At 40.5% G+C, this 111,920-nt stretch overlaps 1 protein-coding gene across 2 annotated transcripts; it reads left to right on the forward strand.

Moving 5' to 3' along the window:
- Nucleotides 1-9,997: 9,997 nt before the first annotated feature.
- Nucleotides 9,998-98,791, forward strand: DGKQ (diacylglycerol kinase theta; the record flags this gene model as incomplete). 2 transcript variants are annotated; one of them, XM_083883116.1, is made up of 23 exons in its annotated part: nucleotides 9,998-10,211; nucleotides 32,445-32,524; nucleotides 42,642-42,741; nucleotides 46,122-46,207; nucleotides 46,931-47,056; nucleotides 48,462-48,615; nucleotides 52,795-52,863; nucleotides 59,597-59,697; nucleotides 61,146-61,369; nucleotides 62,277-62,367; nucleotides 65,941-65,995; nucleotides 67,136-67,197; nucleotides 67,457-67,607; nucleotides 68,473-68,511; nucleotides 70,153-70,268; nucleotides 78,676-78,827; nucleotides 80,161-80,309; nucleotides 80,899-81,080; nucleotides 82,507-82,607; nucleotides 86,769-86,915; nucleotides 88,110-88,221; nucleotides 89,787-89,939; nucleotides 91,067-98,791. In XM_083883116.1, the coding sequence occupies 23 exons, from the start codon at nucleotides 9,998-10,000 to the stop codon at nucleotides 91,163-91,165; spliced, it is 2,763 nt and encodes a 920-aa protein (XP_083739242.1). In that variant the 3' UTR covers nucleotides 91,166-98,791. The 2 variants fall into 2 exon arrangements, with proteins under 2 accessions (XP_083739242.1, XP_083739243.1); XM_083883117.1 differs by lacking the exon at nucleotides 9,998-10,211 and adding an exon at nucleotides 12,422-12,485.
- Nucleotides 98,792-111,920: the final 13,129 nt, after the last annotated feature.

Raw genomic sequence — 111,920 nt, forward strand, 5'->3', positions numbered from 1 at the left:
GCACCTAACAGTCCAGTTTTTATTTTTCACAGATAGAGATATGCTGCTGCCCCTCCTTCTGTTTTCCTTATTGTGGAACACAGCAGCTCTAAGTCCATGCTTTCCTGGTCAGGGGGTGTTTACTTCTGTTCAGTTGTGCCAGAGGAGAGCAGTGACCCATTGGTGAGGGGCAGATGGCTTTAGCACAGCACTCCCATTACAGGGGACACCAAGTGCGCACAGAAGAACTCCTGAAGACTGTGCTGGAGCCAGCATGATAGAATGCCCCTTAGCACCAGCCCAGATGCTAGTCCAAGAGAACACGGAGGGCCCTGCAGGTGTAGGCTTATATGGAGTGCCAGGTGCCTCTTCCCAGGGTGATACTGGGGAGGCTGAGGTCTGGCTGAGGTACAGGGCTCAGGTACAGAGCTGCCTGGTGCAGAAGCTATGGGAGAAGGCAGCACCCCACATAGCACCAGGGAGGATGAGCAGGAAGGCAACAGGATCCCTCAAAGGAGGTGCCCGTGCAGAGGTAAGTGCTGGAGCCCCCTGCAGCAGCAATGGGTGCAGGACTCTGGCTGCGTGAGCAGCACTTTGGTTCAGGCATCGCCACCGGTCAGCCCTGCTGTGCACACCCAGAGAACTGTGCCAGGCCATTCACTTGTCAGGAGCCAAGGAGCCTAGACCACAATTTATCAGGACCTAACAACCATCCTGAGCAGGACTAGCCAAAAGTGAAACTGCTGTGGTTGTACTCCTGTGCCAAGGCAGGCTAACTACAAATCAACCACATTACACAACAGACATCTCTAGCCCCATCCTGAGGCCATTGAGCTCTCCTGTACAGCAGTGGGCTGCAGTTGTTTAATCACATTACTATTTAATTATCATTCAATAATTGTTTAATTATAATTTTATAATGATTTAATCATCAACAAACCCCTTTAACTCCACAGTGATTTCGTATTTTAAGAATTTATATGCAACAGCTGCTTAAAAGGTGGGACAGCTAAAAGGCTATACTGGACTCTGTAGTAGGTTTGGATACACAAGGTGCAAAGGTTCAGACTCCCAAGGTGGAAATGCTGGGAGCTTGTGACTCCTGGCAACAGGAGAATGACTCCTTTTGGTCATCTAGTTATGAACTGAAGGCACTCAGCTGCAATACTCAATAAACAGAAATAAGCTTGGTTGGGTAAGACATCTGAGCCCCTCATGAGGACAGAGCAAGTCATGGTGGCTGGAGACTTTACTTTTGCTGACCTCTCTGTCTTAGAAGGTTTGCTGCTTGCCAGGGCCTTTGATCTGGGGTGCTTTTGTCAAGCCCTTAGACCATGACCTCCTGTCATCCACGTGGGCACTGGTGACACAGCCAAAGAAGAATCTCATGCATAAGCACACCACTCTGGATTCTAGCATACATGGTATTTCTTTACATTCTTGCTGGTGAAGGAGTAGATCTATCCTGTAGGCCAGATAGGTGTCTGTCAGACATAGAAATAAATAATGCTACATATTTATACATATACACATATATTCAGAAATGCTGTATATTCTGGGTTTCTGATACATTATTAGGGTGTAGAGTCAGAAATTGCAATGTGGTTTTAACAACAAGACTTGGACATTTTATTTTCAGACTACACAACTCTTACTAAACCTTAACAGCAATCTGTTGCTCCTTATGTGGATATTTCTGCATATTTTGTATTTCAGAATGCATTAAGCTACTCTATTCATAAACATTGCTTTCATGTTCCCTAGGTCCAGAGACAAAACATGATTAAATAAGTTAAACTGACAATCCTTTACAATAAATAAATAAATCAAACTCTAGCTGGTTTTTTTGGTTGATTGGTTGGTATTTTTCTCCCAGAGAAGTGATTCATTAACTCTGAGAAAATCCCTTATGTACCCTGTCAGGAAGTTATTTGTTCTAAAACTTAAGAGCTGGAAATAAGCTATTAAATATTAAAATCAGTATATTTGAAGCACAAATAAGTTGCCTGTCATGTCATCATATTTGCTAGCTGGCTGAGTCTAAAATTTCGACCTCTTGAATTTGCTGTGTTGTTACACAGTTTACTTTCAGCTCTGATATGGCTTATTACTTACTAAGTCTCAGTTTTGTTAGCAGAACTAGAGAAACGCCTCAAATAGTAAGAAGTGTAAATGCTAAAATTAAATATGAGTTCTGTAGTTATGTCTGCTTGTGATAAACGTATCTACCTTTTCATTATATACTTACTACTGCTGACTATAATGATTTTGGTGAAATAAAGGTATATTACTTGATAGGACCTCTGTAGGTTTTTTTTTCCCACAGGAGATGGATAAATTTGAATGGAAGGATTTTCTTATCTTTTAAGTCTCTTTACCCATGCGAAAAGTGTGCATATATTTGATCTATAAATACTAATACATAATTTTGTTTAGATTATGCAGTCTAATGTGTTCCTTATTATAACCTTTATTTGAAAAGGTATAGTCTTTTAATCTGGCTAAATAAAGAATCAATTAAAAAGTTGAAAGACATACCATATCTTACTGCATAACTTGGAACTGACCCAGAACTTTCTGCTAGCTTTCCATAGCAGGGCTTTCACTTCTCTTACTCCAGGGCAGCTGGTGCTTTTAACTAACAAGTCAGCATTTGATTTACTTCTATTGTGATTAGAACAACTGTTTTAAAGACTTTTTTTTTTCAGAAACTGTAGAGCTATTATGAAGAAACAAAAAAAAAAGAAAAAAGTATATATATATATATACACACATATACACTAGTTATATGTTAGGTACTTGCCTTTTTTAATTTTTTTTTTTGTACTGTAGGCATAAGAAATTGAATTTCTCTTTTGTTTTCCATTGCAAGATAAAGAGTGCACCAACAGGATCAAATACTTTTGTTTCTCTTCAGCTGTGAGATTTTGGGGATAGAAGAAAGGCATCCTATTTAAATGAACATCAGGATTTTCTTTTGATTCAGATATCACCAACTTGGAGAGGTGAAAAAACTTCTTGCTTAGGAAGGTGATACTTCATCAGCCACTTCCTTTCATGAGCCAAAACAGCATTGTCCCTCAAATTCCAAATATCGATGTGCTGCTTTAAACCAAACAAAACCAACTCCCCTGTAGCTCTTCTTCCCTGTTAGGTGCCAACAAGAAGGCACATTCAAAGTACCTCCTATATTTTAAATACTTGGTTCCTAGAAACCACAATTTATTTTAAATTTTTCCTTTCAACCTCTGCATATGGTTCGTGTCATTCCTCACTTCCAGTTCCTTGTGGTAATGAAGAGAATTCAGAAAACAGAAGGCAACAATATAGAAGATTCCAGTAATCTAGAAAGGCTTTTGCTTATGGCTCTGTGGGATAGGTACCACTGGATTTCACACTTTCACACTTTACCAACATGTAAAGAACACATTTTATAGAAACAGAAATTTAGCAAAATTATCTGGCATTTGAGAAGCTAATGACTCCCACTCCTGTCATGTGAGTGGATGGATTAAATTGTTCATAGCTCTCTGAGAATTAGGAAATGGGAAGGCCAGGACAGTCCACTAAAAAACAGCACAGCTCCATCTATTTTTCACCCACTACTTCCATATTTATACAGTCTTATAAAATCCTCTCTGAATCCCACCTGGATCTGACATAATTATTTATTTTTAGGTTTTTTGAAGCTTGCTTACAAATAAATTGTTTAATGAAAGAATTGAGTAACTGAATTTCATCATACTGAGTGTCAAGATAACTCTGGTATAATTAACCGTATTCCTTAAAGGATAAAAACATGATGTGATATTGACATCACATCAAACTTATTTAATTTTACACATAAATTTGCAATGATGTACCAGAACTTTCATTTCTCAGTTGTAGCAAAGGCTGCCTATCTGTAGCAGTATGTTTTCTCTTCAAATGTAGAGAATACAAGAAGGTTACAAAAGGTTTAGAAGATCCAAGGTGCAAAGCTTGCTCCATTTACCAAATACACCTCTACCAAGCCAAGAAACCTGTAAAAATTACATTTTTCCTGTACTGCTGGCCCTGGAGTTGTGTAAATTGAGTTTAATGAGGTTATAGAGTCCAAAGTGCCACAAAATGTTTATCAGGACATAAAAAGAAGTCAATTTTTTTTTCAGAGTCCTTATATTTTTTTCTCAATCTTGTCTTACTAATCTTGTCAAAACAAAGACAAGATGCTCAAAGAATTTTGTTTGTTTTCATCTGTGAGCACTTCTTTATTAAAAAAAAAATGAAGGTATACCTAAGAAGTAGCAGTTTTATCCTGTTTGTTTCACCTTTCAGTTACTAGTCTGTCGAGCAACAACTCCTGGATAAGGAAAAAAACACTTCTAATGAATTATCACATTTGTAAATGTGACACCTCCAGTAATAATTCTTTACCTCACTTTTTTTCTACTGTCTAGGGCAGCAGGTGTACTACACACATGAAAGGGAAAGGATGGCTAGCCTTCAACTGCTGCCATACTCCATAGATGTTGGCAGCAGATATTTTGGCAGACTTGGCTGAAGACAACCATTGGATGGTTTAGGTTGTTTTGACTGGTGATACAGGTTGCTCAGAGATAAGATGGGAAGTTAGAGCACAAAAAGTTTAGTTCTTGCCCCTGTCTTACAGCTTATACATATGTATCTGAAGAGTCAGTTGTTAAAAAATAGCCAAAATCTCACACTTCATTTACATCGCAAGTATAAAAACTACCATTCTATAGTTTTCTGTTAAAGAAGCCCTATAACTACCTGCCCTGGTAAGTGATTCAGTAATGCATGTCATTATTTCTTAATTAAATGCATTTTGACTTTTTATAAAAAGACTAATTGATTATTTCCTCAGGATTTTGAAGTAGTCAGATTCTGATACAATTAAAAAGTAGCTTCCCAAATTGGAGGAAAGACTTGTTCATATGAGTGTCAGCTTCCCAAATCTTGGGCCTCTTAAGAGGGGATTCTTGAATCTTAAGAGGGGAAGAACTCTTAGATCAATGCAAAAGAAACACATTTCGAGAGGTCAGGCTATGTTGAAAAGAAACTCAGGACATGTCAATGGAACTTCACTTAACCTCCTCGTCTGCTTGACTCCCTTTAAGGTAAAGAGGTTTCTCCTCAAATCCAGCCTGAACACCTAGTTTGAAGTTCTGCTCTTTGTCTTGTCCTCACAGTGTGCATTCCTGTAAAGAACCTTGGTCAATCCTCTTTAAAACCTTTGTGTCAGTACTAGGGGGGTGCTATGAGATCTCCTGGAAACTGTCTTTTCTTCAGGCAGAGTAAGCCCTGCTACCTCAGCCTTCTCTGCACAGCACAAGTGCATGAACCCCTAACCACCCTCATGGTTCTCCACTGAACTTTCTCCAGCAGCTTGTCATGCATTTCCTTTATGGAGGTCAAAACTGAATGCAATAGTCTAATTTTGTAGTGCTGAGGAGACAGTAATAATCCCTTCTCTCACCTGACTAGTTGTGCTTCTGGACAGCACAGTACGCTGTTGATGCTGGTTGTTGCCAGTACGCACAGCTGGCTCATTGAAAACCACTTTTCTACAGTGCTACCCTGCTGTCTGTCTGCTCATTTGGAGGTCAAAGAAGGTGTCCCCTGATAGACAATGCTGGTAACAACAACTGAGGGGACAGCTGAGGTACTCAGCAACTTCTTTTGCTGCAGTCTTCAATGGTAACTCCTCTTCCCACATCTCTTGAGTGGACAAACAGCAGGATGGGGACTGGGGAGCAAAGTCTCTCCCACTCTAAGTAAAGATCAGGTTCATGGCCACCTGAACGTACTTAAAATCTACAGGCAGCAGTGAGATGCATCCTAGAGTCCTGAGGGAATCAGCTGATGTAATTGCTAAACCACTCTCCACGACATTTGAAAAGTTGTGGCTGTCAGGTGAAGTCCCAGGTGACTGGAAAAGGGAAAACACTTGTACCCATCTTTAAAGTGTAGAAAGGAGGACCACTGGAACAACTGACCTGTGAGCATTACCTCTGTGCCTGGGAAGATCATGGAACAGATCCTGTTGGAAGCTGTGCTAAGGCACATGGAGGACAGGGATGTGATTTGGGACAGCCAGCATGGCTTTACCAAGGGCAAGTCCTACCTGACCAATCTGCAGGCCTTCTGTGGTGGGGTGATTCCACTAGTGGACAAGGGAAGGGCAGCAAGTGTCATTTATCAGGACTTTGACATGGTCCTCCACAACATCCTTCTCTCTAAACTGGAGACAGATGGATTTGATGGGTGAACTGTTCATGGACAAGAAATCAGTAGCATCCAGAGGGTAGTGGTCAACAGCTCAGAGTTCCAATGGACATCGGTGACCAGTGGTGTAGCTCAGGGATCTGTATTGGGACCGGTGTTATTTCATAGATTAAGTGCACCCTCATCAAATTTGCAGATGACACCAAACCAAGTGGTGAGGTTGACATTCCTGAAGGACAGGATGCCATCCAGAGGGACCTGGACAAGCTCAAGAAGGGGTCCATAGGAATCTCATGAAATTTAACAAGGCCAAGTTCAAGGTGCTGCACCTGGGTCAGGACAGCCCCCAGCACCAGCACAGGCTGAGGCTGCACAGATGGAGAGCAGCCCAGTGAGAAGGACTTGGGGGTGCTGGTGGGTGAGAGGCTGGACATGACCCAGCCATGGGCACTCCCAGCCCAGAAAGCCAAACGTGTCCTGGGCTGCATCCAGAGCAGTGTGGGCAGCAGGAGAGGGAGGGGATTCTGCCCCTCTGCTCTGCCCTGGTGAGACCCCACCTGGAACCCTGCACCCAGCTCTGGGGTGCCAGCACAGGAACAACATGGAACTGCTGGAATGAGTCCAGAGGAGAGACACCAAGGTGATTAGAGAGAGGGAGCATCTCTCCCATAAGGAAAAGCAGAGAGAATTGGGATTGTGCAGCCTGGAGAAGAGAACGGACCTAAACTGTAGCCTTCCAGTACCCGAGGGGAGCTTACAAGAGAGCTGGAGAGGGACTTCTTGAACTCCCTCTCTAGGGACTTTAGGAATAAATAAAGGTGTATATTGGCAGAACAAGGAGGAAAGGGCTTCAAACTGAGAGTAGGTTTAGATTGGATATTATGAAAAAAAAAAATAATAAATCTATTTTGTGAGGGTGCTGAGGCACTGGAAACCGTCACCCAGATGCCCCAGCCCTGGATGTGTTCATGGTCAAGCTGGATGGGACTTTGAGCAAATTGGTCTAATGAAAGGTGTTCCTGCACATGGCAGAAGAGTTAGATGATCTTTAAGGTTCCTGCCAACCCAAACCAATGCTTAGATTCTATGATATGATTCATTTCTCCTGTCTGTTCAAGTCCCTATAGATTGCAGGGTAATGACTGTTCCCTCAGCTTGGTGTCATGTGTGAACTTGACACCACTTGACAATACCTGTCTGGCTCTCTGTCACCTTCTCATCATCTTGATAACCATGCTCAATGCCCCCTGTAATATTCCTCCCATTATGGGCCTCCAGGCAGAGTTCAAGTATGACCCATTAACTCCTACCTGCTGAGCTCAACCATCCAACCAGTTTTTTACCCATCTAGTTGTCCACCCATGCAGAACCAGAACGTTCTGCTTTGGATACAAGAATATTGTGGAAGAGCAAGTCATAAACCTTGCTGAAATCAAGGTTATACTAGTGTCCCCTCCCACAAAGATCTATATATTTTCATGGAAAGCAACCAAGTAGGTGAGGCAGCACTGACCCTTGTCAAATCCAGTATTGGCTGTTCCTCTCTGTCTTCTTCACCAAGAGCCCAGAAATGTGTTCCAGGAGTGCTATGATTTTTAGGAAGTATAAAGCAAGGCTGAGTTTGTGGAAGATGAGACCTATCAGTATGTGCTTTGGCTGATTCATTGTCTTCAGCAGGCACACATCCTCAAACAAAGGGGCTTCACACTGTTTCCCTCTTCCCTATCCTCTGCTATATCTGGGGATTCGTACAGCTCTGTGGTAGCTTAGATACATTTTCTAAATCATGTTTGTAGAAGCAATTAGAAGTATTTCAAAGCTTATGTACGCAACTACTCACTCTTTTTCCCACTGTAAAAAGATATAGTAGGCTTTCTTTGGTCTCTTAATTATTTCTACTGTTTCTCCTTGAGAAGGTCAAATCCTTCTGATCATAACTACTTTCATATTCACAACACAGGGAGGAGACTTAAAGTAAGAGTACTAGAAACTAGAAGACACTAAGAAATTTTAGAACTTTGCTGTTGGTTGACAGGACAAGGATTTATTACACAAGAGGTTTCTTAAACCAGCTTATTACACCCTTCACCAAAAACCAGATAAATCAGAGCCAGGAACAACAATTTTAACTACCCTTTCTTGTTCTCTCATTGCTTAATGGAGGTGCCTGGATGTTGTTTTGAACAGGTCAGTGGAGATTCTCAGTACAAAGCTGAGATCAAGGACCCAGTCAGGCAAGCTGAGATGCAGACAGCATAGATCTATATACACAAAATCCAAAGGGATAGCCTCCTTTCTTGTCCCATCCTACTCCATCCATAATAGCTTACCCAATAAGTCAGAGAAACAGAAACATTCCAGAGACTGGCAACATGGAAACATCCAGATGTGTACACATTTTCCAAACTAGCAACAAGAAGGTTAAGTGAACCTTTTTGAGGACAAAAAGGACAAAACCCCCCTGTGTTGTGGAGGAGGGAGGCTTTGCAGAACCCCTTACCTTTTCTCATGATGTCAGAGATGGTGAGTGTGTAAGTCAAAACCTAGGGCAAACCATTTTCTTCTGCCAATGCATCATCACAAAACTTCTTGAGGTGGAGCTTTGTGTGCTCTAAAATGGCATGATGATGGGATAGCAAGACCTTCCAGATGATTGTTATGGCAAGAAACTGGAGGTCTTACCTCTGGATCCAGAGAAGAGCAAGTGTGATAAATGTGACATTGGGGTAAAAATTCGTGATAAAAGAATATAGAAATATGTTAGATTGGTGTTAATATAAAAAATGTGAAAAGGTGTAGTCTGTAGAACAATTTCCTCCAAGCTAGCCGGCTGTCATTTCCCAGCCCGAAACAAAGAATGGGACAGGAGCCATCAGGAGGAACAAAAACACTAGCCAACCCAGATAAGAATCGGCATCACACCCAGACAGAGAAATTCCTCCCCGAACGAAAAAGAGAATTCTCCGACGAGGAATACACATTGAAATAACCATGGACCAGCGAGCTCCATCCGCATGTGAAAGGACCTTCCTGGAATATGGTCTGCAAAGTTCGACAAATCCATCCATTTGGACTATTTGCCGGACTATCCCAGGCACCTGTTTTGCCTCGGGACATGAAAAACCCTATAAAACCCCGGGCTGCGATCTGCTCCGTGTGGATTTGGGAAATCTGTACCTTAGGGTGCGGACCCCTGTCCACCCAGCGCTGCGCTGCCCGTCTATTTGTGGTTTCTCTCTTGGTCGGTGATTGGGATCGTTTTTCTAATAAATTGTTTCTTTATTAATCCAATTTTTGCCGTTGCATTTATAACACAAGGAAGATGGTGAAGGAGCTGGAGCACACGTCTTAGGAGCGGCGGCTGAGGGAGCTGGGGTTATTTATCCCGGGGAAAAGGAGGCTCAGGGGTGACTTTAGCACTCTCTAAACTCCCTGAGAGGAGCTCGTACCGAGGCGGGGGTCGGTCCCTTCTCTGAGGCAGCCAGAGACAGGAGGGAGAGCACACTCTCCGGCTGCCAGGGGAGGTGTGGGACGGGCGCTGGAGGAGTTTCTCCCCGGGCCGCGCGGTGCAATACCGGGCCGGGCCGCGCGGGCGGCGCTGCAGGACAAGGGGCCGGGCGCGGGCTGAGGGCGCGGCCGGTAGGGGGCAGCACGCGCCGCCCGCCGGCGCTCCGGGCCCCGCCCCCGCCCGCCCCGCCCCGCCCCCTCCCCGCGGCGGAAGCGCGGGCGGGCGCACGGGCCGGCGAGAGGCGGCGGCGGCGGCGCGGAGGGGAGGGGGCGCCCGGCGGGAATGGCGGACGGGGCGCGCTCGCTGCGCGGAGGCGGAGGCGGTGGCGGTGGCGGCAGCCCGGCCTCCAGCCCCGTGCTGGGCGGGCGGAGCCGCGCCGCGGCGGGGGGCAGCAGCCCGCCGGGCCACGCGTTCCGCAGGGTGACCCTGACCAAGCCCACCTTCTGCCACTACTGCACCGACTTCATCTGGGGGCTGGCCGGCTACCAGTGCGAGGGTAAGGCTCCGCCGGGGCGGGCGGGACCGGCCGGGGACGCCTCCGGGGCCGGGCGGGGAGGAAATATTGCCTAAACCCGCCGCTGATAAAAACTCTATTCGTCATTAGTATCAGCAAACTGCAGTACTAAAATCTAATTTTGAAATCTAATGCAAAACCACAGCAGTAAAACACAGTGCTGAAATACAGTAATGAAAATAGCGCATTCCATCACAAAAAAGAAGTATCTAATGGTAGTAATCAAAATTCTGGTAATTGTAATTGTCTAATAACAGTCGTAAATGGCAAAAAATTAAGTCTGAAAACAACAGTAGTGCTGAAAATTCTGCTCCTATTAAAAATTACAGGAGTAATTTCTAATAATAATAATTCTAACAGAAATAAGATAAAATGGGAGCTGTGTCACTGCTGTGCGGTGACAGCAGTGCGTGCTGTGGTCCAGCAGTGCCCCAGCCCATCCTGGGCAGACACAGGGTGTGTGAGCAGCCAGGCCCCCCAGCAGCCCTCCCTGCATCCATCCCTGCTGAAATGCCTCAGCCCATGGGGAACCCGAGACCTCTGTGGAGTTTGGACCTTTTAAACCTTAGCTCACACCAGGAAGGGGAGAAGGAATTGCTCGGTTTCCTTGCTGGCCTACACGGCTGCTGAGGTTCTTGAAAGGAACAAAAATTAACTTGTTCTGATGCAGCAAAATCCAGTGGTGTCGTAGCAGAAAGAGTGGAACTCTGTGTCCTGCTTTAAAGGAAAACAAACACACAACCACCAACAAAAAACCCAAACAAAACAGCACAAAATGTGGTGTCTTCATGAGCATTTGCCGTCCAGCTGGCTTGGGTTGCAGTTCCCAGGCCAGGTCCAAAGAGTCAGGTTGTACAAGAGCCTCATTGTTTGGGTGGGTGTCCGATGAAGCTGTAGGTGTAGAACGAGTACCCTGCAGTTCTTGAAATAGGTCCTGGCTTTTGTCATTGCCAGGGGTAAAGAGAGTGCAGGATTAAGTAAGGTGGAAGCCACGTTCCTGTGTGGTACAAAGCAAGTCTTGTAAAGATGGTTTCGTATTTGCTTAAGTTTTCTGGGAGAAGTGTCGTTCTGTCTGTGTAGCATTAGGTCACTGCTTATCCTAACAAGCAAAAAAGCCTCAAGCTCACAAGGTAATTTCTTTCATTGTGAAAATGCACAAAGCCAGTCTTCTGTGGTCTCTTCCATCACTGACTTAAAAAATGGCAAATTTTTGGAGTCATAAAACTGGGCATTCAGGTGCCAGTTTAAGATCTGAACAGTTTTTTGGTAATGCTAACAGGTAATGCTAGCAAAACATGAAAGGACGAGAATGTCTCTTTTTTTTCTTTTTCCACTCACATATAACTTGCTTAAAGTTAGTGTATTGCTGCAAATTGCATTTAGGATTTTTTTTCCTAGTTTTCCACTGCATTTGATGTTCTGGAACTGTTCCTCCCCTTTGGCTTTTGCAGCAGAATTCAGAATAAGCATCCTTAGCACCACTCTCTAATGGCCATATGCTTATGAGGCACTAAAAGCTGCGTGCTTAAAATATTCCTATTAAAACTACATCTGAAAACTCCACCCCAAACAAGTCACCTCTGTGAGGAGTAATACAAGAGAGAGGAAATACTCTTAAGTTTTCATTCGTTCTAACATTCTCTCCTCAGGGTATATAGGAAAAACCCTGTAATGGCACCTGGCGCATCAGTGTCTCCACTGGGTGAAGAATAAGAATTGACTTTTTGTTTTCTTGTTTGGTTTTGTTTGTTTTTTCTCCTTTCCTCTGTTTTCAACCATCTATGCCTAGAGTCATGTTTGTCTTTCCAGCAACTTACTGCTAAACAACAAATCTCAAAACTGATGGGTCCTTTGCTCATGTGTCTGCTGTTGTCAAGTTCCAAGTAATTTAATAAATGCTAATATGATTTCTTAAACAGTATTTTAAGTAAATTCCATTTAATAGTTACCTCCTTGTCGTATTTACCTTAACTAATGGAGTTTGATCATTGCGCTTTAGAAAGTGATAGAAGGAGTGCCAGGCTGTTAAAACAAAAAAGTAACCCACCCAGTTATTAGAGAAGGAAACACTTGCTGTAGACTTGAAAAACACAGTAGATAATTGCTGTCTCTTTTTTTTTTGCAGAGAGTCTAAGTTTGCAGGTGTAATTGCAGCTATCTTTGGACTCAGTTTGCTAAACCACCTACAAGCTTCAACATGTAGCCATTGAGGTGCCTTTTTCTGAGTGGATTTGCAGTGGTTGCTCTTCCAGATCCGTAGGTTGAGATGTTCGGTGTCCTGATGCTGTTTGTACTGATGTTCCCTGAAGCTGGTTGTTATCAAAACATATGGTTTCCAATATTTGAAGGGAACCAGGCGTGCCTGTGGTGTGACTCTGCCAGTTATTGAAATGAAAGAAAACAAACAAACAAACAAAAAACCACCAAACCAAAAAAGCCCACCTCTTATCTGTCATTAGCTTGAGTAGTTGTATGGCCTAAATGACCTGGATTTGTGTTTTAATTGTGATTGACCTTTAGACCCTTAGAGAATGGCATCTTCTATGTGTGAATGATCAAGTTTGCGAAGCTTTTCTGTAAACTTCATCAACTACTCAGTGGACTGGCATGTGTCCATGTGGCTTACATAGCTGTGAGGCAAAAGTACAAGAAAATGGCATGAATTATCAGAACATTTCTGATTGTGGAGGCCAAGATGGTCCTTGGGTTTTCTCTGTGAATTCCAAAAAAATACATGGAAGAGAGATGCTCTGATGCTCTCCATACAAGGCACAAAGTGGTCTATATCTAATGTGATTGTTGAAAAGTAAGATACTATTTCCCACTGCAGTTCAGGGCCAGACCACTGTCACTAGCACTTTGTATGAGATTGAAGGTACTCCAGGGCAGAATTGCAGCTCTCTTGCTTAGATTGGCAAGGTACTTTTACAAATGAAATTTTATAGGGAGTGCAATAGTCTTCCTGTGTAGAATAGGTGTCCAGTTGTGTCTGAAGATGTCACTGTATTAAGCATCTGTGCACATATTTAGTGTAACATCAGTCGACCAGGCTTGCATCTGTGGTTTATTCACATGTCCTTCCTGCCCCAACAAATCTGTTGTCTGTAAATCTTTTGTAAAGAGCTGTTTTTCTTAGCACTTTGCTATTTGTCGCTGTGACTTCCTTTGATAAGTGTGTATGTATGTGTGACAGAACAAGTGAAACTTGAGTTGTAGCATGAAAACTGCACTCTTACGTTGCTCTTGCTTTCCTAAGCATGGTCATTTTAGGTTTGAGTAGGTTTAAACTTCCTCAAGCTTGGAAAATAAGAGGCAGTGTAAAATGAGGTTTTGTGCATGTGTGTATGCATCTTAAAAATGAAAAATACTAGATATATGAATTCTGTATAAGAAGTGTAAAGAGAGCTCTTGCTGGTGGTTCACAGAAGGACCAAATTCATGCGCTAAAAGGTAGCTAATGGATATTTTATACTGAAGTTTGGGATTAGTTTTAATCACCAATAAAAACATTTCACAGTGCTTTTATTTTACATAAAACACTTCAAGAAAAAAAGTTGGAAGAATTGTGGATCAGTACATTTCAGGGGCTACAGATATTTCCAGTTCTATAAACCTTTCCAATGTAAAGTCTCTTTGGTTTATTTTAGCCAAGGATAGAATGTAGGGGATTTAGTAATAAGCAAGTTTGATTGCAAATTTACAATCATTTAACCATTTTAGGAGCTTTATATCTATATATTTCATTAGAATATTTATGAGAAGCTGCAGTCATGGACTTCTTGGTATGTGTTTGAGCAGATAAGGCACTTGTCTTGATATGAAGACTCTAAGTCAAATAATGTTTTGAAAAACAACATCTTTGTTTTCTGTTTTTGTTTTCAGAGGAGGAGTTGAGGGGATTTCGGGGGGTGGGAGGTTGAATTACTTTTTTAGGTTTCTAAGCAGAGCCTCCAAACTTATTCCAAGATGTATAAAGCTTTATTTCTCTTATTCTGATTTAGATGTTGGCTGACAACACCACAGCTTTTCCAGAATAAAATGTAAACGGTGGATCTGAGTTAGATTTATTCCATAAATCTCAGATTTGGCAAGACAGCGAGAAAGCTGCCGTGATTTATATGGGCATGTCCCAGATAAGGGATAAGCTATGTTGTTCTTTGTTGATTTAGGAGAGCCTGGAGATGTTCAGACAGCATTTGCAGCAGTCTTCAGATGCATATTTTGGACAAATTTTGTATACAGTCTGTTAAATTTAAAGACTGTTCTAATAAAATAGTCAGATAGGGAACGTGTGTTAAAGCTGGGAGTTTGTTGAGGTATGGAAGTAGTAGCAGGGAATGAGGGGACAAGGGGCAATCTCCTTGGACTCTCATCCTTTCTAGTTCTGTTGTTGAGACAGACATGTGAAACATCCTTGACCCTACAGGTTTCATTCAGATCTGTTTTGAAGGAAGTGAGTGATATATGAGAGTCCTCCAAGAGTCTTAATTCTTTCAGTTCAGAAGGAAAAACATATTCTTCCTTCTTGTGGTGAGCTTCACTTGCTTTTGATGCCTTTTGAACTGAAAATAAAAGCTGAAAGAAGGTAAAACCACAATACAATTTTGCTTCTATCCTCCGATCAGTTTGCATTTTCAAGACTTCGCTGCCTTTATTCTTCAGTGGCTTTCTTGTCAGTGGTGGGGCCTTTCTGCGCAACAAGATTTTTGGTTCTGAGATATTTGAGTGAATGTGACTTTGCTGCGTTTAAAACTTAGATGGAGCAAATAAAGACTGAAAAAAAAAAAAAAAAAAAAAAAAAGAAAAAAAAAAACACAAACACCCCCCAAAAGTTCCACAAAATAAAACCTTACACAGAAACTTGACTCAGTTAAGCCGATATACATGTTGAGAAAAATGTCTGGAACGTTGACTGACACATTGAAAAATGCAGTTTACTGGTCTGGATTTGAAGGATAATCCATTTTGTGCTGAAGAGAATTCATGCTTTTCTTTTCCCTGCCTCCATCTGACAGTGCCTCAGAGGAAAATATCACTGTCACCCTCAGTGATGCAGAGAAAAGGACAGGGTGCTTTGTGAGAATGCACACAGCTTTTGTAGCTGGAAGCCATAGTTTGCGTTGATAGCATTAGCCCAGATTTCAGTCCAGAAACTCAATTAGGTAGTAAATAACTTACTGCAGAAAGTGCTAAAGCCTGTAATCCAATACCAAGCCTTGCACAGCACTTTCATGTATCATCTGTGTTACTGCCTCAGTCTGAGTCGTTGAGCAGTGACAAAAGCACTAAGGAAGGTGCTTGTCAACCTGTCATGGTGTGAAATGACTGTGGCTGGTGCTCTGCAGGTTCTCTTTCTAGATGATAATTTATCAAATACACCTTAGACATAATATATTCAGGTGTTTCTCAGCCATCTTTGAGGTTAGTATCCTGGGCTCCTTTTAATCTTGCACAAAATCTTTCGGTCTTCCTCTGCTAAGTTTCTTTCATGCAGATGTGTGGGAGATAAATGCTTGAATAGTTGTTTCTTTGGGGTAAGCAAAAGACAGTAAACTCTAAAGCTTTGCCCATAAAACTGAGCCTTTTAACAGCATTTTGTTTAAAATTTGTTCAGTATTTCAGTCAGAAGTTACCTCAGTACTTAATGGGTAAAGAAGCACTTGCGTGTTCCAATTTTCAGTGATGTGTATGTGCATTTGCTGGGTGCTAATGCAGTTCCTGCTTCAGGTTTCCTTTCTTTTTGGAAACCAGTACGTTTTGATAACACTTCCCCTTGCTCTAGAGATGGCATGCATTTCTTCTTTATAGATCTAGAAGTCTGTATTAACATGGTTTGCTTGCACACCTCTGTCTGGTTACTCAGTCCTCCTTCAGTTTAGTGCTCAACAATTTTTTATGGTGATGATGTTAGTTGTATTTCGATGTTTTTCTGACAATGTTAGTTAATATCCTGATTTTCCGTGTGAAATAACCCCATTAAACAATCACTTTCCATTGACAATTGCTTTACAACAGGGACCATGCTATGTTCAATGGGGATTAATTACCTAGTTATAATTGTAACTCAAGGTGGGGCCTCCTTACATTTACAGCCAGGGGGAATTGCATGCAAGGTTTTTAGTTTTCATTCTCCTCTGGTCAGTTTGTAAAAAATGTTTCTGTTGATTCCACCCACCATCACCACCTATACTCAGAATTATAAATCCAGGGATAAGAAGCTTTGCCTAATTTTTTTTTGTGGGTTCCCTCTAAACAAGGTGCCTTTGCTGGTCTGTTTTCTCCTTTTTTGGTTACATGCAGTTTATATATTGCTTTCCTTCTTAGTATTTTGTAGAAAGCCAGTTCTCTTCCTGATTTTAGAGTACCCTTCTCACATGGCAGCTCTGAATTTTCATTGAACCATGCTGTTCTTGGATGACCTTTACATTTTGGTTATGTCACTGATTTCTTCCAGAGGTGTTCCTAAGTCTGAATTTCATTAGGTCAAACTAACTTCCTTCTGGGCTACTTGTTGCTCAATTATGTCCATCCTCAGCTGGCTCTTGAAAGTACCTTTGGTGAAACTGCTTTTGCAACACTTAGAGAAAACAGGTGACTAAGTTACTTGAATATGTTTAATTTGACTCAACTCAAGTGGGGAAAGAGCAGATTGCGTATTTAGTATGTACACCTTTCTAAAGGATTAAACAATACATGTTGATCAGCTCCTCTTCTTTTTGCATTTTCCCCCTTCCAGCCTTTTTATTTAATGGTAACTTTCAGTTTGTGAGAAGCCTGTTAGGAAACACTCCCAAGCAGAGAGCAAAACCTAACATGTTTATATCATTGTGTGATAAGAAACATGTTGGAAGCACGCTTCTTTTTTTTTTCCTAAGTGTGCCAGCACAGTATTCTTCCTTATTGTTGCCTACTGTTGTCTCAGTTATGGATGTTTGTTATTCAGCAGAGTGTAGTCAACCTCTTACTTCCTGTTCTTATTTAAGTCTTTTTGTTTGCTTAGCTCTAGGAGGATGGGGGTGGGGTTGTGTATATTCATACATATATATATTCATATATATTTATGTAACTTTGTTGCTTTCTTTCCTGTTTAAAATTGAATATCAGTAGTTTATTTGGAAATAATGTTTAGGATTATTAATGTGATGCGCTGCTATCACTCGCCTGCTTGGCTTTTTTTTAAATACCAGTTGTATGATATAGTTGTCATTGCACTTACTATTGTAAAAATAGCATTGTTTAAGATCTAAACCAGCTAACAGAATAAACAATATTGTATTTGACCACAATTTAATCCATCCCTGGAGGTTTTACATGCACAGTACTAGAGGCTTCCTGAATATTTAGCTAAACAGATTTTCTTGTAAGAGATTATTGAATTATTGAATAATCTGAACTTCAGGGGTTAAAATAGGAGCATTGTGTTGTTCTGCAGGGTAGTATTAGGTTATGGTGGCTATTTTCTAGCCACCATAACCTAATACTAAGGAACATCATAATACTAAGTGACATCCAGTTTAAGTGCAACAATGCATAGAAAAAAATCTCAGTTCCTCATTGCTTTTATTTTTGCTTGGCAAATTGTGTCATTTTTTAGTGTCTTGATTTGCTATGGTAAAATTTAGGAAATAAATCTTTCCTTCTTGTGCAATACTTTCTCTGCAGAATGTGAAAATAATAACTGGTAACACCTTGTTAACCAGTGAATATCAGAGTCCAGGGCATCCCTCTGGGCGCCCTGGAAAGTCACAGACCTTGGTAGAGAAGCCTGAGACCTGAGAAAGAGGGTCTGGGGTCTTGCCAGGGGGAGTTTGCCTGGCACAGAGCCCAGGAAGACACAGTCTTTATTTTGGTCCATGAGAAAAACATCTAACAGAGAGAAGAATTGCAAGTCACAAATGTGTGACTGAGAGTAGTGTAGTTATCACCATGTAGAAAGTTTTGTAGGTTTGGGATTTTTAGAATGTAGATGCAAAGGGACAAGATGGTGGAATTAGGGGGTACCCTGAGTTCTTCTTGTTCTCCCTTGGCATCCATTTTCTGCAGTGACCTGGGCACAAGGTAGTTTGATAGGATTGCGTCAAAGTAGACATGACCCTTCTTGTATAGGTGTTAGGCACTGGCACAGAATTGTAAATAAGAGACACGTAGTGATCTATATAAAAGCAGAGCGACCTCCCATCATGGGACGAGTCACATCGTGTCCGAGCTGCTGTGAACATCTTGGTCGGGCACAAAGAACTTGTAAGATAAGAATTAATAAACAACGCGAGAAACCAAGAAAACCAAGACCTTGAGACTCCCTTCCTTCATTCTCGCGCCGAGCACAGACCCAAAGCCTTCAGAGGTCACAAAGAGAGCAGAGGGCAGGAAAAGACACACTCGAACCACCAGCCTTGAAATCTCAGGTTGGAAAAGAAACCAAAAACCCAAGAAGTGAACCAGTTCCTTAAGTAAGTTCAAGCAAAAATACTTCCTCAGGGCTGAAACCATTATGTGATTGGGATCTTTGCCTGGGATCATCATAAATACAGGGAAATTGGTAAGATTCCTCTAAGCATGAGGATAGCATGAGGGAAGACCCTGAACATAAAGTGAAAAGCCTGATTGTATTTGAGATTGTGGATGCTTTCTTTCAGAATAAAAAAAGCTTTTTGTGAGATGACAGATTTTTTTCAGAACCTAGTTAGGAGTGAGTGTAAATCATCACACATACAAATTTGCATGGGAAGCTGGTTGAGACTAGCAATCCTGGAATGCATCTGCTATAAAAAGAATCTCTTAGAATTAAAACAAATGTGTGGGCTGAGCAACAACCTAGGAGAAACTGCTTTTTCACATTCAACCTCTTCTCAAAACAGTATTGATACAGAGTACTGGAAAAGCTGATTTAAAAAATTTTGGATAGTCACATAATTTAAAACTCTCAAGACAGTTTTGCAAGTTTTTGCCCAGATTTTGAGTAGATGCTGTTGGATTTCCCAGTGGCATAGTACAGTGCTGGAACAGTTGTGCCTGGCAGGTGTGCACACGAGGTGTGAGCAGAGTGTCTGCCCTCGCTGCTGACAGTTGTCATTGGTAGTAATAGCAGCCCTTCCAAAAAGGAGTCACAATCCCTTTTCTTAGAAGGGGTTGGAAATGGTGCTTGAAATTATGTTTGATGCTCCAACTGTCTGCTTGGATGATGGGCATACTTAATCCTGTAAACAGAAGATGCTGAGTGAGAAACCTAACACATGATCCAAGATGAGGAGGTGTGAAAGAAAAGATATAATCTTAAACAAGAAGAACCTAAAAGATTCCTGTTTCAATTTCTGTGCAGAAATCAAGTACGGACTTAGATGTTCATATGTTAAGATGTTAACTAACAGCAGCAAGGATTATTAGGCCTTGATTGCCAAATCCTTTTTTTAAAAATAGGCTGAAGTAGAAGGTTAAAATACTATAATGTTAAAAATATTCTTCAAAATAACCAAATATTGTTGTGCCCATTTTGATTTTGACCTCTATTATTTTGTTTTTATTATATTCTCTTTGCTCCAGAGAAGCTCCTGTTTGTCAAATGCCTAGAGATTTCTTGATGCTATTGTGTTTGTCATTCAACCACTTTTTCTTCAGCTGAACCAAATAAATTATTTTAAAACAAAACCATTAGATAGTGGAAATATATTACATTTCTTTGGTTTTACTTTCTCACTTTTGCTCAATGTAACTTTTTTCTTAAATATGCTGTCCTGGGAAACTTTAAGAACCTTTCAGTATGTGTTGAAAATTCATGTGCATAAATTAATAACTGATTATGCTACATGGTAAATTAAGATCAAGTGCTACAATAACTTTGATCAATTGAAAAGACCACACTAAACAACACTAAACTGAGATGAATATATGAGCCTTGATATAATTTGGTCGCTTTTTGGGAAAGTTTTATAGCTATTCAGGGATGAATTTTGAATTTTAGTGTTTATGAACAGAGTCATTTTATCTTGGAAAGTCTGATGTATTTGCCGATGGTATATATAACTTATGCTGCAGGCTTCTGATCTCCAGGTAGATGTAAACACTCATTTTCTAGGAATTTTATATGATCTTAGACATGTGAGACTGTTGCCTTAATTCAGGATAAATATAGTCTTCGATCTCATCAATGACTCAAGCCTAAGTGGTGGAATTTAAATCCTCTCACCTTCTTAAAAGGAATCTTTCTACAATGCTTGAGGTGAATAAAATTAAGAATCGGGATTAAAAAAAAATCATGGAGATCAGCACTTTCAGTTTGCTTTTTGGAAATTGTGCCTTGTGAGTTTTGTTTTCCTGATTCACCACTGTGTGAATTATTTGCCTTTAGTTTCCTGACCATGTCAATACCTTTGTAGTAACCACATTGGAGAAAATACTGAATTACCCAGTTGGCACAGGATTCTATTTCTTTCCTTTTTACATTTTTTGCTCCTCTATTCTTTCCAGAGCTGAGGCTTTTTTCACTCAAATCCTATAGTTTTATACACTTCTGAGTGTGATGCAATTTGGAAATGAAACACTATAAGAATGACAAGTAAAGGTTGCCATGGCAGCTCTGAGGTATCTTGTTTTTTTCCTTGTTTTGTGTTGCTAGGAAGTGTTGAGATGCCTAAGATAATCCAGGGATTACTCAAATTAAAAGTGGAAGAAAATTTCTCCTGGGGTTATGTAGATTAATAATGAGACCTATGTTTTAATTATACCCAACTTTTCTTGGAAAATTGGAACTGTGCTGTGGAGGTATGTGGGTGTTTCTGTAGCTAAGCTTAGCAGTGATTTTTCTTCTAGTATCTTCAGGATTTTTTATTGTATTTTTATGTTCTGTGTTCAGTTTTTAAGAGGCGGAAGAGGGATTGCAAACCTCCTGTCTGCTGGTTATATCACTGAGTGGAAAAAACTGGGTTTTCGTGAAATGCTGCCTGGCTCTCCTTGATCGAGTCAACATCTTATGTGTGTTTTGGAGGGAATTCTCAGTTTCCCTCACTGCTAAGGGCACAGAGCTAACTCACTGAGTCCCTGTGTGCATGGGATACATGGGGTTTACCTTGTGTGTCACGGGTGATATGCCCCATAGGTGCAGAACTGGTGTGTATTACAGCTGGTGTGTAGCCTGTAATGTTGAGAATATCTCCAAGTCATTGGGTACTGTGAGAGTGTCCAGGCCGCTGTGTCAGAATCACATCTTTCTGCCAAAATTCTGTCATAGCTTATGAAGTCCTACTGTGCATTAAGTTCAACTAAGATCCACCTTTTTTATTTAAGTGTAATTTGAATTCTTCTTTTTCAAAGTTGGACATGCGCTACTGTCATTTCCATTTTATATGTGTGGAGGCATTTTGGCATAAGTATGTCTAATGTAGCAAAAGTGTTAACAGGACTGTTTTTTTCATAGGAGACATCTGTATTGTTACTGAGGAGGATGACACTGACATGGCAGTGTGTGGAGTTAGTTGTGCTGTACTGAGTAATGAGTGATAGTGTTTCAGGAGGCCACACGTTTGAGGACTGGAATCTTGCAGTGTTCATGCAGGGTGCCTAGGCATGATCCTCTCATGAAGCCACCAAGTCCAAGGGCAAGGTGCTGCAATTGGCTAGGGACAATCCCAGATAAAAGTACATACTGGGAGAAGAAGTCAGTTGACAACAGCCCTGTGATGAAGAACTTGAGAGCTGTCAAGGATGAAAAGCTGGACTCAAGTTGGCAATGCCAGATCCAAGCACATCCTAGACTGCATCGAAAGCAGTGCGGCCAGCAGGTCAAGGTAGATGATTCTGTTCCTTTACTCTGCCCCTGTGCAACTCCACCTGGAACACTGCGTCCAGCTTGGGATCCTCAACACAAGAAAGACATGGACCTCTTAAAATGTGTCCAGAGGAGGATCATGAAGATGATGGAGTACCTCTGCAGTAAAGACTGTCTGAGAGCTGGAGTTATTCAGCCTGGAGAAAGGAAGGCTTTCAGTAGCTTAAGAGGAGGTTATAAAAATGAGGAAGAGGGCCTTTTTACATGGGCAGATAGTGACAGGAAAAGAGACAATGATTTTAAACTGAAAAAGAGTACCTTTAGATTAGATGTTAGGAAGAATTTCTTTGCCCAGAGACTGGAACAGATGGCCCAAAGAAACTGAACACCTCATTCCTGAAGATGTTCAAGGCTAGGTTGAATAGTCTGCTAAGCAGCCTGGTGTGGTGAATGGCAGGATGAATTGAAACTACATGATCTTCAAGGTCTCTTTCAGCCCTAACCATTCTATGATTCTATAATGAAGTTTTTGTTGCAAGGATGCTTGCAGTAAATCTCAAATTAATTTACTGCATTTTCCTTTAAATTGAGGGCTGGATCAGTCCTCCTTGTAATTTTTGTTGTGCTGTTCTGAATGCTGTAAGCTATAGCTCGTTGTTTTGACTATAGCTCTTTGTTTTGACCAGTAGTTGTCAGTCAGCTGGACAGTGCTGATAAACAATTGACAAAGTTTTTCTTTGTAAGGCATCACCCTGAAAACAGTGACTTGGAGAAGCTGTTGCAAACAACAGCTGCAGGATGGTAAGCATTTATGACACTGGTGTGCATGCCCTGCAGTACGTGGTTCTGTGGTCCAGCTGGATCTTCTTGTTCCTCTAGTTTTAACCATTTCATGTTTCTCTGCCCTGTCTGTCCAATTTCATTTACACCTGCTGCCAAGCTGGCACATCTCTGCTCCAGCCACTGGCATTCAGTTGATTGCATGGGCACGCTGCAGCAAAAGACAGGAGGCACCAGCTTAAGACAGAGCCAGGAGAAATTTCTGTTTGCTAAATGGTCTTCAAGAGGCTTTTAGTGGTATCTGGTACTTGATTTTCTTATCCCCATGGCATCTTGCTGAAACTATCAGTTGGGTGTCATTGGAGGACCTTTTTCTTTGAAGGTTGTTAGGATCTACAGCCTTTCACTGCATGTGCAGGGAGTGTGATCAGAGGTTTTTCTGTCAGCCTTCGAACTGGCTTGACCCTTTTTAGCTGTGTAAAGGCTGCGGTCTGGAAAACCTGGGAAAAAGCCACAACTGTGTTACATGGTCTTGCATCTGGCTTGTGTGGGCAACCTTCGTCTTTTTGCCTGCACAAAAGAGCTGCTCAAGTGCTTAATTGTTTGCCTTCAGACAGAAAGATTTCTGTGATTCAGAGACAATTTCTTTTTGGACTCCTGCCTTCAGCATTCCCAAAGACTGCTGATAGCCGGTATGATTGGGAGCCTGCTGGGAGAAGAGTCACAGTCAATGGTCTCTTGCTCTTACATTGTTGGTGGCAAAAACTGTGTCCCTTCAGGTTCCCTATGCAACTTCACTTTGTTAGTGGGAGGCCTCTTCCTCTGAAGGATCTCCTTTTTTGGAATTGTCAGGAGATGAATTGCTGAACTCTTCCCTGATATAGCTCTTTTGGAGATTTTTTGTTTTCCATCAGTGGACCAGCGCCTTGTCCCACAGCACTGTCCTATCTTTGGCTTAATCTTCAAGAAAAGAGAAGGTGTTGGTGCTTTCTGGATGTGAATGCAAGTTTGAGACTAGTCATCTTCCATCTCTCTGAGGAAGAAAGCACTCTTAATACTAGGGACCTGTTCAGTAACTAAAACTGTATGCTTCTGAAATTCTATGTTCACCCTAATTTTGCTGGTGGAAAGTCTGAGCCAGCTGTCTTTCAAGAGGAAAAAAAGTAAAGTCTATGCAGAACTCACCTTTCTCATAAAATTTCACATAATAGAATCACAGAATAGTATGGATTGGAAGTGCTCTTAAGAATTACCTAGCTCAGCTCTCCACTCCCACACATCCTGCGCAACAAACAAGGACATTTTCAACTAGATCAGGTTTCTCAAAGCCCTTTTCAACTTGACTTTGAATGTTCCCAGAGATGGGGCATCTGCCAGCTTTCTGGACAATCTGTGCCAGTGTTTCACCACCTCTATCATATCAAATTTCTTCTTTACATCCAGTTCAAATCTACCCTCTTCTAGTTTAAAAGTGTTACCTCATGTCCTATTGCAATGGGCCCTGCTATCTTCCTAGTATGCCCCATGTAAGTGTTAAAAATCTGCACTAAGGTCTTCCTAGAGCCTTTACTTTCCAGGCTGAATAATCCCAGTGTCTTAGCCTTTCAAAGGAGAGGTGCTCCAGCCATCTGATAATTTCTGTGACCCTTCTTTAAGACCTGTTCAAGTGTATCCATTCTTTCCTTTGCTGAGGATCTCAGAGCTGGATGCAGTGTTCCGGGCTGGGTCTCGTGAGAACAGGGTAAAAGTGCAGAATCACCTCCTTGGACCTCCTGGCCATGCTTTCTCAGCTTTTTATCCACTAACATCCCCAAGTGCTTCTCAGCAGGGCTGCTCTCTTTCTGTTCACATCTCAGCCTATATTCATCTGGGCTGTATCCTTATTTACCCTACTGTACAGACTGGAGAGAGAGTGAACTGCAGCATCTTAACTGGAGTGGATATACCCTTCTTCTGTGTATACACACAGCTGGTAGGATGTCTAGATTTTCTGATGGCTGTGGTTATCACTGAGAAAAGCCTCTTGACCAAGTGGAGATGACTTTTTTTTGCTGCTGTGATGTAACTTCTCTGTGCAGTTATTTTCTCTTTAGAGTGCAAAGTCTTGGTGGGACTGAGCATACAGCGTAGATGCCTTTGTCTCTAGCTGTTGGTGCTCTGGCTTTTCCTGCTTAGCAAGATCTAAGAAACCCTCTCTGGGCAGAGTCAGGAGATGGGAGGATGGAGAGAGTTCTGTTTTGGCAGGTGAGGTTCCTTTAGTTCATTTGTCAGTACTCGTTTTACAGTACCAGAAGGATGGAGAAAGCAAGATACCTTGTTGTAGGCTTCAGAGTATTTTTACAGCCTTAGGGGTGAGAGAGTGAGAAGTGCTGAGATTGCAGGTGCTTTGAGAGGCTGCTACAATTCAAGCAAACCTACTATAACCAAATGATTGATAGTTCAAGTATATTGCTGAACTTACATGGCTGTTTCTTTAATAAGTAGCTTGTCTTATTTTCACTTCAGTTGTTACTTTGTTATTTTCTACCAGCATATCTGAAATATAAGTGAATAGGAATTCAGATGTGCTGCCATGCTGCCTTGAAGTTACAGAGGTCAGATGCTACAAAAACATTTTTTGGAGTATCTGTTCCTGTAAAGAGAGGTATTCTCATGCAGATAATTCTGGAAATACAAAGTGTAAATTCACATTGTGTGGAGGCAAACTGCATTTTTATCAGATAGAGTATATACTGGTATCTCCATTTAAAGCAGAAGCAGGTAGGTATGACAGGCTAGTTGACAAGACCAGCGAATCCTGGAGAGAGAAAAGAGCTGTTGAATACAGGTGATCTATAAGGATACTCAGTAGGTGTCTGGAAAACCTTAACAAGGTTTTCATTTGGATTTTCTAAGGAAGAGTATTTACAGTGTGGTTTAGTTGAACTTTAAGACAAGCAAAAGCCTGAAGTTTCTCACCACAGTGAGAAAGGAGGGTCTTTTGAATGCTTGACTTATTAAAGATTTCAGAGATTTTTCCATTCCTCTCTCACCATTGCTTGAAATATTCTGGGAAGACCAAAGCTTCTAGTGACAGCTTTCCTGGTGACATTTACCAAGCATTGCACAACAGACTTCTAAACTTAAACTGGGCTGTGTTTTTATCTTGTTTGTGTTTTGAGAGAGCACACCAATATTGCATACAGGTCTTTGCATGTTTCTGCTGAATTGGGAAATAAGCTGGTGAAGTCCGTGTACTGCATCCAGCATTCCTTTCAGTGAATAGTCACAGTATTCAGACTGGCCTGTGGTCACAGTTGTAAACAAAAACGCTAAATGCGTCTGTGTTGGCAAGCTGTTACAAAGGAAAAGTATCTCAAAGCTGTGTAACAAATGTAAAAGTTGAATCCCACAAACTTACAGTAAAATTAAAGTGTTGCTTTTAAGTTACTCATTAAAATAGTGACTCCTCCACCAGCTTGAATGATCTTACCTGGATAAGCTGTCTGTAAGTGTTTTTGGTATAATTTGAGAACACTGTGATAGAAAAAAATAAAAGTATTTTTCTCCAATCTGTGACTAATTAGTCCATGGGCATTTTCCAAAAGCTATTGTCTTTGTACTGTCAATAGATCTCTTCAGTGAAGGCAAAGGCAGTCCTGCTGAATAAAATAAGCCTGCTTGCACACCAAGAGTAACTTCAGAATGGAGTGATAAAGCCATTGAAGGAGAGCGGCAGATTAAACACGTATTTTGGCTTCTGTTGTGTCAGGCACATGCTATGGAAGAGCAGGCAGAGCAGAGGAAATAACCTACTTAGTTTTGACCAAAATAAAACTTTTTTTTGAAAGAGTTATATTGATTTAGGCTGAATTGTCTTGGTGCTGATATGCCCTTTAAGTCCCACTGATTCATTGTTTGGAAAGTAGAGATTGTTATTGTTGTCTTGCATAACAGCTTTGAAGCTTTTGGTTTACTCCCTGGCTTTGCTAGATTTCTCGTTTGTTTTCCTCTGTCTACAGGCAGTTGTCCTTCCTCCTTCTGTCTTTTAAGCATGCTGCAGTAGCTGTGCCTCCTGCAGTGGCCATCTTTGCCGTTGTGTCCCTGGGGGACTTTTATTAACTAATCTGGTCAAACTAATTCTTCCACATTCAGCACTTCTGTACCTGTCTTCTTCCCCAGGCACTTGTCAACAGCTTCTTTATATAAGCCAGTGATGCAATTTCATGACTAGGAGTCCTGGCAGAACCAAAGTGAAAGCTATGACATCTCTGTGAATGATGGCAAACAAAATGGGAATTTTGGAAGACCTTCCAGGTTCTGGAGTAAAACAGTTTGGTTTGGTGATCCACCAAAAGGCAGAGTGCTCGACTATGCTTCAGGGCAACCCTGGGGGTATTAGCTGGACTGAATAAGTATTTGCATCTTCTTCCTGAATAAGATGGACAATAAAAGAACATCTTGTTTTCTCATATTCTAGCTGTGATTGACAGTGCTCTTTAAAAAAGCTGTTTTTTCAGTTGCTAAGCACTATCTTGTTTTGTTTGAGGTTTTGTTTTTTTTCAGTGAGGAGAGGGGTGAGAATGACTACTTGAAAGACTGCAGTGCAGGTGAATTCCAATGTTTCCTCTTGTTCTGGATTGTTGAATGCCTTATATAAGTTAGTGACAAATGGAACAAAGATTCATCATAATTGCATCTGTTTAAGAGAAATATTTATATTGCTAGAAGTAGTGATGGCTGTCTATTCAAATCACTAAGCTTTACAGAAAGCCTGGTAATGTTTTGAGGGTTTAGTTTTACTATTAATTATTTCATTTTGATAAAAGCAAGATGTATGCTACATGATCAAATTTATAATCTGGTGTATTGACTTGAAGTTAAAAATCTTTGGTTTTGGTAAATTGTTATGCTTTAGCAAACTGAAAGTAGTTGTGCTGATTTACAGCATGTGAGAATGTGACTGTAACTCTTCAGACTGTGTAGTCAGATGTAGTTGTAGCACACTCTTAACAGTAATGCTCTCTTTACTGGAGCTACTGAAAATGAAAATTACTGGAAGTATTGAAAAGAAATTCAATAGTCTCTGCTGGAATGAATTATCTCTCTGGAGTAAATGGTAAGAGCCATTATTCCCTCTGTAGTACCTGTTGCATATAAAACATAGCCATGCTTGCTGTGAAGCACGAGGCTTGAACTGCAGTGGCACATCCTTCTGCCCTGAGGAAACTGCTGCCAGGCTTCATTTGTTGCAGAGGTTGCTGCTCTGTTGCACCAGGTGAGAGGTAAGGTGAAAAATGACTATGCTGTCACCTTCCCAGGGGGTCCACTGAATCCCAGCAGTTCTTTGGGTAACAAACTAAATCCTGCTCGTGGTGCTTGTCGTTCTGGAATTCGCAGCCATGATATGATTGGCTCTTGGAACTCTGTGCTAGCAATTCAGGCTCTGGCTGAAGCTACCACAAGGTGCATGTCCTTTTGCCACCTGTAGGAAACTGAACTTCTCGTGTACATCTCCTGGACTTCTTGTGTACCCTTTTGTGACAATCAGAGTTTGGGGTAGTTGTGGCTTGCTGCAGTCTCATTACAGCTAAGTCTGTAAATGTGTGGTGGGAAGTGTTAAGGGGCATGGTCCTGTCATTTCAGAGACCTGCCAGTCTTTGATTGGTGGAAAATGTTGCTTCTTGCAGCTAGGACATGTTCAGAAGAAAAAAGGGTGTGACTACAGATGAGTTTCATTTGCTGTGCAAAGTACAGTAAAGGGTTAAAGACTGTCATGTGAAAAAGGCGGGTGGAGAGTCTTGGGGTGTGAAAGTTTATTTGTGAGTACAGAGAGACACTTCAGAGTAAGAGTTAAGTTACATTTTAGATACCTGATGAGAACTTTGTCCATGTGTTTCCATCCTTTGCTTCATCATTTTTAAAAATAGCCTTTTTAAGATGATGTATTTGGAAAGAGATATTCTATAACACTTGCAAACATCTGTTAAAAAAACCCAAATTGTTCAATATTTAATCTGGTAGAAACTTTATTTTATTTCATCCTATAAAATTTTCATGTGCTTAGGAAGATACATACAACATTCACCTGGCCACCCGAGTCAAGTGCCAGAGTAAGCTGGTAACCATAACCACAGCCTTCTCTTGGCCTTGCTTTTCTGAGCATCTTAGTAGAAAACGGATATAAATAGATAGACAGATAGATACATATAAAAGATATTGTTCATGGAAGGTTCCCCCTGGAACTGAAAGTTGGCGTTCACAGCGTGTGAAATGCTAAAATAAAAACACACTGACTGCATGCCCAGGTCTGGATGTCAGCTAAAAGCAATAGAGGGAAGCAATGAACTCAGTCAAGGCTGCACATGGATTTGTGGCAGTGCGGGGCTTGTGCTGCACAACTCTTCCATTAACAGTCCACAACCTCCTCTATAAAGGCCAGTAGTGAGATGAGAGCTCACACTGACACCAGCTGCTGAGGATTACAGAAGTATATTTCAGTCTATCATTTTATTGCTTGGGATGGTTGAATGTGAAGTGCTGGTGATGAAGGGGAGGAAAAGTTCTCCTACAAGCTGCTGAGTCTTTAGTCTGCTTTTACAGATAGGCAGGAAAGGATCTTAGAGTTGTAATGGTGCATCCAGGGAAATACGTTCACATTGTGTAATTGTCAAAAAAAGGCAACTTGAATGCTAGACATTATTAGGAAAAGACTGGGGAGGAGTGGCACAAAAGCCACCTCTGTGCCACAGTATAAAATCAGCGTGCTGTTCCCTCTGTGCAATTGCTGAGCTGCTGCAGAGTGTACAGGTATCTGATGCAGGATTAGATCTTGAATGTTTTCCTTTCTCTGTTTTATTTTAGTCCCTTTGTAATTCTTTCATATAATCTATGTACATTTATAGGGCTTTTTGTAGAGAACTGTAGAGATTTTCCATTTATGTAACACTTCTACATATATCAGGCCGTCCGTTTGAGTAAACTCTCTATAAGACAGGCTCTTCTTCCAAGTCTTACATTTAACAAGATGCCTCAGAGAATTACTGCATTTAATTTAGTAGTATTTATATTCACATTAGTAAGCTGGGTATGTTCTTTAATGCATTGCACTTAAATTTTTCCCAAAATGAAAAACATAGTGTGCTGTCATAGCTGGGAAAAAGAATTCTGAGTTTCTAAACCGTTTGTTACTGATTTAATGTTTTGTTTCAAAACCAAAAATAAGCCCTTCAGTCAACTAGGTCATTTAGTAATCTGTAACCTTTGTTACAAGATTAGAAGAAACTTTGCAGGCACTCGCTGGGAGTTGAAGTTGGTGAAAGTGAGCAGAATGCAAGCAAGTTATGGCAGTCACAAATTATGCCGAGTCAAATGAAATTATTATTTGCCAAGTTGTCCAGGCAATATTGAGGACCTGTGGTACTGTCACTTTATGTCAGAATATGACATGTTCCCTTGTGGTGACTCTGTGACAAGGCTGAAGCAGTGTGTTGTTTCCTGTGAGTTACTGGGTGTGCTTGGAGAGAGAACTGGCTGCATGAACTCCCCTTTATCTTCCAGGACCTATCTCTTCTTGGGAGTCATCGACAGGACCTATGGCAATGATAATGTTGATGGCTCTGGTGCTCAAAACAAGCTGCAAAACCCAAGCTGATGGCACCCTGCAGTGAGGACAGCAGGAGGGAATTGCTGGAAGAAGTAGATAGTTACTGCTGCTTGTAGTACTGGAGCAAGTTAATTGAGAAGTAAAAACGTGAGGCAGAGGGGGCAGGAGGTGACTGGCAGGAAAATAATCCAGACAAAGGAAGATTAGAGGAGGGACTGCAAGTTACTTTGCAAGTGCTTTTGTTAAGATCAAAATTAGTGCTCTCTCTGGGCAGATGCACAGTAAGCCTTGTGTTGAACTGATCACACTTCCTGGAGAGTATCAAATCCATTTTGTTCTTGTGTTGATAATCCTTTTTCCTCTCTAGAGAGCAATTTGATAGTTCTATTTATGAAAATGTTTAGCAAATGCAAAGTTAGACTCCAGTGTTAAAGATAAAAGAAAAAAATAAATAAAACCTAACATGTTAAAATACAAATATACAAATAAATTTCTGTTTGAAAAACACCAAAACTGGATTATGGTGACTATTTTCCCAAAGAGGAAACAAAAGTAATTTTTAACACCTTCTAGAGTTTTCCTCAGGACTGAGTGGCCTTTTCAAAAGGAGGAGAAGATTTTGTGTTATATCTGGTATTTCATGAGCAATTCTCACCCAGCTGCCATTTGCATGGGACACTAATACATAGCTAGGGGCCTACAGGGCATAATTCACTGTTTTCTTCTTCCTACTTTTGGATTCTTCTTTGAAGCCTGTCTTGAGGACACAGAGAAAAATGCTTATGTGGAAAAAGAGTGACATATTGGAGGGTATAAATAGCCATTGTTTTTCTAGGAAGTGTTACACAGCTCATGAGTTCCAGTGTTCCCAGCTTTTATGTCCTGCCTTGCTGGGGAGGTCTGGAGGGAGATGTTTTCTGTTTCTTTTCAAGTGTATGTTGGAGAGCTGCTGGTTGTACGTTGCATGAGTTGCCATGTGTATACATGGCCTTTATTAAAACACCAACTCAAACAGAATATAGTAGGAAAAGTGGCCCAGGAAGTGATGGCTTATGGGCAGAGCCTGCTGTAAAGCCAGATCTGTACTCCATGTGGACAGGGAGCAGCACTGTGATGCCAGTGGCCATTGGGCTGTAGATGGGAAGTTTGAAGCACTTGGAGTGTTGTCAGATACTTGTGAAACTTAGAAATGCTTATGAAAAGCAGAGTCGGGAAAACCCCTGTGTACAGCAAATTGCTGCTGCTGGGTGATCTTCTGCCATGGCACTAGGAGAGGTCAGAGATTCCACTCAAGAGATCAGGACCTGAACATCTGTCCAAGGCTTTAAGTTTGAACTGGTGGAGAGTGAGTCTGAAAGAAAGAGGACTCTAAATCCTTAGCTGCATGGCTTATTAGTTCCTAATTAATCAGAGGTGGTGAGAATGAAATAAAGAATCCCTTGTTTTCTTCACACAGCTTAATGTAATGCAAATTCATGGTAAGAAGCTGTGGAAAATATCTCCTCCATGAGAAATGATTTTTAAAACACTGTCATCCTTGAAAGCGTGCTTTGTGGAGGTTGGATGGAATTATAAACCTGTAATAAAAGAAATAGTTACTCTTGACTTTCAAAGCTGCCTATAATTGGTGACCTTGAATTTTGTCTCATTCATCTGTTACACTTAGTTTGTTAAAAATACTTTGTGTTCTCACATTTATACATTTCTACATGTACTAGCTTGTAGAATAATTCACTTGAAAACATGTCCTTCTACTTTGGCTACATCAAAGAACTGTTTTACACTGTTTAAAACTTTTTTTGAAATTTAAGAATTCATTTTGATGCTCAGAGTGTGGGAGGACATGACTTGCAGTAGGTTTGTACTGTTCTGGGATAAACTCTCCTTCCTTTTCCATTGCCAGCGTCTTAGTAGCAAAACAACTTAGAGTTCACACACTGCTCAGTTGTGTACATTCTCAATCCTAGGGGATAGCAAACATGTTTAAAAAGATGTATTCCTAATTTGTTTTATTTTGTTTGATTGTCTGTGTTTCTTAAAGTGCCTTGCTTGTAAAGAGTTGCTCACGGTTCTTATTTTATTTCCTCAGTTTGCAACTTCATGTCTCATGAAAAGTGCCTCAAGAATGTCAAGATACCGTGTTCATGTATTGCTCCCAGCCTTGTAAGGGTGAGTAAAGAGATACTAGCTTGTCTCTTCCTTGGGGTAATACCACACACTTATCACTAATGAACATGGTGTCGTATAGCAGTGGGGTTTTTTCATATCATAATGCAAAAATTGTATTAGTCATCATTGAAGCTTTTATATCTGCTCACAGGCAAAGTTACACTTCCTTTGAAAAGTCTGATGTGAGCAATTGTAGATAGTCTGTCTTTGAAGATCAGTTATTTGCATTCTTGAAACATTACTAGATGTTCTTATTGTGTGTCATTACCTGGAAGTCTCGCAATATTGGAGGGAATGACTGATGAAAACTGCACCATGTGTCATAAAGATGAACTGTGTATTGTTGGGGTCCAGGACATCCCTTTGGATGACCTGGGACCCGAGAAAGAGAATTTGAGCCCTGGACAGGGGGGTGTGGAGCCGGTCCAGGGGAGTTGGAGACCTTGGCACAGAGCCCAGGAAGACACTGAGTTTGATCTTAGCCCATGGGAGAAACTTCCAGCATTAGGAGAGGAATTGCAAATCACCAGGAAGTGAAAATAGTAGAACATGCAAAATTCAGTAGTTTTAGGATTTTTACCTTTATTCTAAAGGTAAATGGGGGACAAGATGGTGGAATTTGGGTGGTACCTCGTGTCCCTCTCCTTCTTCCTCGTCCTCCATCTTCTGGGGTGGTGATGATATAAGGTAGTTGAGTGGATTGGGTCAAAGCAGAAGTGACCCTTTTAGTGTAAGCACTAGGCATTGGTACAAAACAGTAAATAACCTACACATAGTTATCTGTATAAATGTAAGGTGACGTCCCATCGGGGGGCAGTCGCCTCGTGTCTCAGCTGCTGTCCGGACCTCGGCTGGGAGCGGAGAAAAACTCTGAGATATCAAATAATAAACAACATGAGAAACCAGAAAACAAGGCCTTGAAGACTCCACTTCTTTGTACCAACGCGACTCAGGGCTTTTAGAGGGCCAAGGACTTTAAACAACTTGAATCTTGGGTGAGAAGACCAACCCGAGAGTATATATCACCAGGTTTTTTACAGCTATTACATATTAAGCTGCTCTGCCTAGCTAAGGAGCTGTGTTTGTCTTCTATTGATTGCTGCATCTTAAGAAGCTTCATGTTTATTGTGTCTAGAGAATAAAATTGTTGCATTTTAAGTATAGGATTTGAAAGCCAAAAAAAGAGGGCAGGACTTCAATTCATTACAGTGAGTCAAAAATTATTTTGATAAGTAATAAAGTACTTGCTTGCAGATGGCTTGTGACCTTCTCCCACAAGACTTTATGTTTAAGAGGTTGATTCAAAGGGTGTGGAACATGAATCAACTTTACAGAAGATAAAAGGATACAACTAAGGTATTAAGAAGCTAAACTGAAGAGAAAACAAAGTGTGTTATCCACTTGGGGAAAGATGACAGATGAGGAACAAAAGGGGAGAAGGACATAGGAAATTTACTAGAGAAGTAGTAAAACATTACAAATACCTTAAGGAGCCACAGGCAAAAGTCGAATGAGACATGGCTGTAAAATCAGTCATGCTCATTACAGACCTTGCTGACTCAAAGTACATTTATGGGCGTACATTGTGTAGACCTATGAAGGGGAGCTGATTCCGTTCTATGTGTCATAAAATGTTTTACAAGTTCCTTTTTGTTGTGGAAGCCTGTGTAGGGGGTCAGATGTGGAAGTTTGAAAACAACATGCAATTTGAGTTACAGGGATTGGATAGAGAGAAATTACCCATTGGTTTTTCTTCAGTATGCTTTGTCTAGGTAATAAAGCTGCTAGGCTTTGCCAACACAAAATTTTGCTTTTTCTCTTTTTTGCTTTTCCTTTCATCTTATGTACCTTTCATCTTGAGAGGTGTCAAAAAGGTGTCTAATACATAGAAATTTGCCAATGAAACAGTGAGAAATACTGCTGTAAGTCTTAGAAACTACATTAAAGAGACATGTTGGTAGTGAGAAATGCTTTTACTAAGAATTAGCATATTCTACTGTTTCAGTATGCTCACAATCAGTCATTGTAGCAAAAGGAATAATGAGTCAGATGATATGGGTATCTACAAGGGCCTTTAGGGGGATGACAAAAATCCACCTGGAAAACAGTAATTTTATTCAGAGTGTGGGTGTTGTAAACATTAATGATTCCTTCTTTTGTGGACTTGCTCTGAATTTAATTCATTGTTCAAAAAAGTATTTGTTCTTTTGCTTTTATATGGTAAAAATCCTCCATTTAATCTTACTAATGTTCCCATCTACACCAACTGTAGACATCAGTGTAGTTTTTTTTTCTCTTATGTCGGTCCCTGTAATCTATCTGCCCCAAAACATAATTTTTATCTTGTGATTTATCTGTAAACAATAAACACAAATTGTACTGCACAGTGAGGATAGCTATTTGGTGGTGTTAGTCTTTGAAACCTTTGCAGTTCAGCGTTGCCGTGTTTAGCTGCGAAGAGTCTTCTGTGTTTTCTGTCTTGAGTTGTAATGATTTTATTTTGAAAACTCTGGATTGTACTGTTCGTTCTGGACAGTCGTGTCCTCCTTGATGTGGTCATCCAAGTTGCATTAATCCTGATCAGCTGTACAAGTGAAGTCTGCCATATGGGAGATGTTGTTTTGCATGCAGGCTCTGTCAAAGCAAATACCAGACTTGGCATTTGCGTAAAAAATATAACAGAGTGAAAAATAAATGACAGCCATTTATACAATTTGTGGAAAGTTTATTTTCCTAATCTCTCCTTTCAGATTATTTATTTATTAAAAGATCTGACGTAGGAGGGAACAGTGGTGGGATTTTTTTCTGATAGCTCCTTCAGTTATGTCAATATTCAGTATATTACAGAAATGAGACTTTTTTTTTTTTTTTTAACTAGCCTGGATTTCATCTAGAGAAGATGGCATTTGTAAAAGCTCATCAGAATGTGTGTCATTGGATACTAAGTCAACCCATCAGAGAATAATTTTTCAGCAGATGTTTGGTGGAAACTTTTTTTCCTGACAGTAGGGTTTCCTTCCCAGGGTCAAGTAAAGGCTCACAAAGTCATAAGCATGCCACAACTGCATGCAGCCTCAGATGATTCTTGATTAATTCATTCTTAAGGCTGACCTATGAATTTTTTTAATCTGTTGTAAATCACTGTCACCTGAATTTAGTATTCCAGAGTGGATCCAGGTCATGATGTTTCTAAACAAGCCTTTGTGGATCAGTCTTCTGAAAAGTTTGCAGGGCATATGATTTGTTCCAATGATAAAGTCTCAGCAACTTTTTTTCAAATTCAAACTCTCTCTTTCCTACATTCCCATAAGTATTTACCTACTTTGCAGTACATATTTAAAAAAAAAAAAGGGAGGAAGGTAGGACAAAAAATAATCCACACCCAAACACCAACACAAAACAAAATCACAGTAAAGACAAAAGCTTTTTGGGGGTGAAATGTGAAGTTTTGTTTTCCCTTCTTAGGCTGGAATTGAAGCTGTATTGCAGCTGTGTAGAAGTGTATATGTATTTTTTATATAACTGTTCTTGGAAAACTAAGTTGAAATGAGATCAGATGAAGAATGGTTTAGTGATGTTCAGCATTTGCTATGCTTATTTTTCCTTGTTGGTGTGTTGGTGCATTGCTCTAATGGTTTCTAAACATTTCCATTTTAAGAAGGTTTTAAAGTCTGCTCATGAGGCTTTGTTGTGTGCTGTCGTTCTTAAAGCCAGGTTGTCTAAAATGGGAAAATGCTTGTCTAGGTTATCAGCTTCTGAATCTTTTCCTGCTAAAAATAAAACTTTCCTTTGTAGGGAAAGCTGTATTCATCAGCTGGGGTAAGGAATGGGAGGGCTGTGGTGCTTGCAGGTGTCTCTGCTCTTGTCTGCTGACCTAAGTTTCTCCCTCTGGTTGCTGGGTTCAGCTGTGTGCAGCGTGGTTATTTGGGTCAATAACAAGGATCTGAAAGTAGAACATCTTTCTGGGTTGGCCCACAACAATGGGATGAGGGTTAATGGTTTTAAACTAAAAGCAGATGCATTCTGACTGGATTTAAGGAAAGAATTTTTACGATAAGGGTGGTGAAATGCTGTCACATCTTGCTCAGAGATGCGGTAGATGCCCCATCCCTGGAAGTCTTCAAGAGCAGATTGGACAGGGCTCTGAGCAACCTGATCTAATTGAAGGTGTCCCTGTTTTCTCCACATGCATTTGGACTAAATGACTTTTAAAAGTTCTCTTCCAACCCAAGCTGTTCTGTGACTCTGTGATTTTATCTGGGCCCTTGCTGGGTAGCACTGACCACACTCTGTCAAGAAGATCTCTCTCCAGCTCTCCAGCACTTGACCTATGCTTGTGTTGCTTCAGCAAGGCTGTTGCTCGGAGACAGTCACATGGCATAATTTAGAATCCAAATGAAGGTTAAAATTGCTTGCTGGTAATCTTGGCAATGCACCAAAGTTTTCTCCTTTTTCTCCCTGAAGTGGAACCTCAGAGTTTAAGGGAAGGAAGGGCTAGCTCCTCCTAGTTTGTAAACTCAGGAGAGTTTATTATGCTCTCTTGAAACTTGATCTGAACTCCCAGATGAGCTCTGCAGCTGTATCAGTGACTCTTCAGTTTCAGAAGCATTATGGGATGTCACTGTGTTTGTTTCAATTCTTAATCTTTGTCTTGATAAAAGGACATGGACATTGATTTCCTCTGCAGCAATAGAAGCAAGGAGTGAGTGACTTTTGGATTTAATTTTTTTCTTTATAGTACAAAAAATACTAGGCCAAGCAACTCTTAATTGCAGGGGAAAGTTTATACACAAGCCTTACGTTTGAGTAGAAGTATAATATAATTCTGGTTTGAAATAGTATAGGATGCAGTATCTATTGCAAAGGGTCCTTGAGACCTTGGAGCATATAAGGCCAAATGAACTGTCACAGAGATCTGTAGGATGAAGAAAAATAATCATGTATATAGTGGGATAGCGTATAGATGTGTGTTTTATTCCCTTGCATTAGCCCAAATTAAAATTTTGATAATTAAGTATTTGATTTTGTCCTCCTGTCCTCTCCTCTCCTATGTGTTGAGACACCAGTTAACTTTGTATTCTTATTTCATTTCAGAAGTATCATATGGAATGCATACTTATATTGCCTTTAAACACCAGCCAATAAATGAAGCGCTCAGAGCAAGAATGTCAGTTTGGACACAAGTGAAGGGTAGTTGATAGGCATTGTCCCTAAAAGGTGAAAGAAAGAGAGGACATCCCAGAGCGCACAGTGTATTCAAGTGGCAGAAATACTTTGCTACTAAATAAGTAGCTATTTGTGATTACTGAGTAATAAGGAAGGAATTGAAAAGATGTCAATAAGGGCAAAAGTTGAATCACAACAATCAGAGAGGGTATAGTCTAAGCCCAGACAGAACAGTCATGGGGTGTAATGAAGTGTATTTACCTTATCAACCTCCCTAGAGCAAAGGTTTATGGCGGTGGAGTGAACATTAGAAACTTTAGATAGGGAAGTGCTTCTACACTTAAACATCCATATATGTTTTTGTTTCAGAAACACCATTTTATTTTTTTTCAGCAAATTTTTTTTGGCCTTATGTTTGGAGCAGTCTTTGAGAATGACCCTGTGTGACTGCCCTTGTGGGAGTCTGAAGGTCATTGCTTCCAAGCTGCTTGTGCTTTTCCTTAAAATGCAACAGTGTTTTAGAACTGCAAGCTAGTGATCTTAAGGTAAATTCCTTTTACTCAACCTTTGGAGGTGTTATTGAGAGTGTTAGTATCCTTCCTGTGTACCCCTGGCTACTTGGAAGCTGTTCAGCCCCACACTACTTTAGGTCCTGCCACCATGGTTTCTTAATCTCTCCAGTATTCTTTACAAAGTTATGCCAAATGCAAGTCACTCTGATGTAATGGAGGACATGCATGGGCAAAATAATATCTAGACATAGGCCTAGGAAAAGTTTTTAGTAGCTAATTCCTTTTTAAGACTTTTGCCCAAGATAGCAGCTGTGACACTGGTATTTGGTATATCTGTATTTCTCTCATTGCCCTTTGAGCCTGGAAGGCTTTGCCTAATGATTCAAGATGAAGCTTTCTTCTACCTGCTGCTGGGTGAAAAACAGGCCTTCCTGGAGCTGTATTTTTCACTCTGCTGAGGCATTCTGAAGGCTGCAGACCAGTAAGACAGCCTGGCCTGACTCTGTAGACAAATCAGAGGGGCTGGAAGGTAGCTGGGCCACTCTGTGCAAAGTGACTCCACTTTAGCGGAAGAGTACTTGAATTCATGATGTACTGTTGGTCACATGCTTGATATCCTACGACATTTCAGGATGAGGAGCATTTTTAAAAGGCACTATCAAAAGAAAGTAATCATATCATTTGCTTTACTTCCAAAGTGTGGATTTTAAAAGCAGTTTGTTGCCATTCTTTTTGGTTAATGCATAACTGATGTGCACTTGCACAGATTGCACTGAAAGAGTTAGAATCTAAGTATTAGGTTTCTATAGGATTAAATTGTATTACAGGCTGATAGGAACATTTACAGAAACGTATTACATTCTCTAATGCCTTGCATTTCTTAACAGATGGCAGGAAATAGAACAGGAACTAGGAATATCTTGTCCCTGAGTTCAGAATCATTCTGGAGATCATGCCATTATGCTTTCTGTTACCATTATACTTTCTGTTAATACTCTTCTGATCAATATTGTAAGGGCACTTAGATGTCATTTAATGGTATTACTAGAAGAAATTTTCTATATTTTTCTGTGGAAATCGATTTTCGTGGTTTTCATAAGGTAGTTTAAGTAGATGGATTGGAAAAGCAGTTTTAAATTCTCATAAATTATTAATATTTTCTCTGTAGGCCACCTTATGCTTCTGTACTTTGCTGTACTTACGGAGGTGGATATAAGCTAGGCACTAACATAACATCCTTTATTCTTTCATGATGTCTCACTGGCTTTTCTAATCTGAGTATTAAGTATGGTTTTTGTACATATATATATGTATGTATTTGTATTAGGTGCTTGGAACTTGTTCAGTGACCAAAACATGTTGAGAGAAACATTATGTAATTGATGTGTTTGTTATGTTGTTCTCACTCTTTTACCTTTCTTCTTTTTCTATCTTGCTCCCATCTCATTTTACATCAGGCTCTGCATTGCTTTTATACCAATTATCTTCCAAAGCATGTTAGAAAGAGCATTCATGATAGACAAAGTTTCTTTGGCTTGATTTGTAAGAAAAAAATGAAAGAAAATTTTTTTCTCTTTTTTTTCCCCTTCTCCACCCCCCCTTAACATTCAAATCGGCAAGTTCCCTTCTTTTTGACAGTGACTTGAGACTTCAGAAAATTGTTACCATGGTCTGAACAGCTGAAGAATTTAGACTTGGTCTCTTTTCCTTGAGTTTTCTAGATAAGTACAGTCAGACCCTGGATAAGTTTGCCTTCTCTCAAAGTCCTTTCTCACAATTTTTCCCAAAATAAACACTGTTTTTCACATGTTCTTTTTTTCAGTGGAACCCCTCTGTGACAGAAGAGTTCCCTGTGTTCCAAACCTGGGTTGTTGAGGGTGTTGGATGCTCATGGTGTCCAAAGCAGTTTGTTCACCTCCTTGGAGCTAAAGGAGGTCTTCCCTGTGTCTGATTTCAGGGGGAATTCTTCTCACTTGGGTAGCCACCCAAGGGGCTGCATCATGATTGAGGCTGTGGCAGGGGTTAGAACATTTAAAGATGACACTGAAACCTGAAAGACAGGTTGGGATGTGCAGAAAGACTTGCCTGAAGAAATCCCACTAGGGCTTTTCAGTACTCCTCACAGTTGTAGTGTCTGGGTTGGGTTGTGCTCACACAGCCATTTCTTACCAACTTTCTGCACATAAATTCATTGTGCAGGATGAATTTTATGCAAGTCACCTTCTCTGAGCAAACTTTTTTTGGAGCAGTTTAAGTGAGAAGACAGCCCTGGCACTTTACCTCCACAATAACTGAGTCCAGGTAATTTGTATGTCACTGTACAGAAAGGTTTGTTACTTCCTTTTCTTGAAGAAGTAGCAGGATGGGCAGGGATTGTAAGCCTTAAACTTAATCTGGGATAGTTTGTTTGAAGCTTCTTAGGCTTTCCAGGATATTTTGCACACTGCCTCCCGCCCCTTGCAAGGATATATATTCTTTTTGCAAACCTACATTATATGACTAGAGTACTCTAATTTTAAAAAAAAAGGGAAAAAAAAAACCCCAAACACATAAGCCAGCTATGAACATTATGTCAGAGATGGAGGGCTGCAGAGAATGAAATTTTGGTTTGGGCTGGTGGGAGTAGGATATGAACCCAAAAATAATCTTTTTTTGTACATGAAGTTAAAACTTGAAGCTTTTGGAGGCGATGCTGTTATATATTGTATTGGAAATACTGATATGAAGTCTTTTTTGTAGGCTGCCTGTCAGCCCAGCTTAGTGGGTAGCCTGAGATCTGAATGGGCAGTTTCCTGGTCAGTCAGGGACCCAGGATTCCTCCTGAGAATGTGGTCTGCTGGGGCAGTGAGCTGATGACTGATTCAGTGGTCAGCTGCTGCGCACTATCCTGTTCATGTTTGGTAATGCAAGCATATTTCATACCTCTCTTGGTCCTCTTTAATCTCCCAAAGCTTAATTCTGAGGAGCAGTGGAGGAACCACATGCTTTGCAGCTTGGGGGTTACTGATTTTTCTTGATTAAACTTCTGGCATTGTTCTTTTCTTCTTGCATCTGGCAAAACTTTATCTCACTTCTTTCATTGTTCGTGCTTGAATTACAGGATTGTTTGATGTAACTATCCCCATACTTTCTCAGGCAGAAAATTATTGTGGGAATTGGATGTTTATAACTGGAAGCAACTCCTTGGGTCATCAAATTCTGTGTTCACAGTATGTGTCAGATTTGTTCCTAATGGTTCTCAGGAAAACCTCAATATACAAGGAGAAAAATTCAAATCCTGATGAATAACCTTGAAGGCTTTTTGCCAGTATATCTGAGAGGAAAAGCTGCTATCTGTGACTACATGTGTTTGAAGTCATTATTTCCAAAGTTTTACTGGGAACGAATAATTTAATTTGAAACCTAAATAATAATTTGTCAGCTTTTACCAGAAATACAACCACAAGATAAACTTGATGTGTTTATTATAGCAAGAAGAGCATGTGAAATGCATAACACTAATTACACAAATCGTGGCAAACTTTTGTGGAACTTACTTGGATTCTAGGACTTTAAACATGCATTTATGTTCCTTCCGTCTAGTGAATGTTACTTTAGCAAAGCTGTGCATCTTGTAGGAAGTGTAGTCTCTAGAACAGGTATGAAGCTTAAGTATGTTTCTTATTCTTTAGTTTGCTTCTTTTCTTTTGTTGTTGCTTTGGTACTGTCACTTCCCCTCTTCATTATTAATCCCTAAGCAAGAGAAAAATAATTTAAGGTAAGTGAATAGTAAGAAACACAAAATTGTTTATACAGACAGCTCTTGCAAGAGAAAATGGTAGTGTATCATTTTCAACAGTCAAGAGGAACCTCAGTCTGGATGTACTTCAGGAGCTGGTTCTCTGTACCATTCAGGCTTTCAAGCTTTGGATAAGTCAGGGCGAGACCAACCAATCCCTTTGTCCTGATCAGCCAGTGGCCAGGCTGTATTCAGAGAGGAAGTGAAAGGCACGTTGAGAGCACTGAACTGTGGCAGCACTGAGATGTTAAAAGTTGCCTTTGTATGTCTTTAGGGTATTTTGTTTGCCTGTGCAATAATTACTCTTTAATTGTCCTTGATTCAATTAAAAATGCTTAGAAGAGCAACTGCCATTACAGGTAGGTCCCAAGAGAAGCCTTTGGATTTGTGTTGTTGTGAATCATCAAGAAGCTAATCAGCACTTAAAAACATATACAATGCATATTAATTCCCAAGAATTTAAAAAACAGTTAAAGTATTTAAAATATATTTCTAAGCATGATTATTTTTTAAAGAATGATTCATCTGTGTGTTTATTCTTGTGCTTAGTTAACTTTTCATTTTCATTCTCTGTTGTTGCAAGATAAAGCGTCTTCTCTGAATTTTAACTGACACTTTGGAAGTTGAAATTGATGATGTCTTATGTGTTCTTCGCTGGCAGGTTCCAGTTGCACACTGTTTTGGGCCTCCAGGACATTATAAAAGAAAGTTTTGCACTGTGTGCAGGAAGTCCCTAGAGTCACTTGCCTTTCGATGTGAAGGTAACATAAATCCTACTTACAGCATCTGTGTGTCACCCAGTAACCTAGTTTCCTTACACTGCATACCTCAAGTGCTTAAGAAATTTTTGGTTCATTTGTTATCCGTTCATTGGTTGTGGAAAGTGTACTTCAAACTAAGGAGTAATAAATTGACCACCTTCAATAAACCGCAAACTTTGTCAAACCTGTACACTCTTTCATCTTTCCTCCAATTTACTTTGAGTGAGTCTGTGGGGGTGTGCAATGAGTCCTGCCTGAGATGGGCAAAGAATGAGGAGCTATTATGGTGAAAGAAAAACTTGCGCTGTTGGAGTAATTTATTTCTGTTTCCAGTGGAAACTTTTGATACAGAGAATCATCAGGTATATATTTCTAGAAAAGAATGTAGAATTTACTGTGTTACTAGTCTCAGATATCAGTTACTTATAATGAGGATGAAGTACCTTCAATGGAAAGATATTTGAAAATATTATTTGTCAAAATAGTACTGCTCTCAGTGTTCTGACATGGATTCTCTGAAAAAACCGTAATTTAAAAAATCACCCAAATACCATATTTTTTTATTTGAAATACATGTTGGCATGAGTACATGACTGATTTTGATGTAGGACAGCTCTTCATTTCTCCCTTGTCTTAAATGCCTATTAGTTGTTCAGTTGAGTTGTGACGTTAAATAGAATTTACTGTTTTATAGGAATATTACCTCTGAACTATTAAAAAAAAAGTCTAATGAATGAAGAACCAATTCTTCAGAGAATTGAGTTGCTTCCAAAATTGCTGTTTTGCTAAAGATAATGTCTTATTTAATATGATTTTTCTAGGTGTATATGTAGGGGAAGCAATCCTCTTTGATCAGAGTATTTAGACTTAGAATGGCATGGTATTTCTGTTTCTGCTTTTGTCTGTTGAGTTGCATAATGGAGCCAAACTGTTCTTCTGACTAGGGAATATGTCACTTTTAAATCCAGATGGAGATACTGAACTTTCTTCCTTTTTTTTTTTCTTTTTTTCTTTTTTTTTTTTTTTCCTAATGACTTAGCTTAATACTACAAATCTAGTCTTGTTTATGATGTTCATGTCTGATACTAAAATTAAGAACTTTTCCTGGACTCTTTACCATAATTAGGATGAAAAAGAGGGTTCAGATGGAGTTACCTTTTCTAAATAAATCATTGACATCATTAAATGTACTTGTAAAATAATTTTAATCACTTGTTTTGCAGTGTTTATATCTTAAAATAGAATAAACTTTCGTGAAAGGAAATAAAAGGTTTCACGCCATGTAAATGTGGGCGCGCAGGAGGGGAACCTGTTCTCAGAAAGGAGCATGCATGTGTATTAATCCGTGATGAAATAAATACATACATTTTGTAGGTAAAAATGCTGGTGACAGTTACTGATTGCTTTGGATAGCTGTTTTTGCTACCAGATTTCACTGGTGTCTGTTGAATCCAGAATCATGATGATGAGAGATGCTCTTCCTTTTATTTCCGAGAAGAAGGGATGGAAAGTAAAAAAAAAATAAATTGAAGTAATCCAAACTTTTTTTTGTGCTGAATTTTTTACAAAAGTTTCTTATTAAGCATTGACTAGGATCAGCAGATTTACTGGAGAAGGAGGCAATTAACATTTTAAAGGCTCTTCTCTCAAGTTTATGCATTTGAAATTAATCAGCTTGGGCTTTTTGACACCCATAAAGAACTTTCATAACTAGCTTGAACAGAAGATTGTGATTCTTTTAAGAGTTAAAAACTGTACAATTTGTGGGATGGCTGATAAAGATGAAATTTCTTTTTGTAGGACCTCTAATTTCATCTTTACATTCAAAAACATCCTCTGTCCTACACCAGGATAGTGAGTTTAAGGGATTAACTCCTATGACACTCCCACCGTTTTTGGGAACATATTTCTTACTGTTTCTGGGCTAGAGTTGGTGCTAGAAGCAGCAGATGTGAATTAAACCAAGGGTAAAACCTCCTCTGTGGTCTTACAAAGAATACCAAAGGGCAGTGCATGCCTGTGTTAGCAGAATTAACAATAAACACCCCAAAGCTTCTGTAAATTCCTTGAAGCTATAACTTTGTCTGTGGACACTTTAAGCATTAGCAAGAATATGATCCAAATGATCTATTTTGCCTGGTTAGTTGAACTGGCAAAACTGCAAAATATTCCTGTTATATCTATGAACAGAGGGAAATGTGAGTGGAGGAGGGACTGTGCCTCAGCTCAAAGAGAAGTCCATGTGTGCAGTGAAGACACTGATCATGGGGACCTGTGTGTGTTTGTGAATGAGTTAGTCATGAGTCTTTGCTTCAGTGTGATGGTAGAGTATGTCTGCTGTGAAATTAACACAATGTTAATTCTGCTCTGGAAGAGTCCAAAGACATTTCAAATTGGGTATTGTTCTCTGAGTAAATTAATAATGTTGTTTTCAAGATACTTTCAGATAATGTGCTAATGCGTGCAGTTGCTACCTTTCAATTTTCAGGTTATAGTTCTCATATTTTTGTGATATGCTTGGAGAAATAACCTGTTTAACCAGAAATGAAAAAAATATTTGAAAAATTCAGTGATTGTCACTTGCTTTCCTTTACTTGATGAAAAGTCAGATGCCTTCCCAGAACAACACAAGTATTTACAAAGCAGCTACAGGAGGATCTTTTTCATCCATCTCTGTCCCTGATGCCCACAGAGAACCCTCCTTAATCTTGAAATGATGAAGCTAGGTATTGAGATCTAATAGTTGTTGTTTTGAGGAGTGGGTTTTGTAACTCATCTTTTGTATCATAACTGCAGATTCTTTTCTTTCACATCTGGTATTTCAACTCAGCTTTTAAATAATGAAGATATTTTAAAATTAAAACTTACCTAAACTTTACAGGGCTCAGTAAAATTTCTTCCACCTGCAGTACCTACAATATTTTGGAAGGCAGTGTTAACCTTACTTAGGAGACTGCTCTGAAAAAATAACTTCCTTTTTTTTGACAATGAAATAGTGATTTACCTTATATATGGTGACTGAATCAAAATGGCCTTCAGTATGTTGGAGAAGGCAGCAATTCCCGTGAAACTGTGCGACAAAGCTGAGCAGTTCTACACATTTAACTTGCTGTAATTGGAGGAAATATGACAAGTGCTACTTATGAGCAAAATTAGCTCAGCCTTTCCTTTGTATTTGCTGCATCTTTTTAACACAATGGAAGTGAAGGAACACACAAAACAATGCTGGTAAGCTTCTTTGCTGAATATAAGGAACATGAAGGCGAGAAAGGGTGGTGTGGAACGGGTAGTGGAGGAGTATTAAAGGGAGGGAGGAAGGAGATGCAGAAAATCCCTGGGCTTTCCAGCCTAAAGAAGTTTTCTTGTTTTTGTGCTTTTAGTTTGTGAGCTGCATGTGCACACAGACTGTATCCTGTTTGCTTGCAGTGACTGCCGGCAGTGTCACCAGGATGGGCACCTGGACCATGTAAGTGCAAATGCCTCTGCAGGGGAAGGTGGGTGTGCATTTTGTGGACTAGAGAAGGAGCAGTCTTGGTCTTTAGTTTCACATGCTGCCAGTTGTCAAAGCACTTTGTTCCTTGTTGGCAGGCAAAGGACATATGTGACTTCAGAATATACTACAAAGAGTGAGATGAACTTAAATGCTGGTATATTCATGATACTTTTGAACTCTTCCTGAAAAGTCTATGGAGTGTGTACAACCTCCAAATTAAAAATTTTTTAAAAATCAAGCATCATATAAAAGTTTGCTTTGCAAAAGCTGGCGTGGAACTTTTTTTTTTTTTTTTTTTTTTTTTTTTATATTGAGCTGTTTGCTGCTTTGCATCCCTGGCAAACATGCTCTTATCCTTGTGCTTCCTGCAGTCTAGCTAAGGCAAGACTACCTATTTTCTTAGCTTCTCACAGTACAGTAGATACAGAATACTGATATTGTAGGGTGATTTTTTAAAAGAATTTTTTTTTAGTGGACTGTGAAGAAAAAACACTGGGATAAATTTTTTGATAGTTTGATTTTTTCTTTTAGTGAAATTTAAGATTGCTTAAGATTTATATTTATCTTGAGAAAAACTTAATGTCCTAGTCTCTGTTGCTATTTCCTCAGAACTATTTGAATTACTGATTTTAAAATTGTATTGAAGATGCAGCTCTATCTGATTGTGTAATGCTAAGTCATGATGTGTTCCCTCAGGATACTTACCACCACCACTGGAGGGAGGGAAACCTTTCTTCAAGTGCTCGATGTGAATTTTGCAAAAAAACCTGTGGGTCTTCTGAGGTGCTCTCTGGCATGAGATGTGAATGGTGTGGCATCTTGGTATGTTCTGCTGCTGCATGTATTTGTGGGAACCACATATATACAGGCATGTGCTTATTTGAGCACTGGATATAAACATAATGGATTCACGAGTGCTATAAATACACATTTTGTACACCCTTTGTATATACACTTAATCTATACACTTACTTATTTAAAAATATATATGTGTTAGATGGGAAATCTGATTTTTTAAATCCTCTTCATAGTCATGATGAGCAACTCTCAAAGTCATAGTGAAGCTTTGTGTAAATCAAATGGAATGTAACACGGACTAATTGTTGTAGATCTGTGGTTGGAAGCCTGCAGTCACTTTCTGTGTTAAATCAGAATTTCTTTCAAATCATGAATTCTGCAAGGTTAACGACTTACCATTCTAGTATGTTTACTCTTATTTCAGTATAGAATCTTAAGCTGTGTGATTGGGTTTTTTTAAGCTGTCAGTATCAGTTTCTATGTTTTTTCTATTTACATGATATATGTTTATTTCCTGTGCTAGCTGATAGTAGCCTTCAGTAATTCTTCTGGAAACCACAGCCTTTTCACATAGTGATAAACAGTGTACAGTGCAGATAACAATTAGTCCATTCACTTAATGCCACCTTGTATTAAAATTTGATGGAAGTGAAAGCACCAGATGAGAGGGGAACTGAAAAATGTATGTAGGAAATCATTAATTTGCTACTTTATGCTAGATGAGGTACTCCATTTAGTGATAATTTAAAATAAAACTCTAGAGGTTATTCAGTATTTCAGGTATGATTTCAGTGATTTTTTTTTTTTTAATATTGTGGGGTTTGTATTTTAATCTGAGACATAATTTCTGAGGTGGGAGGGACTGTCTTTGAAAACAGTGTAAGAAATGGCACATGCTGTGTGGCCACACATACAAATGTATGTGTATTCAATAATGGGAGAAGATTTGCAACACTGTAAAGGCAGGAACTATCCAGTCACCCTTTGGAATAAAACTGAAAACAGCTTTACCTTGGAGTCTGCAAGTGGGTAGAGCTATGTAAGAGGATACAAGCTCGTTTCAAGCTATTCAATATTGTGCACCTTTTCCATTTCCCCCAGTAAATATCCACATAGAGTGGAAGATCAGAGTTTGAGACCAAAACTTTAAACTTCTCCATGTAGCTGTATAAAAACCTTTCCTTTTCAATAGAACAGGTTTGTAGTCCTTGAAAGTTTCTTGACATATTAAGACTCCCCATTACTGGTAATACAAAACCTGACTTAAACAAATTAAAGTCTAGGGTGAAAGATGGGCCATTCATTAATGAAGGTGATTTACAGAAGGTCTATATTCAGAAGGCCTATGACAATTTCAGTCCTAGTTTGTTATAAATAAATTCACTTTCTATGTGTATCACAACTTCTTAAATGATGCTGTTGTTTATAGGCTCATGCTGCTTGCTACGTAATTGTCACACCAGAATGTACCTTTGGAAGATTAAGGAATATGATTCTTCCTCCAAATTGTGTTCAATTGTTTTCTCGCAACTTCAGCAAATTGCATTGTTTTCGAATATCAGAAAATTTGCATACAGAAACAGGTAAAAATTTCAAAGTTGAATGCAACTAATTGATGAGTGTATTTAACCTAGTCTCATAATTCAAATAAGTATATTATTGCTAATTTTTACTGGCTTTTTTGACAATACTGTAACTTCTTGCTATTTCTGAAACAGGTTAGATATTTTTTTAATGGACACTGTGCAAAATGCAGAAACTTCTGTTTACTGGTGCAGGGCAATTTGTGCACTATTCTTAAACAAAGTGAAAACCTAAAACCAGAAATTTTGTCGTATTAGTGTTATTGCTGAAAACACTTCTTAAATCAAGTGTACAGATAGTTTTGTCTCTTGGATTAAGCATCTGTCCTTTTTAAGACTTCTGTGCTGAAACAATACCATGTATCTAGGCAGGGTAATGTTCTGCTGCCATCTAGAGTGAATGTTTGATTAACAGCTCTTCAGGAACAAGAATTTTTTTTAAGCCTGAGATACACTGAAGTATTTTTTAATTTATATTTTGATTATTATGCACCTGTAAAACCTTTCTTTTGGTGCTTGAATAGAATAGAAAAGGAAATAAAAGGTAGGTAAAATGCAGATCATGAAAGTTAAATATTTGCAACTGATCTTTTCTCAACCTGGCAAATTGCTCTTGAACTTACTGCTCTGAACTCAGGTTTGGTTTTGGTAAGGAGAGATGATCATGAGCAAGACTCCTGTGTTCTGTGTGCAGAAGCAGTAGCAGAAGTCCTGCTCCTGCATGAACTGCATTACCTGAGGTGTATATAACCCAGACACACTCCAGTGACCTGTCAAAGGCAGAGAGCAGAGAGGAGGCATTAGGCTGCTTTTGTGGATTGGGTTTTTTTCAGTAAGTGTTTTTTCTTTTTTGGTGAATTTGCTTGCTAGCAGTCGAAGATGTAGTATAGTTACTTGAAAATCATGGAGTTCCTAATGCTTCCAAAATAAGAAGTAACGAAAGAGTCTGATGAGCTTGCTGCAAGACTCACTGTGAACTTTGATTCAGGTCTGTTGTTAGGTGTTTCACAAGTGTCCCAAAGATTTAATGAAAATAAAGTTGTATTATTATAACTAAGAGAACTTAATCACAAACCTTTAAAACAGAGTCTTTGGTTTGACTTTCCTGATGTTAAACTAAGTTTCTTCCTTCAACAGTGGTGTGTTCTTTTAGTATGTTAGACTTAACTTTCTCCTTTTTTTTATTTTTAAATCACCTCTTAATAAAAATTGAACATGGAGCACCTTAAATGAAAGAATGCAGGGTTTTAGCTGCACTTTGTAGGCTCTTCCTTCAATATTTTAAGAGATGGAAGAAAAGGTTTTCTATTTCAGGACTTAAGCTATATGCTAAGTGTGTTAGTTCATGTTATGCGTGGTTGAGTTTTATTAAAGTAAGAATGTCTCTTTTGCATTTGTTTAATGGAAAAGTGTCTGGCATTTTGAATTGAGAGAATAAGCATATACATAGGGATGGAGAAATACTCACTAACTTGATTTGGACCATTTCCAGTGCTTTACTGTGATATGAAGGGAAAAAAATCAAATGAAATTAAAACTCACCTTGTTTGGAAAGCCAGAATACATTTTTATAGTCCTTAGCCTGCATATCACAGAGGTATAGTATAGCAATACCTTGAAAAATCTCATTTCTAATACAGGGTATCTTTTCTGTGGCCTATGAGAATTTCTGCCCCTTGGGCTCAGCTCCCCATCATCCAATGGGCAGCAGCCTCTCAGGATGGAGAGGCTGCTGATACGCAGGGAGCAGGGGCTGAGCCATGGTGATGCTCCCCTTTCCTCCTGCTGTAGGTATGTTGCATACCTGTGAACTTCACAGCTGCCTGAGCAATTGACCTCTTCCTTTTTTTTCATGATTGGTGGACTACAGTTGTGGCTCAGCACAAGGCATGGTGACTAATATTTGTGGTGCACCTGCCTTGCACTCCACTGTTGCAGCAGCCCTTTCGTTGAGGGTAGAAATGAGCCAAGACACAGATTTCTTGTTTATCACATGGAAAGGGTTCTGGTTTATTCGTCTTCACAGCTGAGCCATCTTGACTACAACTCTTCACTGACTCTGGCTGCAGCAAGGTCCTTCTGTAGGTTTCCCTTGCAGCCTCTGAGTGCTGGTTATTTCTTGCTAAACTGTGACTACATATATTAGTTTGCAGACTCTGAATGCAGGCTTTTACCTCACTAGACTATGAATGCAGGTTCCAGCAACAGGCTCTAATTGCAGACCCAGACTGATCTCACAGCAGAGATTTTCCCCTCCTGTTTTGCCCAGTCCTTCTGGATCATTCCTTCAGTATCTCCTTCCTCAGGATTATTCGTTTTCCTCAAGAACCTCCCGTGACCAGCCAGCCCACCCCTTGTATCACACTTATCTTCAGTGGCTATAGCTGTGACTCATCAGGGGCGAGGCTGTATTGGGTGATTAATACAGCTGTTACTTACCAGGGGCGAGGTTACCTGTATTCCTTTCTCCTACACTCCGCTGTGCATAAAGTGTTTTGTTCTGTGTTTCTGTAGCTGACAGTGCTTTTTAGCGCCTTGGTTTAGCACCTACATGCTGAATGTTTGGGTACTAGTCTGGTGTCCCCACATGTGACTCCTTTTACCCATCCACATCCTGCTGAGTCTTACTTTGAGACCTGTTGCTGGATGTTTGCCATTCTCAGACATCTCCTGAAGATCAGGTGTCTGCAGGTCACTGCCAAAAGCACCAGATACCATTACTATATGCTCTTTTTCTTTGTCCAAATTCTTCCTCAAAAGCAGAGCCAAGAATTGGCTTCAACTAAATCTCACATCATCCTGTGTCAAGGAAACACAGTGCTTTAGCCTTTTAGTCCTTCTTGTTACCCGTGTCCACAGAACAGATCTTCATTTCCTTACAAAAGCCCTCTAGTTCCTGGCATGTGCTGAAAGTTATCAAGATGTGTCATGAATCCAGCAGCTCCCTGATATTCTCTTAGGATGTATTTGGTGCTCCTCTGACAACAAAGCAGCTCAGGATGGCTGAGAAATTGCTCAGGAGTTGCTGTGCTTTTCCAGGGGAAGGGCATAGACTATGGATGGCAGATCTTGTTAAAGATTGTGTTCGTGTTAGTCATGTTTTAGGAGAGCAAGGAACTCCTTTGTCGGCAGATAATCTGTGTGATGACAAGCTCATTAAGTTCTCCTGAGGCAGCATGCACTGAGGGTGCTCCTCTGTTGCCAGAGCTGACAAAGGACATCACTCATAAGATTGTGAAAAGACCAGTCTGAGGTACCAAAGAAGTGTTGGCAGTTGCCTGGATGAGTTGACTGCTGCAGGCATAGATCTTCCCAAGCTGGTGGTTGGGAAGTGCCAGATGACTTGTCCCATGCAGTGGATGAGCACAGCCATCATCTCTGACCTCCTGGGGACCATTTGTCCCAAGCAGCTTTTGCCACTGTGTAAATGCTAAGCTTCATGACCAATATTCGGCAAACATCTTTGTGCTGAAAGACGCTTCTTTTAAACTCTTGAGCTAGCAGGAGATGCAATAGCAGAGCAGTGTAGAGCCCCTTCCTCCAAATGACTCCTGTAATAACAAATGTTAAAAAAGTCATTGAACTTCACTGGAATAGTTTCAAGATGCTGTTGCTGTAGATTTCTCTACTTTTAATATTTTTTGTATAGTTTTATGAGGGTGCATTATTTTCTGACATGTTAGCTCCTAGCTGTAGTGAGAGTGATGAGCCTACTGTCTAAGTCCTCTTCTGGAGAGCAGCAATTTCTTTCTCTTTGGGTGTCAATAACTTTGATTTTCAGTTGTGGAAATTCTATAACACCATTATTTCTGACTGAAAGGCTAGATTGATTTGGTAATTTAAAACTTAGTGGAAATCATCCATTCTTCAGTGACAGTCAAACATCATAACTTCAGAAAAGGATGAAATGCAGTAGTTGCAATAATAAAGATAATGGTATAAGAATCTCATGTATGCATTCACTGTAGCTACATGACAATGCAGATTTTGGGTTTTTTAAATGCTGCTTTAATACTATTAATTATTATGATAAAATAAGTAGAAAAAGAAAGCGTGTTTTTCTAATTGGTTCCTTTTGTGTTACATTTTTTGATGGAAACTTTTCTTAAATGATAAACACCTTCTCCCCTCCATTTAAATTAACAAAAATCCTTTCTTAAAATGTCTCTGCTTTTACAGATGAAGATGATGATATTGACGGGTCAACACAAGGATCAGCAAAAGATATCCAAATTTCAACAGATTCAAGTAAGCAAAATTTTAGTAAGGGATGAATAGTCACCCATTTCTTTATTCATATAATAATCTTAATTTGTATTGCCTTATGACAAAATATTAAGTGGTTATTTTTTTAACATTAGGTTTTGATTTCAGGCCCAAAGTTTTTGTCCAAAATATTTATGCAGGGCCTTACAAATATCTCCTTGATATTTTCCATTGGTAGGTTGGCAGTCTCTTCATTACCTTGACAAATAAGTCATTTCTCTCAGCTTGGTAATTGAAGAAAGAAAACCTGGTCTTAATAATCCTTAGATAAGCAACAAATTTAAAGGGCAGACAGCAATGTGTTTTCAGAGCCTTTTGCTTCTCAGTTCAGTGGATCCAGATTTTGCTGAGGACATCAGATTTTTTTTTTTTTTTTTTTTTTTTTTTTTTTTTTTTTTTTTTTTTTTTTTTTTGCTTGAGCATGTTGCAGTAAACATTTTGAGCTGGACTGGCTGCTTTTTATGCAGTTAAATTTTTAAGCATGTGGAGTTTTCTGGGTTTGTAACAACCAAATTATGATGAGTTAAAATGCAATTTAAGAGCTTTCCACCCCTATATCCATGCTTGCTAATGCAAGCAGAACAACATGGTTCATGCTACCAAATGTAGCTGCATGGATTGTTGTAAAAAAGGCCATTTCAAATCAATAAGTACTTTTTTTTTTTTTGATCTTGAAGTTCTTGCAAAATTTAGAGGCTAATTGTGCAAATGCTATTTGGAATTTTTAAAAATTCAGTTCAATAAGTAGTTAAATCTGTTATAGAAGAGATCTCAAGCATCCTCTTGTTTCACTTTCTTAGTTCCTGAATGACTTCAAGTTATGATCCACCATACTTTCTTATTATGGGAAAACGCTCTAACTGCAGTTAATCTAAACAGCTTTCACTTTTTCCAGTGTTTTAAGTGACTTATGTGGTTGAATGTGAGGACTTTATATTTCAACAATTAAGCCTCTTTCCCTTATGACTGTCAAGAAGAGCAAATTATGTATACAGATATTTCAACTGGATTCATTGAAAGCATTAGTAGATGCCAGTTCAGCTTTAGTTTAGCCTTCCCAAAAGAAGAAAAAAGATACGAAAATTCAGGGCAGGATACAAACTTTAATATGTCATTTGTTCAAGCCATCTCTGGACTGGAGAAAGCAGCAGTAGATGACACATTTTTAAGCATCATGTAAAGTATCATTAGTTATGTTTTAAAAAGAACAGTAGCATAAAAAATTGCTTTCTCATAATGCATTTTCACAAAACATAGGTCAGTGTAGAGCCCAGTAACCTCGCTGTGATTTAGAAACCTCAGCTAAAACTACACTCTCAAAAACAGTCAGAATTAACATTTACTGATAAGACATGACAGACTGGTGATGTGGTCCAGGACATGGCCATGCAGTACCAACAACCAACTTCTGTAAATGTGATCAGCTTCCTTTGTCTTTTTATCCTTCTATTTTCCCAGACTAGTTTTTCCCCAAACCACTTTGATGTCTCACTTTGATTCCTCTCCTAAAGTTCCCCTAACAACCCTTGTACCATCCCATAATGCTTTTCACATGTATCTCATACATCCCTGCAAACTGAGCGACCTCCCTGGTCAGTGAGGTGTCCTACAGAACTTCCCTCATGGACTCATCAGGTGTGTGCCACCCCCAGACAATGGGATTGATGACCTTGTGTCAGCTCAGGACATGGCTTCTTTGATAACTTACTTGATAAAGTTATTGAGGTTCACCTGTTTTCCTGTTGTGCCTCTGTGTGTGTGGGGAGTCATATGCTATGAATATGAATACAACATGAATTTAACATGGCAATGACACAGTTGTAGGGGGCTGGACCACTTTCACCAGTCTCTGGATAACACTGTATAACATGGGTCAAGGAGGAGCTGCTCACTGCTTCTGTGTGTTGACTCAGTACATCTGCCATGTCTTTTGAGATGTTACCATGCTCTCCCTCAAGAGTGTCTGAACTCAGTTACATTCCAGAATATTTGGCTTTTCTTAATTCCAGCTCTCTGTGTTTTAGGGGTATGTACTTCTAAAAACTATGAAAACAAGTCAGAACAAATTGAATAATATCAATGTGGAAAGACACCTTTTTCCACAGAAAAGGATACCAAGTCTGTAGTTTAGTATTGGTAGAAGATTTGAATTAGTAGTCTACATTATTTTTTGTTTCTTTGCTATTGTAATGGGCTTGTTGAGTGAAATCTAAAGGTAGAAGATCTAAGTCTTAATATTGGTAGCTTAAATGTATTAAATCAACTACTATATTTAGCCTACCAAGATACTGAAACCAAAAGCATAAAATTAACATAAAAACAAGCATAGAGTTTCTGAGTTGATAGATTTAACAGACATACAAGTGGGTTTGGCAGAGGACTCTCTCTGCCCTGTGAGAGTCTCTCAGGGCTACCTGGCTGCAAGTGAACGGTCTGATTCAACATGTGTCCATCTTCTGCAGGACAAAATTCAGCCATCAGTGAAAACCTGTTCTGGAGGAGGTTTTAGAGGAATCTGTCTACAAGAGAAATGGGGGCTGCAGTGCTGTCAGCAAACAGATGTTTCACAGCATGTCCTTCCACAGCCTCTGTTTTGCCTTGCTCAGGTTGCTATTCATCTGCTGAGTAAGAGATAAAATGGTTTTGTATTAGACAAACTCAAGTCATTAGCTTAGAGTTTGCTTATGTCTTGTCCCAAACCCGCTGACAGTGCACAGGAGACCTCCACTGTAATTCTGCAAGCAGAACAAACTGTTTTCCAGAAGAAGCAAGGACAGCATATGAGGCGGGATTTTTTTTCCCTAAAGATACTGAAGAAAACTTGAAGCTTTCATACAAATGACCATTGTGTTCTTCTATAGTTGCATACAGATAACTAAACATTCCACATGTTCCTCGGCAGATGCTTGGAAAAGCTCTAAAATTAAGAGACGTAGGGTTAAGAAGTGGCTACCAAAATGGGAGGACAGCTGTTAACCAGATTTGTGCTTCAAAATTGTCTTGAAACTAGAGGAGTTTGAGCTGCTCAAGAAAACAAGTTCAGAATAGGCACACACCTGCAAATGGCTCTCCCAGAAGAGAAAGAGCCAGAGGAAGAAGGAAGGAAAGAAAAGGAAGGGAAGAAAGAGTGGGAGGAAGGAATCTAGGATTCTTAAAGGCTCTCTCCAATAGCAGTAAAAGAAAAAATACATAATTCTTACATACATAAATGCCATCTTGTAGGTTATGAATCCCAATACTGAAATAAACCAAAATTTGATAGTCCTCACTGTTGTAATATGAAATAGCAGTAGAGAAGGAGAGCATAAAGCATGTAAATAACACAAGTTGTTTGGGGACGGGTCTTGCGACATAAGCTATGTTGATAGAATTTAGTCTTTTTAAAGTAATTTTCACAAATACAAATCAGTAAAAGTCTCTAGCCTTCTTAAGTGACAAAATGATTCAGGACCACGTTATTTTCCTATCTCAGTCACAAGCCATATGTAAGTGTTTTCAGAAGCCATGTCCTGTCTGTGGGTATTTGGAAGTCAAAGGGAACATGAACTTTGGACTCATTCAATGCTGTTTTATCCTTTTCCCAGGAAAACTTGGTATCTTAGCCTCTGAAATCAAATTCCACACTTAGGTAAATTATGCCTGGAGTTAACCTTTTGTAGTTACTTTCGTCTTGGGAAGGGTAAGCATGACTAACAGATTATTTTCAGCTTATTTTATCCCATGGTAAGAAAAAAAATTTCTCCTGCTTTTCAGGAGAAAGTACTGAATCTCTACTCTGATTCAACAGGGAAAGATAAAAGACATTTAGCAGTGAGGTGCCAATATTACAAAACAGGCAGTAACTCCTTGAAATACCACAATTTGATAAGTGCATCTATTGCATATTAGCAAGCGGTTTTGTATATAAATATATATATACATACACATACATATATCTTTACGTATATACATACACTAATTAGGGGTATGTAGACTTCACTGTAACTGGGTCATTTTCTAATATTTAAAAATTTGAACAGGTGGAAGGAAGAGCTTTACTTAACTTCCAGAGTGGTTATAGCTGAGCTTCTCGCCAGGGCTAGTTAGACAAATCAGGCTGCCATAAGACACACCTTAACTTACATGTGTTGGATGTGCTCTTGACTCAGTGGAGAAATATATTTCCGGATGACTAATTGTATGTAGCTGTTTGTTCTTTTGTTAATGTGCTTCCAGAAGCTGGTGTGCAAGCAAGCCATTTTTAACTGAGTTGCAGTAAAAGTGTTCCCTGTGAGGAGGACAGGGACAAAGTTAAATGTGATTTTTCACTGATGAAGTTGAGGAGGTTTTTTGTGTGATGGATACCAGATTAGCAGCATTATGTTTATGTAGCTAAGAAATATGCTTGAGCTTAGGACATAACTACTGGTCCTTAGATCTAAACTTGTTCTTGTAAACCAGTTTATTTTGAGAGTCAATCCAACTGTTCTTTGACTGTTCGTAACTCATGGAGAGCTCATTAAAAATTCTCCAGTTACAATTGCTAGGAATTCACTTAGGCCAACTAATATCTCATAAGAGCAGATTACAAAGGCATTTCAAATGAAAACGAGTACTAGAACTTGGATGAATGTTTTTATTCTCAGATGGTTGTCTACTTTCTGGATTGCTAGAGAAAACAACAGAGATTTTGATAGTGTTATGAAAGTTCATACTCAGAACATCAGCTGTGCTGTCAGAAACCAGTTTTCACTTGTTTTCTCAGGTTGTGTTAGCTCTAAAGAAGGTCACCCAGGACACAGTGTGTCTTTTGGTTAACATTTGTCTATGCTGTAGTTACCATGGAGATCCCTCTGACAGAAATCTGTGTCTAAAAGAATTCTACTCCTCCTGGCATAGAACCAGCAGAATTTAAAGGAGTAGGTCACTTTCTGATATGTGCTATGGCCTCAATGCAGTGGTTGTTGACTTTCAAGGGTACCTTAGAAGTAAGAATTGATGATATTTGTAACTTCTTTACACTGTGATTAAAAAGAAATTGACAACAGACACAAGCACTATGATAATTAGAAAACTGAAAATCTAAAGTAATACTACTTTTCATCTCAACAAAAAGAATTGAAAACTCACAATGTTATCATACTAGATTGGATGTGGCTCTGAGCAACCTGATCTAGTGAAAGATGTCCCTGTCAGGATTCTTGTACTCCATGATCCTTGAAGGTCCCTTCCAACTTGAACTATTTTATAATTCTGTGATTTTATTTATTCTGGTTTTGTCTGTTTTTCTTTGTACATGTATCTGCTATACAGGCTTCCCTCCAAAGAGTCACAGCATGGCTGAGGTTGGAGGCAGTATGGAGGTTGACTAAGACAGCCTCCTGCTCTAGCAAGATCACTCAGAGCAGTTTGTCATGTTCAGTAAGGTTTTGAATATCATAGTGTCATAGAATGGTTTGAGTTAGAAGAGACCTCAAAGATCATCTTGTCTCAATCCCCCTGACATGGGTAGCGACACCTTCCACTAGACCAGTCAACATGGCCAGTTTTGTCCCCGAAGTCTAGGATGACTTTGGAGCAGCATGGAAGGCTATACTGGGGACTGCTTTGCTGTGCAATGAGGTCTTCATTTTATGTAATGAGAATGTCCTTGCACACACATTGTGCAGTGGAACTGATAATGAGGAAGTACCCTTAAGAAATGGACAAGTCTACGCTGAAAAAGAAGTCCAAGTGTAGCTGTCACATCTCAGAATAATGAGAAATAAAGATATGAGAATTAAGGTATCATGATTTTTCTTTGAGGGTAAGAATCTCATTTTTAAAAGACTGCTTTCATATGTAAGTACTAGATAATCCTTTAGTTCTGTGTATTGGCTTTTGAGTGAAGTTAAGAACATACACTGAAGCAGAAACAGGTGGATTAGACACAACATACTTAGTTTCAGGTGGTTCAAGAGACCTAGCACTGAAGTGTCTTTGCTAAGTAGTTATACTCTGCAGTCTTTCCTCATAATCTACCACTGCAACATCGAGATACCTAGTGATGCACATTTCTGCCTGGATTCTTGCTTGCTTTTATCAGTCATCAGTTATAGGTGGTTTGGTGGTTTTCTTCCTCCAGCTCCAGTTCTCCTTTTCAATTCTTCTGTGGTAAATGGTAATTTGCTAGTGCGTTTCATTGAACCTAAATGCTGATATTATTTGAGAGCAAAAGGCTCTTAGTATTTTATTCTGTGCTACAAAGTATTACCAAGCTGTAAGGGAAGCGTGGAAGTAGGCTCCAGCATGTAACATATCTCCTTTACAATGTGTGTTAACAGACTGCGTGATTAACCAGAATTGGTAGTGCTTTGGCAGTTGTTCTGAAGGGGATGGCACTTTGTCTTGGTCTTCAAGTTGTCCAACTTGTCAATAATAATTGCAGTCTTGAATGCTGGGGTTGAAGAAGTGATAACATACGAAGTCAGGTTATAACGGTTATATCAAAAGCCAAGATAAAACTGTGATTACTCGTCCCTGTTTCCTCTCTGAACGAGAGGAAAATGCTTTTTCAGATGAACAGTAACAAAATTTAAAATACTCAGCCTCAAAGCTTGTCCTATGACAAAGAATGTTCCCAAGAAGAAACATTTCAGTGGGTTAAAAGCAGGTGTTTAGTTATATTATACCCTTCTTGTTTCAGGTAGCTTTCTGATTCAAGGTTTGTGCTAATGAAATACATGTTTCCATTCAGGTAAACAAACACTAAAGATATTTGATGGGAATGATGCAGTGAAACGCAATCAATTTCGACTAATTTCAGTTCCAAGGATTGCAAAAAATGAAGAAGTTGTGGTAAGATACCCAGTGAGGGTCAGTTTTCCATTTTGATATGTATAATTTCATATTACAATAGTAAAAAGCTAAGTTTTAGAAATGTAACTCAACAACAACAACAAAAATCTGTGAATGGGCTATAATATTACAACATAATTTAACTTCTTCATGTAGTGCTCTTATTTTAGAGCATCTGGGGAAATGGTGGTTTACATATCTGTAGCATAATGGCGATCACAAACCCAAACAAAAACAGTCATTCTCCTTCCTGGTGTTTCTCTGAAGCCTGATTTTACTAATACAAGCAATACAATGTAACCAGCTCCTTAGATCTTGCTCCTTTTCTGTAGTAGTGGTTTGATATTTATCCTGGACAGCTACCAATGTTTCACTTGAGTTAAACAGCTTTGAACACCAATGCTTGTTATAGTTATCTCCACCCCTTGGCTGTGAAAATAATCAATTATTGATCATGTTGTATCATCAATATTGAGCATTGGCCACTCCCTAACTTTTCTAGTGCTCCATCTGGGATGGAGAAATTTCTTAGTACCAAATCAAGTGTGCTGTACATATCTTTATTTACTGGGCTAAGCAGGGACCCCACAGTGTGAGAGAGAAATCCCAGAGAGGGAATAGGGTGATTCACAATAAGATTGTGCATGTTGAAGTCTCAGAGTCGTAACAGACTTGGCAAAGAAGTCTGAAGAACATATTACATCAGAATTTTGACAATATAAAGCTAAGGATCATGAGAATTTTTATCTTGATGCTGTGCTCAAAATCAAAAGGAGTTTTGCAAAGGGTTTGTAGTGTTCTGCATGTCAAAGATCTTTTAAGAAACACTATGTACAGGACTGAAAACACTTTTATTTAGGAGTGCTACTTGCCTTTTAAGCGCATTTTACCAGGCTGGTGCTTTTAATACTAGAGAAGAGGAATACAAGTTTCTTTAACTGAGCTGTAAGCTCTGTGTTAGCAGAGGTGCTGTAGGCATGGGCCCATTATTGATTCCTGTGTGCATCTTGCAAGGACAGCCCTTCCTTTTCCTCTTCACAGGTGTTTGGGTTCAGGGCAGCTTGGCTGAGAAGCTCACTAATTTTTGGCATCCCTTAGTGCCGGAAGACTGAATAGGCAGAGTTGGGTTCAATCATTTTTGATTGAAAGATTTATTGGACCTGATCTTTTACATTTGGTCTTAAAATGACTATCACTTGCCAAAAATGCTGTGGATTGTGTTCAAATACATTGATATCTCAAGTTTTTTTCTTTCATGTTCACTGAAATTTGTTTTCAAAACTTCACTCTTGTTTTGATTTTTTTTTTTTTTTTTTTTGCCACTGCCATGAGGTTAGAACATGCATTAAAAGTTCAATTCATAAATCAGGTATTTATAATGTCTGTGGCTGTAAAGGTATTAACAGTGTTTTTTCAAGTAAATGTTAATTTATCTTGCTCTGTTTTAGGAGGCTGCTTTGAGGGCGTACTATATAAATGATGACCAGCAGGAGTATGAGCTTCAGACCTTTACGCAGCAGGTGCTGCTCTCTGATGATGTTATCAACAGGAATGATGCTGCAGAAGACAGTAACTTGGGCTCAGTATTCCGAGAATCTGTTCCTGAAGCTTGGATCATCAGAGCCAAACCAAAGGATGAGGAAGTGATCAGAATTTATCCTGCCTGGCTAAAGTGAGTATTTTCCTTCTTGATCACAAGGTTATACTGTGTTTGGATACATTTGTCCTCTCTAGTCTAGCCCTGTTTGCTTTAGTTATTGAAGCTGCAGAACTCTAATAGAAAGTGTAGTTTATTTTTCTGTATTTCAGGATTCTTCTGTTAATTTTTCTGAATGGGTAGTATGCACAACATTCATTTCCATGGCTAGAAACTCTTGGGTTTCCTTACATGCATGGAACATACAGTGCAACTTGTGCAGTTCTATGATCATGTGTTTGGTTAGAAAGATGCAACTTTACATTAAGTACATCTGTAAACAAATAATGACATACATGTCACTTGAAAAATTGATGGATTTTTTCAAAGAAATGTGAAGTAAGGAAGAACTACACTACAACTTCCCATGTGAGATGAGGAGGGGGAAAAAAACCCAAACAAAACAAAAACAAACAAACAAACAAAAAACAAACAAACAAACAAACAAAAAAAACAAAACACAAAAAAAACCACCCTATTCAATTTACCACTGAGACAGTATGAATTTTATGCAGATTTAGTAGTGGAAACAAAATGGTCTGGACTTACTGATTTCTGAAGACCTATGGGATAAAAAATTAACCCAAATTAAAATTAAAAATTAAAATGTGTTCATTTTGCTGTTGCAACTGCATTGACAAGTTTTATAAAAATTGCAGGTTATCTCTGTGATTATGAAGAGGCTAATCTGTAGTGCTACAATTGTATTTAGCAGTTTCTTGAGATGAAAGTGTTTTCTTGTCTGTGGCTCTGATACCACATCTGCCAGGAGCCTCAGTGAACAACCTTCTTCAACCAATACAAATATATTTGAGAAAATTCTATACTTAGTTTTAAAAGGTACACACAGGATAGGTCCTAAAATAAGTATTTTTCTCCTTAGGGTAGGAATGGCATATGTTTCTCTACGAGTAAATAAGGATAGCACGGTGCAGACTGTGATGAAAGAAGTGCTCCCATTACTTGGAAGGCAGGTAAGTGAAAGATCCTAAGCATGTGCATATACCACCTGAGTGACCCTGAAAGTATATATTTTTCTCCTCAGAAAAATTACAGTCCCTTAATTCACAGCTATTGTAAATGTTGTTAGCATTTGGTAGATGATCTTTTGTGACTGACATGCTCCTCAAAGTTTAACACAATCTTCAGGGTAGGTAGGCATGGTTGCTCTGTACTTGAGGTACCATGAGTGTTTCTGGGTCAAGCACATTTACACGCATGAACACTATGATTCGTGCACTGCAGCATATTTTTACTGGTTGTTTATGTCTTGAGATATTTTAAACACATGTATGTAGCTACTCTGCTAATTTTACCTTGTTGGAAAATTGGCAGTCATTGTTAGGATGATCATGCTTGTCTCCTAATTCTTTATGTTGCTCTGAAGAAAATTGCAAAATCACAGAACATCTCAAGTTGGAAAGGACTCATAAAAGTCACTAAGTCCAACTTCCTACTCCTTGCAGGATTACCTAAAGGTGAAGTGTATGACTAACAGCATTGTCCAGACACCTCTTGAACTCTCACAAACTTGCTGCCATGAACACTTTCCTAGGGATCCTGTTCCAGTAACCAGCCATGCTTTCAGTGAAGAACCTTTTCCTAACATCTAATTTGAACTCCCCTTAATGTAGCTTCATTCTCTTTTCCTTGGGTCCTATCACTGGTCACCAGAGAGAGAAGTGGCCAGTGATAGGACCCAAGGAAAAGAGAATTCACACCTCTCCCTTCACTGTGCGCCTTAAGGAAGCTGTTGACCATGATGAGGTCACCCCTCAGCCTCCTTTACTCCAGGGTGAACAAACCAAGTGACCACAGAGAAGTCCTTCCAAGTCTTGACCTTGAGACTTTTCATCATCTTGGTCACTCTGCTCTGGACACATTCAGATGGGCTGATGTCCATCTTATACTGTGGCACCCAAAACTGCCCCCACAGTGGAGGTGAGGCTGCCCCAGAGCAGAGCAGGACAGTCCCCTCCCTTACCCGGCTGTGATGCTGTGCCTGATGCACCCCAGGACACAGGTGGCCCTGCCGGCTGCCAGGACACTGCTGTTCAACTTGCCACTGACACTCATGTTCACACTCATGTTCAACTTGCCATTGACCCAGTCTATGACATCTTGTCCCACAGGGCTGCTATCCAGCTCTCATCCCTCAGTTTGTATTTTAAACCAGGATTACTCTGTCTGAGATTGAGAATCTGGCGGTAGCTCTTGTTAAAAATTATATATGGTTGGTGATTGCCCAGCTCTCTAGCACATCCACATCTCCCTACCTTTGAGGGTGTCCACAGTTTCTCCTAGGATCATCAGGAAACTCACAGTTCATTTGATTTATTCATCCAGACAATTTGTAAAAACATTAAAGAGCACTGCAGATATTTTCTTCCTACAGTGGCAAGCAGCATCTCTGTAGCCCCCAAGGGCTGCAATGAAGGACTCAAGGTTGAAACAGCACCCACATTCTTTAAAGTCTGCATTGCTTCCCACATCATTGGAAAATTCTAGATACATCTTGTAATCTTGTAGATGCACAGTCTTTCCTTGGAAGATAATCTCTTTTCAGTCTGCCTGTCCTTTGTAGGGTTGATGCCAAAACAAGATGACTTTCAGGAGACATGTTAGGAAACTTTGCTACCTTGTCAAGCCATTGGCAGGCCCAACTCACCAGTGTGGAGACACAAAGCTGTAGTGTGCACATTTTAGTCAGCACCTGGGGCTTGTGAGCAAACCAGCTAATCAGCACAGTTCCACTGCTCCAGGGCATAGCCGTGCTTGCAAGAGGGTGACTGCTGCCCTTTGTGGTTATTTACAGGGTACACAGGAACATTCATGTGACTAGCTCTCTGCAGTAAGGGATAATCATGGATCTGTCTAGGTGTATCCAGCTGTTTAAAGCATGCAGCTTGTTTTGGCTACAGGATACTTCCAGGATTTGTTGTCTGTCCATTTCCTCAAGTGCTGTGGACCTTTTAATAAAAATAGGAACAACCATATCTGAAGTTTTGTCTCTTCTGAAAAAAGCAACTGTCAAACAGTATAGTTGGAAATTCCATTAGGGAAAAATCTTCACATCTCTATATTTGAGCAGCCAGCCATATACTATAAGAGACTTAATTCTTTAGATCAATTGCAATTTCTCCACTAGTGGTTTTTCTTTGCGTTACGGCAATTTTTAAATGCTCTACTTGTTTCTCTGTATAAACACGCATATACAGGAAATGTTTTTTTAATGTCCAGAATCTGCCTGTGCTCCAAGTTACTTTCATCACGTATCAGGTAAAGCACATGTAGGCAGTTGAGGCTCTTAACACCCCCATTCATGAGATGTAAAGCAAAATAAATTGTCTCTTAAGTCTCAAGGCCAAAATTTAAGACCCTTCCTTAATCCTGAGTGTGATATATTTGCAGGGTTTCAGTCATCGTAAATGGTTCAGCTCTTGGCTGTGCCAGCTCTTCTGGTCCAGCTGCAAGGAACACTTGTGTGGTCCTTGGCAGTAGCTTGGAGAAGAGACTGTGGCACATGTGAAGAGGATTTTGTTCCATCAATGCCTGGAGTGTGCCAGGAGATGGGGAATGGTCAGCCTGCTTTTGCCAAGCTAGTTCCTGGGCTGTCTGTCGCAGTGCCTCTTTGTGCCGCTCGCCTCGGCCAGCCCTGACACCGCGGCAACACCGGGGCTCTTGGTGCAGCGAAGGCGCAGAATAAGTGAGAGATGGGACTCTCTTGAAGGTTAACCAGCTGGGTTTATTGCAGGGATCCTGCTCCCAGGGTGGTGCCTCACGAGAGACCCTGAACCCCTGGGTGCAGCAACTTATAAAGGGGGGTGGATCTCAGGGCAGGGTAGAACATGGGACCAATAAGAACAAACCAAAGAGTGGCTCAGGGGGTGACAGTCATGAGAAACAACGAATAAGAACTAGGAGGGGGACCCCTGGACCCTGACCAATCACCTGAAGCCTCTCCTGGAACTTTCCAGGTGTGGGGTGAGGCCCCAGAATGACTGGCAGGACCAGTGGGTTATATAACATGTGATTGACACATAACAGAAGGAGGGAGAGACCATTAGGGATTAACAGGAGGGGTTACAAAGAACATACCATTTGAAACCTACAGAAAACATTGCCAAACAATCGGAACTGGTTTTCACACTCCCACAGCTGTCTTCTTCCAGAGCAGGCTCATTCCCAGTCCTGCATGCTTTCTCTGGAAGGACACTCAAGAAATACTGCAGATGAGCTGCTCATCACTGAAGCAGGAATGAGATGAACTGTGCTCATTTTCACAGTGTGGCTGTGCAAATGCCAATGTTTTAGGAGCATGGAAGTACGATGTCATGAGTGTGTAAAATGAAGATTATTCCTGTCTTGGAAGGAGTTGGTTAGAGGAAGAACATCATAGTTGATTTAAAAGTACTTAACTTCTAAAAAATGTTTAATTTTCCATGCTCTGTTATACACTATGTACAGGATATAACACATAGTAATGTAAACATCTGGCAAAATTATGTCAATCAGAAGCTGCATTTACATGCTGTCTCTTTTGGCAGATGGAGTGCCTCCAGAATTTCAAATTGGTGGAAGTGCTTATGGGTAGTAAGCAAGGTAAGCGAAGGAGCATTGGCCAAAGACACATCAGATCTCCGTGGGATTTTTTTTCCCCATTCTAACAGTCACAGTCCATATCCTAGAATAAAAAACACAAATGAAATTTCATAATGATGTTTAAATACCTAATCAGAAGTGATGCTGATTCTTTTCAGTCTTGTGTGTCCTGTGGGAATAACGTTCCCTTTCATTATTACATAAAAACTCATTTGTGGTTTCTGGTGAATATTAACATTTTTGCCTTGTTTTGGGGAGCTATGTTTAACAGACATAATTTTCTTAATTGGAGTTATTTATTAAAGATTAATTGTAAAGGTCACATGGCTCCCTTCCTCTGTCTTCTTTCCTCCTGACATAGCCCCTGAAGAAGAGTAACTTTGAGTCCTAAGGCAGTCCAAGTAATGTGTTTGTGTGTTAGGATGCACAGAATTCTGCAGTCCTAGCACTGCTCAAGTGTTTTGTGATCCTGCAGGAGCTGGGCTTGTGTTCCCCAAGTTGACATCCCTTTGTGTTTCAGTATTTGTAAGGTTGCATGGAGAAATAAATAAAGACATTGAAGTAGTCTAATACTCTGACCACAGCTGAATAAATATCTTTGTAGTTCAAATACTGTTCGATGCTTTGCCTTATTTTAGGGCATTATTGGGAAGTTGTTTTATAAAGGTTATTTTAGCTTTGTGAATGTCATAACCTTGATCGGTTTCTGGTGCTCCGTTTTGAAGCATCATTTGCAACTTTACATTCACTGAAAGTTCTTAGAATTGTTTTAATACTTTGATAAAACACAGAAGTTGCTTATTATTTTACTTGTTCAAAATTTAGTTTTAAAAGTCTTTGGTCAAACCGTTAGATTATGACTAGAGTGCTGCTTATCTTTTGAGTGGGTTCAGGCTGTTTCTGCCATTTTTTAAAGGAGAGTGATATTTAAGAACTGTGGAAAAAGACTGTTCCAAGCACCTATGTGTTTTTATTGTTAGATAAGAAGTAGCTCACATCTGCATGGTCCTTTATGAGAAAATTAGTTGTATGCAGAGCTGTACTTTTTCCCTAATTTTTTCTTCTTACTGTTTTTGTGTAATTGAGCCTGGTACAAATTTACATGCTTCCTAACATGATTAATATTCTTGCCCTCTCCAGTTCAACGCATGGTCTTGGACAATCAGGAACTGATTCTTAACAGACTCAAGGACATAAGAAAGGTAAATCTGAAAAAGAAACATGTTTTTGGTTTATTTTTAGCAAGTGGGAGTCCCCTTCCTTTCAGAAAAATGAATCATTGGTCACCCCTTAAGCAGGCTCAAATGTAGAGAAGCTAAGGCTTGAACTGAAGTTGGTTTCTGTTTCTGATATTCTCTAGGCATAGACGACATGATTACTAAGTGCAGAACTATTTTGGATTTTGCTTCACAATATCTTTTTGCCAGATGTCATGTCATTTATTTTCCTTTATTTTGGTAGACTTCAATACGTCAGATGAATCAAACAAGATTTTACATTGTGGAAAACAGTAAATCCATTGTACAAGTAAATTTATTTGTTGGTGGCCTTCCACCTCAGCTTTCCCCTGAAGAATACACAAATATTCTCAAGGAAGAATTAGCTATCAAAAGTAAGTAAACCAGGTACATTTTCAGATACATTAGACATTCAGACACATTTGTTCTCCTGTACAGAACAAAATGTAGTAGCATCAATTGCTTGTTTTTCTTGTAATTTTACCTTTTTCTGACCTGATTTTTAAAAAAATGTTCTACCACTTAACTCTCATGTGGGCTTTTTTAATCATTTTAACATGCTCACAGTTGCAGGAGAGATATAACAGCTCATTATTTATAGAATAATTATTACATTACTTTAGTTATATGTGACTACACCTTTTTTTTTTTTTTGTATGTTTGTGTGAAAAAGCATCACTTTTTAGAAGACATACCTTATACATACCTTAAACCATGTGCAGAATATCCCTTGGTTTTTTTAACCTGACACTTTTTGCCTGGTCCATTCTCCGTGTTAGTCATGAGCTCTGTGCCCCATCACAGAGAAGTATGAGCAGTGTGTGCACACACATACGGACAAACACTCAGGGAAAAGAATTTATTTTTCTTTTTCAAAGAAGTGTAATTGAATTTTCATAATACTACTTCAACCAGTAATTTGTATAAACAGCGTCAGGAATGTGTCATGCTTTTTGTTGCAGGAAACAAAGCATTTTTCCCAGTCTTTTATGTCACTTCAAGAGGAATTAAACTTGAAATGCCAGGAAGAATTCTTAGTCACCTTTTATGAAAATCAGTTTAGCTTTTCTTACTTGCAAAGTAAACATGAGAGGGAAAGTGTTAGCTGGAGGTTCTCCCTGTATTTGTATAACGTTTAATATTTATTTATATTATATTTATGTAACTTTTTAAAATACTTTAAATATTTACTCTAAATGTACCCAAGGTTTTATGTGTTTATATTTTTACCCTTTGCAGCAAATGTAGTATCCGTGAGTCATGTTTATCAAGCACAAGGTAAGCATTAAAATTTTTAGTCTTGCAAACAATGTTTATGTTCAAAACTGCAGCTTAGTACCGGAGGCTGGAAGCTCAGAGTATGTTAGTCTTTCTGCATAAGCAAAAAGCCCTTCAGGTAAAATGTAGCATGTTGTATTTATGAAGAGCAGTGGATTAGTGTTACCTTATTAAAAAAAGTTAAAAGATCGGCTTCATGCCTTGTGTACCAGAAGGAGGTAATATCTCATCACAAAAATGAGTTTTGAAGTTGCACTTCAACTGAATAATATAACACCGCAGATCTGTTAAAAATCCTTCAAGTGTTCTGTTCTATCTTTGACTTTGAGAATACTAAAATTTGGTACTGCTTTTGGACTCAGTGGGACTGTTTCATGGTCACTGTTTCCTAGCAGTGTTAAGAGCTAGAGTTCAATGGCTGAAAGTTGAAGAAAATAAATGCATTCATCCTTTGAGCTGTTTCTTTGCTTTTGCTGTATGAATTTTATTTCAGTGAGGTCGGAGAAGCCATGAGGCTTCTGACAGCTGGAGCAGCAGTGGCTCTGGGCAGCTTTAGTGCAGTGCTCAGGTAGAGATCTGCATTTGGTAAAAATTTAAAGTGTGGAATTTTCTCTTTTTTATGTTTAGGTGTCTGTAGCTGAGGTGTTTCACATCCTTTGGCAGGCTTAACTTCCACGTGTCTGCTAAATGGGTTTTTGTATAGCATGGTTTTGAAGACTGGTGTGTGCTTCTTTTGTGTTATTTGCTGTCTCCATGTGACTAATTGATTGATTTTGATCTTTTCATAGGAAAATCTGTAAAGCTTTCAGATGTACCTTCTCCTTTCCATGCTTTTCAGTCGCAAATACTTGATTTTGTGCTGCTTGTCTCATGTCACAGCATCATTAAACCAAATTTACATGCATGCGGTTTTAGATGTTTCTTCTTGTATGTGATTTTTATTGCCACTTTCCTCTTATGTTTGTATTTTTGTGGTTCTCATAACTTCCTAACTTTCCCTTTCTGTCACAGCCAGGTTATGTTACCAGTCTACATCTCATATAGTGTCCATTATGCATTTTTGTCTTATCCTGCCCTATTTTCCTCCTCACCAAATATCTTACTTTACACTAACTTGTCAGTGTTTGTCTTTTCTCTTTTGTCTTCCCTTCTTCCCCAACTTCTCCATTCAGAACCTAAGCCCTAAACTTGATTATCAGCCCAAATATTTGCTTGCAGTAATTCTTACTATGATATTATTAATGAACAGAACTAATGGATCTTTAATAATTGGATGCAAAATGAAACCTGATACCTCTGCCACTTGTACATGATCAAAACAGAATGTTAGTCATGATAAAGAGTATGCAAATAGGCCCTACCCCTGAAGCTCAAAGGAAATCTTTCAATATGCATTAGTTCTGTGCTGCAGTTCTTGTCTTCAAGTTGCTTCATTTTAACAGAAATCTGAGATCTGTTTGAAGGTAGGAAGGAAGGTTTAAAAACAGAACAGTGCAATTCAACTGATAACAAACCGCTGCATAATAAGTTCTGCTGAATTATGTCCTTGATAAACTGAGTAAACTTTTGCTGTAATATGAGACCTATTTTCTAATAATAATAATTGAAAATATAAAAAGTAGTTCTGATGCCTCTTTACAGGTGCTGTTGTACTCCAAATTTCATGTTTTTCTGAAGCTGAAAGAATATATATGCTAGTTAAAGATACTGTTGTCAATGACAAGCCTCTGTATGCTGTGGTGATTCCTACAGTTATGGTAAGAGACAGGTTTGAATTTAAAAAAAATGTCTTTAAAAGAAAAAACACAACTACCTTAAAACTCTTTCTTCTAGAACACAATGAAAATACATTTAATCAAAGAGGCCATATTATTAGTGTGACAAAAAAAATGCTTCACAGCCTGTACTTCATGTATATGACATATTCAGTGAATTAAGTAATTTGTGCTATGAATGTTCAATTGGCAATCTACAGCTGCCTAACTATACAACTATAAAGGGGAGGGAAACAGTTATTTTTCTTTGTTTCTTTCAATGATCAAAACGTTAAGTGGGGTTTCAGTTTCAGCTGGTATGTCTTAAAATGCTTACAAAACTTTGTTATGGGAGCTAAACGTGTTTCCTCACTAGCCGTGAGGTAAAATACTTCTGCTTATTTTCACTGTGACATTATCTTCATTTCCCCCATTCTGTAACAGAGACAGTTTGACCTTGTTTACCCTTTGAGGATTTCAGAATAACATAGTCTTCTGAAAGACTTAGTGCAAGAATCCTTTCACAAATTCAGGCTTGATTCTGATTATTCATGCTGTTACTAATCCCTTTCATGTGAATCATTTTGTTTAAAAGAGATTTAATGTTAATAAAGTAGAGTCAACATGAGAAGAGGAAAATTATTAACTGAGTGAAGTGATATTTTAAACCAGGATTATGTAGGTTCATTCCAAAAAAGAGTATTGCTGTAGTTACTTTCTGCTGAGGTGTTGTGTATCTTGCAGTTACTGTCTTTCTGGAACTGTGTTATGGCAAGCAAAGTGAGAGTCTTGGTTTGACTTCTTGAACATCACAGAAGGTCAAAAAAATTACATTATTAGTGGGAATTATGAAACAACTTTCTATAGGAGGGTATCAAGTTTAATGGCCCTAGTTGCTTTCTCACATACCTGCTTTCACAGTTTAAAAATGAGTCCTCCACTTGTCCAGGCTTTCTAAAACTATGGTTTTTAGATGAGTAGATACTAGTGGTAGTGCTCACATGCAACTGGCAAAATCAAAAGTAACAAAAAGTTACACCCCCTCCTAAAAAATTGAGAGCTTTGTTCTTATGTGTGCATAGGAATTGTATTTTGTCAAGTCCTTAGAAATCAAAGCCACCTTGTCCAAACTAAGTTTCAGAGTGCCTGTTATGAGAAACAGAAAGCAGCTATGAACTTTTGGATACTTGTTTTTGGTGTTTTATAGGCAAACGCATTATGGGCCTGTTATGAATAAAAATGGGCGGAGAAAATATTAATCTCCATAAACGCCTTTATTAATCAGCTCTTATTAATATTCGCCCGAGGGGTTTGATCGCCGTGGAGGAGGAGGGCTTTATCAGCTCTGCTGCATGCAATTCAACAGAGCTGGAGGACTGGCCCTCGCTGGGAAGCAATCCCAGAGTCCTGTCAGTTCTTTGTTTTCTCCTGTGGTCTCATCTCCGGTTTGGTCTTTTTAACTTACGGCTAGTAAGCTAAACCGGAGAAATTAGCTCTTCTGATTCTCTAGGGTCTACACGGCTGAGCATTAGTTCTTATCTGTTTTAATTTTACTTGGTTTTTATTTGATAAGGGTTTTTTTATGTTAGATTTCATCCCGGGACGCTTTTGGAGTTCTTAATTTGCATGCGGGATCACCGGGGCGGGGGCTTGGAGCTCTTTGCGGCCATGGGGTAGTTTTTGCCGCAGAAATGGCGTCCCAGTCTCATGCCGCTCCCCAGCGGCGGCAGTGCTGTGGGGGGGGTGGAACGTGGTGGGTGTGGGGTTTTTCTTTTGAAGCGGGGCAGAGGTCCGGCCGGCTCGGGGGACGCTTCATCTGGCCGAGGCGGCTGACCGCGTGGTGGCTGCGGCGACTTGTACGGGGAGCATGGCATCTGCGGGCAGACGGGCGGCCGGGGCTCTTTTCTCCGCTCCGGCACGGGGAACGGCTGGGGCTTGGGGAAAGGCTGCTCCTCGGCTGCGGGCGGGGGGAGAGGCTTCTCCGCGGCTGGAACTCTTTGTGCTGGGCTTGGGGGGGGAAAGCGGCCGGCTCCTCTCTGCTCTGGCGGCGGCGGCGGGGGTTGGGACCTCCCCGTGCCAGACGGCCGACTGTCCCGCGGCTGGAGCTCTGCTGAGGCGGGAGCCAGGCGGGCGGCTCCGCGGGCTGGGTTTTCTCCCCCCCCGCCGGCTCCCAGCCGCGGACGGCGCTGGGAAGGGGCTTTTCTGCAGCGAACCGGGGGGGAGACGGGGCGGCATGGGGGGGGGAAAGCGGCCGGCTTCTCTCCGCTTCGGCGGCGGCGGCGGCGGGGGTCGGGACTTCCCCGTGCCAGACGGCCGACTGTTTTGCGGCTGGAGCTCCGTTGAGGCAGGCAGCTCCACTGCGGTTCCTTCGCCCCATCTCTGACCTGGGGTGGGGGCGCGGTGCTTGAGCTTTGATGGGAACGGGTTTTTTGTTTTTGAGGTGGTCTGGGAGGAAAGGTGCCACGTGCCACTGAGGTGGCTTTCCACTGTTACATCATAGGACAAACACCCCAAATTTCATTTTTAACAGGCCTATATTGGGTGTCCGTGGTGTGAAGTTGAACATATTCCACACTGTTGATTACATATGTTTGTTTTTCTGACATTGGATATGTTTTAAGATGACTTCTTGATGCCAGGAAAATGTGGATATTGCTGTCTCTTACCTGATGCAAGATATTTTTTAGAAACTCCACTTCAGGGGACTCCTAGGCATCAATTTCTAATACATAAGCAGGAGAGAGGGTACTAAGGCACAAACACTGTGTTTCCATTTCAGCATGTGTTGTTTATATTTGGTCATCTCACTGAAAGGAGCCTAGAGTTAATTTAAATGATATTTCAAGTGTTGCTTTTTGTATGGTTGTTCACCCAGCTTATGCCTTTCACTAATTACCTAGGTAGAGTAATGATTGATTATTGTCTTTACTTTGGGTAGCAGTTGGACTAAATGACTTCCTGTGGTACTTTCCAACCCAGGCTATCTTTTTAGCCTATGATAATATTAGTCTTTGTTTATGTGTGTGATAATTTAAATACAGTACCAGGAAATACAGTTGTATGAGGCCAATACCAGCACAAGTTTTTGTGGCTTTATCACTAATGCCTTTTATTAGTGGAATGCCCTCTGGTGTACTGCCAGATTCATTAAGAGTAGCAGGAAAATATGTAGAAGGTTCCCAAATAGATGAAACTTTCAATTTCATTCATTCTACTAAATCCTCACACAAATATTTACATCTTAAAAGCACAGTAGTTAAATGAGCATTTTAGCCAAAACATGAGTGACTACTTTACACCCTTCTGAAAGGGTGTGACACCCTTCTGAAAGGGTGTGACACCCTTCTGAAAGGGTGTGACACCCTTCTGAAAGGGTGTGACACCCTTCTGAAAGGGTGTCACCTTTTTCACCCTTTGCTGGAAGAGTTTTCAAGCATTAGATTAGACTGCCCTGGGAAGCAGTGAGGTCACCAATCCCTGGAGGTGTTCAGGAAATGACTGGACATGGCACTTAGTGCTGTGGTCTAGTCAACAACGTGGTATTCAGTTAAAGGTTGGAATTGATGATGTTACAGGTCTTCTTTCAACTTTTATGATTCTATGATTCTTCCATTTCTGCAATATGCCAAAAAATAAAGAAAAGGCTTGGGGGTTGACCCAACTGCTGCTCCAGTAGTGTTGTGACATCTTGCACGTAATTTCTCATCAGGTAATGAGTCCTTTCTGGCCTGAGGGTGAAGAAAATTTTGTGCTTGGGGCATTGTGAGTCCTTCCACGTGGAAGATGGTGGCAGCTGTTTGCAAATGTTGCATTCTACTTGTCAGAGGTATCTGCAGTTTCTGGAGACAGTCCACCATCCGGGAAGATGTGCTGTGGTTGTCACACCAGTAGGCTGGTGGCACAGAACGCCTTGTTCTGCTTTGTTGTTAGATATGATTACACAGTACAGTCAATGGAGAGGGGATTAGCATGGATAATAAACATCTTGCCCTAGTTTAAAGCAATGTTGTGCTATTCCGAACAAATTAAGCAATTTACAGTGACTGTCAGAATGTCTAAGTCATGCAGCCTCCTTCAGCTGTCTCTAAGAAAGAAGCAATAAATTCCTTCCTGAATGCCATCCAACACAAAACTTTTCTGCAGATTTCACTCCTCAAGCACAGCACTGAAGCCAGGGCTAAAGGGGGAAGTGAGTCCTTGGGCTGTGAATCACATACGGTCTTCTGCCCAGTAAAAAACTCACTCGTCTGTCCCCTATGGGGTTTTATTAAGGAAAATTTTTAAATTGTGCTGCATGAGGGTGCTACACTTTTGGCTGTCTGTAATTGTAACAAAGAGTGTGCTCTTGAGAAAGCAAAGCAGCAGCTCTGCTCTACAGTACAAACTGTCAAGAGTTTTTAATCTTTATCAAAAAATAATTGTTTTCTTAGAAGCTGGATTTTATCTCGGGATTTAGCAGTGTTTCTTACTCCTTTAAGCTTAATGAAGAGTTGTGTTGGGAAGCAAGTTCACTGTAAAGACAAGCACTTTCTTGAACACTTATTTTTATTCTGAATAGCTGCATCTAAATGTGTATAGTTAGGAATTTACATTGGAAGATATCTTAACAAAGGTGGGTTTGAGTAAACTGAGCAGTTTACACTACATACAGATTTCAGTTTACGCTACATAAAGATTTTTTACTAGTTCCAGACATTTGCTTGTGAATCTTAGTAGCATTCAGGGTATTTAACTGGTTTGGGTTTTTTTAGTTAGAGTATTGACACTTGATAAGAAATATAGTTGGCAATTTACAGTAAAAACTGTCAATATGTATTTGCAACAATGTTACTTGGGTAAGATCTCAGACAACTCTACAAAACACAGCTGTGCTTTTGAATGGTTTACAGTGTACCATGTCTCAGAAATAGTTGTGATTCCATTAAGTTGCTTTTTAATTATTTCAGTTACTTGGTTTTAAACCAAATGCATTATAACATGCCTGTAAAAGCAAGTAATATAAAACATGTGTTCAGCGTGTCACTTCTGAATGTCCCAAACCAGTATTTTTAGAAACTGATTTCCTGAAGAAGAGAAGATAATCAAATGTTCTTGTTCTATTCAGGTGAGGTATTTGTTAGACTTCAGTGTTCAGCCGGTCTCTTTGCTCTTACTCTTTTTTGAAAATGTTTTTGTTTACTTCAAGCTGCAGAACTTCATATTTTTTTCATTTTATTATCCCATTAACCCCCCTTTTTTAAACCCCACAAATGTACAGGCATTATACCAAGCCTGAGGTTTCAGGTTGCTGGTATTGTTCAGAAAATTGAAATGGCTGGAGATTAAATTTAGATACTTAAAAAGCTCTGACGAGGAAGAAATGGAAAGTGGACAGGAGAGACAGTAGGGCAGAGTAAAAGCTGGACAAGGAGTGCTAGAAGGGAACAGTATGCTCTGTTACCCCATGGGACATGATATTTCCTTTCAGAGCTGCTCTGCCTTCTGTTGCTCATAGGATTTAACCCCATACAGCACTACAGGCTGGGCAGAGTGGCTGGAAAGTGTCCCAGTGCAAAAGGACCTTGGAATGCTGATCAACATCTGGCTGAACATGAGCCAGGAGTGTGCCCAGGTGGCCAGGAATGCCAATGGCATCCTGGTCTGTATCAGAAATAGTGGCCAGCAGGACCAGGGCAGGGATTGTCCCCCTGTACTCAGCACTGGTGAGGCCACACCTCAAATCCTGTGTCCAGTTCTGGCCCTTCACTTTAAAAAGGACATTGGTGTGCTGGAGTGTGTCCAGAGAAGGGAACAATGATCACAAGAGGACCAGAAAACAAAGTGTCTTATGAGAAATGGTTGAAGGAGCTGGGGTTTAGTCTCCAGAAGAGGAGGCTCAGGGGGTGACTGCATCGCCCTCTAAAACTCCTTGAAAGGAAGGTGTGGGGTCAGTCTGAAAGGATGTAGGGGTCACTCTCTCCTGCTGTGCCTGCAGTGAGACAACAAGAGGGAATGGCCTTAATCTGAGACACAAGATACTGAGATCAGATATTAGAAAAAAAAATTATCAGTGTCACAGTGGTCAGGCATTGGAAAAGGTTACTCAGGGAGGTCACCATTCCTGCAGGTGTTTAAGAGGCATCTGGATCTGGTGCTGGTGATGTGGTTGAGTGGTTTAGGCATTACAGTGGCAATGTTGGGTTGAAGGTTGGACTTGATCCTAAAGTTGTGTTTCAACTTCGATGATTCTGTGATTATCAAAGGGCTATTCTAAGTGGGTTACTGATGATGATGATGCAGGAACTGATGGAATAACAAGATAGCCTTTACTTCTGAAAACATTAGAGCTCTGTCTGCTTACTCTTCCATTAATGCTTGGAATGGCTCTAGGGGATGAAATCCTCTTGTCTCTTTGGGATGTGTGGATCCTTGAGCTGTTGACTTAATACTCAAGGAATCCTTTTTGTGACAGTGGCAGGCATTATGTTCCACAGACTTCCTTTGCTGCCTACAAATATCCTTTCCATGTGCTTAACAGAAATGAATATATTACCCTTGTTATGTGTTGGACATGCTTTAAGTGATTGTTTCTCCTTTCCAATAATGCCTTAATGTCGAGGGCAAAGGTGTTTTGACTTCAGTTGTCAGTTTAGCATGAAGGTGGTTCCTTTGGAGAGAGCTGTGTGCACAGCTTTCAGCCTCTTTATCATCAGCCTACTTGTTTTGCCTGCAGTGGAACCTTTCCAGTAAAATAAAACATTGAGGTTCTTTCAGCTCTTTGTCCCCTAAAACAGCCCTTGTTTGGCTCATTTATTTTTCAAGAGAACAGATATATTTTCAGGCTGAATGTCTCGTAGAATCTGAAGGATGAGTAAAGAAGGGGCAGTGTGTGCCTGCTTCACCAGCCTTTATACTGCTTAGTGTTCCTTTTCTGAATGTATTTTCTCTTTATCAAGAGACAAGTCACACTGGGTGGTAGTGAGCATTTCTCATGCAGGCAGTGTTAGAGAAGGATTTTTATGTGTTTGTCAGCATCTTGACACATCTGGCAGGGTGTGAGTTGCAGTAAGAACATTAAAGGAAATTCCTCAAGTACTGTGAAGACCCAAACAATCATTTGTTTGTAAAGTCCCTAAATCAGCTCACAAGTCTGGGGTATCTCAATGTCAGACTCTATTTTGCATCCCCACAAATTTAACTCATTAATTTGACCTGATTTCTCTGTTGGTCATCTCAGATCATGGTCTCCGGTGGTCACTCACAGGCAGCAGCTGAAGGGCTGTCTGAGTGCTGCCTCCTCCTGTCTGTAGCTATTGGTATCTCTCCACATGCTTTCACGCTGTGGTCATGCTGCTGCCTCACCGACCCCTGAATCATTCTTGTCTAAATTGACTTATATTTAGCACTGTTGTTCTGTTCCCTGAATCCATCCGGTCAGCTGCGTGACAAATTGCTGTTTCCTGAATGCCGTCCAATTTGTAAATAAGAATTACCACAACTTAGGGACTATGGCAAATGTTTCTGTTTAGAAGCGCAGTTGTTGAAATGTCCAATGGACTTTCCTGGCATATACCTGCACCCCTGCCTTGTGGCATGATGGATGAAAGGTGTGCTGGTGTTTTCTAACCTTTCTAGAATCATTTACAAATCATTTTACAGAACTATTTATGGGTGAACAAGCTGGGTGAAAACTAGTCCCAAGGTGCATCCTGTTGGCTACAAGTTTTGACCTTGAGTGAGGCTGCAGATATTGTTTCTTTGCAGTCCATGGAGTGCTCTAGGAAATCTCACCTCTGCCAAGTCCAGTGGCCTCCTCTGCAGTTTCTGGAGGCTTTGAGAGTCCTTTTAGCAGTGGCTTCAATAGGTCATAAGACACTGGCCCCCGTGAGTAAATCCTCATGATGAAAAAGCTTGGCCTATGTATTTTTTAAAGAAGCTTTCAGCTTCTAATTTCACAGGGAGAGCTACACCACTCTCTGCCCCAAACATCTTCATTTTTAAATGCTTTGTCTTTGTAAATTGATATGCATTCTAAGGCAACCACAAAACTAAAGAAAGATTTTTCAGTTGGTTTGGGGAGATGTTCTCACTCTTCAAGGAAAGTGTTTTAATTGTCCTCTTATCCCTCACACTGTTCTTTGGCCTAAACTGTTTACTAAAAATGTGTAGGAAGGGCTGCTTACAATGCCTTTGTTTCTAATGTTAGGCTCAAATGTGTACTTGGAGTGGACTAAGGAGCCCTCAATTCCTAGGGAAGCAAGATCAGCAGTTAACCTGTCCATTGGCTGGACATTGAATCTTTTTATTTATAGAGTCTGGATTTTTTTTTTAGTAGGCATCAAGGAAGCATCAGGTAATATTTCTGAGATGCAGAAGTAATTTTTCTGCCTTTTCATGTTACTGACTAATCTTTTTTCTTGTTTTCTTTCAGGCTTCCAAGATACCGCAGAATTCTTGCCCATTGCTTGTATTTGTGAATCCAAAAAGTGGTGGTCTAAAAGGTCGGGATCTGCTGTACAGTTTTAGAAAGCTGCTGAACCCACATCAAGTCTTTGAACTTACCAATGGGGGCCCATTGCCTGGGTAAGTCATAATGTTTTAAAATTTTTTTAAATGTACATTGTTTTGTTATTTTTTGAAAGGGTAGACTAGATTCACTTATTTCGAAGATCTAAATGGCTTCTGTTCTGTGCCTGAAGACCAGGGCAGTGGATAATTTCCTTCTGACTGTTCTTATGAGAACATATTTCTAGGGTTCTCTAAAGAAAAGAGAATGGAGTAGTTCCTGATGTATGTACTTCTGTCAAATCTAGCAGAGTCTGACCCTGGAAAAGTTATATGCACTTTACAATAGCACTTACTTAATAATTATTGAAAATAAATAGATTATATATTTGAATGGAAAGGGAAAGAGAAATGTCACATTTCCTAATGAGGGTGGAAATTTGCATTTATTTCTTCTGATGTTTCATGGGAACTACCGGGAAAGTATAATAAAATTTTCTATTTTGACTCTTGAAACTTGGCCACAGTTGCAGAATTAACAGGGTCTGCCTGATCACAGCTGCAACGTTTCTACAAGGAACAGAACATAATGTGCTTGTAGGAAGACAGGAATTGATGACTTGATTTAATGAAGCCCACTTTGTTACAGCTTCATAAAACTGAAAGCAATAGTTGTAGCCTATTCCTCATTCCTTAACTACTACTTCAATAAAAAACTTGTTATGACAAGATCTTTAGAAAAAAAGCTTTGTGGGAAAAATGCAGCTTGTATAGGAGACAAGATAAGCTACACAAATTATTTTTTCTGTCAGAACTTACAATTCTGTTGTCTTTTTAATGCACTTCAAACTGCAACTTCAGTAACTAGTTCGTTTTGTTTGGGCTTTGGAATCTTTCTGTAGCTTTATGGCAAAATGCTCCCACTTGTTCATTGCTTCTTGTGCAGTGGGAAATAACAATTCTTTTGCATCATATGTTGGTATATGGGATGAAAAGCCACAAAAGGTAAGCATCACCAGGAAAACAGTACTATGAAGAAGAAAATGTACTGTGATTCCTATGACTAAGTACAAAAACACCACCAATAATCAACATCTCCTCTAGGATTTAGAGAGTTACAGATGTTCATATGACTAGTTTGGTCTCTGTGTCCTTGAAAAAGAAAGTGATTAACCATATAGTTCTGTCTGTGAAGAATCTTAGAGGAATATGGTTTTCACTCTTTTTAAAATCATCTTTATCTACCACTTCATAATTTTCCATTTACTTTGTTGAATTTAATGCAGGAAATGATGGCAAAGGGGCTGGGCAGAAATCAAATAATACTGGGTTACTTTAAATAGCGTATTGGGACCTTGCATTTCCTGTATTCCATTGTAACTTTTCCCCTGTGCTTCACTTCACAATGGAGGTTCCACACGTTCTCCAAAGTCCCCTCCTTCCGAGTGCTGGTGTGTGGAGGGGACGGCACCGTTGGCTGGGTCCTGGGTGCGCTTGAGGAGATCAGGCACAAGCTGGTGTGCTCCGAGCCTTCAGTTGCCATCTTACCTTTGGGAACAGGTGAGAATCACAGCAAGAACCATTCTTCTGCTGAGCTCAGAAGCCTCTGGGAAGTTTTATCTTTATCTGTCTGACATAGGACATAGTTTTGCAGCTGAGATGCTGTGAGATACAGTTCTAGCTGGTGCTGGAAAGTAAACCACAGTATCAGCTTTTCAAGGAAATATCAGTCATGCTTTCGGTAAAACAGCATCAGGAAAAACAAGTCAACAGGAGTGTTGATACATGTGTGTGTGGGTGGGTGGGCAGGAGTTGGGAGGGCAAATTATCCTCCTCCAACAACCACGAGTTCATCAGCCATTGCTGTAAGACAGCAAACTCAGTTGCCCCCTGGCATCTCAACTGCATTACAGGTTTTTCTGCCACTTTTTGTGGAAATGCTCCAGTGTGTCTGTATGCAATGATAAGCCCTTGTGCAGACACAACACAACTTAGATTTTATTTTTTTTCTGCTAGTTAACTTTTCCTTCCAAACAAACTAATTCTGTGACTTGATTGGAGCAGCTTGGTGCAGTGTGATTTGTAAAACAGGGCTGATGCACTGATGGTGAAACACGGTCATGTTTTGGTGTTCTTCACTGTTGCCCAGGTAATGACTTGGGGAGAGTCTTGCGCTGGGGAGCTGGCTACAGCGGGGAGGACCCGTACTCTATTTTGGTTTCTGTGGATGAGGCGGATGATGTTCTTATGGATCGCTGGACTATCCTTTTGGATGCAGAAGAGCCAGCTGAAGGTGCAGAAAATGGCATTGTAGAACCTGAGCCTCCCAAGGTGAGCTGAGCATCTTTTGGGTGTGATTCTTAGGAACTGTTGTTCTAGTGAAAATCACAAAGAGGATGGTTATTAACGTAGTTTAATTTTACTGCTCACTTGTGTTTGTGCTTGGGCCTTACTGTGCTGTTTCCTAGTGAATACAGCATACATCTGGCCCTAGTGTTTTGGTTTTGGCAGGGCTAGTTGACTGCAGAGCACGTTTTGTAGCTGTTTAGCAAAAAGCATCTGATAGAGGATTAATTCACATGGCAATGGCATTCCTATTTGCTTCAGCTGAACAGAAAATTATTTCTCAAATAAGAAAAGGCTTTGGAAGGAATGCCAAAACACTTTCCAAAACAGTTGTAAAACTGGAATGTCAACCAAAAACACTCCCTTCCCCAACAGGTACTCTCATCTTTCCTTTCACTGTTTAAGAAGTTATTAGGAGTTGCTAGCATGTACAGGAAGTAAATCCTTGTGTCATTTTACTGCTATTGTGTGCCTGTATATGTGCTATCTCTTATTTGATGGGGGTTTTTTTGTGAAACTCACTGTCAGTTGGTTCATAGGAGCTTGTTTCTGTTTAGGAAATAAAAATCTAGATTGTAGATGGTGATTTTGGAGCTGTATATGAATCCTGGTTCTGTCTCTTTTCAGATTAAAGAAAGAAATTGGACAAGGAGGCTTGGAAAAAAAAGAGTGGTAGCAATTGTCCAAGATTTTAGTCTGGTTACTGGAAAATCCTGGCATTATAAGTCAGTTGGAGGATTTAAGATGCTCAGGTTCCAGCTACTTTTCACTTGGTGGACACAGGCTTTTTTTCCTATGGTGCCTAATCTGCTTTTTAAAGATGAAGGATGGGAGAGTAAGGCCTAGGATAAAAGAGCTGTGGAATTAACTAGCATGCAAAGGAAGATTTAACAAAAGAAATGGTCAAAATCTGTAGGAACTTGAGGCTGGCATATAGGTAGCTAGTTAAAATGCAGCTGAGTAGGTGAAGTGAAGCTGGTCATCTTCCAAAGTAAGTAAGTCTTCCCAATGATGCAATCTAAATCCATGGCTGATGCCAAAAGTAATAGTGGCATTAATGTTCAGCAGCTTGTGAAGTTATTGCATAGAACTGCTTTGAGAAATTGAGTTGGTTTTATTTCTGCATTTGTTTTTATTTCTTCCTTATTATGCTTGTTACTTTTAATTAAGATGAAATTTTCAGGTTTCTGATACTTTGGAAATAATGACTACACATGTCAACAGTTGTTCATGCAGCTTTATTTTTAGTGTAGTGTTTCTGGAAAAATGTTTTCCAGAATCTTGTCAAGATGCAAGTGACTTGGAAGAGTCATCTGCAAAGCTTGCTTTTGTTGAAAAGCTTTGGAATTTCTTCATTTTTCATTTATAAATGTAAGCAGGAAATGATACCTTTTCTTTTCCTTTTGGTCAGATTGTACAAATGAACAATTATTGTGGTCTTGGCATTGATGCAGAATTGAGCTTGGACTTCCATCATGCTAGAGAAGAAGAACCAGGGAAATTTAATAGCAGGTAATCCTGGGGAAACCAGGTGTGAAGGTCAATTCTGTGGTATTGCATTACTTCCAATTTACACTACAACTGATAATCTTAAATGCGACAGGATGCTCCACTAATATTGCTTGTGGCAGAGCTGGGAGAAGGAGGAATTAAGCTAGGCCAGGAAGTCACAGACACAAAATTGCTGTGTTTTGTTGGTTTGGGTTTGGTTTGGGTTTTTTTTTTTTTTCTCTTCCAAGAGAGAGCACCAAAGCAGTTTTTGGAAGCCATGTCATTGTTATTCAGTATTCTTAGTTTGACAATAACTGTATTGTTGAGTTCAGTGAAATTTTGAGATAGTGGAAGTATCTCTTGCTCAAAGTCTTTAGGAAGAGTGAGGACAGTGCTGCTACATGAGCAATAAGCATGGTTCAGAAGTGTTCAGAACTTCTTCTGTACCTTTTCCATTTTTGCCTAGTGCTGTTGCAGCACCTACATGCTGGTATTAAGGATAAAAAACTCTCTGTATCTCAAGTGAAAATGTTATTAAAAACGTGTTAACAGAGACCTTCTTCCTCTCTGGCATGCATATCAACCAATAATGGGACATTTTCTTCTTCCCATAATTGCTGAAATTGATGAGCAAAACAAATCATGTCTATGTAATTAATTAGTAATTCCTTACAGAAACTGTTTTTGTTTGCTTTCCCCTATGTTTGTGATTAAACGCCTTCTAAATTGTCTCTTGGTTGCCAGACTTACAGCCAGTTACAACTATGCAGTGTTCAAACTGTAACTGTTAAAAATATTCTCTGACTGTTATGAGTGCAATGATGTGTAATCTGACCTATCCTGTAGTGTTCTGTCTGTCATTACAGGCATTGCTCATCGTGCTTTTCTTAAAAGCTGACTAATACAGTTGTTGATGTAAAGATGGTTCCTGGTACATAAATTAATGTTAGGCACTGGTTTGCATTTTCAATACACTTGACTGAAAAGCATCTTAGGTAGTAAAATCAGGCAATGCTTTTGTGAATGGCAATGTCCATTCTAATAGGTGAAACTTTTCTAGATGGACTTGTGCAGTTAATGTGCAAGTTATGTTCATTCTTTCTTCAAAGTATACTGCTCCATGTTTGCAAAGCTGCAGCATTTCAAAAGATGCATCCTCTTCTTATTGCCACTGCATTTAAGGGATATACTTTGATTGCTATTGCCGTGTGTGTTTTTCATCCCTGTCATCTTCATCTCAGTCATTTCCCAGTGTGCAGCATCTGTAGTGAAGTGGACAATGTCTTGGTATCATTCTTGCAGGGGTGATGTGAAGAACTTGTGGAAAAGAAGAGAATTTTTTTTTCCCCCAAATCTGAAGGGCTGTATACTTCTGAAAAGGAAACATGAAATAATGAATTGATACTGAGGTACATTTTTGCAGAAGCCAAAAGCTTGTGCATGCTAACAGTGGTGACACATGATACTTACATTTGACTGCCTGTGAAAATGACTGCTAAAATAGTTGAATTTATGCTTCCCCATGATAAGCAAGTGCACACTCTATAGTCAGTAAGTAATATTAGCTTTTAAAAAAATTATTTCCAGTAAATTAACTAAAAATGTTATCTACTTAATGCAAGATGCAGCAGCTGCTGGCTGGTGAACTGGCTACTCTTGAGTGCAGAACAGTAAGATTGAGGTTGTGGCAACAGAAATTGCAGGTAGTCCTTGGAAGAAATATGGGCTTGATAAATGTCTCAAAAGCTGTGTGCTCTCTGGCCTCACTCAGTAGTCTCTTTACACATTCTGGACTGCTTACATTTAGCTAGCAGCTCAAAGTGCAGTGATAACATCCCTGCAGGAATTCAACACTGATCTTGCATTGCAGGGCAGATAAAAATAGTGTATATTGTGACATTGATGGTCTTTGCCTTGGTGAGTGCCAAACTATATGAGGTTTTCTTCACAGTGTAAAATTTAATGATAGATCATCCACCTTCATTCACAGAATCACAGACTGGGTCAGGTTGGAAGAGACTGGGTGGGTATATGGTCCAACCTCTGCTCAAACAGGGTCGTCCCAGAGCACTTGGCACGGAATTGCATTCCAGATGGTTCTTGATATTTCCAGTGAGGGGGGCTCTACACCCTCTCTGGACAATCTGTTCCAGTGCTCGGTTACCCACACAGTAAAGAAATTCTTCCTCGTGTTCAGATTGAACTTCTGTGTATCAGCTTCTGCCTGTTGTCTCTTGTCCTTGCTTGCTCCCTGGCTCTGTCGTCTTGACGCTGTCCCTTCAGATACTTACAGACATTGATAAGGTTTCCTCTCTTCTTGAGGCTGAACAGGCCCAACTCCCTCAGCCTTTCCTGGTTAAAGAGATGTTCCAGTCCCTTAATCATCTTTGTTGCCCTCCACTGGACTTATTCCAGGACCTCCATGTTTCTCTTGTACTGAGAGCCCAAAACTGGACCCAGACTGAAGATGTACCTCACCAGCACTGAGCAAAGGGGCAGGATCACCTCCCTTGACCTGCAGGTGACCTTCACCTCTTCCTAATGCACCCAGGATCCAATTGGTCTCTTGGTCCCCAGGACACACAGTGGGCTCATAGACAGCTTGTGGTTTACCAGGACCCCCAGGTCCTTCTCCTCAGAGCTGCCTTCCAGCAGATTGCCTCCAGCCTGTGCTGGTTCATGGGGTTATTCCTCCCTAGGTGCAGGACTCTTCCTTTGCTCTTTGTTGAATTTCAGATAGTTTCTCTCTACCCATCTCCCCAGCCTGTCAAGGTCTCTCTGAATGGCTGCAGAGCTGTCTGGGATATGAACCACTCTTCCCAGCTTTGTGTTGTCAGTGAACTTGCTGAGGAGGCATCTGGCTCTTCATCCAAATCATTCCCATGGGATCCTGGAGCAGTTTTTAGGATTGCACACTACAGAAGAGATCTCATCTTGTTTGAACCATCCAAAATGGCAGGAGATTGCTGTGGCAAGCAGTTTCCTAAATGCAAGGTTCAGGAAAAAATTTTACACAATCTAATGCAACTTTAGACTTATTTTACAGAGATGTACAAGTGTTCTGCAGTTAGGGCACTGTGAAGTATTTCTTGAGTTTCTGAAGGCTTCCTTCTTCATGCAACAAAAATTTATACTTCTTGGGGATATTGCAAGTGTTATGTTTCCTACTGTTATTCCAGTATTTTCCAGTTGTATCCAAATTAGATAAAACCTGTCTTAGCATAGACATCTTGCATAGAGCAGAAGTGTGTGTTAAATGGTGTTACATGAGGTATATTTAATTTGGTGCTATTTTAAACTGTTAAGACATAGGACTAATCATTCCCAATGTAATAATTTAAGATGACTGAAAAGTCTCTGTCTGAAGACTCGGCTGTAACCTTCACTGGCTGTTTTCCCCACTTTAATATCTATGGTATTTAGACATAATGCTAGAGAGATTTGCAGAGTTGAATTCCAATGACACCCAATGTACTAGTAGGGTCAAATAATGGAAATTTATGCTTTTTATTTTAAGGTTGCCCTGAAGGCCATGTATCCAAAGGTTTCCATTATAGAAGAAAATAGTCTGTGTGTTTAACTGACTTTTGTTTATGTTATTCTTAAAATATTTGACCATTTCTAGGGATGGCATAAAAAATCTTACTCATTTTTTTTATTCTAAATTTAGAGATGTTAGAGCTCTGTCACAAGTTGAGATTACTAAGCCTGTTTTAAATTTCTGCAGCTAAGTATATTTCAAATTAATTAGGAATGTGTGAAGCAAAGATTTTCAAAGGTTTTTTTGCCATAAGTATTGTAGCACTGCACAAAAAAACAATTTTAAAAGGGTCATGATGACCTCTAAGTCTTAATCAAAAATGTAATCTTCAAACCTGGGAATTTACATTTCAAAGAGGCATTGTATTTAGGCAATGCTTCAAGAAGGGACAATTTTTCTGTAATAAAATTTCACAATTGGCACATGCCTCAAGAGCAGAATCATCCCTTATGTAAAGGTATGTGAAATAGCAGTTCATGGTTTATGCTTTGTTTCTGCAGTAAAGCTAGAAGAATTTGAAATGTGTTTTAATTGAAAAACTCTTTAAACATACCTGCTGGAGAACAATAGTGGTATACGTACAGGAAAGAGTGCTGTGTGTGGCCTTACTTTTTAGTTACAAGATGCTTGTCTGCTCCTAGGTTTCACAACAAGGGAGTTTATGTGAAAGTTGGGCTGCAGAAGATCAGTCACACTAGAAACCTTCACAAGGATATAAAGCTGCAAGTGGACCAGCACGAGGTGGAGTTACCAAGTATAGAAGGACTCATTTTTATTAATATACCCAGGTAAAAACAAGAGGAAGGATCCCTTGTGGATTCATGCTGGACTGTGTGTGTAGAATTGCTGCTTGGTATTTGAGCATCAAAAGTCAAATGGTTAAGTAACAGGTACAGGATCAAAAGCAATCGACTTGCAATCAACAATCAAACCTGCACACACTTTCTGACATGCTGGGGATTGGGTACCAAAGTAGTTCCTGCAGTGAAGGCCAGATCTATTTCAACCCCAGGTCCTACAGGCAGCTGGTCAATATACATGGAGTGTGTGATGCTACCTGTAGCCATGGAAGACCACACCTTTACAGGCCTGTAAGTGCTTCCTTGACACCTGTGTGGACCTAAAGTAACTTGTGGAAGCTAAACCCACAAGAGATCTGGCTTCCTTACATGTGATGTTGATAGAGGCATGTTTTTTGTTTGCATAAAACCAGCAGGTAATTACCCTGCCATACTTTTATTTTTTCAAGTACCATCTTGTCTTAAACAACCTGTATCTCTTTGTATTTTAGTCTGAAAATGTTGTATTCAAATACTTCTTTTTACATGTACACACATGCACATACATTGCACATGTACACCAATGTACAAATATACATTGCACATGAGAGCTGCGGAGAAGAAAAGATCCCAATTAAGCAATGAGAAGTTCATGTGCCAAAACAGTAAGCAAGTGATTTGAGTGGGAAAAGTCAGTACTGCACAAAAAGCAGCATGGTTGAAAGTGTCAGAAGCATTTCAGAGGACTGAAGTGCATGAAAGAATATCTGCTTAACTACAAGTGCTTTCGCTCAGGTACAAGAATGAAATCTTTAGCTTTAGTTTCTCTTAAGTAACTTCCGTGAATGTTGTCAAGACCAGTAAGAGCTATTTTAAGTTCTTTAATCTTGAAAATTAAGGGTTAGTTTAGCTGTAACCTGTATTTCCCAGCAAACTAAAACTCTACAGAGTTACCTTCTTCATTTTATTTCCAATGGAAGCTATTTACTTTGCTCCTTTTATGAAAAGATCTGATAAAAATTCTTCCATATTTTAGAAAAACATTTCCTGCTTTTACAGTGCAGGAAAACTGCTCCCTCCAGCTGGTGGGGGAGCAGAGTGTGTAGTTTTTGAAGCCTGAGAAACCAGCCACCCTTAGCAGGGCACCACAGAGTGTGCCCAGGGGCAGCCCACAGGGTGGTCACTGGTGTGCTCTCCACACAGCTGGGGCTCTGGGGCCGACCTCTGGGGGTCTGAGAGTGACAACCGCTTTGAGAAACCGCGCATTGATGACGGCCTGCTGGAGGTGGTTGGTGTGACTGGCGTCGTTCACATGGTGAGTTGGCATCCCAGCAAGCACAGAAGAAACATTTATTTTATAGGACAGGCTTGTTTCTGTAACAAACAGTGCATTGCAAGTGCACAGTCCTAAAAATTACGCCTCTTTGTTAAGGTTGGGTAAGAAGTAACAGGAATTGAGAACTTGTTAAAAATCAGTGGGGAAATGCTTCATAACTTAACTAGACTTTGAACCAAGTAGATAAACATACATGTGTGCATATATGTATATTTTTTAAATTATACATTTTTAATATATATATATTTATATATATATGTATGTATTATGGAATGCACTAGCTTTCTTATAACAGATATCATGGTGTCCAAATGGAACAGTTCATGGGATGAAAACAAGATTTTATTCTAATATTACAAAAATATGCACCTTTCACCTAGTATGTTTGCAAAAAGTCTTGTTGTACCTCATCACAATCACAGTGGAGATTCCATCAAGACAGGTTGCTTCATAATCATCTGCCACAGGCTTTTCAACACCTGTCACTGAGAATTTGATACTTGCTGCTCTTGATTTGAATGCTGCATCAAGCAGGTGGTATGCTGTTCTGCAAAGAATATTATGACTCAACTTATGCAATTCTTTTTTAATTCTTTCATGTATTACATATTTTACAATGGTCTGCTATTAGTAACTCAGTCTTGTGGGATGGTAGGTTATTTTTTTATTCATATCTTACCACTATTTAAAGAAATCTGCTGCTGAGAAAGTATATGGGGTCAGGTAACTAGAGATAACTAATCCAAAAAGATGAGTGCTTACATATTGTGGAGCTCAAACTTTGGTGTTGGTAAACTTTATTTTGTAATTTAGATCTTCTAAAATACACTGAAGAGTTGTTTTGGTAGAGATTCTTAAATCTTTTGTGACAGTAGAAGCAGCTTTGGAGTATAAATGTTAACAAACCTGTATTTTGGGTTTGTGATATTAAGGTTTTTACTCCCATTTTTGGTTTCCACTCACATTCGCCAAGAGTATGTGCAGCAGTAAAGTTCACTTTGCTTCACTTCTACAGTTAACTCTAAAAGTTAACTCAGCTGTTAAGTTGTAGTTGAGTATGTGTATAAGAAATTCAGTGTTTGTATGTATGTATTTCTGTAGCTATATGGTGTTGAGTTTGGAAAAACTCTCTCTCTGATTAATAAACTGCTTTTAGACTTTGGAATTTCACATGTGCTGAGGTATGTGTGTATAATTAGGTGTTTTTAGAAGTATTTACTGTGTTACCAACGGCGAAGCCAAAGCAAACAAGACCTTTGTGAGTGTATGCTTCTTGGTCAACCTTTGTGTACAGCCAGCTTTGCTTTTGGAGTTGTTTTGCCTCCCGCAGCCTGCAGGGGTATCCAGCTTCTCCCTCCTGGACTAGCTGAAAAAAATTAATGCTAGGGCTGTAAAGGCATCCTCGTTTTGCCTAAACAGTTTTTTAGCTGAAACTTAAAATGTCAGGTGAGAATAAAATAATATCCACCTACTTTAATTGCAGCTAGTATTTGTACTGCTTGTTAGTTGGAGTGATTGATATCCTGGCTTTTATTCCCTGACAGGGTCAAGTCCAAGGTGGTTTTCGATCAGGAATCCGCATAGCCCAAGGCTCGTATTTCCGTGTAACACTCCTAAAGCCAATTCCAGTTCAAGTTGATGGAGAGCCTTGGATTCAGGCACCTGGCCAGATCATAATTTCTGCTGCAGGACCAAAGGTACTGGGTGTAGATTTCTCTTAGCAATTTGACTTCGTTCCTACACTGGATGTTACTGTATTATCTTGCTTAACCATAAAGGAGCTGCTTAGCACTGTGTGGTAACTGACATACCAATTTCTAAAGAGGATGGTTTAAAGGCTCTGTCCACTGGCTCAGACGAGGCTCATGTTTAAAAAAATAGTCCCTGAGCTTTGGCCTAGTGACTCAAGTTTTCCTCTGTATTGAGATATGCCGACAGTGTTTCTTTTCTTGAAGTAGGGCAGTTATAAAGGCCATGGTAGTAGTGCAGTGTGCAAGGTAGGAGTCAGTCTGCTGGAGAAGGGAAGGTCTGTCAAACAGTAGTAGCAAAGGAGAAAAATGAATAAGAGAGGAACAGGGTCTGTGAAAAAGAGACTCGAGTAGTCAGTGTCTACTTTTTCTTGATTATCTCCATTTGTACATAAAAGATAACATCAGCTCCCTAATAATTTAACTTCTCTGTTGACTTTGAAATTGTGAAATAAACATTTTGCAGTAGGTGACTGTGGTGCACACCAGTCTGCACATTTGCCTGCTACTTTAAGAATGGCTTTCCAACTCACAGACATTTGCTGCTATAGGCAAGCTCAGAGGATATGTAGCTGTACTGGGAAGGCTACCAGAACAATTCCCCTTGCTGAGGAGGATTGAAAGAGAGGGTCATATCTCAGAGTTCCAGAATTTGTTAAAACTTTTTCTTTTCATGAGAAGAAGTGGGAGGATAATGGAAAGAGAGCAAATCTAACTTGTCCTTCAGTGAGAAACATTTCTTCTTCTACCAGGTTACTGACTAGTTATCTCTATATATGGGTATATATGTGTGTGTGTGTGTGTGTGTGTGTGTGTACAGGATTATGTATGCACACACATACATATACATAATGTTTACATATATGTATACATAATGTGTATATGTTTATGTAAAAAAAGCAGTAAATCGTATAGCTTTACAAGGATAGGTGCACCAGATAGTTGTGTATTTAAATATTTTTCTGTTGCAGTTCAGCTTGTTGCTTGGTTATTAGTTAGTTGCCTTAGATCAACTTATTGACTTATTGACTACAGATACTTTAATACTCAACTTCCTTTAAATTTTTCAATTTTAGGTCCATATGTTGAAAAAATCCAAGCAGAAGCAGAAAAAAACTGGAAGCCTGAAAGAGCTGAAAGTGGACAGTATGTTAGTCTCTGAAGGAGGACGCTAAGGGGGACCTGTGGTAGATACCACCCTTGTTCAGTAAAACTGAGTGCAGACAAATCATGAAGAGTGTTGCCTATGAGTGTGCCTTTCATTACATTTTGATAGTACTGGGTTCTTCTTTGTCTTTCAAAGATAGTACCTCATTGTCACAAGTAACTATTATGTACCACTTGTCTCATATGAAATGTTTACTTGGGGTTGCTTTTCTGTAAGCTGTTTCCCAGCCAAAAAGAGATTCCAAGATACTGAGATTTCTGCATTTGCCTTCACAAAATAGCCTTCCCTCCTCCCAGTTCATTCTTAAAGAAAATCCATAGATTTTTTTAAATTGTTCTATAACTGAAAATGTATTCCTTTAAATTAATGCTCACAATAGCATACAAACAAACAAACAAACAAACAAACAAACAAACAAAAAAACAAAAAAAAAAAAAAAAAAAAAAAAAGGCAAAACCATGAGCTGCTGAAAACTACTTAGATCAGTCCAAATAGCACAGCTGAAACAGTACAAGTGTAAAGAGAAAAACACAAAACACAGGAGAGATTATTTCTGTAAAAGGATCCCAGTGCACTGGGAAGAGAGAAAGTGCTAGAACAGTTGAGTCAAAATATTTCAGAGCATTTACTTCAACAGTATTTGGACAGCATGAATGAAGGGGAAACAGCCTGTATAGCAATTTTTCAACTGTAGCTTAGTTTCTCATTATTCAGCCAAAGCCTTTTTTAACAGGCATTTGAATTTAATCAGCTACAATTCTCAAAAAAAGAACAAGAATACTCAAGGCAGTAGTATGTTATACCAATTCTTTTCTATCATTGAAACAGTTAGCTTTGACATCAGACTTTTTGTCTTCAGTTGTGTTGTTTAATTTTCATTCATTTGGATTGTAATATAACAGCAAGCTCACAAATCATCAATTAGGTTAAAAGAAGTACCACTTACTGTTCAATTAGGTAAATTAGCACAGTCATATGTTAGAGCTGAACTGATGTACAGCATCACTTTGCTGAGAAGCCTTAGCAGCTATTGAAGCCTCTAGTGTGCATGTAGCATGCTCTAGGCTTCAAATAACTGGGAATACGAGAGGCATCATGAAAATACACTTACCTCGTCAGGCCTCTCAAGTCTTTTTGGGTGTTGTTATTAGATGTGGGCCCAGAGACACACTGACTGTGTTTTCTCACTTGGAAGAGTGTGTGCTCTTCAGAGCTATTTCTCCATCAGTTCCTATGAGGCCAAGACCACCTGTCCGTGTTTACCCATCTGCTGAAGGTGTGGGGATCCAGTACTTTTACAGCTTTGTGCTGGAGACTGGCGCTGGAGCAGCCATGCTGGTCCTGCCATACACTATCTGCATCTGCTATCCATGGCTGTAGTCATGTTGTTCCTCACTCACATCTCTGCTGTCTCATCTCACCTGGTTCCCCAGGGACTGAACCTTTCCCTTTTGGTCAACATCATGCACAAAGGCTCTGTGAGCCACTTGTGGGTGGGGCCTGCAAGGTTTTGCCACTTGTATGCATCTGCTGTTAAATCATGTTGGCTAGAGCCCACTTAGCCATATGGTGGGCTTACTTGTCCTCTGTTGCACAGTAATAACTCTTTCAGTTGTGGGTGACATGAGTTCATCACTGGAGTGTCAGCCTTAGGGGCATTCCTCTTGCCAGTGCGTCTAGCAAAACATCTCTAGCTGCTTCAGGGGACTTAAGTGTAACTTTGAAATACACAAAAGTTGTTTTGTGATGAAGCCATTTATGTGCTGAGGCAGTTCTCACTGGGTCTTGTTGATGAGTCTGTACTCAGCACTGTGCCAGCTTCAGCAACAGCTGATCATTACATGTGCTTTCTACTTTCCAGTCATGGTGCAACATGGGTCCGAATGTTATCTATAGCAACAGAATGATGCAGCTAAAGCTATGAAGAGAGACAAAACAGCTATGGAAAATGGCAGATGCCTGAAGCTTCTCCTTTCAATCTAGTGATTCATTCTCAGTTTTCTGATAGAGATGCAGTTGGAGGAATGACTTCTGTTTTCAGTTAAACCTTTTCTTAATTGTTTAAATTCTTAATTTAAATTTGGGGATGTTCTTCAGGTCCCACAGTGTGGACTACAACTTAAGTTTTATTCAACATGAAAACTGGATTCATGCTATGAAGGAAATAGTTTGGATAGTACAGACCTAAAAGCCTTGTCTTCCTGATCATTAAACACAGGGTTGTCTTAGAACCTGGGCATGAGGGATCAGTCCCATGGACCTCTTCTAGCATCCTGGTACCAGCATTACAAAGTAGGGAGGATGAAGTGTTGTATTTCAGGATGTGCACACTCTGAATGAAGCTCACAAATTAGAGAGCAAATATGGAATGGGCTGCTGTTTCATAATTGTCCAGAAGGACAGAGAAACTGTTTTGTATCCTTGGGGCAGCAGAAAGAATGCATGGTCTACTTTCCAGTTGCTGACTCAGTAATGGAAGCTGGGCTTTTTCTTAGAGAAAACATGCATAAATTTTAAGATTGCTGGTACTTAAAATTGTCTTTTGCAGCCCAAGTTAATAACTGTGTCTTAGTATTTTTACAGGCATATATAATCCTGCACCATGTAGCTGACAGTGTTTCAAGTTCTTGGCTTGTTGAGGACCTGGCTGTCTCTCCTTTTGCTCTGTCTCTGTTATCTGAAATAGCATGAAACTCACAGGTTGTTTTAATACTTGAATCAGACAGCCCCTTGCTTTGGCATATTCTTCCTGGAGATTTCCCATCCCTGGAACTCTGTACAAGCCTGTTTTGGGATAGCAAGGTGACATGGTAGCAAGGTGACACTGAAATATGAATGTAAGCTCTTCCCAGGTTCCAGAGGGGGTTCTGGTGGAGGACAAAAAGGCTTTGAGTTTTGTTTTTCCTTCCTTTTTCTTTTTTTTTTTTTTTCCCAGAAACCAACTGCCATATATTTGAGGAGATGAGTGCCACACTGGAATGAAAACATAGCTTAAGAAAAACACGCTTAGTATATAAGGCCTCTGTGCATCAAAAGATGATGCTTAATGTGTTTTGGTGGCAAAACAGATTCCAGTTGAGATAGGAAATGCCCTGTAAAGCTTTTAAAAGGAGAAACTCACCATTAAGCCCTCTATTAAGATGTTCTAGTTTCAAGTTCTGTAAAGGCCATTATATCAAGAATATATGTATGTGTGTGTGTGTATTTTTTCTTTCTCACATTTTCATTGCATATGATGTCTGAGAAGGTCTCATATTTTCTTCTAAAGTATGCAAGGCCTGCATGAAGGGAGGGGATAACTCTTTGCAGTTACTATGAAACATTTAGACTTAGCCTTTCCACTGAACATAACAATGCAGTTAATCTATGTGATAGTGGACAGATAGATGATTCTCCCTACTGACTGAGTAGTATTGTTTGAGAACCTAGTGGTCACATGGCCAAGTACTTCAAATAATCCAGCAACAAAAGTGTTGAGGAAGAGGCTCAGTTATGTCAACAGGTGTTAAGTAACATCAGGGACACAGGACCAGGAGCTGTAACTGTGGACAGAGAAGAGATGTAGGTTGTTTGCTATCCTGAGCACACTCCATCCTCTCTCCACTGCCTGTTTACTTTGCCTATAAACCATGGCAGGCACAAATAACACAATTAGCATCTCTCCTGCTGAGGTACACTCTCCTGATCTTTTACTAGTGTCCTACTTAGGCATTGCCAGCACTGGGGAGAGAAAGGTCCTGAAAACCTGGTTCCTTTCAAATACCCCAATGCCACAGATTAGTGAAGTTGATTAAAATCTATTTTGATTGATAAATGTATTACCTCTGCCTTGGATTAGCAGAACCAAAATTTAAAAGCTCATCCCTGAGATACAGGTGCTACTTCAGAAAATTTGCTGCTTTTTTCCCATGGCTTTTACCCTTGATTTGTACAGTTTAAATTGCTGGTGTTTTCACTGCATTGATTTTTAGGCGATAAGGTTATTTTGCCAAAAACCTTTTGTTTATATATGTGTATATATGTATGTGTACATACATGTGCACACCCCCTTTAAGGATACGCCTTATTCTATTTCCTTCCACAGTGCCTAATTATACAGCTTTTGCCCTGTTACAGCATTCTGATAGCACTCACTTCTGGATCTTTCTCTCACTGGTTGTGGACATGAGGCAGGACCTGCATTTTCCAACAAGACGTGATGGGAATATAGTGAAAGCACAACTGTGTTTAGGGTACATTCTCTGCATTTATGCAGTTTGAGCTCTGCTTGCTGTTTCTAGATTTTAGTCAAGCATCTGTGTGTCTAAAACCAATGGCAATGGCTATTGTAGCATTTTAAAAACTAGGAAGAAGCTGTCACTGCAAGACTTAACTAAGGAACAAAACTAAATGAATTGTTACAGACGATTGTTATAAATCTTCACGATTACCCTCTTACAAATATTGTATGAATTTCATTTCTTTAAAGAGAAAATAATGTATTTGATCTGAATATCACGTTTCAAATTGCTAAGCATTTATGCGTGCCTGTGATTCTGTAGCAGTCTATTGGCATATAAACATCATTATCAAATGAAACATTTATAATTAAATCATTATCTTTTTGTGGGAGGAGAAGCTAAGAGAAGCTGTTGTGACACTTAAAAGGCTTTACATTGAAGACACAACAGATTTGGTTGCAGATGTATTTAATAATGTACTGATGGTAGGTATGCTCTGTCTTGCATAGTCTCCAGTCTATATTCCAGCAACAGTACTGGGGGCTCATTGGAGTCGTGCCCTGGCAGTAGACACTCTTTCAGCCTGCACCTCAAAAGTCTTCCTTACTACCTTCAGAGTGACTGTACATCTTCCTCTTTCTGCCAGGCTGCCCTCTTGCCCCTTGGGCCTCGCTCTGTACCAAAACTAGTAATGAAGGTATGAGCATGTGCTGGTGAATGTGTGCGGAGAGTGGGGGAATGGAGTTCCTGCTCTGAATGCTGCTCTGTCAGTTTGGCTTAGACTATTCTTTAATTTCTACTTCAGCTTCTCCTTTAGCCATCTAACAGCTGTGCATCAAAGATTTGGCAACTATTGAATTGCCTCGGATTCACCGGCGACAACGTTGCCTCATTTTCAGGCTTCAATCTTATATGTGTCAGAATATGTATAACTTCGTTATACTTTTTGCACTTAACAGAAAATGCAGGTTAGATAGGCGTAGGGTGTGGCAAAATTGCAATGTTTGTACTTTTTTTGTAAATATGGGGATGATTCTACAGATACAAAAATGCACTTTCAGATAACAATGAGAACAAGTTTGTAAAATACAATTGTTTAGGAGTTTCTCTGGCTGCATTGTTCCTGATCCCTATCCATGTCTAACACTGTGTTCTCCTTGAAAGCCTGCTTGGGGATAGAGATTGCTTCTCACATTGCAGAATGTATTTATAGCTGACTGACTGAAAGTTCATGTACATTTTTGAGCAAATTTGCTGCTATTCTATGGTTTAGATTTTACTAGACTGCTTTTATAATGCATAAAATAATGTTCAGGTTTTATTTATAATGTCAACACTTACTGATTTGACACTTAGTTGCAGGAGACATGCAGCTCAAAGCCTTCATTCCTTTTGCTATTTAATGGTTTTGGGGTTGGTTTTTTTGAGTTGTTTTGTTTTGTTTTTGTTTTTGTTTTGGGGGGGAATGTTTTGTTTTAGGGTTTTGTTTTGGGATGGGTTTGAGGGGGGGGTTGTTTTTGTTAGTGTAGGTATTGTACGTGTGGACTGCAGTGAAACAAATGCAAATTACTAACCTTAACCTGCAGTTAGAGCAGCAGTTTCAATGTTTACAGGACAGTGACTATTGATTGTAAACCCATATATGTGCACTGAAACAGTGCACTCTTTGTGTGTTTTGGAAGCATTGTTTCTGCTTACCATGGTAATTAATGGAGTAGTTCCCTTCTAGTTTTAGAGTCCTGGTTATGTTGCTTTGGAGAGATTTCAGTGTTGGTTATGGCTTCTCTGTCTGGAGACACAGGAGAGAATTTGTACTAATGCAAGTGTGTTATATTGAACATATGTTTTCTGAAAGAGCGACTTTATTTTTTGGGAAGATAGTTTATGAAAAGGTTTTGTAGCAGATCAGTGCTGAAAAAGTTAAGTCTTGAAATAAACATTTGTAGATATTAAAGATCTATCCCAAAGCAAAGTATTTTTGAATAGGGCAGTGTTACTGGTGTAATTATCCCTCTGAGCTCTCCTGGGAGCATACCCGTGTCGCATGTCACTCTGCACTAGTCAAGTGTGTTATTTAGGGGACAACCTGATTTCAGAAGATACGGCTTCATTTATATTGTGCATATCTATCCCTATTACACCTCTGGCAGTAACTCCCAATATAAACATCAGCCATACAAGGCAGAGCTTCTTCCCCATACAGATCATTGCAGGTTGAAAAGCAGAGAGCCTGTCCTCGTGCTTGACTGCAGAAAGGTTGTAAGTCTGGTGACTTACAGTCCTTTCTCTCACCATCACAGAGTGTGCCACACAAACTCTTTTGCTTTCTGAAGGCAAGCAGGCACAAATCAAGGGTGCCCGAGTCAAACTTAACACCTTGTCTCACTGTGGCATTCATTTCTTAGTGCTGCTTATCTTGCCAAATTGGGTAGCAAGAGGTGCTTGAAGTATTATTGAGTATTTATTGTGTAATTCTGGGTGCTTATAAAGCCTTCACTGCTATTTTAAAGCAAAATTTGGGGATCTGTAGCATAGCAATAGCTGTATAACTCTAGCATTCCAAACATGCCCAAAGCAAGTTATCCTTGTGATAGTTTAGTTAGCAATGGTGTAGCTAGCAGCAATCAGTATCTTGAAGCTACAAGTTCTGAGTATTGGAAGACAACATCTCTACTTTGAATACAAAGCATTAAAGTTTGTAATTCACTATAGATTTCAGCATCTATCCTACTTATGAATGACTGATGACATCTTAATTCTTCTTAAACTATAAATTAACTATTGCTTAAATAATTGTTTTTCACCTCTGGTTATTTAAATCATCCAATTTACACAGTTGTATGAATGCTGTTTTATTATCAGGATACTCTTAAGGTGTCTCATAGCATTTCTTGTGAATGTTCTAATACATTGATAATAAAGAATCCTGAACCAATAAACTAATGTAAGCTGACAAGTTATTGTCTATTGTCTAGTGCTTATTCCTTTTGCATCTGCCTACTTCTCTGAGGAGGAAAAAAAAAAAAAAAAGCGTATAAGTATAAGCATTTAAGTGTTTGAAAATGGTTTCCACACTCTGTGCCTCAAACTAGTAATGCATTGTCACACACTTACTTGTGGATTTGTCTCAAAAACTAGCTTTTAATGCTATAACTTGTTTCTCAATGTCTGCCTTGAAAATTACATGTCACTATATTGTGGTAACTTGTCTACAAGCAACATACCTAGTGTAGTAATAGATTTTTTTAAAATGTAATTTATAAAAGATGGAGTTTTTCTCTTGTATTTAAACATCTGCTCATCCTTGCGTTCTGTTAGTAGAACAATTCTGTATATTTTGCAATACATGTTCTGTGTTTGACTGTACATTTTGCACCAATATGAAATATTGTATTCTAAGTATTATTTACAAGTTCCAGAGATCTGTAATTAGAATTTGATGTGAAAAATACATCTCTTCTACCCTAGATGCTTGTGGAGTAGTTATGCTTTAAATTAAAAAAGCAGAATACACTTCTGGAGAAACAAACATTCTTTATCTCAGCTGGGTACTTTTATAGGAATTCTGTTGTCTTGCTGTTTGAGATTGGGTCATGCCCTGTGAAAGGATGGCTGTGTTCTAACAGCATGATTTCATATGTTTTCATTTGTGAGATGACATCTAAGTTTGATCCCTGCAACATTCAAGCACCTCTAGAACCTTTATTTCTGTGGATAGCACAATAGCACTGTAATTGGTAGTCTTTCTGTGATGGGACCATGGTGTGTTAAGCATTTCTGGTGTTTTGAATTACTTTAATGATGATCCAGATTTTCCAAGGTATTTTTGTACAATTCCTTGCCCTGTTTGCACTCCTCTAGAAACACGACCTGGTGTTTTCAGGCTGTGGGTAACAGGCCATGCATAGCCTTGTGCTTGGCTCAGGTGAGCAGAGGTCTGGCCTGCACAACTCAAGGGCCAGACCTCATGGACATTGGCTTGGAGGGACTCACCTGCAACAAGTGTCCACTGAGCCAGGCCCAGGTGGAAACTCTGGGAAACTGTGGGTGGACAGCTCACCCCTCCTTGGAGATTAAGGTCTGCCTTCATGGCTGGGGGGGTGGTCCATCAGCTTGAGATGTCTCTGCTGCAGTAATCTTGCCTCTGGCAATGGGAAATTGGTTCTCCCTGCTCTGTTCAACAATTGACTACAGAACTGAGGCCTTGGTTATGTCACAACACCTCTGGACAAACTTACTGTTCCTTACTGGACTGCAAATCAACAAGCTCTGAAGCAGCTACAATTACATTCAAAAACCATACATGGAAAACCTCAGTTTGGAGCTACAGTTCTGGAAAAAGATGGGAAGGAAACAAAACACCTATCTTCACACAGAGAAAAGAAAAAAAAAAAACACAAAACATCCAAACCTGAAACGAATTTTACTCCTGCCCTCTTCTGGGCTGAGAGAACAGCAAGAGGAGTAGACAACTGCCAGCAGTCCCTCCCTGCCTATACAATCTGGCTAATACCGCCTTCTCATCAAGGGGAACTGGTGTCTGAGAATGAGAAAGAATGGTCCATGATAAATCCCAGCTTAACTTCAGTGTGCATTTAGCCACCAGTTAGACAATACTCTTTGAAGCACAGCTAAACAAAAACACTTTTTAGGTAAATAGTAAGTCACAAGAGAATTAAATTTAAGGGTTAATGGAATCATTTTGGACATCAAATTGATCATCAGATGACAGCTTTGGGTGACAACTGTTCACAACAAGAAAACAGATGCTTTGTAGCATCTGTGGTCCCTCCTGCTGAATAACCAAATGCTGGAACACGCAGCGGTGGTGGCATCAGCATCTTGAAAACAAATCCATGCAGAGAGAGCAGTGCCTATGCAGGTGCCCACATACAGACGAGCAGTCATGACATGAGTAATACAAATAGGTCAAACCTGTGTCTCCTCATCAACATTCACTCCTGAATGAATCTCTATCTCTCACAATTTCCCCAGACTTTTCTTTCAGCTGGAATCATACCATCTTGGTCTATCCAGCAGCTGGCTTTCAGGTTCTGGAAACCAAAAAATCCAGCCTAAAAGTCTACTAGGGAATCACAGAAAGGGAGGGAGGGAGGAACGGGAAAACCAAGAGCAACAAAATTATTATAGACAGGTTAGAGAGGTAGAACAGCCTGCACAGATGAGGCACAGTCTGCCCAGACAAGTGCTCTGACCAGAAGCCTGCTGACTCAATGCACTCAATGACTCCCTTGTAATTGGAGGCAGGGTTGGGGTCAGGGTGGGCATCAGAAAACATACACAGTGAAACTGCACACAAACAACGCCTCCATACCAGAAAATCAGGTAAGGACGAGCTCTGTCACCTTCAGGACTTCTCTCAGCCAACTCGTGCTGTTAAACAGTGATCATTTACCACAATTAGCCACCTGCACAGGCAAGCACTCGCACCTCTGCTGGAACAGTTCCCTTGAGTATGTGCCAGATAACTAGGAGGCTGCTGTCAGTCCAGTATTTCTGGGGATGCTGCTCACAACTCCAGTCATTAGCAGTGTTTTGAGGTCAGTACCTCCTGGGTCAAAGAAGCTTTCCCTACTGCAATTTACAAAGTACAAGCAGCTCAGAAGGCACAAAACATTCCCAGCAGCAAGGACATGAGGATCTTGCCAGTCCTGCTTCAAACTGGCTAAGTTGAATAAATTAATCCTGTTACATGGTCACTACACAGCCTTGCACTGAAAGTCCTGCTCCCATATCTTTCTGTCACACAGGATTGGCTTGGTGTCCTCTGATGCAGCAGCCTCCTCTACAAAACGTGGAGCAGAGCTAGTCTTCTATGACTGACTCTCAGTCTCATAAACCACAATCCTCACAGGCAAACCCCAATATCTCCCATCCAGAAAAAACTTATGGAGTCTGAGGTAACCATCTGACAGAGTCTCAGCATGTCTGCAACAAAGGTGTGGAAATGGTACTCATCTAAGGCATGCCAGAATTGAAGAGACTCCACCAGAACTGTTAAAGAAAGAAGACTGCTTCAGTTGACTGGGTGGCACATTTTTTTTCTGCACTTCAGCTTCCTAGTCTTTGGCCCCTGCCAGCACCTCCTCTTCCTAACTCCTCATCAGCCATCATAGGACTTGTCATCACTCCTGTACTAGTGCTGTCTACAATGTCATATTTGTCATATTTGCTCTCCTCCAGAAACATTTAACACCTTTTTCAGGCTTCTTTGGGCTACAAGTGAACCTCTTGAGGATTTTTTCAGTCTTTTAAAGTTTGTAAACATGGTGGTGTGTCAGCAGTGCTGGTCATAAACTTTAACCTGCATCCTGCTAAAACCTGTCCAAGATCTCAGTTGTACCTGCCTGTTAGAGGAAGCTGCTTGAGTTTCTGTTAATTATAAATAACCTTCTAGGTGTCTGCCAAGTTTTATGAGTGTTGGCACAAAAATGAAGCAGTGTCAACAAAGTACCATGCTACTAAAACAGAGACTTCAGTTCTGGCAGTTCTTTTTTAATACAAACACGGACATTTGCAGCTGGGCACAGATCGCTTCATGATTTTCCTGGCTAGTTAACTCACTGTTAAACTGGAGGTTGCTGCCCTCTTGCTTTCCTACTGAGGATAGCAAAACCCTCCCCTGACTTTGGAAAGGCTTTCAGGAACTGCCCAGGCACTACGGCTGTGGTTTGAAAATTATTTTAAGAGAAACAGTGTGCCGTAGTTATGCAAAGATATTCATGTTTTAACTATTTGGTTCATGGATTTTAAAAGTTTGTTCCATCTTTCTTTAAGTAATCCTTCTCTGAAATTATAATCAATTTGGGGAAGAAAACAAATGGCAGTATGGTGGAGTACTGAGGGCAAAGGTTTCTAAGACTGCTCTCCCAATGTTGCTGAGGACTGGTGTCACCAGCAGGTCTTGCTGGGTCTCGTTGGGCAGTGAGGTGGTCCAGCCCACGAAGCAGTAGCAGCATTGCTGGGAGGAGCAGCAGAAAGGTGTGGGGTGCTGCTCTGCAGGTGCCATTCCCCTCTAGAAGTGGGCAGGTGCTGGGGAAGCATTGGCAAGCTGTGTCCTGGGGGTGGCCTACCACAGGAAGGGCACAAGGGACCTAGGCCCTTGTGCGGGACAAGTTGGAGGGGAAGTTTGGCTCTCTGAAATTTGCCTGCAAAGGGACACAGGGCAGCCAAAGGGCATGGCCCAGCAGCCAGTCTCAGTGTTGCTTGGCTTGAGGTGAGCTGGGGTGTGCTGGTTTCTACCAGGATAGAGTGAGTTTTCTTCACAGTGGCTAGAATAGGGCTGAGTTTTGGGTTTGTGCTGCATGCAGGGTTGATAACATAGAGATGTTTTAGTTATTCTTGAGCATGGCTTACACAGAGGCAAGGCCTTTTCTGGCCTGTAGTACTGCCACTCTGGGGAGGAAGTTGGAGGTACATTGGAGGTTGAACTGGACAAAGGGATATTCCACACCATTTGACATCCTGCTCAGTATTTAAAGCTGGGCACAAGAAGGAGGAAGGAGGGGACATTTGGAGTGACAGCATTTGTGTCCCCAAGTCACCGTGAGGTGGGAGGGAGCCTCTGAAGATGGCTGAAGAGCTGCCTGCCCATGGGAAGTGATGAATGAATTCTTTGGAGTTTTTTTGCTTATGTCCTTTTTATATTTGCTGTTGCTTTCCATATTATTTAAACCTTATTATTCTGGTTCTCTCCCCACTGGTGAGGCAGTGACTGAATGGCTGTGTGTGATGCCTGGTGGCCAGATGGGATTAAATCAAGACAAGGAGGAACAATGTTTTACACAGCCAGGGGGAAGGCCATGACATTTGACAGCATGGGGACCAAGCCGCAGCATTCAGCACATGAGATTCAGGCAGGTGAGCGGGGCAGATGTGCCTGTTTTCTGTGGCTCTTCCAGAAAGAGCAGGCACCACAGCAGGATTAAGCTGTTGTGCTGCTCTGGGCCACTTCACAGCTACGCCGCCGTGGAAGTGGCATGCCACTGCCATTTCCATTCAACACCAGGCTGACTTCCAGACTTCCAACCCAGCCTGGGCTGGAGTCCTCCCCCTGCAGAGGATTACCACCACAATCACAGCTCCAGCAGACTTAGCACAGCCACAATGAGCAACAGCAAACACTTTCTCACCACCGTCAGCTGATGGCCCAGGGCAGCTGAAAACAACACAGAAAGAAATGATGGGGCAGCAGCTGACTAAGCCACCTGGATTAGAGAGGCTCAAATGGGCCTGGAAAAGCAGCATGTACCGCTAACCCAGCAGAACTGCAGCTCCAGCTCTCATCTCACTTCACCCAAACATGATCAGGTGGCTGCTGGCTCCAAGCAGCTAAGAAGGTGCACAAACACTGACACTGCAACACAGAAGTCAGGCAAGAGGGAAAGAGCAGCCACCTGCATCACCCTCAATACACACATCACCTGTCAGGGTAGCTATGGCAGCATCCAAAAAGGTAAAGGGTTGTCTGTCTCTGTCCTGGTGTACAGACCCACAGACCAGCTGTGGGTCTCTGCACTATAGAACTGTGGCTTGCATCCAGGGATTCACAAACCACAATCTCCACCACCACACTGTAAAGAGACCCATCTGCCCATACAGCCTTGGAACAGCCATGCACCTGGAAGATGCCACAACAGATTAGATCTCAGGTGAAAGACACAGGGTTCACTTTGCAAAACTGCACACTTGATACTCTGCAAACCTCAGCTCTGCCTTTAAGGTGGTGGTACAGCCTGAAAAATGGCCCTTAATGGGGCCAGCACTGTTGTGTTGCTACCCATGGCCCTCAGCAAACATCAGAGATTATCATTTTGCACAGAGCAGGGCAAGAGAAATTCAGGGACTTCGCCACCATTTCTGAAATTTAGCAAACAGCAACTCCAAAAAGGATCTCCTCTCACTACCAAGACAGGGCAGTCAAAGCAGAAAACCAACAAAAGCAAGAGATTGCTAAGCAGCAACAGCTTGTTCCAGGGATCTTCTCAAGTCTCCCAGGGCGACGCAAATAGCCCAGGAAATCATGGGCAATGGATGATGACACTAGAAACCAGGCAGTTCCTCCAGCAGTGCTCTCCAGCTCATCCTTCTCCCTCCTCTTCCCCTCCTCTGCTGCACACCCAGCACCTTTGCTGGGTTGGCTCAACACAGAGCCACTGCAGAGATGGCCTGTCCTTCTGAGGGACAGCTCTCCTACCCCAGGAGCTCCTGCTTAAAAATCAGACAGTGTCCCTGCTGTACAGTCAGTACTGATAAAAATAGCAATCCTGCAGTGTCAGAGCTTGAACAGGCAGTTTTGTCTGTGCTTCAATTTAAACAGGCACAAGGCATATATGCAATATGACCACACAAAGGCAAAGAATCCCTTCTTCTTCCACCATGTTCCAAAGGGGTATACAAAACATTCAAAAGCAGTCCCAGCTGTGACCAGCCAATGCCAATTCACAACTACGCTTACCAGCTCACCAGCTGGTCATTATGTGCCCAGACCAGAGTCCTTTAGTATGTATTTCCATGGATGGATTGGAATTGACCTTGAGAAATCTGACACTAGCATTTGCCTGAAAATCACCTCAGAGCATGGGCAGGAAGAGGATGGGTGTGTGAACATGAAGCTCAACCTCCAACAAAAAGATGTTGGAGACCACAGCAGTCTGCCATGCAGCCGTTTTGCCTTGCTCAGCAGCTCTGCCTCTATCCAACCCAACCCAGCCACATGCACCAGGAGATTCTCAGAAAAATACAAAGAATCATCCCTATTATTCAAAACTAAAGGCCCTACCAGACATTTATAACCATCATTCTGCTCCTCTGAGCCCCTAATCGTGGTGTGAGCTGAAAAGGTCTGCAACACTCCAATTCTCATAATGATCCACTTACCTTTTCCTCAGGAGTTCTGCTCCTTATGGACCTTGCAGTAACTGTTGTCCAACAGGACAGACTTCATTGCATGCTGAGTCTCCTGAGTTTCATCTACAAAAGTGACTTAGGTATAAAGAATGACATGCAGACTTTTGGAGGAGCCTCTTCATGTCTTTTCCTCATTGTGCCCAGGCATGTGATCCTCTGACACAGGGATTTTGTTCTGGCCTTCTGATTTTCTCACTCAAGTCTGGCAGGGCCATGGGAGACCCAGAGCCTGCCCCAGGGATGTGCACTGCATGACCATCCCACCGGGCTCTGCCCAGGCACGGAGCCTTCTCAGCCTGGATTGAGGGACAGACCTCTTCCAGGGACATCACACGGTGCTTGCTGAGGCCAGCCTGGCAGTCACCTCACACAGCTCCACAGGCCTCGGGCACATCCCAGTGCTCTGTGACACTTCTTGGTTGCTCCCCTGAAGCATTAATTTAGAAGAAATAAGGACTTTAGCTAAACTAGATATTGCTGAGGTAAGATAGATGAGGTTCTCTTTTGTTAACAAAAGTTAGATTTAAGGAACTGATAAATCATGAAGCCTGTCAAACTATGTTTGTGCATTCTGACTAATCAATAGACTCCAAGAATACAATACAATCATAAATCAAACAGTCCTGGAAAAACGGGATTCAGCTGTCACGCAACACTAAAAGGTTAAAAAGTCAAAGCGAGGAAGACCATCTTACTTCATCATTTTGGGACCCTGCCCCATAAAAAGGACCACTGATCCATTTCAAAGAACAAACTACGCATGCTTGATGGCTTTTTGGCTAATTACCATACGAAGCGGGGAATGGGATGTACCAGAGTTATGAATATGCATTTGTGGTTTGTGTATTCAATACTCCTGTACATAAAAGACCCTGTGATGATCTGTAAATTGCGGTGTGTATTTGGGAGCCATCCCACATGCTGCCCGGCATCGTAATAAACATACACTTTCTAACTTTAAACTGTTAGAGAGTCTTCGTATGTCATAGTTGGATATTGGTATTAGATCAATATCCATAGTTTTTTAATAAATCGACCCGAACAGCTCAGGGCTTTTTCAGCAGCCACGCAAAGTGGAATGCCTGAACCTGCCTTTTATCTTTGTGCAATGCATTTCATTCACATCTACAGACTCATTCCATCGGCTCTAAAGAAAGACTGTTTTATCTACCTCACGCTTAGGATTTTACCATTACAAATGTCTCATTTATATACCTCTAGAAATGTATATCATTAGCATATCTAAGCATAAATCTACTGATTCACTCCTTCATACTGACATCTCTAACTATCTACATAACCTAGGCATGTGCTGCATATAAATATTTTGCTATCTGAGTACTTCCTGGTACAACGAAGCAGGAGCTGCAAACACTGGACAAAATGGCAGCTCCCTCCCACAAAATGGTGGCAGAAAACTTCCAGCCAGGGCTCTGGCCTCAGAAGTCTGGGCAGCGCGGGAGGCGGCTTCCAAGCGGGAGCCAGCACTACCTAAAGCCCTCCCAGCCCCTCGACTCACAGGCCTGCACACACTTGGGCCTTCTCCAGAAGCACCCAGCTACGCCCACGGAACACTGGGGAGCGCCAGGCCCAAGTGCTGCAGGGCAGGCTCTGCGCTCCCAGCTGGGCAGCTCCTCCCGGGCGCCCGCTCAACGCAGGGATGCTCCTGCCACAGGAACCTCCCTGCCACGGCCACCGTGGATCAAAGCCGCACGGAGCTCTCGCACAACCCGGCAACAACCCCGCTCTCAAAGTGCATACTGCACGCAGGCTCCATCCGGCACTGAGCACGGCACACTGGTGCACCTCAAACGCCTCCTCTTCACCCCCCAGCAACTAATGTGACCCGTGAGCAGAGCCGGTGCCTCGGGTAAAGGCCACCTCACTCTCCTCAGGATGCTCCAGCCCCAGGCACAACACCAGAGTGCCCCTCCTCCACCACACCAAGGCCAAACACTGCTGCCTACACACCTGCCCGAGGCACTCTCAAATCTGCACTGCTGCCACAAGGGACCCCGTGAAAGGCTGCTCTGCACCGCTCTCCGCAGAAAAGACCCATCGCTGTGGCCTTCCTGGGGAAGTCACCCTGGGCAACAACACACCAAGTCCAAAAGGAAGAGAAATCCCAACCCTCAGCACATTTCAGACGCCACAACACACACTTCAGTCTCTCCCTTCCTGCAGCCAACTTCACAATGGTCCAGCTCCACGGCCAGGCAAGGAGGCACAGCATCAAGTCCTTTTCTGCACCGCTCCTTGAACAGTTTCATTTCATGCACACACAGCACTCCACTAACCCAACCGTACCTCTTGCTCTGCACACTCAGATTTGCACACAGGTACACCCATGTCCCTGCACCCACACAGACAGCACAGCCAACACCTGTCTTCACACACACACGGTTCCTTAACCCTGCAGTTTCCACCCTCGCTGCTCCAGCGGCTCTCACTGACTGATCCTGCAACACCTCCCTCAGCAACAGCTGCCCTCAGGCTGCCCTCTGCTTAACACAGACACTGCCCACGACGAGGAGCACATGCTGAACCTGCACATCTCCACACAGCAATGGGCAAATCTACACTGGACACTTGCATCCTTCTCCCATCCTTTCAGAGACTTTGCAGCTGGTGCACTGAGCTTCAAAGAGTCAGAAGACGTGATTGCCACCTGCCAGAAGAAAAAGACACACGAGTTTCATATCTCCTTTGGACCCACTGATTTTCAAATAACATCATGCACCAGAGAAAGGAAATGCAGAATCTCATCTTGGATTTAAAACCTTGGAATTAAAAAGCATTCAAGGTCTTCTCCTATGTGTGCCTGCCCATCATCCTATCCTGAGGTTGTCAGGGGTTCTCATGGTTGTTGCAGCACCAAAGGAAATGAGGGGAATTGCCCCACACTGCCACTTGCAGCAGTTTTGGATACCTGCCTGGCAGGTGCAGGTTTTAGTCCTATGCAGTCCAACGAACCATAACCTCAGTGTACTTGGGGCACTGTGAGAAGAAGTTGCTCTCACAGCTGTGTCATGTGCCTTTCTCACAGCACAAAATTCCAATGCGACCTGTTACTGGTGGTATATCTGATTACCAAGCTACATGAGGTCTTCATTGTAAAACTCATTTTGTCTGGAATTTTGTCTCAGTCCTGGAAATGCAAGCCTGCAGGGGATTGTGCCCTGGGTGAACATGTCCATTCACCTGCCCAGACTGGCAGAGGGCCAACAGCAGCCTTTGCAAACCAAATCCTGAATTAAACCTTTGTGCACTTGCTGGAAATTACAGAACTTTAAATTTTTTTTCATGTAAATTTGGTCAGGAATTTGTTTGCCTTTGCCCGGGGGGGTGGGGGGGAATTGAAGTTTCTCTTCAAAAGATCCTTTTCACCAGGCATGGCTCTATGGTCTTAACATCTACAGATTCTGTGTAGCCAGAAGAGACACAGGAGATAAACCATTAACAAAGCATTAACAACTATTAACAAACATTAATGAACATTACTACTTCTAGTGCAGATGGAGACACCTGGACTGGGAAAAGATTGTTAAGAGAACTGAAGAATGAAGATGCAATTAGCATCAAAGGTGATCAATAATCAAGAGGAAATAGAATACTAAGAATTGTGTAATTTAATACCAATACCAATGAATACGAATTTCTTTGGGGTTTAATGTATAAATATGTGAAAAGTCTGGTAAAAACCATATGTGATGGAATAATTTTCCCTGCACAATCCAGGCATGTGTGGATGAAATAATTCTGTTGCACATGCTGGTCAGAAAAACATCTTGTGCGGAATAAAGTAATGCCTTGATTCTCTAACACTGAAATCATGTTGCTGGAGAGTTTCTGTTTTCCCGCAGTTTCTGTGACACCTTCTCTTTACACTTCATGACTGTATTTCTCTATGCTTCTTGCTTTTCAGTCTTCACAGCTGGCCCCTATTTATTTCATGACATCATTGTGTTAATGCTGCAAATATCTCATTTGACATAGAACAAGAATGTCCAACAACTATCTATACAAAATTATGGCCACATTAGACAAAGAGAAGTAAAAACAAAACAAAACAAAACAAAACAAACCCACAAAAAACACCCCCCCAACAAAAACAAACACAAACAAACAAACAAAAAAACCACCACCAAAAGACCCCACACACACCCACCTGCTTTTCAAGGCCCAGGATAATGTTCTGGACAGTGGCATAGGTACTATTTACAAGTCCTTGGGCTGCTGGCTGTGAAGCTTGCTCTGTACAAACTTCTCTTGGCCTATAACCTTGTTTTACTTATTTTAGCTATGACAGTTAGATTTAGCAGAATTAAGCACAAAATTGTCAGCAAACTCTGAATAAAGAACCTTTAAAGAGTGCTCCAGCCCCAAGTTGGTTGCAACACACACACTCCCTCCTAGCAGTTAAAGGCAGTGTTGTAACAATATGCATAATCTAGAGGCCACTTACGAGATTCACAACTGTATTGTGCTTCTGAAATATACTGGAAATGCTAGAGTCTGCAAAATTTAATATGCATTTTTACTGTAACTGCCGTATTGTCCTACTGAATGGAAAGCCCTCGTAAATGAAATAGCCTCAAATGAGTAAACTTTGTATTAAACATTGGATCCTCCATGTGTAGATTTTCTAAAAATGCTTTGTCAGGGGATACTGGACTCTGGTGGCAAGCAGTCTCCGGAGGCCGCAGCAGTCATAGCAGATGTTGGTACTCACCATTGGGAGCCCCTTGCAAGCACACCCCTGTGAGGTTCAGCAGCTCCACCTCCGCCCTGGCACGTGCCCCTCTGTGGGACCAACCTCTGGCTTGGTTTTGGGAGACCTCCACTATTAAGTGACCATGCCGCTTGGCCTGGTGCTGCTTCCAGACTGGCTCTCAGAAGTGACCATCTACAGAGAGGAATGCTGCTGCAGGCAACATGCAGGGTCCCTTGATACAGGATGTTGAGGGACTCTCCATCCCTAGTAACCACTTGCCTGGGGAACAAATCAGTCATGTGCTTGGAATACTGGAGAACACAGTGAAAGCTGAACCTGTGGGTCTACAGCTTTCAAGTACGTGGCACTGCCCGAGGTGCTTATGCAGATGCATACCACCTGGAGATTGGCAGCAACCTGGATATGGGCCAGGCAAGCATGGCCCTCCTAAGAAGGGCTGCAGGCCCAAGGCAGTGCAGGCAGGCACTCACCAACACCTCCTTATGGCAAATAGGTATGATTTGTGCTGACAAAATTGAAACAGTAATCAATATTTTAGAAAAATATAATAGTAGTTAAATGTAATACCAAGGAGGAGAGGGAGGGGTGTCCCCCCCTTCTCTGCAGATGTGCAAGTGAAGAGTAGAAAAACGGGAATAAACTGAGATAAGAATAGCTAAAATTATCTGGGAGACGGGAGATTTGGGGGAACTCCAGGAAATCTGCTAATTATATAAAATTTATGGCCTTAATGTTCAAATTTGGTATTCACTGACATTATACAGGCTTAATGTGCATGTGTAATCAAAGAGGTTACTGGGAGGACAAGCAAGGAAGATGATGAGCCTTAGTCCCTACGACCCTCAAAGGTGGGGAGACCCCCTAAAAAGGGGATGATGGAGCATTTGTAGTAAAAGCGGTGATGGGCGGAAATGAGGGCAGTAACGTAGATCTTACGAATCGAAAATGGGATGGGATGGGATGGGGGGTGACACACACTATAAAAGGGGTCAAACAGATTATTTTGCATTGTATGCGAGGCAGGACAAGTCCTGCTCCGTATCCCACGGCCCATTTGCTTATGTATTATTTTTAGAACCAATATATTATTTTTAGAACCAATATATTACTTACTATTATCAAATTATTGTAACTTTTAAACTGCTCAAATTAAAATTGCTGCTACATTGAATTTTGTTTGGGGTTTTTTTTTGGATTGGATAATTAGGCAGCAAATACACTTATAACATCCTTGATGGAACATGCATCTGTGGAGTGGTTTTTGTACAAGGTGACAAGAGAGACCACCACCTGCAGAACTAAATTCAGTGGCTTTTGGTACTCTGAAACTGAGGCATTTAAATAAATTAATTAAAGATCTGCAGGAGTACTGCATACAATTCTGGTGCCCCTAACCTAAGAAGGACATGGAACTATTGGAATAAGTCCAGAGGAGGTTCACAAAGCTGCTGAAAAGACTGGAGCACCGTCCCTATGAAGACAGGCTGAGAAAGCTGGGGGCTTTTCAACCTGGAGAAGACAAAGATATGTGAGATGTCATTGCAACCGGTATCTGAAGGGTTATATAGGGAAGCCAAAAAGGCACTGTCAGGAACTCTAGTGGCAGGACAAGGATAATCAAGTACAAATTAAAAGAGAGGAAAATTAGGTCAGGCATTAATAGGAAACTCTTTGCTGTGAAGGTGGTGAGAGACTAGGACAGACTGGATGCCCCAACCCTGGCAGTGTCCAAGGCCAGACGGATTAGGCCTTCAGCAACTTGATCTGGTGGGAGGTGTCCCTGCCCATGGCAGGGCAGCTTGGGACTAGACACTCATTGAGACCCTTTCCAACCCCTTAACATTCTTGATTCTCTGCTGAAAAGGAGCACGGAGCTG

This window comes from Zosterops lateralis, assembly GCF_965231275.1.
Source record: "Zosterops lateralis genome assembly, chromosome: Z".
Taxonomy (NCBI): domain Eukaryota; kingdom Metazoa; phylum Chordata; class Aves; order Passeriformes; family Zosteropidae; genus Zosterops; species Zosterops lateralis.